Source organism: Pollicipes pollicipes, unplaced genomic scaffold (assembly GCF_011947565.3).
Source record: "Pollicipes pollicipes isolate AB1234 unplaced genomic scaffold, Ppol_2.1 Scaffold_3087;HRSCAF=3621_pilon_pilon_pilon, whole genome shotgun sequence".
Classification (NCBI taxonomy): Eukaryota; Metazoa; Arthropoda; class Thecostraca; order Pollicipedomorpha; family Pollicipedidae; genus Pollicipes; species Pollicipes pollicipes.
The window spans coordinates 6667816-6810305 of record NW_023596225.1 but is presented as its reverse complement, the minus strand read 5'-3'; the positions used below and the strand labels follow the sequence as shown (position 1 = coordinate 6810305).

The 142490-nt window shown below is 54.3% G+C and overlaps 4 protein-coding genes across 7 annotated transcripts; 3 read left to right on the top strand and 1 right to left on the bottom strand.

Annotated features, from left to right (window-relative positions):
- The first annotated feature begins 53093 nt into the window (after nt 1-53093).
- On the top strand, nt 53094-70221 carry Atg9 (autophagy-related protein 9). 2 transcript variants are annotated; one of them, XM_037212224.1, is made up of 13 exons: nt 53094-53178; nt 58578-58757; nt 60649-60826; nt 61524-61728; nt 62149-62310; nt 64517-64607; nt 65819-66003; nt 66421-66599; nt 66832-66963; nt 67272-67425; nt 67906-68028; nt 68662-68912; nt 69506-70220. In XM_037212224.1, the coding sequence occupies exons 2-13, from the start codon at nt 58643-58645 to the stop codon at nt 69867-69869; spliced, it is 2139 nt and encodes a 712-aa protein (XP_037068119.1). In that variant the 5' UTR covers nt 53094-53178; nt 58578-58642; the 3' UTR covers nt 69870-70220. The 2 variants fall into 2 exon arrangements, with proteins under 2 accessions (XP_037068119.1, XP_037068121.1); XM_037212226.1 differs by lacking the exon at nt 53094-53178 and adding an exon at nt 53200-53334 and having other exon boundaries at nt 69506-70221.
- A 3886-nt stretch (nt 70222-74107) lies between these two features.
- Kua (Plasmanylethanolamine desaturase Kua) lies at nt 74108-85401 on the top strand. The gene is made up of 4 exons (XM_037212227.1): nt 74108-74379; nt 75909-76120; nt 76881-77099; nt 85046-85401. Exons 1-4 carry the CDS (start codon nt 74121-74123, stop codon nt 85304-85306), a joined length of 951 nt encoding a protein of 316 aa, XP_037068122.1. The 5' UTR covers nt 74108-74120; the 3' UTR covers nt 85307-85401.
- A 3590-nt stretch (nt 85402-88991) lies between these two features.
- Nucleotides 88992-100617, bottom strand: LOC119089484 (secernin-2). Of its 3 annotated transcripts, XR_005093149.1 has the most exons (10): nt 100395-100559; nt 97588-97757; nt 97049-97236; nt 96035-96234; nt 95350-95477; nt 94529-94610; nt 94020-94117; nt 93127-93288; nt 92062-92388; nt 88992-89157 (listed from the first exon to the last, which is right to left on the bottom strand). XR_005093149.1 is itself a non-coding variant. In XM_037212206.1 (9 exons), exons 2-9 carry the CDS (start codon nt 97750-97752, stop codon nt 92161-92163), a joined length of 1251 nt encoding a protein of 416 aa, XP_037068101.1. In that variant the 5' UTR covers nt 97753-97757; nt 100566-100617; the 3' UTR covers nt 89638-92160. The 3 variants fall into 3 exon arrangements, 2 of the variants coding, with proteins under 2 accessions (XP_037068101.1, XP_037068100.1); XM_037212206.1 differs by lacking the exons at nt 88992-89157; nt 100395-100559 and adding an exon at nt 100566-100617 and having other exon boundaries at nt 89638-92388; XM_037212205.1 differs by lacking the exon at nt 88992-89157 and having other exon boundaries at nt 89638-92388.
- Nucleotides 100618-101796: 1179 nt separating this feature from the next.
- Nucleotides 101797-117400, top strand: Rich (Guanine nucleotide exchange factor subunit Rich). Its single transcript, XM_037211967.1, is given in 25 exon segments — nt 101797-102018; nt 102804-102911; nt 103179-103331; nt 103592-103769; nt 104462-104595; nt 105437-105528; nt 106162-106268; nt 106816-107081; nt 107395-107556; nt 107904-108097; nt 109132-109295; nt 109939-110168; nt 110631-110856; nt 111274-111377; nt 112450-112581; nt 112931-113170; nt 113559-113673; nt 114126-114235; nt 114513-114671; nt 115073-115482; nt 115814-115940; nt 115942-115973; nt 116424-116600; nt 116931-117086; nt 117382-117400. Coding segments are annotated over 25 exon segments (3939 nt in total). The 5' UTR covers nt 101797-101874.
- The last annotated feature ends 25090 nt before the right edge of the window (nt 117401-142490 follow it).

The following is a 142490-nucleotide window of genomic DNA, read 5'->3' as shown; positions in this document are numbered from 1 at the left end:
TGCTCCCGTTCTCTCTCAGGCCTGTTCCCCCCAGCCTTCAGCCCGCAGCCTAAACAACCCTCTCCCTCTATCTTCCTCTCACGCTGAGAGCGTGACAGTACGGACCGAACAAGGAAGTACACAGTTCTTAGCCCAAAGAAGGCAGGTTTTCTGGCCGTCTCTGTTTTCTTTCCCTCCCGGACACCTCTCTCCCGCCCCTCCTGTCCTCTGTCCTCGTGTGCGGGCCGGCCCGGTCGGTCGGGGGCGCGCGATGCTGACACAGCAGGACCGGCAGAACGTGCCGGCCGGACGGCGGCGCCGCCGCGGCACCGGTCCGGAGACGGGGCGGTGCGGCGCCGGCAGCCGCCGCCACAGAGACAGCTCCGAGACGGACTGCCGGACGAATACTGTGGCGACGGGCGGCACGGAGCAGGTGGAGAGGCCAAGCTCCGAAAGCCGGGTGATAAAACTGGGGTAGAAGAACAGGTAGAAGATGAAGATAACGACTTCCGAAGAAGAAGAACAGAATGAGAGGGGTTTAGTGAGCAATGGAAAAGCATGCAGTCATAAACCTCGGTTGTCATGTCTTTGTTAAAGCAATTTCGTCATGGGTTAAAGCAAAATGGTTTCCTGGAAGATGGGTTAAGGTTGTGGAAAAATGTACTAGGCTGAGAGCTGTGTAGCTATAACTATAGAGAAATATAAGTAAGAAAATGTGTTGAACTCAGAGCAATGTCAACTTTGATACAACACATCACACAAGAAAATGTACGGGCACAGGTGGAAGCACTTGAAAACTTCAAAGGTAAGGCAGCACCACCGTGGTTTGCTTTTTAGCGTATGTGCCAAGAGCGTTGTGCGTTGAGCTATAAACTCCAGCAATTACCATCATCGCTGCAGTGCCACTGTTGGTTGCTTAGCTACAAATAAAGCAAGTCAAATAACTGGTCAAGGGGAGTGATTCAATGATAAGTATTTTGTCAAGCGTGTTGCCTTCCGCTCTCTTCAGCTGTGGAAGATGAGGGATGCGTCAGGCTGATTATGCCAGATCGCCATCAGTCTGATGTGTCTCCACTCAACCCTGTAATAGCATACGTACAGTTTCACTGACCATTTCAAAATTTTCTCTGACACATCTAGATGCATTTAGGTGGGATATCTGATATACGTAAATGCATACATATTGAGGTATCTGAAACGAACGACACATTATTGATTTTTTCATCATGTTATCATGTTATCTTAACTTAATCTTCGTTAAACTCATTGGATGCTGATGAATTAGTTTCTTAAAGACCAGCACACGCCGATGGCAAACCGGCAAAGCCTGGATCGTCAACGATGTCACTCGCCCTGGTGCCGGCACCACTCTCGCGTTCCATTTCTCAGCTCCTCCTCCTCGCTCGGTCCGCGACAGTGCCGGCCACCGTGTCGTTTGTTTCCATCGTTTTTGTGTTACGGCTGCCCCCTCTGGTGCGTCCAGGGGCGCCGAGCCGAGGGTGGGACGCGGCGCCTCTTGCCAACGGTGCGGGCCGGCTGCCAACTGCGGCCGCGGCGCCGCTGGAGGGTCACTCTTGCTCAGGGGCGCCGCCGCCGGCTGACAAGGCACCGCCGGCGACCTGTGGCGCCCTGCTGACGCCGCCGCCAACCGGCCACCTCCAAACGGCCAGGAATCTTGCAACTAAGCGACCTTTTTGGCCGCGGTGGTCCAATCGATGGGCGCCCTGCGATATCTTCGCCAATCGGCTGGGCCCGGCCGGAGGGGTGGGGGAGACGGTGCGCCAGCGACAGCGAGACAACCGACGACGCTGGGGCTGGGTGGAAGCAGGTTAGGGTACCGCTGGAGCTCGGGACTAGCTGGAGACAGACGAAGGTGCGGATGGAGACGGTACTGACCAGAGACGGCCGAAGGTGCAGGTAGAAGGTGCAGACGACGGTACGGATGGAGACGGCACTGGCTGGGGACAGAGGACGGTACGGATGGAGACGACACCGGCTGGAGACAGACGACGGTAGGATGGAGACGGCACTGGCTGGAGACAGACGACGGCACGGATGGAGACGGCACTGGCTGGAGACAGACGACGGTACGGATGGAGACGGTACTGACCAGAGACGGCCGAAGATGCAGATGTAGATGGCACTGGCTGGAGACAAACGACGGTACGGATGGAGACGACACTGGCTGGAGACAGACGACGGTACGGATGGAGACGACACTGGCTGGAGACAGACGACGGTACGGATGGAGACGGCACTGGCTGGAGACAGACGACGGTACGGATGGAGACGGTACTGACCAGAGACGGCCGAAGATGCAGATGTAGATGGCACTGGCTGGAGACAAACGACGGTACGGATGGAGACGACACTGGCTGGAGACAGACGACGGTACGGATGGAGACGACACTGGCTGGAGACAGACGACGGTACGGATGGAGACGGCACTGGCTGGAGACAGACGACGGTACGGATGGAGACGGTACTGACCAGAGACGGCCGAAGATGCAGATGTAGATGGCACTGGGCTGGAGACAAACGACGGTACGGATGGAGACGACACTGGCTGGAGACAGACGACGGTACGGATGGAGACGACACTGGCTGGAGACAGACGACGGTACGGATGGAGACGAGACTGGCTGGAGACAGACGACGGTACGGATGGAGACGACACTGGCTGGAGACAGACGACGGTACGGATGGAGACGGTACTGGCTGGAGACAGATGACGGTACGGATGGAGACGCCACTGACCAGACACGGCCGAAGGTAAGGATGGAGACGGCTCTGACCAGAGACGGCCGAAGGTACGGATGGAGACGACACTGGCTAGAGAGAGAAAACAGTACCGCTGAAGGTTTCACTGGCTTGCTGGAACTGGTTGGATGTGGGCACTGTGTCTACAGCAGTGCCATGGGTTTCACTTTCTCTTATTCACTTGTTTTGTGAAGCATATAACAAAACATCTGTGTGTCATGATTTCTACCTGCTCTCGTGCCTATGCATAATTTGCATGATAAACCGCATGTGATCGGATGTCAATTTTTCACACAGTGCACGCGCGTACGGGACGATGTACAGTAACGGTGTGTTGCGGCAGTGGCCAGGTGACCTGCTGGGTGGGCGAAAGGCACATGCGACACGGAAGTTTTAGTCCTGGCCAGATCTGGTTTCTGATGATGTACTTTAAAAGGTCTAGGTCTTCAGTGCTTTAGCAATATGTGTTACTTAATCTGACATGATCTTGATTTGTACGACTATTGAGCTATCATCGACAAGTGCGAGACCACTTGGTCGATTGCCTACCGTTCGTGTAAGATGTTAACCCTAAGATTTGACCTGCTTTAGTTTCACCTTTGAATGACCTTTGCAAAGTACATGGTGTGTATGAAGTTCATTAGCGGTCACTTTCACCTTCGGGGTCACTGCACAAAAGTCTTGTGTGCACAGTGCAATGTGTGGCATGTGTGGCGATGGTATGCCGACCATGTGTTGTGGTTATCAGATGTTCACCGAGCAGACCGATGTCGACTAGATCGGAGTTCACGAGAGGTGGCACGGTGGGAAGTTAAAAGTATTTGCAAGGTTGCTTATCACGCTCTTCCGAAAATGAGGGGCATTGGGTAGACAAGCTCCTTTTTCCCTCAATGCTGGCGGATGCTGAGCCCAGCCGTTCAGCGCTAGCTATGCCAGATTTTGCAGCGCTTAATTCCGACAGACGACATTACGAAGAGGGGGAAATAACGCAAGACTGGTGGAATAACGCAATAACGCAAGACTGGTGGAAATAACGCAAGACAAGAATAAAGGCATGTGGATAATACAGAATAAGTGCGTGCTGCCAAATACAGAATAGGTGCATCTTGTTGCATCTTGCCGAAATAGATGTGGTCGGTTAATTCAACTAATCGAGTGTAAAATGTTCGTAGCGATTACGACAGTGCTCCGAGATTTGAAAATGTGTTGTCATGAGCTCTCATATTTTAGATGGTCAGTGTTTCTGTCCTATCGGATATGCTATGCATAAATATGAATTTGAATCGACGTGAAAATACGAATACAAGGGGGATGTTCTAAAACCAAACCTTGCCTTGTATTAGGCGTGCATGATTTGTCATACCTTCATACGTAAATATGTCAATGCGTTCCAGTAGTTCGCACTTGTCACCGTGCCATCAACGTTTTAGGTGTACGTGCTGAATGCTGATGAGTTTTGTACAGCAATCTGCGGTCAGTGTGCGTTTGAATTTGATGGAAACGTCCCCGTGAATCACTGATGGCATGCCTGTTCGGTTAAGTAAATTTCCTGGAACTCGTAGCGTTACATTCCACATCTGTATTAAGAAATGTGAGCACTTAGTCTTGCACAGCTCTGGACCAGCCGATCGCGGACGTACTCAAGTTAACTGGACCAGCTGATCGCGAACGTGCTCAAGTTAACTGGACCAGCCGATCGTGGACGTACTCAAGTTAACTGGACCAGCCGATCGAGGACATACTCCAGTTAACTGGACCAGCTGATCGCGAACGTACTCAAATTAAATGGACCAGGCGATCGCGGACGTACTCAAATTAATTTTCGCCTCCTTGGAGGCATGGACGGATGTGCACGTGCCGTGCACACTGTACAATCTCTGACCACACACCAGCAGAGTGTTACGTGCGTGGATCTAAAGTCGCCGTTACTGTTTCGTTTAAAGAAATAACTTGGTTTGCTTTTAGTACATATTTCAATTTAAGGATCCTAAAGCGCATGAATTTGGTGGACTCAGGTTAGGAAATTGTGGTGACTACTCCTGTGTTCAGTACAGGTGTTTTTCACATTTGCATGCGGCTTTAAACTGAAATGGCCTTCTTTAAAATCATCCGTTGCAGTTCACAGCCCAGCCTTTTTAAGATTTACATTCCTCTAGTTTCTGAGCTACATGTACGCGAAAATGTGCAGACATTTCGGAGAGACTATTTCAGGGCTACCCAGGCATTCATGACGCCATAATAGCGCCATTCAAATCCTGCCATCCTGTAAGCTTTGAGGCGATCAAGGCCAAGAGAAATAAAATTGTCGAGCCGTTCATATTTGGGTTTCGCGTGCACGATTTTCAGATATAACGGCCGGCGATTGGCTCTAAATCAATGTTGTATAAGGTGTCATGACCGGCGATGGGCTCTAAATCAATGTTGTTTAAGGTGCCATGACGTGATCAATTAATGGCGTGTTGAGGCGCATATTTACTCAACAGACATTCTGTTCCCTAGAGAAGTCATTTCCACTCAAAAGCATAACAATAGTTGTAAGTGAGCCTATTTCATCATATCTGATGCTTGCTTTAAATCTTCAAATGCACAACATTCCCTTTGAAGAACAGATCAGCCACCTTCCCACTGAGATACACTTTTAGCCACTTCTGCTCGCTCTGGCGATGGGAGACGTTTCGTTGGCTTTCTGGACTTACCTTTATTGCTTTAATGCTCCTTGATCTTTCAAGAGTAGCCCATACCTTCTCAGTACCTTGATAAATGGAAAGTGGATCTCGTACCAGACACACACCACAACTGAAAAGGGTTTGCTGCATGTATGTGACCGACTAACGACCATGCGCGCACTTCTGCATTAAAGGCGGCTGAAAGCTTAACAACATGTGTGAAACTAGTTTCTTGGAATTTTTGTGAAGTTTTGGTCATGTTCGAAACATATAATGGGCTGGACTGTTTTTTTGAGGGGACGTACGTTTTATATATGCAGCCAAGCTTATCTTTCGAATACATTTTTTTGCATACGCTATGAGTTTAAAGTTCTGTGTAGGGTTGAGGACCTTCAATTTACCAGGAGGTGCTGTTTGAATGAGGTTGTACGGATAAAGAACGCTCATGTGGACCGTACTCAATATTTCAAGCGGTGCTCATTCTCAAGAGTGAAAAGAGTTCAGAAAATCTCAGAAAAATATTACATTGGAAAAATGAAACACGCGAACCCAGAAAATGCTCCCAATCTCTGCACACACTGACTAAAATATGTCAAAAAAGATAAAATCATCCAAGCTTCTGACCCCGTACACAGTGGAACATTCGAGACTGAAAAAACACACAGGCGGCTAGGCCGGAAGTTTACAAATTCCGGGACAGACTGTTACATAAGAACAATTTTTCCCGCGATCATCAGCTACCACGAACATTGACTGAACCTCACGTTGCACGTTTCTGAAGTTCAGGCAATGTTCGTGCTAGCTGATGATTGCGCTAAGTAATGTTCTTAGAATTGGATAAAACTCGCCCTTTCTCGCCCTGTGTCGGACTCTTAGACTTCCTGCTTGCCTGCCTGTGCGTGGTTCTTTTTCGCAGCCTTCAACGTTAAACTGTATGCGGGGTATGAGGAGCTTGGATTATTTTTATCTCTTCTGACATTTTCATGGCATTGGCACATGGCATGACATTTTTATCTCTTCTGGATTCACGTGCTTTATTTTTTAACGTTCAATATTTTGCCGAATCTCTCTAACCCAGTTCACTCTTAGGGATGAGCACCGCCTGAAACACTGAGTGCCGTCAATATAATCGTTATTAAGCACTACAACGTTGTTTAACTAGTATATCTCCTGGCATAATGAACGCCATTTACTCTACATAAGAACTTCAAACTCATAATGCAGAACAACCGGAAGCTGAATGCCTTTTTATTTCGTTCATGGCCCCTTATTTCATGAAATGCACGTGGAAACCACTCCAAAATCCTGTAAATCGTAAACCGTCGAATTGTCCCGAAAATGCGGGCAAGCTTAGTCCGCGGTTGCAGATGCATTGTTTTATAAAAAGCATGATGATCGCGCATAGTCAATAATCATGATTATCTTACGGAATAACAGAATAAAGCCCGCACAGCATGTGAGGTCACTTGAGGCGATCGTGGCGTACCCTCGCTGACGCCGCTCTGTCGCCAGGAGGGCAGCCGGCCGTCGCCCCAGGTGCGCACCGGCCCAGCACTGAACGGAGCCACTGACGGGGACCGTGTGCAGGAGTGAGGTGTCGAGCTGGCGACCAATGGGCGGCTAGCTCACCGTGCACGTCCCGCGCCCGGAATAATGGCCGCGCGCCACGGCGAGCAGGGGGGGGGGGGCGGGGGGGACGCCACAGGTCGACCGACCCACACCGCCTCTGGAGCTGTAACTGTACACGGCGCGCGCCGGCCGGGGTGACGCAGATAAAGCGGCGCAATCTTTCTTGCTTTAATTGCATAATCTGCGGCGAGATAGAGTGGCAGCGCGCGGCGCCCGGCGGCCGTGTTTTTCGTGCGCGGCGAAGCTCGTGCGTCATTTGGCCGCCCCTCCGGCCGGCGGAGGAGAATGCAGGTGGTAGCGTGACTGTCCCAGCTCGCCGTGGACGGCGGGCGGCCGCCTGGCTCGTGACCTCAGGGCAGCGACCTCATGGAACCTCGGGGCGAAGGGCAGACGTGATTGTGCGGACGTAACTTAGGGTCAGGGGACGGTAGGTTACACCTAAGGACAGGGGAGGGTGGGACGAAGCGATAAGGGCGGCAGGTATCACATAGGGACAGGGAAGCGTGAGGCTTCAGGAATACGGCGCGTCTTTGCGCGTCACCCCGTTGCGCATGTGACCTCATAGCAGGGGGAAGCGTGCGACATTTCGGGACAGAGGTCGGGAGTGAGCTCAGGTCCGAGGGCAGAGCTTCTCCAGAGTGTGCTCGTGGTCCAGGTCAGGGAGCAGAGCTGCCTCAGTGTGCTCGTGGTCCCAGGTCAGGGAGCAGAGCTGCCCAGAGTGTGCTCGTGGTCCCAGGTCAGGGAGCAGAGCTGCCCCAGAGTGTGCTCGTGGTCCCAGGACACACGTCGGGCGTGACTCCAACAGGCCGGCGCCTGCCTACGGCCGCTGCCCTGACAGGTGGGGGAGGCGGGGAGCCACGTGAGCGGCATCACCACTGGCGCCGCCACGTCGACATTGCACGTGCCGACGTCGACCGGACGCACGCGGCGCCAGCTGGGTGGTGCCACTCAACTGGGTCGGCACGGGGCGTCAGCGGTCTACCTCAACGCCTGCTGGCCCTGCACTGTATGTGCCTGACTGTGGCGCGAACCTCGTCGGGCGTTGTCAGTCACTGTCAGCAGGTGCTAATACGCACGTTTGGTGAGGAGAGCGCACGAGTGCTATTTTCGCTTTAGTCGCTGCACCAGTGGGGGGTTTGATCTGTTAGTTTGCGGGAGGTCGCTATGCCCTGGCGCAGTGCTTCGCTTCACTGTGATGATGCAGGACCTAAACACGTCATCAGCGTCACAACATTAAATGCGTAGTTAAATGAGGAGCTGAATGGCTAAAAGAGAGTGATCAGTGTTCGTGTGGGGTTTGGAGCTGAAAAAAACATTTGTAAGGTCATTTGGTGCATTTTACAACCCTACCCTTCTTAAAACCTAAAAACCCTCTAGCTTCTGAGCAACGCGCCCGCGAAGATGTGCAGATAATTTTGTGCAGTCTATTCCAAGGCCATGTAGGTATCCATGACGCCATATAAACGTCATTCAAATCCTGACACTCCATTGGTCGTGAGGCGTTCAATGCTAAAAAGAATCTAATTTGCTTTTGTGTCAGTTTGGTAGTCATCTTCTAATCAATCATTCGTAACCATCGCTTGCAGAAAACTTACGGCGAGATGATTAAATACTCCCGTAGACCGCACAGCATAATGTGCGACAAGCATGCCCACCGAAGTGCAAAAACGCAGACATCAAAACACCGCCATTGCGGTCTCCAGCGCTCTGCCTCAGGATTTAACGGTCGCTTCTGCTGGTGCCGCCATAACCGAGGCCATTTCGATATCCTACCCCACCCGGCCCAAACCTCAAATCGTCCCGAGTCGACACATCCAAATACGCCGTAAAAGTGAGACATTAATAAATGGGGATGGCGCCCGCGTAATCCCTGCCAACTGGCTTCATATGAAATTTGTCAGTGGGGCGGTGGGGCGACGGCCCGGCCGTAGGGTGCATTTTCTCAGTCATTAATTTTGTCATATCGTGTTATAAGCGAGGTCTGCGTCGTCCTGCATTGTGATGAAGTGCGCACGTAACAGGTTGGCGCAGGGAAAGGGTGCTGCGCCGAGGCGCGACGGCCAATTTCATCCAGCAGATGCCTTCATGGTGATCCTGAGGGCCGTCCACCGAGTCGTTGGGGGCAGCGCGGACCAAATCTCCGCCAGCAGTATGTCATTTGAAGCACGCTAACTCAGGAACCATTCTGCAACTCCTGAAGGGTCATCTCGTGTATGCGGCTCTTTCCCGTGTTCCACAGATCCTTCGATATTATCAAGCGCATAACTGAAACGGGCGCCTCGCAGAACAGGCATTACTTTTACGTTCATGATGCCTATTCTGAGGTCCATGCGTCGTTCCTGCCGACCAGAACGATCATATCTGCATTTTGAGTATCTGTACGAAGGAGCGTATTGTACTCGCTGAGTTCTTGGGTCCCAGGAGACTTTCCAAAAAGGCTGGGTTGCTTTGTCGACCACGTTAAGTAACTATATGCCAACATCACATCGCATGCCGCCAACGCGTGGAACTAAGTGATGTGTTAGGAAAGCTGTTCTGGATCCTTGTCATCATCAGAGTTAACGAGCCAATTCCAACAAGCACTGTAAATAGCGAAACTAAACAAAACAGAACTAGCTAAAACAGCCTCCATTTGAGGTCATTAACAGTGGGGTGTGTTCCCGTGCCAGCTCCATCTGGCAGACGCCTCACTGGCGCCTAAGCGCGGCGGCCCATTTGCCTGCTATCGTGCAGCAGTGCGATCCTGACCGCTAACCTACGCGGCCGTGCTGCTGGCCGCCGGATCGGGCGCAGAGACGGCAGGGTAGGTGAGGCGCGGCTCCCCAGCACGGAGGGTCGGCGCCTCGCCGCCGGCCCGGGCGGCCGCCTTCGCCCGCTCCGACCGTGATTGCGAATACGGCCGACCGATTTCAAACGGTATCGATTCGCCCGTCTGATGGATCGGCGGCGACTGTGGTACAGTCACGCGACTTAGTGGCGACTGCTCCTCGGCCGGGAGTGCGCGACACCGGCGCCATCCAGACGTCAACAGCGTCCTGCTGCCCATCCCCCTCTCCCGATCGCCTGGCAGACGTCCAAATGGGTAAGAGCTCTCGATGGCTCTGTAAACTTTCCTCGGCCCAATTATCCTAATTTGACAGAGTCCGACATGTGAAGATCGGCAAACTTTTTCATCAAATCATCTGCTGTTGTCTGCTGCTGTGGATATATCTTTCACCGCTCGATTTCCTGTGGGTCGGGTCTAACGAGACTAATTTGACAGGCTCGCATGCCGCGCTCTGCGGCGCCATGTCGATTTATCGGGCGCTGGCCTTTAGTTGGACACCCGCCTCGGCCCGACTCGGCAACCGGAGCACGTTCGCGAGGGGAGGGTCCGTAACAATGAGCAAATCACGTGGGCGCCAAATAAAATCCGAACCGGGAGTAACGTGGCCTGTTGTAGACTTACGCTAAAAAATACGCTGGCACTGAAGACGCCGAGCTAAGTCTCCACTGCCCGGACTACGAAGTCGGCCTTACTGAAATAGTCTGCAGTGTATGAAAAATTGAAACTTCGCTTTAATAAAGCGGAATGACAATTAGGGCAGTCCTTATTAATTTGCGCGATACGCGTGCATCACCGACTATTTCTCGATTACCTAATCATAAAGACGTTGAATGAAATTGATTAGTCTGAAGCACATCTGCTTACACACCGTGCGATAAAGAGCTTTCTTGGATTCTATGTGCTGTTGAATATAAGCATACCAGTCTTTTCAATCTTTACCTGCTGGACAGACGAGGGCAGTTCTGACAACGCGGCCTTTCTGATCGATATACACATGGTTTCCATCGTTCACTATGTTTAAGCGGACACTTTGCGCTCGCGTTGTCAAGTTATCTCAGCCAGGGCATTTCAGCAGCACCAGAAGCCCGGTCAGGAATCGCTAGCTCCCTGGCTTGGGATCCAAACTGTATTGGATTCACTGTTCTCATCTCAATGAGCTGACCTTCACTGACGCCAACTGCCCCAGACCCTCCCCCAGCTAGCTGATTCGCCGGCCAGGGGAGGGAGGGGGGCGCACCAAACTCCCACCCCCCATCGTGCCGCCACTGTTCGGCCGACGGCCGGCTGAGCGGCGCGCCCCCGTCTGTAACGCGCCGTTCGCGCGCCGTGACGAGCGTCCGCGCGGCCCGCACGTGTCGGGTCCGACGGGGGACGGGCCGCCGTTCCCGACAGCGGCGCGTCGCCGCGTGGCGCCGCCGGCCGGCGTCGGCCCAGTGTGGCCGGAAGCCGACGCACCTGTGGCGCGAAGTCTCCGCCGCGGGGCTCCGACCAGACAACAGATGCGCTGCGTCGCGGAATACATGGCCGCACAAAGGACAACATGGAGCGGATTAGTCACCTGAACGACATGCAGTCTTCGTTAAAGCAAAACGTGTCTTTTTACGCAGGTAGGTCGAGAAAAAAAACAGACTGCTCATAGTTCTTTTTTGTATACCAACGCGCAGAGGATTGGATACAGGTGCTACCTTGAGGCTCGTAATGTCAGTTAATGCATCAGCCTTCTGTCGTGTCTCCGAGCAGCGCCGATCCGACCGGCCTCCGATCTGCCTCTCACGCCCCGCCGGGGTCCACTGCCTCTCGGCACAGCCGGGGTCCACTGTTTCTCATCCCCGCCGGGGTCCACTGCCTCTCGGCCCCGCCAGGGTCCACTGTTTCTCGGCCCCGCCGGGGTCCACTGCCTCTCGGCCCCGCCGGAGTTCATGCCTCTCGGCACAGCCAGGGTCCACTGCCTCTCAGCCCCGCCGGGATCCACTGCCTCTCGGCCCCGCCGGGGTCCACTGCCTCTCGGCCCCGCCGGAGTCCACTGCCCCCTCGGCACAGCCGGGGTCCACTGCCTCTCGGCACAGCCGGAGTCCACTGCCTCTCGGCCCCGCCGGAGTCCACTGCCTCTCGGCCCCGCCGGAGTCCACTTGCCTCTCGGCACAGCCGGGGTCCACTGCCTCTCAGCCCCGCCGGGATCCACTGCCTCTCGGCCCCGCCAGGGTCCACTGTTTCTCGGCCCCGCCGGGGTCCACCGTCCCAGGCTCGGCCCGGCAGGTGACCTGTCACGTGACATGCGTCCAGACGGCGCCGCCAACGGACCACGGGTGTCACGGCTCGGCACAAGCGACGAGCTCGTAACGCTCGGACTCATCCGGCGCAGAGAGCGGGAATTTGTTATTTCCTCCGTTACCTCCCAAGTATGATGGAGTTGTCCATGGAACCGTCGGTAAGAGAATGGTAGAAAGAAAAACAATGGACTAGATTTGCACATGTATGTGTGGCAGGAGTGTTTCTGGGAGAGACCTGAACAACATCAGGAGCATTTTTCACCCATACTTAACGGTTACAAAACATCCAGCTTGAGGACGACGGCCTATAAAAATTAGCACATTTCATTAATACAGACGTTGGCCGCCTAAATTCACGCCCTTCCGACAGATTTACCGCTGTGTTCCAGATTAATTATCCTGAGGAGTCGGTGTGCCATACTCTCGTTTTGGGAATAGACTGTGACTTTCTTTTTATGCCACTCATGTGGTGGCTGGACACCCGTCCCTGGTGACAGCTTCGCACCACCATACGTCAGGTCTGCCGGCAGAGCTGATGCGTCTGCGTGGTGCTCCGGTGATGCTCGCGGTGGTGGTGTGTTCCGGCGGGGCTCCCGGAGGGGGTGCTCCCGGTCTGTGTCCGGTGTTGTCAGCGGCGGTGGTGCTCCCGGCGGCTGTGCGCCCCGGCGGTGCTCCCGGTCAATGTCCGTTGTTACATCAGCGGCGATGGTGCTCCCGGCGGCTGTGCTCCTGGCCTGTGTCCGGTGTTGTCAGCGGCGGTGGTGCTCCCGGCGTCTGTGTGTCCCGGCGGTGCTCCCAGAGGGATCCTCTCGGCGAGACTGCTGCCGGCGGGTGTGCTCCCGGTGGGGTGCTCCCGGCCCGTGTCCGGTGTTACATCAGCGGCGGCCACCAGCAGCGGCGGTCACCGCTGAGCCAGCGCCATCGGCCGGCCTGGGCCGCCACAACACGGCTCGGCTTCGGCCCGCGTCCCCGTGCGTCAGCAGATAGCTGCCGAACCCGAGCCTCGGCGGCGGCCGCATTGCCACCGCTTCCCGTGCGCCCTGAGGTCCGACCCCGGCGGCCCGATCAGGGCCGGCGCTGGCGCGGGCCAGTGAGGTGAACCCCAGCTGGGGACCGCACGTCCAGCTCAGAGCCATCGGAGACATACTCGCCAAGTTTTTTGTGAGGGAGGGGGTCGGCTTTTTGTTTAGCGCGGGAAATGCATCTCAAATGCTTTATGGTGGGGAATGGTAATTACATCGGAAATCGCGACCTGACAGCTCATCCGCAAACGCGAGATAAGCACCCACGCATTCAATGGTAGGTTGTGTAAGAGCAACATGGCTCCTTACAAGTCTTTGAACGCATAAAGTGACCAAATTATTTCAGAAAGTTTGCAACTTCACTAACCAGTATCTGTGTCATACCAACACGCCAGTAAGTTGAAATTTAAAGACTTAAGTCTAAAGAATGCTTCTTATTGTAATTGGTGGTTACATCTGCTGCAAAGAACATTGACGGGTAACATCGTATGTCAGAAAATGTCCAACAGGCCTACAAGGCTAGGTACGTACCACTTTTTTCCACGAAAAGTTGTCTTTGATTCAGGTTGTGATTCAGGGGAAAGAATCGAATCGGTAGCAAAACAAGCCATTAACTTTTGGTTCTGAGTCCAATGTTAGTAAGGTCATTCCAATCAAGCTGCATTGCCAAGATTGTGCCTGGTTCTTGAATCGATTCTGATTCTCAGTGAAATCAAGCTCAACTTGATACCAGAGTGCATGTAAGGTGAACCTTTCCCGTTTTAGGGGGTGTACTATCATTTGTAGTTCATTCAGTTACAAAATTATCCAGAAGTCAAGAGCAGAATTGCAAAATTGAAGCTGTCACTTAGAATTAAGCGCGCTGAACACATATCCAGGCTTTAAGCGCCACGGAAAAGTTGTCGTGCGCCTGCGGCGCTCTCAATTGCATTTTTAGTGCAAATTTGCATGTATCCCCATCGTGAAACCAAGCTTACACTCCTGGTATGCAGCTATTGCAGAACAGCCGAGAACGCAAGCAACGTGGACATGTTTCCAAACAGCATGATGTGCGCCTTACAACAGATCGGCGTGTTATTAAGTAGAGTGCTATCCGTACCCTGGTTCACGTTGGAATCGGACAGAGCTGAATACGGCCAAAGAGACCTTACACCTGCGTAGTCAGAATTACACCTCTTATTGTATGCAATGGCAAAGGAGCCACTGTAACCTTTACACCCTTAATTATTTCCAAAGTCTAGTGGCTGGGTCGCCCTAGAAAAAAAAAAACAGAAGCCCAGTGCAGTGGCATGGCAGCTTCACTGGCATCATTCTAAGTGCTCTGGAAACTACTGGCACATTTTTGCCACATTAATCATGGCTTTCTAAATTTCTCGTGCACCCACAGGAGTAAGAGAATCCCACAAAGCGGGGTGCATATCAATATTAGAAGTCAATGCTATCCATGTATCTCCTTAGTTATGAGGTGCTGCTGGTAAATATTAAGATATAACCACAGTTAACTGTAGAATTAATGTTGAACTCTAATGGCAAGTGGACTTCATGATTCGTGTGGAGAAGTACACGTGGTGATAGCATGGCTCGTGTGCGGCTTTGTGCGAATAAACTATTAGCTATGGCCAGCACCGGTCTCGTTAAAATTATCAAAAAATCATCGCGATGCCCTCATTGAAGCGCACACATAAGATAAAGCTCAATAGTGTTCTTTAAGTTGTCACAGTCGGTGTCTCTACAGCTACAACATACCTGCTCCAACGAGTCCATTCCTGTAACGGAACACACATTTGGCCTGTATCTGCACACCACATGCTGCACGGAGCGCCAGTGATGCCACCTTGCCGCCACACGTAATGGCCTGTATCTGCACACCACATGCCGCACGAAGCGCCAGTGATGCCACCGTGCTGCCACACGTAATGCTGACACTTTGATTTCCCCGGACCCGATCACTGCTGCTAGCGAAGAGAAGCAACGCGCACGGCGGCGGGGCGAGCCCTCAGAGGTCGCCAGGCCGGCGCGGCGGCGCCCGAGGCGAGGTGCCGCCGGCGCCGAGGCGAGGTGCCGCCGGCGCACCAGCGCTCGTCATATCTCAGAGCCGACGAACGCCCGCACCAGTTGTCTCCCATCTCACGTATCAACCGGCTCGCCATAAAATTTTGTTACCTTCAAATTGGTTCAAAGGGAGCATGGGTATCAGCGGCGGACGCGGCGCACGCGCCGGGCAAACACGCCCTATGACGGCGCCTTTTTGTCCACCCCTTTCGGCCGAGAACTCGGGCCGATAAATTGAATCTGGGTGTCGGTGTGAGAGCCCGTTGAAGGAGCAATAACGCTGCACTGTCACTTCTCAATCTGCATAGATGCCGGTGGACATTATGGCTCTTGAGAGGCTACTCGGGGCGATTTCGGCGGGATTTTATGGGTACTTGTTACCGGCGCTGAATGGGGCCGACTGGCAGTCTGCTGACTGCGGCCCGGCGGGAGCCCCTCAAAGACGGCCGCGGCGCGGATCCAGCCCCGGCTGGGAGCCCCTCAAAGACGACCGCGGCGCGGATCCAGCCCCGGCTGGGCGACCTCAAAGACGGCCGCGGCGCGGATCCAGCCCCGGCCGGGAGCCCCTCAAAGACGGGCTCCGGCGAGCGTTTCTTTCCGAACGAACCCATCCGCTGCGCCCGTTCGTTCTCAGGCCGGCGCACGCTCGGCCCGTCACGAGCCCGGGGGCAGGTCCTGGCGCGAAGCGTCGGCGGCCGCACAAAGCGCGCCGGCCGCGACGCCCAGCCGTCGGCGCGGAGCTCATATCGCGCTCAACGGCGACAGGCCGCCGTCGCGCCGATGAAAAAGCCGCCTGGCTAACCTGGCCAGTCCATTCAGGACAGCTGGCGCCACGAGTTGACTGCAGATGTGTCGATTTCATCAAACGGGGCCGACGGGGGAGGCTGGCGTCTCAATTCGAGGCGCCGGCCGGCCGGCGAACGCACCGCCCTGCCGGTCGGCCGCTAGAGGGCGGCTCGGAGCCGCATTATGGAAATGAGGTCATTTAATGACCACTGTTTTCGATGGGGTTAGCCAGTGAGAGAGTTAAAGTTGCCCCGCTGGATTAGCCGGGGGTGCGCGCGCCGAGCACTGTCCGGGGAATACATAATGGGCTGGCAAGGGGAGAGCGGTCGCCCCGCGATACCGACTCTGGTCACTCGAGTCTCGGCGTTCGCAGCTGGGATGGGGAGGACGCCCTTCCTGCTCACCCCTGGTCCCAAGCTGAATGGTGTAGGAGTCCCTCACTGTCACTTCCGAATGCTGGGTTGAATACGACAACATAAAGAATTCAGACTGATCTAAGCTATGTGGTAATCACAGTGTGTTGTTAGCAATGCACTTTTAAAGAAAATATTCCACATGTGAAAATGTGGATGCGAGCAGCATTTACGGTGGAATAAGCTCGCTTATAGCTATTGCTATAATTGTAGATGGAAAAGCCTGCTCTAGACAAATAATATAGTAAATATACTCCTGAATATGTCACTGTTTGACTTCGTCGTGGGATGTCATTGTGGCGTTAAAGGGCTGCCAAGCTAGCCGAGTAAAACTGCCACCCAAGCACTCCCTTGTAGCCAGCCAGTGAGCCAGCGCTATTCTCAAGTTATTCGATTACACAGCTTTATTTCCGTAACAGCTGGCAACCATGTCCAACCTCTTACGGTATGCAGCAAAAAACGTGATTCGTGATTGAAATATGTACAGCCTTCTCAAAATTGATTGGGAGCCCATTGATGCCCATTATATTTAGAAATCGTGCTCACGGACGCCAGATCTCAACCGTTTCAAGAAAGAACTTTTCTTGGTCTTGAACAGCGCGTGCCCAATAGGGTCACGGGCGTTTAAATGGCGTTGCTACGGTGTCATGCATGCCTGAATGGCCTTTGAAATAGTCAGCACGAAATAATCAGCACATCTTGGCGGGCGTTTAATCCAGAAACCAAAGAGTGCTTATGAGTCTTAAGAAGCGTAGGTCTGTGACTGCATCAAATGATATTTAAAATTGTTTTCAGTTCAAAACCCGTACAAATGGGAAACAATTCCTTTGACCTTCAGCTCATTTCTCCGGAGTCAATTTCGGTTTTGAAGGGAAACAACACTTACTACCGGGAACCAATAATGCAGACTGTTGGCTTTGAATTATGATCAAATTTTCACTTAAGTATCTGTTTTAAACAAATGTTTCAACATATACTTAGCAAATGATCACCTTGTTCTTGTCTCCCATGGACCCATTCCTCTGAGTCAACATCTGAGGTCAGATGCTAAATTTTCCGGGGGAGGGGGTAACTGGAGCAATTAAAATGTGCACTAAAATGCAAACACCATAACAGTCGACAGTGCATGATAAAATGAAGCGCAGCCGTCAGTTAAGAACTCCCCAAATACTGGCAATGGCATGCACATAGATTTCTTTGAGCCTTGATACAGCTCCCATCCTTGATTAAAGAAAACCGAAGTGAAACGGAAGCCCAAACCGACAGACACCTATCTCAGCCTTTCAGGCCAGAACGTTTAAAACCTACCGACGACATCGCCAACACCAAACATAGAGCACAGACTGATGCACTCTGCCTTGCCCTGGAACCACCTGAGCGGGGGGGGGGGGGAAGTAACCTTCGCCTCAGCCACCGCTGCCCTGGCTGCGCCACTGGAGCGGTTTCGCCGCCCGCCCACCTACTGTCCGCCTCCACCCCCATTCAGCGGCCCACAACAAATTGACGCCGATTGACGGCGCGGGCCGCGTCCGCGCGCAACAGCCGCTCTGTCAAAGAGCGAAACGAGACGCGCCAGGGGCTGCTGACTGGCCGGCCAGCCATCATCCGTCAGAACGGTCGTCATCGCGCCATTCAGCGGCGCGCCGCCGCGCCCGCCGCCCGCGCCGCCGCGACGCAAATTAATATCAACCTCCACTTGTTAGCCGGGATTGGATTAGCCGGCGGCGGAGCCGGGCCCTGAGCAGACCGGTAGTTGGCTAATCCAATTTCAAGTGTTGGTTTGTGGACAGCGATTGATGGTGGTCGCCGCGGTGAGACGCGACGGCAAATCGACGGCGACAGTCGCGGGGGCGCGACGGACACCGGAACGGGGGCGGCGGGGTCGCGGCGGCGCGGCCACTGTCGAGGCGACGTACCGACCGACGGCGCCCGCGCGCTCGGACATTCCGATGCGCCGCCGGCTTATCGGATTCGTCCGGCGAGGGACGAGGGAGCATGTCTCCACCCAGCACGAGGCAGCATGTCTGCACCCGGGACGGGCTCGGCCGATGTAGTGGGATCTGTTCTATGAGTAAGGGTTTGTTGTAAGTTTGTTGTGAATGTTGGCTTGTTGTAAGATATTGGGTTCACCAGTAATGTTCCACGTTTTTGTTTTGTTTTTGCTTTTGTTAGGTTCCTGGGGGCGAGAATAATATCAAAATTTCCAGTTTCCACGGAGGCGTCTTCAGAGAAGACGAATGGCGAATCTTTCAAATACAGTAAAGTGCAACTGGCATTTTTCTAAGCGGTCTTTGCACCAAAGCGAGCTGCATTATATTCAACAATAACTACACATCGACAAATTATACTTACATAATAACTGTACTAGCGTTGCTTACTAATTGCATTATCATTACATATGAATTAAAGTCACGTAACATCAATTCCGTTAACATCACACATATAAGATAATGCTGCTAACATTATTCCTCATGAAATAATCAGGAGCATGGAGAGATAATAGATGATATTTCAGCTGCATGTCTTTATTAAAACGAATACCAGTGGCGAATATTAGTAACCATATACATTTACCACTGGTGGTTGCTCCGATAAAGGTATGCAGCCGAAATACCAATTCATCTAACGCTCCATTTCCTGGTAATTCAGCGAGGAATAAGATTATAAGTACTGTCTGATCTACATTCGTAATGCCCCTGCAAATGCATTTAACTTATATTGTTATTATATGTTGATTACGTCAACATAACATATTAATAACAACAGCTACAACATATCATAAAGATCTTGGAAGTGACAGCATCAATGATGTCGGAAACACGCGGATCTTGACGTTCACCAGCAGGTACTAACAGATTTGTTTAGAATTTAGCGTTGCTGTAAATAACCTCAAGACAACCAAAATTGTGTTATGACGGCCTGACGCCGACTTACATATGTCATCTAAAAGTCAATTCAGGACAGTCGTCAGGGTATATGAGCCGAACAGGGAGTCAAACTAGCAAAAGCCCATGTGAACAGTGATAGGAAAAAACTCCAGTGCGGAAAGACGTTGACCACATTTTGAAAATACCTTGGCTGTGAAAGCATTTCTTCGCGTGTCGCAGACGACATTTGTTTGGAGAGATCACGGCAGACAGCGCCTGCTCCGTACCGCGGTGACCGTCTGGCCAGCCCAGTTCTGACTGCTGACAGGCTCAGCGCGCTCTGGGAGGCTTTGACTTGTCTCTGGACAACCTCCGACCGCAGTGCAGCGAGAGCACTGCAATCAGAGACAGAGGGCGCTCAGAGACAGAGGGCGATCAGAGACAGAGGGCGATCAGAGACAGAAGGCGATGAGAGACAGAGGGCGATCAGAAGCAAAGGACGTTCAGAGACAGAGGGTGATCGGAGACAGAGGGTGATGAGAGACAGAGGCGATCAGAGACAGAGGCGATCAGAGACAGAGGCGATCAGAGACAGAGGGCGGTCAGAGACAGCGTGGCGTGATGGGAATGACGAGGCCTTTAATGCGTGCATTGCTTGGTGCGCAGGTGTCGCGACGATGTAACTCCTCATTCTCTGAAAGAATGAGTAGTCCAGGTAAACGGCTCTATTCTAGTACAAACGTTTATAGCACATCATAGGTTTGAAGTTGTCATGTGTAGACCGTTGACCGTTGCTAGCTATGTAAGAATTTATCCAACCCGCAGCTTTTTATTGTTCGCAGCTATGCAAGCAGCGAGAGCGGTGGTCAGCTGCTTAGGCCTCCGGACGCCGCGATTTCGCGCTCGCTCATATAGCTCAGAGTTCCGTGCTGACCTGGGAGAGCAGCGAGACTGCTGCACTGCTACAGCCACCGCTCCTCCGCCGTGGCCCCCGAAGCTGACCGCGCAGGAGACCGGTGGCGTGGCGGGCCGCATATCGCGGCCGCTCGGACGGCGCTGAGGGGCGGAGCAGGTGGAGCCCATCCTCCCGGTGGAGGACTGCAGTCATGTGCCCGGTTAAAAAGGCGTGTAACCGTGCAGGACGCTACGCGGAAGGGGTGAGAGAGGAAGGAGGCTGGATGGAAGGAGGATGACAGATGGCCGGATCGCAAGTCGTGACCAGCTTACCGGCATGACAGTGCATGTTATCTATTCGGTCATAGGACGCAACCAAAAAACAAAACAAAACAACAACAAAAAACAGAGGTGCGCTCGTGCATCACGCTACACTTGTGCCACGCCACTTGTCTGGATGTCTCTAAACGCCACGTGCTCGCGTGAATGACAAGTCCCACAACAGTGATATAACTCAGCATTCAGAGACAGAGGGTGATCAGAGACGGAGGGTGACCAGAGACAGAGGGTGAGCAGAGACGCAGGGTGATCAGAGACAGAGGGTGACCAGAGACGGAGGGTGATCAGAGACGGAGGGTGATCAGAGACGGAGGGTGATCAGAGACGGAGGGCGATCCGAGACAGAGGGTGATCAGAGACAGAGGGTGATCAGAGACAGAGGGTGACCAGAGACGGAGGGTGATCAGAGACGGAGGGTGTCGAGAGACAAAGGGTGACCAGAGACAGAGGGTGATCAGAGACGGAGGGTGACCAGAGACAGAGGGTGATCAGAGACGGAGGGTGATCAGAAACAGAGGACGATTAGAGACGGAGGGTGATCAGAAACAGGGGGCGCAGCAGCCGGCAAGGCAAAGCCAATGTTGTGTAGTGTTGATGTGGTGTAGCTGTTTATTTTTGTCTTCTGAAGTTTCGCTACACGGGTAATGGACAAGGAAGCCAATGATGTTTATAAAACTTCGGCAAGGCAGTTTTACTGAATCATAGCGCATTGGAGACAGCAAAATAGTAGAACAGCGGCAAGTGCGGATCACAACGTCAATAAACACGCCGTAAGGACCGATAGCCAAAGCGGCAAATGTCAGATGAGCCTCTTCCTACAACGTTTTGTACTTGAACTCCTCAATGCCGTTCGTTCCTCCCGCTAGAATCGCCCCGGCACAGAGACATCGGCCTTTGCACTATGTCGGACAGTAGGTGTCGGTCGTACGGTCGGCCTGGTGGTTCGTGCAGTGGCAAACCCGCAGCGCGCTGGTCTCCTCCCACTGCCGGTGGCAAACGTGGTGGTTTCCATACAAATTACAAAGTGGCTTCTTCTCCCACAGGTGACGTGCTCCTTCGTCAGCTGTGAAAAGTTGACAGCACGTGCCCGTGACATGATCTTGAACGACACGCCAGTAAATTTCATGTACCACTTGGACGAAGGGCGAGATTGTGCCACGGTTGTGACCGTTTGGGAAGCATGTCAGCGTTCCACCAGCCGGCGAGGCATAGTATGTGCTTCCATCGCGGAGCCACCCAAGCAAGTCATTCAGCGGAAGAGTAAAGATACCTGCTTTTGCGATGTGCATTGGTAAGCTAGACATGAGATACAAGTGCGCTTATATATTACTCGCCCCTCGATGGTCGTCATGCCTATGGGAACAACCCAATGTCAGATAGACAGGCATCAGCTTTTCGTGTCAAAAGAGTTCAGATTAGTGTCTCAGCCAAGTTTGGCTTCGAGTATTTAGTTTATTTGACCCTTGCCAAAACAAAAACTTGCCCTGTAATTGCTTCCTCAATTGTTTGGCAGTTTAGTCCCTGTGGAAACCATTGACGTGGAATTGGTACATTCTTTGTGCGTATGTGGTTTGTTTATTCTGTTCGCCGTTCGTCTGTCGGGGGACTCTGGGGATTGTCTTGGGCCTTGGCCCCTCCCGCAGCACAAACGTGAAATCCCGACCCGCCTTGCAAGGTCACGTCAAGGTTAGCATCAAGCTGGATGTCTTTCGTTGGGCGGCTTTGCGGTCTCAAAAAGAGAGCAAGTTGGAAAGGTAGGAATGATAAAAATCTAACAAAGCACTGCATGTGTCATATCACAAGTGGGAACTGACGTAATAGTGGCGGAGGGGGAGGGCGCACCGCTAGTAATGCATAAGATGTGTTGCGATGCCTGTTGTCATGAAAAGTGATTCGTACCGGAGGGAGTACCGATTTTTGATGGGGGGGGGGGGGAAGAGATCGTAAAAAACATTACAACACTTGAAAAGATGGATGAGAAATGCGCTCCATGACTGGCGTTCTTGTAAATGATCATTGCTATGCAAATTTATCTTGTGTACCATGCGCTGCACCACCACGAACGCATGGGGACGCGGGATCCAGGGATGGGAGGGGGCGTTTGATGAGACCCACAATTTTCCGAAAATCTTGCATTAATCCGGTGGGCATCGACTGAAATGGAAAAATCCAAACGAATATCATACCGTTTCCCTTCCAGCGTTGAAGGACGTCCGTTATTCTATCCCGACAGATGTTATATTGCAGTTTCGTAGCCTCCCCTCAGCGAAGTGTATATCATCATCGAGACCAATTGGCCATATAACGTACAAATGCGTAAATGTATGTGTGTACAGTGGAAACGTCTTGTATGTTGATATTTCATATGTATTTACCCCGCAGCCACAATAAGGCATGGACGTCCAACTTCAAAAGTTTTCAGTTTGCTTATGGAAAACATCATAACAGTAAATCTGGCTAATTATTACGTAGACGATAAAAGGATACAAAACGAAACACTGCTTGAGCATCGCAGAGTTCACGAACTCCTTCCATGTCTGCACCAACACCATTCACGGAACAGCCCTACGTGCAGTTAACCGTTCTCTTGCGTCGTGCGTTTAGACTGGTAAAAGCGACTGTGGCATACTGGATTCATATGGTCTACACGGAGACGACGCACGAGACACACTGCTATTACGCTGACCCTCCTCTGTGCCACCACTGAGAGCAAGTCTCTAGCCACCGGAACCGCGATGAAACTGCACTCACCCGTGGCTGAACTGGCGGGCATGAGAAGGGTCATGAGAAGATGGTCAAGTTTGACAACTTCAGGTGTAGTTGCCCACTGGCCGTGCCTCATTTTGTGGTGAACAGACTGGGGGAATATTTGCCCCCTCGGCAAATGGCAAGGGGCAGTTGCCCCCTTGCACGTCTGATGGCGCTTTCCCTGGGCGCCTCCGTAGAGCTGACATACGCAGCTTCTACGCGCCAGGGAAGAAAAATGCTACGAGCTTGAAAAAAGAGGAAGAAATTTTGAAAAGCAGAGGCGCTTTGGAGACCAGCTTGGAACTTCACCTTGTTTGACCTTTTCTGACCAGAAGGTCGTGACCTAGGAACCTGAAACTTTGGCCTAAGTGAGCTCACATACAGGTCAACACACCCTGTAAATTTAGTGCCTTTAGCTTTCTTAGTTCCCGAGATCTCAGGGGAGCAAATTGACCCCTCCCCCCACCCGAGCGAAGGGTATCTAGCTGGCCACCCGGGCGCGTGTCAAGGAAAATGACTTCTGTAACCCGTGCCTGTCTAGCTAAGGCCCCATCTTCGATTGAAATTGGGACTTGATCACACCGAAGCTGTTGAAAAGACGACTTTTTCAAAAATATAAAAATGGTGCGTTTCACTATAGCTATGACAAAACAATGCATCAACATTCTCTTTCCAATTGTCACTCCAAGATGCTAATGGGTGAAGAAACTATTATGTAATCAAGCTACCATGCAAGGCATTTAGATACAAAATGTTTCAAGGTGTGCAATCAACAGAAGAGATAGGCAAAATTGCAGGGCCGCATCTATTTGCGTTCTAAAGCTACTTCAAAAACACGGCGGTGTGGAAGTGGTGATGATACATGAAAAGCATTGACGAGAGCGCACGAAAACAGCAGCCGTACCTGAGGGAACAGCAGCCGTGCCTGGGGAAATAGGAGCCGTACCTAGGGAAATGACAGCCGTACCTGGGGGAATAGCAGCCGTACCTGGGGAAATAGCAGCCGTACCTGGGGAAATAGCGGCCGTATCCGGTGAAATAGCAGCCGTACCTATGCAATTAAGGTATTGCATCGTAGTACGCATAATTACAATTCCATATCAGTTTTTACCTTTCCGTTCAAAAATGTCTTACGTTCATTAGTTGCAGACACGTGATGTTCCCATCACCTCCTAATCCAGCTTGAAACTTAAAGCGCGGAAGGTATTAAAGGTGCTCGGCCAGTACAGGAAAACCCGAGCGGTCGTTTGGACTCTTTCTAGTACCGTACTTGTATTTGTAGCAATGCAATTCTACCGATGTGAAAGTTGGAAACACGGCAAAAGTTGGAAACAGGGGCACCTCAGTGAAAATCTGTACGAAGTAGATATTCTCTTCTGAAAGAAGTTCAGTAGGATGGGGGGACTGCTCCCTCCTATCCAACGATAGAGGGGATGCGTTTCCTCCCTCCCCCCCCCCCCCCCCCTTCCCACCTAGTGGTGCCGCCCCGACCAGGAGACCCACATTATAGAACTAAGTTACGAGTCGTTTTGTCTCGGCTGCTAGGAAAGCTTTAGCCTACAAAGATCACTGAAATTTCACCACGGCGATAAGTTCACCAACATCGGCATGGTACTCCAAACTAATGGAGGCACCTCCAAAATCTTTCTGGAATCATTTCATCGTAGCGATAACAAAACCAAACGTCTGCGAATACAGCCCAAGTGGCCACGTGGCCGTCTCCTCCAGCACCTTTTTGAGCAGCCTTTCTCAGAAACGAGCACCGCCCTGGCGTTCGTCAGGCCCGCAGGTGCCGTCTGGGACGCGGCGTTTACATGTCGGCCGCCGCAGCCTGCCGACAGGCGGCCACCGCCACCGTGTGGGGGTCACCGGCGCTGACACGAACAGGCGGTCCGAGCGCCGGTGGGCGCCCGGTTCGGCCGGCCGCCCATGACAGGCCAGGCCGGCGCGCGTAAACAGCCCACGCGGCCGCGCGCCAGATCAAAGGTGCCGAGCAGACGTGGAACAGACGGTTGCGGTTTTGACGGTCGTCACACCATGGTGGCGGGGATCCAGGCCACTCGCGCCTGTGTTTCGCACGTTATGGATGTCTGTCAGCACGTCTGTCTTTCCATGGAGGAGGTGATGATTGTATTATTTCATGAATGAGAGACTCAGCGCCGTCATGAGATTTTCCGTTCCAAAGCGGCATGTCCACAGGCATCGGGAGGACCCTCACGTGGGCAGTGGGCTATAGTCATCGTGGACACGCTCTGTCATGTTTTATGTTGCGCGTGTCATTTTGAACAATTATAATTCTAAAATACTAACAAATGTGACGTCCACTGCGCTGTGGGAGAAGGAGGCGATCGCAGCTGTTAAAGCTGTCAATTGCCATACGTAGGTGGTGCCATGAGCTAGGATGGTGAAACCTGATACCATCAGCAGCCGGTATCAACAGCTTTCAACAGTGCGTTGGAAAACTCCCTTCATGAGAATTAAATTGGTGGAGATTCACCTTTTCGCTGAGGGTCGTAAAGCCATGCGGACTTGACCGCTTCGAAAATCATATGCTATGTTGCTTGGGACTCATGCTGATTATATGAATGAGGTGAAATGTGCCGGCTTCTCAGTGTAATGTGTTCATATATATATATATATATATATATATATATATATATATATATACATATATATACAGTCATGCATCCTTTGGAGTGCACTGCTATCATCTAAAATACTGCATGTCCACTATAAAGAGGCTTTGTTGTACACTCATGCAACATTCGCGCACAAAACTCTTTTGTTTGGAAAATGACTGGCCATGACACCTGTGAGCTCCGGCCATTTGACGACATCGATCAACTCGCAGAAATCTGCTGCTTTTGCAATTGTGCCATCTGGTCAAAATAAACAGGATTACATGCCTGTGTAGTTTCCCTGTCCAATATATCTCGGTCTAGACCGCAGTGCTTTGAATTCTAGCTCAGTTCCAACAGAATGATGATGGTCCCTACGGTCCGTTACTAGCGCGTCCGTGGAAAGGACGAGTTTTGAGATCCTGTGAGCAGCTCTAGCCGGTGCATTCGCCAATGCCGTGCAGATAGCAGAGCACTTAAGGTTCTTATCTGCTCTGGTTAGGGAGGTCTGACACAGCCCTGGAGACTGCCCCACGACGAGCGGATCTATGGCTGGAGCACGAGAGCGCATGACCGTCTGCATACATGTGCTCACACCTTCGTCTGGGCGATCAGTTGTTTTGTTCCGTCAGAATTTGCTAGCATCGTGACGTGCGGCACCGAGTGGTTGCCAGCCTCGTGACGTGCGGCACCGAGTCGTTGTCAGCCTCGTGACGTGCGGCACCGAGTGGTTGCCAGCCTCGTGACGTGCGGCACCGAGTGGTTGCCAGCCTCGTGGCGTGCGGCACCGAGGCGTTGAAATCTGGATCCGGATTCGACCCGCGTTCATAGGATTTTTCACAATTCGAAAATAGCGGCATCGCGGTGTTGCAGAAAAAAGGCTGCTTAAGCAGGGTGCGTGTAAATGCATAGCACTTAATGGAGCACAACTTAAAACAATAGGGTCTCATGCTTTAAGTCGGGTTGAAACCGTTTTCACCTGGCTTGTGAGTTTGAGACCTTTAATGTGTCAAGCCACTGACCTATTGTGTCCTTTTCAGAACACTCCGCCACATAAGGCCATATGTGGAAATTGGTGTCAAACCATTCACTAGATCTGTCATATCACTCACTAAATCCGTCCTACCACCTAATAAATTTGCTGAGAAACGTTCATTGTGGTGGGGAGAAATGCGTTCAAGATCAAGTTCATGTAATCTATCACGTCACGTCTCGTTGAGTATTGGAAACCGTCCAAAGTATTGCTAGATAACTTTTTCCATTGTAACAATATCGAAGTCATGCATGCAGTGCAAGTGCAGGGTCATCTAATATCAAAGTTTTGGGGATCGTTAAGTTGGCCCAAGCGACCTCAAGTGACCTCGTGACAATTTAGAAGTAAGTACGGCATGCGTTGGGTCCTATTGGCCTTAGGCAGCGAATGTGCATGAAGATGAGTAGAAAATGCAATAATAGTGGTTTTGCCTCTTTCGGCCAGGCTTGGAAGGTCTACCGGTGACAAAATGATAAAAACAGACGACCGAAAAAATTGTAGATCCCGTCGGTTCTGATCTACTATGCGCTGCTGCATATTTGCTCTCTCACTTTGACAGTGAAATCGATTAAAATTAGCTCCGTATCAGCTGCACCTTGCCGTTAAACGTGTCAGATACCAAGGGCCTGCGAGAGTAAACCCTGACAGGGCATGGATGTGCAGGCTATCTTCAAAACGGCATTCGCGGGGCCATAAGAAAAGGCAAACGGCTACGCGGCAAGATTTGGTCCAACTGACAGTGCATTCATAGCGCATGTTTTGAAGACAAATGGTGTCAGGCTGTAACAGGGCACTGAGCTATAGCGTTACCATTAAGGCTTGCAGAGCCCCTTTTACGACGCATGCCAGTTATTTGCTGTTCAATAGTGATAAGTCGTACCTGTCAGCAGGAATCGGTGCTAGGCGGTCGATGCAGTCTGTGCAAGGAAGCCCACGAGCACAGGTGACTTTAGATAGCTTAATGATAGCTTGACCTTTGAAGTTCAAACGCGGCACACGACCTATGATGGCATTGTTGAACCTTAGATCAGCAGACGACATCCGAAAGTGTGCCGTGTAATAAATGCCCGAGGGCATTCAAATTTGGATCAAGGCGGCTTGCTGGTATCAACGTAAGTCTACCTGAGCTAAAAAAATATCTGGCAAGCTCGTCTTAGGTGTCGAGGCATGCAAGCCAAAACCACCATTGACGAACCAACGCCAGCTGTCGATGAATGTTACGGTTTTTATGGCAAATAGTGACAATAAGTTGCATGCCAAACGCTCAAAGATGTGCCCAGTTTCACCAGACATGATGTGGTAGAAAACCTTATCTTGTTCTCAGCGGCGGTCACTGTCGAAACCCACGAGTCATGCAGTAACAGTACGACGTAGGCAAATGCGTGGTTTATCGAAAAGGACTACGCACCTGTGTCCGACGCGCTGAACAAAGCTCGCGGGAACAGACAGTGAGGGTAACTGGTTGACCTCATTTGAACAGACAGTGAGGGTGACTGGTTGACTCCGGTGTGTCAAACTCTGCAGTGTTGAATTTCGCAAACACCAGCCTGCTCGATCAGTTTTGTCGCGCATCTCTATCTCAATTAGGTGTCAAATCACGAAGGGGCGCATGCGCCCCTTCGTGATTGACTCGCGTGAACAGACCATGTTGGTTACCGTTTGACCTCGCATGAACAGACCGACAGGGTGGCTGGTTGGTCTCGCATGAACAGACCATGAGGGTGACTGGTTGACCTCGCGTGAACAGACCGTGAGGGCGGCTGCTCGACTCCGGTGTGTCAAACTCTGCAGTGTTGGATTTTGCGAACACCAGCCTGCTCAATCAGTTTTGTCGTGCAGCTCTATCTCAATTAGGTGTCAAAACATCAAGGGGCGCATGCGCCCTCGCCAACGACGTGAGTGAAAATGACTCCCCGAAATTTGCGGTAAACTCACTCCATATTGCTACATGGTTCACAAGCTGAAAATCCTCGTGCGAGCAAATGTTGACGGAACTCGTCTTGCCTTTTGTCCTTTTCAAGGCTCTGGGAGAATAACAGCCATACTCTCGGGGCAAACCCGTCCAAATCCACCAGACCAACTTTGGTCAGCATCGCGTGCGGTGGCGGGTTGACTCGCCGGCATGCTCGCGTCGCCTCCGAACCCCCGCACGCGCCCGAGCGTGGCCGGCCAGCCCGCCAATGCCCGCCGCCGGCTGGACGTGGTCAGTGTTGCCGGCGGCGCGCCCTAACTGCCTCGGCCGGCACGACAGTAACGACCCGCCCGGCTCGAATACCGATGCCGCGGACGGCGCGCGCTCTAATGCCGCACCTCGGCGCGGCGACGGGGCCGACCCGACGGGGCGCCGCGGGTAACGCTCGCGGGACAGTCAGTTGCTGCCGGCGGCGCGCTCGCGGCAGCGACGCTAATCGGCGCCGATGACGTCTGACGGCCGGCCCGCCGCCAGCGCGAACTTCCGAACCGCGCGGCGAGCTGCAGATGGGCGTGTTGGGCCGGTACTTACGGCACGGGCCAAGTGCATGGAAAAAAGATGAGAGAATGATAAGCCTCCGCGTGAAAGGTATGTACTCTGAAGATGGCAGCTACAAATGGCAATCCACCCTCCAGAACGATTACGGTATTGGTGGTTTAATACGCGCCCGGGTAGTCTGTTAAATGCAACACGTCCAAGTGGGGCTCAAGAAGGGGTCAATTTTCACCGCTGAGATCTCAAATACCAAGGAAGTCTAGGCATGCCCAATTCACAGGGCGGATAAGGTTCGATATGAACTCCTTTGTGTTAAATTTTGAGATCACTGGGTCATGACCTTGGCGTTAAATAATGCCAAACCAGGTCAAACTCTAAATCGCTGTCCAAAGTACTCTCAAGGCTGCCACCCACAACCAGCTTTAACCCAGATCTCGTCTCTGGGCACAAGGTCGCTGGTGTTAACTTAAGTTCAGTGATCTTACTTGACATTTAAAACGTCAAGATGACCAAAAACCATCGACTGCTTTGAAAATTGAGTTTAACATCAGCGACAATAACTACGCCAGGTCGTATGCTCCCGAAACCAAAGGGTTAATCGGGGTCATCTTAGGTCAGTTAACTCCTCTGATCTTTATGAAGTCAAAATAAGATGTATGTTGACGTCCCAGTAGTCAAGAAATACGAAATGAGCGTCAAAACTACCACGTGAAGCCAATTTTCTAGCAATAAAGTGGATTAGTTTTGACCTTGGTCTAGCCATAACACCTGATCGAATATCAGAAGAACTAGCCCCATCCTAATTCAGCTGTCTTATTTCCTCAGAAACCGTCTGAAAGGTACATGACTTCATCTAACACTCCGTTGTCGCATCAGATCAAGCGATTCCCTAGGAATTGCCTTTGCTGACAGCCATGACCTGACTTTGACGTGTTTTTAGTCAGCGGCATGCAAGGTTAATCTACTTTTACATCAAAAGATCGGCTTTTCAAAAGTGTGGTTATACCACACCACTCAGAAGCTATTCTGGAAAAACCTTCGGGGGCCACATTGGCCCTCTACCCGAGCGCGTGTTAAGGCTCAACCGGCGCATGGGAAGCTGAGTGTGCGATGCCCTTAGCGCAATACAAAAATGGATTAAAAAGTCACACGTCGGATGACTAGAGCAACTGTACGGACGGTGCTTACCATAAAAGCAAAAACCTTTAGCTGTCTGTGATACCCACGAGCAGCACATACGGTTATCAGATCACTTCCCCATATGCACGTAACTTTCGACAAACAAAATAATGTTGCTTCTTGGTTTCACATCCTCGACAAGCCACGTCTGGCGACACTTTAGAATGAGACTGTTCTCAACGTAAACGACTCATCCAAGATTGTGAGCAAAATTACTGACGTGTTATAGTCACGTCAGCTCAGCTCACTCAGGCTGTCACAAATTCAGCGAGGAGGAGGTGGTGCTTGGCGGCTGTTACACTCCCATAATCATACCGTTGGCTGGCAGTATTGCATCCTATCAAACACTTATCAAGGTATGATGACACATATAAGGCGCCCGTTTACATGCCGGGTGTGAAGAGACTGAGGTGTTTCCGTATTCGACTTATGTGTTCATTCATAAGGTGCTAGTTTTGGGAAACGGGACTAACATGTCTGACATCATTCTGTCAAATTTGTTTGGAAACTCGGGGTAATTCCGGGCATGTTTTGTCTGGCATGAGAACGAGACATATTCTACCATGGTTTTGTGGCAGTGTTTTTTTTTCTCGCCATTTCAGTGATTATCCACAACGAGCAACTTGTCACTCTGCAATTTAGGTAATTTGTTATTTTTATTGTTGTGTCTAAGAGCTGGTGGGTTTGATTGCTTCGTGCTTTTTTGCTGAAGCACTCCGGTGGGTTGGCCACTTACTTAGGTCTTATATTTTCTAAGGCTTGGTAGATGCAGCCCTCGTTTCCTAAAGTTCCCTTAAAATGTTGTGTCAATCTGGCATCTGAGGACATTTCTGTCGCGGCTACGACTTTGAATGCACAGGCAGCTCCCGCTAACTTAGCTGCGCGAAGAGGCAACGTCGTCAGCGACGGCAGCACTGCCACCAGTGAAGTGACGCTGACTGGTGTCCCAGTAATGTGGCGTCAGGGATTCCTCAGACATAACGCCGTACAACGCTGCTCCACGTACCCACGACATCGAATATGTCGCATTTAGTTTTGGTTCCCGCTTACTTCGCTGCACGGAGCCGGCGCCATTAGCGTCGGTGCCCATAGCACCACCTCCAGCCACTTACCCACTAACCATCGATTCGCATCGCATGGCGCTGGTGCGCAGCGTATTCTGATTACTTTTTATAAGTTGTCCGTGCCTCCGTCGGTTGGCAGTCCTCTTCGCATGGGGGCACTATACTCGTCGGTTAGCAGTCCTCTATGCATGGGAGGCACTATACTCGTCGGTTAGCAGTCCTCTATACATGGGAGGCACTATACTCGTCGGTTAGCAGTCCTCTATACATGGGAGGCACTATACTCGTCGGTTAGCAGTCCTCTATACATGGGAGGCACTATACTCGTCGGTTAGCAGTCCTCTATGCATGGGAGGCACTATACTCGTCGGTAAGCAGTCCTCTATGCATGGGAGGCACTATACTCGTCGGTTAGCAGTCCTCTATGCATGGGAGGCACTATACTCGTCGGTTAGCAGTCCTCTATGCATGGGAGGCACTATACTCGTCGGTTAGCAGTCCTCTATGCATGGGAGGCACTATACTCGTCGGTTAGCAGTCCTCTATGCATGGGAGGCACTATATTCATTGGCTGGCAGTCCCGTCCGTATGGGGGCAGTATCCTCCGTATGGGGACACTATTCGTTGTCGCTCGAGCTGCGCGGTGTGTTTTCGACGGCTTGGTCCCAGTACACCCTGTTTCCCCTACACATACCTACGAAAGGGGTCTTTTTGCTAAGTGTCAAAACATGTCCCCCTTCTCGCACGCGCGTTGATCGACGCCGGTATCGCATTGACTTAACTGTATGTCCCAGATTGTCACGGAGGCTGAACCCGTCGCGCGCATAGTTCATGGCAATCCGTACAGCAATTTGCGCGGCTCGTCTGGCTAAAGAAATGCGGACGGACAGACAGACGTACCTTCACAAACTAGCGAATTAAATTTGGAGGAACCGATGCAAACCCCCTTCCGAGAATCAAGTATGGAATGCAGAACGTTTGATTTGCGAGCAATACAACGTGCCGCGATGCACCATAATTGGACATGATGCTCGAACATGAACGCGTTCCACACTTGAACATGGCACTCGAACCTCAACGTTCTCGATACAAGAATGTACATATGCATATATATATACATGTGTGTGTTTCGCTGAAAATGACAGCATATCTGACATTGATTTTCTGTTTAGATAAACATTCCATCCTTCCATAAATCGTTTCTTATCATCGGAAAAAGAACTGTTAAGAAGGGTGCCTTTATCAGTCTGTAACGTTTCTTTGGTCCAGCCAACATCATCAGACAACACAGGCACAACCACCCATAACAACAAAATGCAAGACATTCGTGGTCGCGTCGGTTCAAGATTACATATCTGCATTTGTCTTGCTCCAAAAGGTTGATCGGTTTTATGAAAAGTTGCTATCATGCGCACTACTATTGAGCAACTCGTATAATGACAAACACTGGTGCAGTCCTTATCCGGCTTTGTAGCCTCCCCTCCTCCCTCGCCTTTCCCCCATTTCACGGCCTATTTCTGGGTGCCAAGGGCTGTCCATCCCACAGCCACAGTGTGCCCCGCATCTCGAGCTGCAGATTGATTGTTGGATCTTTGTTGCAGATGTATACAGCGTCCAGCACTTTCAGTTTCACGTGTTGTGTGCACCTAACTAGTTTGATGGTACTTTCCACTAATTCGTGTCGAGAAAGTGTGCTTCCATGAGCTCAAGTCACATGCCGCTTAAGTTCACCGTCCTGGAGGTGCATCGTCACCCGTCTTGATAGTAAGGTCGTAGTAAGGCTGATGCACGAGTTTGGTCGACGCGCGCAGTCGCCGATAAGGCCTTTAAACACGCAGACAACATTGCTCATTTTCAGTAGTAAATAACTTCTGGGCATGTTGTTCTTCATGATAAGGTTCGATGTTCTGGGACTTTTGTAATACATTATGAGATTGACCTTGCCGTCGGGTTACAATGAAAACTGTTTCTTGATATATTGTTTCAAGTGTTTTGGGAAGGGCACCTAGTTATAGGCCTAAACGGGGAGGGGGGGGGGGGTGACAACACAGGGCAAGAGCTTCATTAGTGTTCGTCACTCTACGAGGTGCCCGCTAGGACTGTGCATGGCAGCAGCTTCTTATAACACCAAATAACCTTCTTGAGCAGGGGAAATCCAGATAGGTAATCTCGAACCGACGCGACCACAAATGGTTAGCAATGTGTTGTCATGGACCGTTGTGCCTACGTTGTCTCATGATGTTCGCAGGACCTATGATACGCCACAAAATCATGAAGGCGCCCTAATTAATACGCTTTCCGATGAAAGGAAACCATTAATTCGGAGAATTGAATCCTGCTCTAGAAAAAAGTCAAGGTCAGATATGCTGTCATTTGAATGAAATGTAAATCAAGGAAAACTTGCTCTTTAACTTCGCTCATACACACACACACACACACACACACACACACACACACACACACACACACACACACACACACACACACACACACGCACGCACGCACACACACACACACACATACACATACGTAATTAGCAATGGTTAACCCTTCTAAACATTCTGCATTTGTAGGTGATCACTTTTATTGCCATTTCTAGCCGTGAAATTATTTCTATATCACGTTTATTCTGCGATAAATACTCAACACACTGATATGATTCTAGCCTTTTCACACCAGCTTTGTTAGTAAAGAGCTCCATTTATAACCAAAGCCGAAATGCACGAACATTAGGGTAAAGCGGAACGAAACCAATGCAGAGTCGTCAGATATATAAAACACCTGAAGACCCATCTTAAGAAACATTTTTGCTTCATCATGTGCTTATTCGTCATTTTATATTTGCAATGCTTCACGGTTTTGTCCCAAGGGACGGAATTCAAAAACAGGTACGGGCTTGCAAAAAATGGCATGGGTAAGGGTTAGCACGAACTACCTGATCTTTTCTGCCAGCACTACATGCGTGCAATGTGCAATGGGGCCTTATGGACCCCTTGCATAGTCTTAAGTGCTGTATTGCGAATACCGCTGAGGGGGGGGGGGAAGTTTTGTGCAGCACGCAGAGCTCGATGTTAGACGCTTACAGCACAATTTACCTATTCAAAACAGACTGTGCATCATGTCGGTAACTCTACCACGTCCTAAATCTCGTAGATTCCTATCCAAATCTTCACTACCACTCGCCAACGCGACCGACATCTCGCGACTCGCTGTTTTGCCACCATCAAAGCCACTCGTTAATCTGGGACTTCTGCGTCATTTTCCGGATTTTTAGCTGCACATTTTCCGTCCGGCTGCTCCAGTCTCTCGCAGCGGAAAAACTCCCTCGGATTACTTCAAAATCCGTTGATGGCCAAATTGAATCAGGCCCAACGATGATTTCTTGTATCCTTTAATTACTGCGCGGCCGGATAACACTTAATCGCATGCCGCATGCTTAATTTGTCGTCCGCTGTCGGCGCTCTCTCGATCTGACTGAGAAATTCTGCCTCCGGGCGGCGGAGCGATATTGACAGCGCGGAGACGGCCGAGGGTCGGCATTACTAGGCTGGGACGTTCATATGACCGGATTAGGCTTCCCGAGAACACGAGCCGCTCAATGTGACACAGATTTAACGCGTGTATTACAGCGCCACATCCCATTGAAAGTGGCAATTCGTTTCATCCGATGCACGACGGTGCCTCAATGGGATACAAAGGGGAAAGAGTGGGTACGAAGCCACGAAGAAATGAAGCCTGAGCGTGCCGCGGCGTGCGCCGATAACGGCAGCTTGGCACCCAGCATCGCTCCGGCCCGTCACACCGCGCCCTAACTGCCTGCAACATTTCGTCGCCGGCTTCTAATTGTCCGCGATGGAGACTCAAGAGGGCCGCGAACAAAAACGGCAAAACGGGGCAGCGTGCGGCGCGCGGCGGGCGCCATTCAGCCGGCGCGGCCGCGCACAAAGCCACCAGTCCCCTTCATTAGCCCCTCGAGGCGGCCGCGCCGGCGGCGCCCCGACGGCCGATCATCATCGCATTATACGCGCGATCTCGGGGCCGGGCGACGGCGCTTTGTGGCGAGCCCGGCCGCCGCGATAGCGCAGCACGACGTGACCTATCCGCGCACGACCATCAGGCGACCGGGACAATGCCACCGGCCGCTCATCCTGCCGCGAGGCTGGCGGCGGCCAGACGGGGACCGGCCCCGGCAGCCGGCGGGGACCGGCCCTGCAGCCGATGGGGACAGGCGCCCGCAGCCGGCGGGGACCGGCGCCGGCAGCCGATGGGGACCGGCACCGGCAGCCGATGGGATCTGCCCAGGCAGCCGACGGGACCCGCCTGGCAGCCGACGGGGACCGGTCCCGACAGCCGGCGAGGACCGGCGCCGGCAGCCGATCGGGGACCGGCCCTGCAGCCGATGGGATCTGCCCAGGCAGTCGACGGGACCCGCCTGGCAGCCGACGGGGACCGGTCCCGACAGCCGGCTGGGACCGGCCCTGCAGTCGATGGGGACCGGCACCGGCAGCCGACGGGGACCGGTCCCGACAGCCGACGGGGACCGGTCCCGACAGCCGGCGAGGACCGGCGCCGGCAGCCGATGGGACCTGCCCGGCAGCCGATGGGATCTGCCCAGGCAGCCGACGGGACCCGCCTGGCAGCCGACGGGGACCGGTCCCGACAGCCGGCTGGGACCGGCCCTGCAGTCGATGGGGACCGGCCCCGGCAGCCGGCGGGGACCGGCCCTGCAGCCGATGGGGACAGGCGCCCGCAGCCGGCGGGGACCTGCCCCGGCAGCCGACCGGCCGGCGGGGGACCGGCCCAGGCAGCCGGTGGGACCTACCCCGGCAGCCGATGGGACCTGCCTGCACTGGGCGTAGGTACCAGGTCACAAGGTACCGGGATCCATCCTCGAGGTCCACGCAGTCGGCGTGGGTACCAAGTCGCCAGCAAACGGGATTCATCCTTAAGGTCCACGCGCTGGGCGTGGGCACCAAGTCACAGTCACGCTACCCGCTTGGTGAAATATTGGCTACTGTCGTTGTCAGTGGAAGAGCTGACGTCTGGCATAGCTGGCGTAGGTACCGATTTATTTCAAGGGCGGTGGGGAGCAGACATCTTGGTCTTGACAACATATCTCAGCAGGCGCAAATAAAGTTGAAGGGACTGTAGGTCTGCAAACGCCCATAATATGGCTGGCACTGCCTACATGTGTTTTTTTTATTTACAAAAGCTGAGATCGGTCGTGAGGTAGAACGTGCATACATCTCTCCTAAGTAAAAAAAAAAACTCACATCACTTGTAGCAAAGCCTCTCCTGCACTTCCATGCGTGCTTTCAGTATCTCCAGCCTGAAAATCATATATCAAGATACAAATAACGATGCCGATCAACTGCGTGCTGTGATAGCGGTACATGAAGTGCAACTAACACCCCTCGGCGGCCCAATCCACGTTGCTAGTATTTAGCTTATATAAGGGATGTCACCCATAACGCTGACGCCTACCACAGTTTCCCTGTATTCAGGGGTGTGATTTTGCGTCCTTGGAGGGGTCCTGATACCTCAGTGCTGACTTGAACCCCTCAATGCTAATTTGTCTCCCCCCTCCCCTTTAACGCAAGTGAACAATAGGGGGCCAAGGACAATATCAATGCCATAAACTGAGCCAATGAAATGCAGCAAGAATCACTTTCACTTTCAATAACTGTCAGATCATGATTATCATCAATCGTGATAATGACTACCACGTCAGCTTCAAAGGGGAAGTCATTCCCAAACATCGAAGGCATTTTGGAACCGACCACATGTTTTTTTTAGTTTTAACTTTAATGTAAGGAACATAAAACAAAATAGCTGAAATTCGGGGAGAAATCAGGATTTGGGGATAGCTTGGTTCAAGTTTGTTGGCTCCCCCCCCCCCCCGGAACGATTTTAGAAGGCGACAGCCCTGCCTGTATTGATTGGTTTATCTAAATGGCTTAATTTCAAGTAAGGGCCTACCTCCCTGCATGTGCTAGGAAAGGCGGATTCAAGGCGTCATTTTAGGGGGCAGCTAAAAATGTGCTTTTTTATGAAAAATTATTGGGCTGACTTTTACGACAACTGCGGTTTAAAAAGCTGCTTAGAATTTCTTCAATGTAAAAATGTGTTCTATCTTGCCCACATGAAGACAAAAATATTTGGCGGCCATGGCTCTGCTGCCCGACTCTCCGCATCTGCCCTTGCATGCTATAATCCACGACAGCAAACCGGACGGGACACGCGGCTCGCCTTCGAGTTTTTAGCGAAGCTGAAGATATATCGCCCCACCCACCTCATTTAACGTCCACCCATCTACGCTCCAGTCAACTTCGTCAACAGGCTCCCTCAGCAGGGGTGAGTGGCCGGTGGGCCGCGCCTCGGTGACTGGCCCTCGGTCCGCCGCCTCCCCCTCCGGTGACCCCGGCGCTGGCGTCCGGCGTGGCGCCCGGGGGCATTCAGTGCTAGTGGCAGGACCGGACGCCGACGCCGCCAGCCGGCTGTGAACGCGGCACCGGCTTCAAACGCTTCCGGCCGGCGCCCGTCCGTCCAGCGCCCTGACCGATGTGAGACCAAGGGAGGGCGACGTGCGGCCGACATCGGGGCCGACGCGCCGCCGGCGGCGATGTCGGCCGGCGGTGTCGGCTGACAGCGACCACGGCTGGGCGAGAGACAGCGCAGCGGCGGAGGAGGCGGCCCAGCGCCGAGACGCCTCCGGTTGGCTCGCAGCGTTAGGCGCGCACCGATCGGCGGGGCCAGCGAGCCACCAGTGCTCCGGACGCCAGGCTGCCGCGTTAAAAAACTACGAACATCGTGCCGCCCTAGCACGGCGAAAATGCTTGCTGAGTGTGTGTCCAGCGCCTGTCCGTGATTGAATGTATAGCTACGTATTGAAGCTCTGCATGCATTTGTTCTAACTTTAGATGCCGTCAGTTAAACGGAGTGATACACATTCACATGGGGGTTTGAACTGAAATGGCCATATTAAAGACCTTTCGGTGATGTTCACAATTCTGCCCTTCTTAAGACCAAAGCCCCTCTAGCTTCTGAGCTATACGCCCGCGAAAAAGGGCAATGTATATCGGGGAGAGTATTCCAGTCATCTTGCCATTCATGACGTCATAATAACGTCATGCCAATCCTGCCATTCCTACGCCGTGCCGCGATCAAGGCGATCAAGGCGTTGTCGAGGCGTTCACATCTAGCGTTCGTGAGAGCGTTTTCCAGTAACAGCCGTCAATTGACTCTCAATCAATGTTGTGCAAGGTGCGGTGCCGTGATCAAACCATGACGCGTTGAGGAGCATACTGACTAAGCAGAGAACTGTGCTGCCTAGAGCATTCCTGTCCACTTAAAAAGGATACCGACAGTTATGATCTTGTTTCATCATATCTGATGTTTGGTTCGATATATTTAAATGTGAAGCATTCCCTTTAAGCTCAGTGGCGGCGAAGCATTCACGGGTGCAGGCGCCAACTACAGGTGCAGGCGCATTGCTACCGCCCTGATCCGCTCAGATACCTGCGTACATCAAAACTGAATGTATCGCTGTCACACACAGCAAGACTGGTAATGGATTCATGGTAGTTGGAGTAATAGGACGATCATCCGGTGAGCCACACGACGCGGTGAGCGTCACGTCCAGCGCAACCACACATTCCTCAAGTGCTGGACTCATGTTCGCTTGGATATCACTCAGCCGCGCAGTGCAGTTCTAGGTTTTCCGCCATCACGAGAGTACACGTTGGCTGAATTTTAGGACTGTCCCTAAAAGCGCTGAACAGCTCCGCCAGCCTTTTCACCACCGAAAGGCAGAGCATGTAGTCTCGAACTGATCCCTATTGCCTGTGCCTGCCATACTAGGAGGTTGCTGTACACCGCAACAGAGCATCCCCAAGGTGGCGGGATGTTGTACCACAGGGCACGTGCTATTCTCCACGGGACGCGCGTCATCGGATGCAGGTTATCGTAGGATATTTCACTTACGAGAACAGATATTCCCCGCGCGTAGCGCACTGGCGTCATAACCTAACCAGAAACTGCGAATGTTCGTCATTATGGCCTCGGGTCACAGATAACATGTGCGATGTGTCAGGTGATTCCAAACATACCAACAGATGCACCTGGGTGCTAATTTTCCATGAACATCTGGATGATACATTCAGAATTTATCGCTCTCATATGGCATGATCACATTCAGGCGGTGAGAACACACTCTGCGTTACTGCTCCAGCAGGGTCAGCTTTTTTGGGCCGTGAGCTTTTGAAGGAGAACTCTAGAGACTTCTGCCATGTCGGCCCTGTTGTCCATGGCCACACGAACGTCTCTGCACAGTTGGTTGAAGATCCGTTTCTTTTTCTTGACACTGGCGTCGTGGTATTTGGCAACCTGGAACAATGACCAGACGTGGCAGCTGTGACCTGCTGCGTCGTGCAAGGGGTCTCTTTTCCGTTGGGCACAAAATGGCGCCGCGTTTTAAAAAGTCGGCGCGCTACAGTAACGAACGGCGCATTCGGCACAGCCAGCCAAACGGCGGCACGCAAAAAACTCGCTTGTCAAATGGCAGAAACTCAAACATGAGGACCATCTACAACCTTTTTGCCCTTCTGAAGAAAACGCAAAAAATGACGGATAAAAAGTTGACAGGACAGGTACGTGTTATGGACCAGGGGGCCAGGGTCCATCCTGGGTCCAGTGCCACATAGGGCACAAACGACCGACCTAACGCCTCTGGACATCATCAGGGCCTCCCAGCGTTTGTTATCGTCTGCTCCTGTTCAGGACTTTTCACAAACCGTAGACCAGTCGAATACAGGGCAGTTTTCGAGAGCGACTCTCTCAGCACGCCTTTTATGATATGGAGCTTTACAACTGTGTTCTGGTCCTTGACCACATGCACTAGCCACTAATTGACGTGATCCAACGGATCATTGGTTTTTATTTCCGATGTTTGGTGTTCTCACAAGCGTTCACACCGTTGCATGCCATCCAAGGGTGGATGGAGGCTCCAATATAGAGCTGAGATGTGTCGAGATGTGTCGGACATGGCAGTCGAAGGGCATGATGATGGGAAGCCAGGCTCTGCCCGTCGGCGTATGCTTGCTGCACGCCCAACAACAGATGCGGCAGCTCAGCGCGGGGCACACGGCACGCGACCCTGCGCCACTGGCGCGCCAGACCTCCGCTGTACCGACTTACCGACTGCGCCACTGGCGCGCCAGACCTCCGCTGTACCGACCGAGTCACTGGCGCGCCAGACCTCCGCTGTACCGACCGAGCCACTGGCGCGCCAGACCTCCGCTGTACCGACCGAACCACTGGCGCGCCAGACCTCCGCTGTACCGACTTACCGACTGCGTCACTGGCGCGCCAGACCTCCGCTGTACCGACCGAACCACTGGCGCGCCAGACCTCCGCTGTACCGACCGAGCCACTGGCGCGCCAGACCTCCGCTGTACCGACCGAGCCACTGGCGCGCCAGACCTCCGCTGTACCGACCGAACCACCGGCGCACCAGACCTCCGCTGTACCGACTGCGCCACTGGCGCACCAGACCTCCGCTGCACCAACTGCGCCACTCCGTTGTGCCGACCGCGCTACCGGCGCGCCAGACCCAAGCTGTACCGACTGCGCCAGACCTCCGCCGTATCGACTGCGCTTCTGGAGCGCCAGATCTCCGCTGTACCGAATGCACCCGACTTCCGCTGTACTGACTGCACCACTCTGCTGTACTGACTGCGCTACCAGGCGCACCAGACCTCAGCTGTACCGACTACCGGGAGTGCAGCAGCAGGGCTCGACTCACGCCATTGGCGCCACTGTCGGACTGCTCCGAGTCGCGCCGCCGGCGGCTGTGTCCAGGAAAACGCGCGCCCGCCATACTATCGCTCGGCCTGTCGCTCGCGCGGTCTCTTTCGTCCCGTTCGGAACGTGCTAACAGGGCGTTTAATGCCACCACCACTGAAATGACGCGCGACACCCTGAGACCAATACTTCTCATTTCGTTATGCATTATATCAGCACAACGAACAATACACTCTGCGTCACCGAACTGTTGTCTGTGGCGCGTCCAGCAATTTCGCACGTGACTTTTTTTGCACTGGCCTTTCACTTCCTCCTCGCCAGTACTCAGGTTACATGAGCGGGAGCGGACTGTCAGAGAATAACACACCCTACAGCGACTTAACAATGATCCTGGCTACGCCATGGTCAACAGGCAGTTTTCCGAGCAGTGAGCATACTTGAATGCAGTTCTGGCATACTGTTGCAGTCGAGTTGCATATGATACTACTCAGGTTTATGCAAAGCTTGCAATGCTGCTGCATCCACATACGTATTTGCTGGCCGCGGCATTTAACACGACGCACAATGAATTTGTTAATTTAAAATCAAATACAAACCTTCACTGGGTAGGGTCTCAAATCATGGATCTTGAAACACCACATAAAACGACACACAAATGCATGAAGAAAGCTATCGAAAAGTGTGCAGGAGCACAGGTGACCATCGCGAAATGAACCATTTGTGTCATGCCAATGATGAACTGACGCACTCAAAACATTGTGGAGGTTGCATCACATTCCCATCTAGCAGCCAACGCATGAGACATCAGATGAACGAGGCGCATTCATTCGCATTAACCCAGGTCCTATTAAAGTCAAAACCATCGGAATAACCACCGCCATTCCGCCCCAACGCCCGGCGGGTCACGCCCACGCCCCTTGCGCCGTGCGTACCTTGCCCGGGTCGAGCTGCAGTACCCTCTCGCACGTCGACACCAGCGCCGCCTGGTCGCGAATCTGAAACCAGCCGCGCTCGGCCACCAGCACAGATGGCGCCACTGTCGGACTCTCGAAAGTGGCCTCCAGCAGGAGCGGCAGCACCGCCGAGCTGATGACGCCGTCGCGCCGCAGGTCAAGGATCTCGCGCACAGCCGAAGGCGTCAACGGACTGCAACAGCAGTCACGCGCCGTTCTGCTTGGGCATACCTACACACATCGGGGCGCGCACACGGAGCTCCAGTGAGAAGCCCGGCTCCGGAATACGCATCCCGCGGCCTCGGACGACACTCTGGTCAGACACGGATACTGTTGACTCGCTTTTTATCGCTTTGGTAGCCGAGGGCTTCACCCAGCAACATCGGCTTACAAAGCGCACGGCCTGCGTCATCCCCACAGGCGGTTTCCGGCCGGTCCGGCCTCAGGTTCAGCAGCGTGCTCCCAAAGGCGTTTTCCGGCCGGTCCGGCCTCAGGTTCAGCAGAGTGCTCCCAAAGGCGGTTTCCGGCCGGTCCAGCCTCAGGTACAGCAGAGTGTCGCGCTGGTGCCGCCAGGTGTGTCCCCTGCTGGGCGGCGGCCACTCACCAGCCGCCGAAGCCGACCTGACGCTCATTCAGCAGTGCCTTCACCTCCATCCGGAGCAGCACGGCCAGCGCCTCGGCGTACTCGCCGCCGCCGCCGCCGCCGCCGCCGCCGCTGACCACTGCCGCCTCAAAGAACTTCAGCGAGCCCTCCTCCGTCTGGCAAGGCGAGCGAGACGGCTCAAAATCCTCCGTCAGACCACCAGACTGGCGTTATGCGCCCGTTAATACGGACCTCTGCAAGGGGGGGGGGGGGTTCGGGCGCGGCCGAACGGACACCGCGCCCTGGTCCTGGCACATCGGGGACGTTGAAAAGCTGCTGACATGTCCGGTTTTTTCTCATAGGCAAAGCTTTGGAGCCAGATGCTTTCATACCATGCATGGTAGGTTTGAACAGCAGGTACATGGACAGACTCGGATGGGCAGACTCTAGCATCATCACCCAGCCCAAGTCACCACTGCACTGAGGCCGAACAGTTACAAGCACCACGAAACGATGGTGACCAGGGGTGCGATCACAGGCCAGGAGCCGCACATACGAAGCGGGACGCACGCACGAACCTACACGGTCCCGTGTCAGGTTTGGTGTGGAGGTCGCCCGTGTCTGGTTTGGTGTGGATGTCGCCCGTGTCAGGTTTGGTGTGGAGGTCGCCCGTGTCTGGTTTGATGTGGAGGTCGCTCGTGTCTGGTTTGGTGTGGAGATCGTCCGTGTCTTGTTTGGTGTGGATGTCGCCCGTGCCAGGTTTGGTGTGGAGGTCGTCGGTGTCAGGTTTGGTGTGGAGGTCGTCCGTGTCAGGTTTGGTGCAGAGGTCGTCGGTGTCAGGTTTGGTGTGGAGGTCGCTCGTATCTGGTTTGGTATGGAGGTCGCTCGTGTCTGGTTTGGTGTGGAGGTCGCCCGTGTCTTGTTTGGTGTGGATGTCGCCCGTGTCAGGTTTGGTGTGGAGGTCCTCCGTGTCAAGTTTGGTGTGGATGTCGCCCGTGTCTTGTTTGGTGTGGAGGTCCCCCGTGTCAGGTTTGGTGTGGAGGTCGCCCGTTTCAGGTTTGGTGTGGAGGTCCCCCGTGTCAGGTTTGGTGTGAAGGTCGCCCGTGTCAGGTTTGGTGTGGAGGTCGTCAGTCAGGTTTGGTGTGGCGGTCGCCCGTGCCAGGTTTGGTGTGGGGGTTGCCCGGGTCAGGTTTGGTGTGGAGGTCGCCCGTGTCGGGTTTGGTGTGGAGATCGTCGGTATCTGGTTTGGTGTGAAGGTCGCCCATGTCAGGTTTGGTGTGGGGGTTGCCCGGGTCAGGTTTGGTGTGGAGGTCGCCCGTGTCAGGTTTGGTGTGGAGGTCGACGGTGTCAGGTTTGGTGTGGGGGTTGCCCGGGTCAGGTTTGGTGTGGAGGTCCCCCGTGTCTGGTTTGGTGTGGAGGTCGACGGTGTCTGGTTTGGTGTGGGGGTCGCCCGTGCCAGGTTTGGTGTGGAGGTCGCCCGTGCCAGGTTTGGTGTGGGGGTTGCCCGTGTCAGGTTTGGTGTGGGGGTTGCCCGTGTCAGGTTTGGTGTGGAGGTCGCCCGTGTCAGGTTTGGTGTGGGGGTCGCCCGTGTCAGGTTTGGTGTGGGGGTCGCCCGTGTCATGTTTGGTGTGGAGGTCGCCCGTGTCTGGTTTGGTGTGGAGGTCGCCCGTGTCTTGTTTGGTGTGGAAGTCGCCCGTGTCATGTTTGGTGTGAAGGTCGCCCGTGTCTGGTTTGGTGTGGAGGTCGCCCGTGTCAGGTTAGGTGTGGGGGTCGCCCGTGTCAGGTTTGGTGTGGAGGTTGCCCGGGTCAGATTTGGTGTTGGTGCAGAAGCCCCGTGCGTCGATGTGCAGCCGGTGGTCTGGGGCCCTGTACGGCCAGACCCGCCTCACCACCAGAGCCTGGGCGCTGGCCGGGGATAGGCCATATTGCGCCGCCAGCCGCCGCCGCGTGGCGTCTGGCAGCTCCGGCAGCTGCGCGCGCAGCCGATCCACGTCTGGCAGGCCGGGCCGCGGCTCGGCTGCGCATGACAGACGCAGCGGCGGCAGGTTCGGCTCCGGTAAGAATCGGTAGTCCTACAAGACACGTGGACGAGGCTTAACAGCAAGAAATATTCCGGCCGCTGGAGAACTCTACCATGTCGTCTCGGACGACCTGGGAATTGTTCTAAAAAAGCAGTTGCCTATCCCACGAAACGTAGAGCACAGAAATGTTGTGGCTGTTCAGCTTATTCACTTCAGATCACGATACCACAACATTGATCAATAACACCTTCCCCAGTTCGCCAATATCCCAGATCTGCTTTAGGTCAAAACATGAAGCAGTACAGTACCCTGAGTCTTACAATTATGCTGTAACTGTGACACCACTATAGTCGCTGTGCTTCGACTGAAGCAATATTGTGTCACGCATGAGTTATCCGTGTGGTAACTACGAATGCTGGCTGGAACATACAACAGTCGACACACACTGAACCCCGAGCCCAACTACCAAAAAAACAGCACCAACACCGTACACGAATGAGGATCATAAATGCTCCCGAAAACGGACTGAGGTGCTCAAAACGCCATAAACGGACATTATGGAACTTAAAATACGGATAAGCGCCGAACTACTAGTGAAAAACCATCGTAGTCCAGAGCCAATGGCACTCATGGCATGTGCATGTCTGCATTATAGACCACTGATGCATCAGACATACACTAGACACACCAGACGCTGAATACTGCGTGCCTAAACACAGTCCGTTATCAGCTCCACACCAGCCACCGAGGAAAGGACAGCACCCCCAATTCACAGCACACAAGATGAGCTCCAGGAACTGACAATGTATTGCCAGCAACCCTGTCCCACCAGCCCGCTCCTTCCTCCAAGCCGTCTGGACATGTCAGCTCTCAACAGAGCCACTGCCTCGACGGCCCCTGCTTACCTGGACCACCTCCTTGTCACGCATAGCCACCGTAACGCCCCGTACGGGGTCGTAGCTGCGCGTCTCATTCAGCACGCGCTGGCCGGCCTCACGTAGCGTCACCTGTCGGCACACCTGGGCCGCCGGCCAGACCCATCACGGGTAAAAGCAGCACGGGGCTGAGCGTGGATGATCAGCTGGCTGGACGCCGTGGTCGCCACACTTTGCATTACCTTGGACTGGTCGCCCGCCCACTGCTGTATGCGAGCGTTGTCATCTCTTGCACGCACTACACAACAGATTTGCCTCCCAGCGTTTGCCACTGTGTGCGCGACCTACGGCACTGCGTGGATCCGGCACTACAGCTTGTAGCACTACAGAAGATACGGGGACAAAAGACATGCTTATCAGTTAGCCCACCTGTCACTTCAGGGTCGCTTCAAATGAAATTGCTTCAACCCCTTCATGTCACCCTGCCAGCTACATACCAATCGACAGCAATGCGAGAGAAAAACATATCGCACACGACCGCCAAGCTAACGAAGTGACAAACGTGAGCCTTAATACACAGACTGATCACCAAGACAATTCCACCAAGCTCCAAACAGGCGGCCATCGAGCCGCCCACCAGCGGCATCACCGCCCGACGAAAGCCGCCCCCGCTCAGGGTCCGCCCCTCCCTGTGCTGGCGGCGGTGGGACCGACCGACCAGAGCTCAGCTCACCTCGAACTGGACGGCGCGCGCCACGCCGCGCACGCTGTTGATGTTTTTGACCTCGCTGCGCACCCCCAGCTCGGCGTCGCCAACCGGCCGCACCGACACGTTGGCGTCCACCCGCAGTGCGCCCTCTGCCGGCGAGCCACACTCGGTCGGCTGTCGCGCCGCTCCGCACGGTCGCGCGCACGGCAGCGCGACCACAGCCAGTGACGCCACACTCGGCCTATGCTCGTGAGGAGGCCGGGCGGCGGGCGCCGCCAGTCCCACACGCTGGGCCGGTGGTTCACTGGCCGCGTCACGAGGGAGAGAAACGCCGGCTGTCACAGGTGTAGCGGTCCAGGACGCCAACGGAACATCGCGGCGCAATCAATGCGGTTGGAGGATGGCAGGTACCGGGCTCATGAGCAGAGAGGCCACTCGACGTGGGTTCAAACCTCAGCAGAGGCGCTCGTGATTTCTCGACGAGGATGGAAACCTTTCCCACTGGTCGGCATGTCACGGTATCGGATGGCAGGATTGCGATCCTTCAGAACCATATGGCTAGAAACTTGGCATCATTACCGCATGGTTGGAGCACACATGTGGCGTGGTCAGTTTCATGTAAATAGCCCCGATCAGCAAGGAAAACGCTGATGGTCCTGTTGCAACTCGAGTACATATATCAAGCGTGGCAGGATCTTTCTTGTCACCTATATATGAGGAAAAGCAATTCGTGGTCCATTTTCCAGCCAGAGCTGTTCATGTGATTGTTTGGCCGGCGGCAGCACCGGGGAGCGGCCGGCGGCGCCTCACCCTCCATCTTGCAGCTGCACGTGTTTATCCTGCGCAGGATCAGGATCAGCTCCTTGACTACGGCGGCCGCCTCCTCGGCGCCGCGCAGGTCCGGCTCGAACACCAGCTCCATCAGCGGCACGCCCGCCCGGTTCAGGTCAATCAGCGACCTACAGCGGTCGGGCCTGATCAGCACCCAGCGGCAGCGGTTGACGGTACCAGAAGCCCGCGGCGGGGCACCCCGGTTAACACCCAGCCGGAATGGTCCGGTCAGTCAGCCCCCAGCACTATGTCAAATAGAAGGCCAAACTGCCCAAGTCAATCTTCGTTTGATCATATGGGTAACAAACGACTCCAGCTGCTTGCGCGACGTCACGCCCGCCCTAAATAGGATCCTAAGCATACGATATGTGTCCCCAGCCTAAGTAGTACATGCGATTCCAAGGCCCTGCCAGATCGGCACGTTCCACCCTGACCCGTCAGCGGGGTCGTCAGAGACCCTCCGCCAACAGCGGGACGCGGCCCAGACCCCTGCCGCGGTGCCGCACAGTCCACCTGCCCAGCTACAGACGGCTGACCTGCTGGCCTCCGGGTCGTGCAGGCTCTTGCCGCTGTCCTGCTCCAGCTGGAGCCGTGCCAGCCGCACGGTGGACCGGCCGTCGGCCCGCGCCACCTCCAGACGGCCGCCAGTCGCCAGCGGCGCACGCTGCTGCGTGATCTGGTAACCAGCCTGGACATGGTGATCTGGTCACCGGTCTGGCCACACAGTGATCTGGTAACCGGCCTGGACACATCTTGATATGGTAACCGGCCAGACCACACGGTGATCTGGTAACCGGCCTAGCTACATGGTGATCTGGTAACCGGCCAGGCCACACGGACGCGCGTCTGGTCAATCCAACAACTGACGCTGCCGAAAACAAGGCGACAACAGCGTGGAAGCGTTCGCAACCGTCCGGCCCTTTGCACAGTACGCGGGGCGTGGCCTCAATCCCGCGTACTTACTGGCATGTCAGCGTAGAAGTAGTGCTTGCGGTCAAACGTGGACACAGTGTTGACATGCATGTTGAGCGCCAGCGCGGTGAGGATGCCCGCCTCCACGCAGCGTTCGTTCAGTACCTGACGACACGTGACTGTCGTCAGCCCGGCACGCGACGCCCGCACGCGTTCTGCCGGTGCACCGCGGCTGGAACAGGTCACGGTCCACGAGGCTGATGCGCCACAACTCCGTGATACGCTTTCGTGACGCATCACAGCTGTAAATACAGTGACTCACATCATGTCCATGGCACCTGCCGGGTGCTTCTGATGCCAGCGATAATCCGCGGTGAAATGCTCCCACATCACCATAGTACACTCCATGCCTATGGCAGACGGTGCACCCAAGACCCCAAACTCTGACTGCTTGCTTAAAATTAACACACATGGACCACATGAAATGCGGCAGTGACACAGGATCTATGATTGTATAAACTCCTGCGAGTTTGAGTTCAAAGCCCAGGCATGCATGCTTCCTGATATGCCACAAGAGAAGGGTGCACTGCCACTGACCGGCAGTGTCCCAGGGAAGGCAGCATCCACAAGCTGCACTTGAGAGTTGACTGGCGCTGCAAACTCGGTGCCGGCGCTGGAGAACAGCTTGGAGCACGTCTGGATCTGGGCATGCACCTCCAGTCCGACCACAGCCTCCCAGTTGGCAGCCGTGCTGTCAACCATTGAGCTTGGCAGGTCAGACAAATAGGACCCTCACAGAGGCCAGCAGGGTTGCTGAAACTGTTAAAAGCAGGCAAGTGCCTGCAGCTGATGTGGAGGTGAGCTTGATGGCTAAAGCATTTTACAGGCAGATAATGTGACTGAAACAGTCAGAAGTGGATTAAATGAGCCATAAAGTGAGATAGCCAGGCACACCAACAGAGAATCCAGTAAGGCAGTTTGGATAGCAGGCTGCCCATGAAAATAGCTGCAGTGGAAGTGATATGCAAAATGATATGCTAAGGTTCATGACAAATATTGTTCAAGAAATCACAGGAAAGAAAATCATTTTGATACATCTTACCTTAAACATCGTGACATCAAGCGATGCAGGTGCATGCTCATGTTGCCAACAAAATGATATTGTACTTTTCCTGGCTGCAACAAGCACATCATAATGAAGAACAATTGAATGCAACACCTTTGCAATAAAAGTTCACAAATGTCAGCCATTAATGATGCATATTAGCAACACATTGGTTGATGATGGAGAAAAGCAAATGAAATGTTGGTCTTGCAACGGCAGCATCAAACATGGTCAAGTGGACATCAACCATACTGACACTTGCACTCAAGTCAACTTGGCTACATCATTGCTGGTAGCCTATGCTTACCTACCAGCACAGGGTCAGTATATTCTCAACCTGTTCACATTATACAAAAACTGCACTGCCAATCAAATTGTTTGCATTATAAAATCACTGTTTGGTCAGGTCAGAACATGGCCAAGCAATGTTGTTGATGGAATACCATCTGAACATGCAGCATCAGTTTACCAAGTGCAGCACACAACTGTTATGCCCCTATCCTGCAAGCAAATGCATGGCAAACATGGCAAAATTTGGACACTGTGGTGCCAGGGATATCATTGCCAACAATTATGAGCAATAGTTTGGTGCACTGACATCAAATAAGCACGTGGAGTAGTGGACAGATTTGGTTACACCCAGACTGGTCAAGTGGAATGTACCTGGTCAACCCAGCATCCCTCAGCCTTGGGAAATTGGATGGAAAGATAAGAGGTTAGGTTCTATGGCAAAAGGGCAACAGTTTCACAGCCAACAACATAAAGCGATTGCGGAGACCGCCGGCAGCAAGGATGTTGGAGCATGAAGCTATATTTATATCCTCCACGCCGAACTATATTAGATACATATTTCACTACTTGGTACGCATCTGTTAATCCCCACGAGTGCCTCTATTTCAGAACATTATTTACTTCATCTTACTTGTAACTTGCGAACAAACATCATTTCACCCGATTCCTTCCCTTTCACGTGAAGAATCTTTCACCCAACATGATATACCGATTAACGATGTACACGGCATCGCGCAATATTATGACCCACGGGCGCCATTTTCGTCCTACCGCAACGGGCTCACGTATTTATTTTGGCAGAGAGAAATTGCACACCTTTAAAAAATTGCGTAAAAGCTACCATATCAGAATTTCTTACCTGCAAGCGAAATGCCAAACTCACGCGTCAGAACGCTCGCACATGTCAGCAAACGCCGAGTACGCACGGCCTGCACGGTGTCACGCCGCGACACGCACATGCGACGGACGGGCCGCTCGCTGCTCCAGTGACAGTGCCGAATAAACCTTTGTGTTAAGATACGCGCTCAAGTGTTAGTGCCCATGCGCACAACAGTCCTGATCTGACACTAATTTGAGCTTGAATCATCAATTATGATAGTAAGGTAAGGATAGACATACGAATGTCTCTGAAAGTGTGGAGTGAGACAGGGACGTGCCCAAGTGCTGGTTCGCCTTAGTGCCTTCCCTCGCCCTGATAGGGGGATGCCCCGATAAGGCGATGCCCCCCCCCCCCCCCTAAGGTTTCGCGAGGATACTTTTCCGGGATGCCGCGCAATCGCGCCCAAATTTTCGTGTGCCTTTCAGGCATCTATTGCGCGTGTTTTGACAGTAAAACGTTCTGGTTTTTGTGGATTCGGACCGGGGTCGGTTTTTGAGGAACACTGCACGGTGATCTACGGACGGACGGCCGGGGACGGCAGGTGGGGGGGGGGGGGGGGGGGGAGCGAGTTTCAACCGGCGACGTCGCGAGACGCGCGTGGCGGTACGGTATTGTAATATTTACGAAGCAATACATCATAAACATGCAACCAAATACGCAAAACTATACACCATTGTTCTCATAATTGAACAGGGAACACGCCCGTGTAGGTTTCGTATTGTCATGAGGCATGGCCTCGTATGTATGATGTTGTGAAGCTGAAAAGGTGTTATTTCAAACATTCGGGGTTTCACTCCACGCAGACAGCTTGCGGGCGTTGGTTAGGTGCATATGCACTATATTCATTCACCTTAAAATGACTACAAACTCGGACGGCATGGTACGCAAATGTCGTTTAAGCGAATCGAAAACGTGCAAGATGTGCAAGAGGCGAGTTGCATGATGTAATTACGTTTTTAGGACTTCAGAGTGAAGGAGGCGTCTTTGTGCGCTTGGCTCTGTCCATTCTTAGCTGTATTGTGCTGTGGCGTGCTGTCCTCCGCTCTGTTGTCTTCGTCTTGATCTGTCCGTCATCTCTGGAACCCGTCGTGTGTACCTAGAACCTACATTATACGACAAACTCCGTCTTAACTCATTCAGCACTCATCCCTTAAGGGTTGAGTGCTGAGTGAGTGTGAGAGTGAGGGTGAGGGCTGAGGGCTAAGCTTAGCCCTCAGCCCTCCCCTCAGCCCTGTCTTCCTGTCGTTTCCTGCCCTGTGCTACCATCTTCCCCTTGCCCTGTGACATTATCTCCTGCCCTGTCCCATCTTGCTTGTCTTGTTTCCTGTCCTGCGCTCTTATACGCCATACATTTCCGCCCTGCCACAACTGCTGATCTGTTCTGGCCTGTTTTATACTGTTTGATTGCCTCCTGACCCCTCCCCGGTCCTGTTTTCTGCCCTGCCATACCATGCCCGGTAGAACCGGACCCCCTGTGGAGACTAGGGGGTCTGACGCAGTTTGCCAGTTTCGTTAGTGAACTGCACTGCCCCTGCCTTCCTCAAATCTTCCGCCTCTGGCCGTGTTAGAGCCCCAATCCCAGCCCATGCCCCAGCCTCAGTGCCAGTCGCAGTCCCGGTCCCAGTTGCAGTTCCCCAGCATACGTGACATACGCCACCTCCCTTGGATGTGACGCATGCCGCTGGAGCTGAAGGTTTTGTTCAAAATGAACTTGTCTTGTTTATGCTATGAAGCCCTGACTCGGCCCGATCCCCTTCCGTTTTACTTACATGTCCCCAGGACTCCAGGACCAGGACAGGGCAAGACCAGGACAGGACCAGGACAAGTCTCCAGTACCACCCATGTCACTTCTGTGCTCGACACATTTATGTATTTCCCTTCTTAGAGACGGTTCGCAGTAAATATTCTCGAGGATGTGTTGAAATGCGTTGACCCATACTTTACGGCGCAGAACCAGCGCAAGACACGCGCTGAAGAATGACGCGGAAGGTAAACTGATGCTAAAATGGCGAAATCATGCTCATTCTTCGATACTGTTGGCCAACCAAATACAGGGATACTACAAGAGCTATGGTTAATTGGTTATAGCTTAAACATAGAAGTCACTTGAATCTTTACGAACAAAATAAAAAATTGAGCAGCCAATCAGCTGATCACCATATAACATGATATTGTCAATAAGACCCATTTTTGATTCCTTTCGCCTAAACCCAACCAAATTTTTCTGCTCTATATGGCTGAGTAGAAAGAAAGCTAGACGCCATAACCACCCATTTTAATTATATAAACGGCAAAAATATCAGCATAGTTGATGCATCATGATTGCTCTATATTCTGACTGTTTTGATGTATTTTTCGGAATGTACTCATGACACATTTGTGATTTTATTCATCATAAGAAAGGAAAATAAGTTATCAAATCAGGGCGTTATGTGTCATACCAGCATTATGGTCGACTGAGGTACGCGAATTTTGCTGTAGTAAGTACGGTTACATTTGGTAACTAAATGTTACAGATTGTCATCCTGGGTTTGTTTTGGCCTTGAGCTCATTGGCTTGGCCTTGGGCCATACACACACAGGGCGCCGCAAATTGTGAACAAAGGTGGGTGCGTGGATTGCGGGTTTTCCCCGTTTGTGTCTCGCTGGAAAGCGAGGATGGCTTCATTTTAAACCTATGAGACTGAGATAGGGTCTAGTGCATGCATCAAACCACATCAGTTAGCCTCTGCAGACGTAACCACAGCAGTGAAATAAAAAGGTGCCGTAAATCGTTATGCAACGAAGCATGCGCTGGCCCATTGTGGCCAAACACCTGCATGAATCGTGTACCATAGTAAGATATCAGTTGTATTGTCCTGGTGCTTTGTTGCTCAGGCAAGGTGGATCTTAATGTATGTTGTTGCATTAACACAATGTTTCAGGCCTTGCATGGAAAGCAACACCTTTTAAAAATGTGTCCTCCCTTGGCTTTAACTGTGGTGAGAGCCCAGTCGGCAGGAAGTCTATGCACTGCACTGTATGCCTTTGCAACATCTGTGCTTGAAACATTGGATTTGCTCTCACCAAACTCAGGCCATCCCAAATTATGCTTATGTATCACTTTATTTTGTGTTAAAAATATTTCCTGGCCATTTGTGCATAAAACTACCCTTGAACATCATAGCTTAAGTCATTGGCTCTCTCTTCACTGAAATTGTTGGTGACCTTGCAACAAACTGGATGACATTGCTGCTATGCCTGGCATGTTTAGTGTGAGATATGTTGTTGCAGTCTAGGCAACAACCCCTGTTAAGTGCATTACACCACAATCATGTACATGCAGTATAAAGAAAAGGCACTCAATAAACATGGCATGCTTTTTGTTGCAAAAGCAAAGCTTTTTAAAATCTGCTGGACTATAAGGAGGATTTTCTTACCAAGTTTGGCCATGCCTGTATTACTAGCTGGATTCTTAAGTCCATAAAGAATATGATTAACTATGATATTTATCTGACACTTAATATCACTTAAGTATATCCTGGTAAGAACCAAGATTGAAATCCATGTTTCATTCAATTGTAAGTATAACATCAGAGGCATGATTAGGTTTAAACAGCCTGATAAAAAACATCCTAGGACACCAATCATTTGTGGACTAGTACCTGTTCCCTAAATCAGCAAGTGTAAAATAATATACATTTTTATCATTGTTTTTGTATAGAAGCCATCTGTTGTTATCCATGCTTCCCACTGGCCCATCTGCAAAATAAAGAGTCCACTGCACCCAAAGCCTGTAAAATGCTTTCATGTCATGATATGAATGTGCTAAACCCTAAGTGAGTTGTTTTACATGCAGTATATGTGTTCTGAGCTCAGAGGCATCTTCACCTGCTTAAAATTTTATCATTGTTATGTAAAAGGGCTTTTTTGTAATAGGTCATTGCTAGCCTGATTTTTTATTACAACATTGCAATTTATTGAAAACTGTGCTGTCAACACTCTGAAACCAGTGGTAGTCATGCACCAGGCTCAGGACATTGAGATTTACAGCTAACAGCACTCTGAAATTTATGGCTCAATTTTGCCACCCTGCTGTGAGACACTAGATTGTGTCATGTATTGCATTTTTGCAGTCTGGAGGGCATTTAGTTATGGTGTGGCAGGCTGGCCTGTTAGGCGGCCTCAGGCTGTCACCTGAACCACAGCTGCTCAAGCCCAGTGCTCAGCAGGCAAATCGGTCTGTGCACAGGCAAGGCCAGTACTGGAAGCACTGTTGGCATGACTATGTGGGTAGGAGGCTCTTTGCTGAACAGATGCTGGGGTGGGGGTCAAATTGCCTCCCCCCTGAAGGTTTTTCCAGAATGGTTTTTGAATGGCTCAGTGAAGCAGCAGCAAATTTTGTATAGCTGTAGACATTTGAATAGTGGATCATTTAGCATACAAAATTTAGGTGTACCTTGTAAGGTCACTGACCTATGGCAGATCAAAGTCAGGCCAGGGTTTCAGCAAAGGCAATGTCTAGGGAATCCTTCAATCTGATCTAATAATGGAGTGTTGGATGAAGCCATGCATCTCTGAGATGCTTGCTTAGGCAACACAACAGTTGAATGAGCAAATTGTATCAACCTAAGGTCAGGTATAAAAGTCACCAAGGTCAAGTGCAACCTGCTTTGTTACTCTAAGGCTTGCTGTATGGGATAGTTTTCAGTGCTCATTTCAAATTTATTGATAGCATAAACCACATATTACATCTTCCATGGACTTCTTGGAGGTCAGAATAGGTCATTGACCTAAAATGACCCAGGTCAACACTTTGTTTTAGGAACATACTACCTAGTGCAATCTTTGTTGCTTAGTCAAATGCAAAGCTCAAAGCAATCTTGCATAATTTTGGTCACCTTGACCCTAAAAAGGTCAATCAAGATCACTGACCTTGAATGATTATGTGACATTTTGCTTTGAATATCCAGGGTCTGGGAGCACTTTGAAGACCAACCTGGAACTTGACCTCATTTGGCCATTTTTGACCCAAAGGCCATGACCTAGGAACCTGAAACTGTGACCTAGGTGAGTTCACATACAGGTCAACACACCCTGCAAATTTGTTGTCTCTAGCTTTCTTAGTTCCCAAGATCTCAGGGGGAGTCAAATTGTCCCCCCCCCCCCCCCACCTGAGCAAAGGGTATCTAGCCCGGCCGCCTGGGTGCGTGCTAAATGCAGGTTCCAGTCCACAAAGTTTAATTTGTCACCAGCAGCAGTGCTGCACTCATTTTGGTCAGCCTGGCATAAGCAAGTTTAATGAGATTGAAAGAGCAACAGATCATCGAGTTGGTATGTGCTGCAATCTACTAAAACCTGCAGAGATGTTTTCAGCATCACATCCAGTATTGAATGACACCACTAGTACAGACCCAGCACAAGGCCCCCATCCCTATCTTACTGACCATGCCTTGGGGTGCTGTTGGGTGACAAAGGCAGTTTGCTAGCCGAGTGAGAGCATGAGGCACAACGCAGCTACTAAACAAATTGCTCATTCCAGTCAGCTGACTGTGTATCTGAAGGGTTGGTTTGACCTGCGCATAAGGGCGTGAGGCTATACAGGTCATGTGAGATTCCAGGTCAGAGTGGCCAGTGGATCAGTTGGCGTCACCCCAGGTGTGTCACCCCAGGTGAAGTAGGTTGCGTGATACGCTTGGTCGTAATACGACTGTGCTGATGAGAAGGGAGGAACAACACTCAGAATCCTATTCAAGGAAGATGGTTGTGCTGTTTCATTGACGTGTCTGGGAAAAGTAAGCATAGCAAAGAGTGTGGTTGTATTCTGTGATAATTTTGTCATGCTCTTTGCCCAGCCAAATATGCTTTTATGATTAATTTAAAAAAGAAAAGTTTTATGCTTGAATGACTAACTGCTGGCAGTTTTCTCTTGAAGGAAAAAGTTTCGTTCTCGCTTTTCGCTTTTGGTCAGACAGGACGGGAGAGGGATTTTTCTTATGGGAATTGCCTCCGAGTTCCAGATTGAGCCAGGGCCGGTTGTCAGAGCCGGCTTTATTTTGGTTATGCGGGCAGCATACCCGACAGGCGTGGGAACGAAGTTAGCTTCCCATTCGCTGTGTGCTTCGCGAAGTGGCAATTTTCCTCCAGTGGTTTCTGGTTTGGCATCAGGTTTGGGTAATTTTAATCTGTCGGCTGCTACATCTGCTTCGGCTTTATGCTATTTTCAAGAGCTGGTTTTGGGCATCAACTTCAAACAGTTTTTGAGCTATAGCCGACTTCGACTTCATGTGATCTTGAATTGCAAGCCTTGGCTTTATCATGTTTTAAAAAATATCTGTTGCGACTGTACTTTGTGAAAAGTAGACCTATTGTCGTTCCACCTCAGCATACTACATGACCTCCGTGGTTGCAATACTCGTGGCCACCTGATTACATTTTCCCACCTCGGACAGTTTTAGCTGACTCCAAAACGGTGTGGTTTGGCAAAGGAACGCTGCGCACCAGGTCGGCTTCAGCATCGGCCCTCGTGCTTTTTAAAGTGATCGGCTCGGTTTTGGCTTGACGCTTGCTAAGTCTGAAGCCGTTGACTTCGGTTTCGGGTTCGTTTGTGCAAATTTCAGAGTTGTCCCTCCTGATTAGGTTTCGTGTTTCGAAAATATGAAGCCAGTGACTTCAGCTTTGGCTTCACTGTTATATACGAAGCCACGCACTCCTGCTTCATGTCATTGTCTTGGCTTCGGGATCAGCTTGGAAACCAAAAGCCTGGCTCTTTCGCCATCCCCGATACCGGTCAGGGAGTGAGGCCCATACTTGGGAAGCACGTGAGCGGGTCCTCCGATATCGGTCTGGGGGTGAGACTCATACCCAGGAAGCACGTGAGCGGATCCTCCGATACCGGTCTGGGAGTGAGACTTATACCCAGGAAGCACGTGAGCGGATCCTCCGATACGGGTCTGGGAGTGAGACTCATACCTAGGAAGCACGTGAGCGCCCCCCCCCCCCCCCCCCTCCTCCCGATATCGGCCTGGGAGTGGGACTCGTATTCAGGAGGCACGTGAGCGGGTCCCCTAAATGTAGATGTCATTTTTTATTGTTTAGGAGATGGGGGAATTCCGGAAGACTGGGATTCTCGGCTGATAACTCTAGTGATCTCAGAATCCATTCTTGGGTTTTACGCGGGTGTCTGATGCTCGGTGCCCCTAGATTTCGAGTCTGGCTTTTCCAGCAGGACCAAGCGGCTAAGTAGATATCAGAACAACGCAGCGAAGCACTTAAGAGGGAAAGTGACTGAACAAAACGTGGTGCGATTGTTCTTGCGATTGTTTTGTTTGGCAAAGCGCTGCAAATACTAAGACCGCCATGTAATTCAACCTCATCCCATCGCACTGCGCGTGACGAATATATATTCCAACGAATCACGCTCAAGAGCGTGGCCGCCGCGGCCAGGGCGGGCCGACAGTTGGAAAAATGCGGTGGCCAAACCCATTTTTACTACATCTGACTTCGGCGCATCGCCTCGGGGCTAATGTTAAACTTGCATATTTAGTGGACTTCCAATAAAGGACCATGGACTTCCTGCCCCCCCCCCCCCCCCCCCCCCCCCCTGTTGTGACGTTTATGACCGTGACACGGCATGGATCCGGTCAGTAAAGGGCACCTCTCGCCGCTCTGTGTTGTAGCCGATTAGCTGGTTAGCTGGCGCTTGAAACGAAATTGAATATATCCCGAAATGAATGCTTTCTGTCCCAGAAACTAGATCGTGTTTGCTTGTTAGATCCTTATAGTAGTATGATGACGATTATCCCCATGTGCGACGTGATCGTTATGTCTGTTCTTAACTCCAGATGCAGGTCGAGACTTCCCTTACCTCATTGGAATTTACCTGCTTGCTGAATGGAAAACCGACCACCGGAACCGCGAGATGATGCAGAAAGGGGCATGATATTAAATCATGACGGTGGGACGCGAGCTACTACTTTGCGCGTCTGTGCGTCCCGACTGACTTGTTTTCCCCTCCTTTCACAGAGTTGTCATGCGCGGAATAAATTCAGAGTGACTGTTCACGGATCGGCGTGAGCCAAGAGGCCACCATGCCTCTGGAGACCAACTACCGGCCGCTGGAGAGCGAGGCCTACCAGGGCCCGCCCAGCAGCACCTTCCCCAAGCGGCCGGCACACGTCATCCACGTGCCCGACCAGAACCAAGGTCAGTCTCATCCCCGACCGGAACCAAGGTCGGTCTCATCCCCGACCAGAATGAAGTCAGTCTCGCCTCCCTGACCACAGCCAAGATCAGTCTCACGTGCCAAACCAGAACCAAGGCCAGTCTCACGTGCCCGACCAGAACCAAGGTCAGTCTCATCCCCGACCAGAACCAAGGCCAGTCTCATCCCCGACTAGAACCAAGGTCAGTCTCGCCTCCCTGACCACAGCCAAGATCAGTCTCACGTGCCAAACCAGAACCAAGGTCAGTCTCACGTCTCCGACCAGAACCAAGGTCAGTCTCACGTCTCCTACTAGAACCAAGGCCAGCATCACGTCCTGATCAGAACCAATGTCATTCATATGAGTCTGACTGGAACCGAGATCACTGTCACGTGCCCAACCAGAACCAAGGTCAGTCTTCCATACCCGACCAAAGGCAAAGTCACTGTTCTGTGCCCGAATAGATGCCGCTCTCACTTCTTGGTCACGCTATCCAAGTCATTATCCGATGCCAACGGTCTTGCGCGTCCCCTGCGTGGACCAGAGCTGGATCTGAGCCACACACCGGACCGGCGCCGCAGTCCGCCCCGCGAGTCGGACCGGCACTCGCGTGGGCGTGACCGCCACGCGGCGGAGGCCGGCGGGTCAGCTCTGGCTGGGTGCCGGCCGGCCGGCGGCGGCTCCGGGAGAAAGCTAGCCTGCGATGCTGATCAGCGACGGCCGTGCCGGCCCCGATGCGATGCGGCCACTTCCGTATGCAAATGCGAGCATCGTTTTGCAGGGTGCCGTTTGATAGTGCCATTGCTGTACGGAAGGCCGTTTCAGCCGTGAGGTTTGCTGGATAGGATTTTAAAACCGTGCGATGGCAAGACATGCCGTATTTTTTAGACGCCAAGTTTTTCTTTCACTTACTATCATTATGTAAAGAACCTAAATTGGCAAAATAGTAAACCTAAACCTGACTGACCCTGCGGTAGATTTTGGGAAGCCCATTGGGGGGAATTCACACATTTTTGTACACAGAAAATCAGGTTGAAGTAAAACGGTGAAGACATTTATAACAATGAAAGTGATAATCTAATGCATTTCGTTAGGAACACATTTAGCACTCAGCAGTGATATGTTTTGGAATTAAGCATGCTTATGCAGATGGCTTCAACGTATGCGAAGTATGAATTTGGCACATGATGTGTCGAGTTGTACTATTTCGTTAAATCTTAAGCTTGTAGAAGAAAGGCCCATAATTTCTTTGAAACATTTCTTCAGAACGGTTCGTCGGTAAATTTTGTGGTGTGCCAAGGAAACAAACAGCCCCTTTGCACAAGCCGGTCTCTTCTGTGCCTAATAGCAAGAGTAAAGTAGAAAACCGTGTGCTCCGCTATCCTGATCAAATTTAGCGTTGTTGAAAGACCTTTTTGCCGTTTGATGCGTGCTCAATGAAAAATCTGGCTTCGAATCAGTGTTCACTTCTGTATTATTTGTGATTGTTGTGCCGCCGCGTGCTGTTCATATGATCTGAAGGCTAGTGAGAGACGAGCTGCTGCCTCGCCGCTGCCCGTGACGCCTGGCCATGCCCGGGTCGCGCCGCTCCGGCGCCAGCTCGCGCCGCTCCAGCGACAGCTCGCGCCGCTTCGGCGACAGCTCGCGCCGCTCCGGCGACAGCTCGCGCTCGTTCGCGAGCTCGCGCTCGGTGGTGACGGCCAGCGAGGGCTGCAGCGCGCCGCCGGCCCGGCTGCGGCGCGAGGTCACCTTCACCAGCGTGGTCAGCTCGGGCGGCGACTCGGAGACGCCGCTCTCCAGCTCGCCGGCCGGCTCTCGGGCCGGCTCTGTGGCCCGGTCGGCGGCCGGCGCGCTTCGCCCCCGGCGCCGATTTGCCTCGCTCTTGCCGACAGCGCGCTGGAACCACATCGACGACCTGGACACGTTCTTCACGCGCGTCTACCAGTACCACCAGCAGCACGGCTTCCTCTGTATGATGACGCGTCAGTGCCTGGAGCTGTTCCAGTTCTTCTTCGTCGTGACGTTCTCGCTGTTTCTCGTCACGTGCGTCGACTACGACCTGCTGTTCAAGTGAGTTGCCAACCAGACGGGCGGCGCCGGCTACTGGCGGATGTCATCGGTCTGAGTACGTAGTAGTGGACTTGCTTATTCCCAAACGGCCATCGCATTCTGTTCAAACGCTGATAGTATACGCAATTCGATAAGGTCATACACGAAGAGATGTCGATAAGATCCAAGAGGATGGTCTGATTTGCTCTCTGATGTGACAGAAGCTGCCCGATGTTAGCTGCATGACGCTGTTGACTTGGACAAGGTGCTTTTTTTCCCGAATAATGAAATTTGACAGAGCTTACGATAAATTGCGAACGGTAAAGCACCACATGCAGTTGAATTTTGCCTGAGACGAGGTTATCAACTAAATGGCGTCACATTATTTACGTGATGGTTTCTTGGTACGTCTGGAGTCGAACCATCATTTATTGATCTTTATAATACGTGACCTGGGCAGCTCTAATACCACATCAGACGCGCATCTGCTTTCTTCTTCTTCGATTAAATGACGATTCCTCGGCCCATTATAAGTAGGTGCCAGTAGTTGTCCACCTGTCTACTTCACGTCCGCCGCCGTTCTCGGCCATTGCCGCGCTCGTGTCTCCCTTTTCGTGAGCCACGTTCCACCCCTCTCAACCCGTCCTTATCCCCTGTCCCCGTTGCCCCCGTCCCCCTTGTCTGTGCCGTGCTGACCGCGGCGCCGCCGGCCGGGCAGTCGGAGCGGTAACCGGGCCAAGACGACGCTGCTAGACGTGCTGCTGCCGGCCGGCCAGTGCATGGCACGGCCGCCCGCTCTCGTGGTCGTCTGCCTGCTGGTGGCGGCGCTCTTCTGGCTCCTGCGGCTCATCAAGGTCTGCTACAACTTCCTCCAGTTCTGGGAGATCAAGGTCTTCTTCAACGTGGCTCTCGGCATCAGCGATGTGAGTGACGGAGAAGGAGGGCGGGAGGCTGGATGACGGCGGCGTTGAAGGGAAGGGGCGCGTGACTGGTCTGTCGACACTGTAACTGTCTCCCAGCATGTTTTGCCGCGTTGTTATACTGGCATTTTGCTGTAAAAGGACGATGCCGTGCGCTGTTTTGACATGGTGACATTTCGTTTGACGTGGCGACATTTTATCCTAACAGTTCCTGGGACGTCATGGCATATCGTGCTTTGGGCGTTCCTGGTGGTTCATCTGTCCGGCTGATGGTAATTTCCCTGAACCAATCACAAATCAGCGCTGATCCGTGACGCCCGCCCGCGCGGGTCATCTGGCGATGTTCTGTGTCGCTCTCTAAACGCCCCTCCCCGCCGCGTGGGGTCGAGCGTCGGCGACCGACGCCCCTGGCCGCCTCCGCAGGCTGAGCTGGACAACCGCACCTGGTACGAGGTACAGCAGCGGCTGCGGGACGTCCAGCAGGAGCAGCAGATGTGCATCCACAAGTCAGACCTCACCGAGCTCGACATCTACAACCGCATTCTGCGCTTCAAGAACTACATGGTGGCTATGGTGAACAAGCAGGTGAGCAGCCTGGTCGGGCGCTGGGCCGCTGTGGTTGTGCCCACTTGGGCGCTGCATGAACTACACAGCAGTCAATGCGCCCTAAAACCTCAAATCATTATCATCATCATCAGCCTGGTCGGCTGCGGCCGTCGGTGTCGCCTGGCCTCCGCAGCGGTGTCGAGAGGAGTTGGCCCGGGGGGGGGGGGGGGTCGGCGCCGCCTGACCGCGGCGGTGTTGAGAGAAGATGACCCGAGGGGGGGGGGGGACAGGCGCCGCCTGACCGCGGCGGTGTTGAGAGAAGATGACCCGAGGGGGGGGGGGGACAGGCGCCGCCTGACCGCGGCGGTGTTGAGAGAAGATGACCCGAGGGGGGGGGGACAGGCGCCGCCTGACCTCGGCGGTGTTGAGAGAAGATGACCCGAGGGGGGACAGGCGCCGCTTGACCTCCGCGGCGGTGTTGAGAGAAGATGACCCGAGGGGGGACAGGCGCCGCTTGACCTCCGCGGCGGTGTTGAGAGAAGATGACCCGAGGGGGGACAGGCGCCGCTTGACCTCCGCGGCGGTGTTGAGAGAAGATGACCCGAAGGGGGACAGGCGCCGCTTGACCTCCTCGGCGGTGTTGAGAGAAGATGACCCGGGGGGGGGGGGGGGACAGGCGCCGCTTGACTTCCGCGGCGGTGTTGAGAGAAGATGACCCGAGGGGGGACAGGCGCCGCTTGACCTCCGCGGCGGTATTGAGAGAAGATGACCCGGGGGGGGGGACAGGCGCCGCTTGACCCCCGCGGCGGTGTTGAGAGGTGACCGGGGGAAGGGGGAGGGGGGGGGGGGAAATCGGTGCCGCCTGACCTCCGCGGAGGTGCCAAGAGGAGGTGGCCCGGGGGTACTGGTGGAGCTGGCGCCGGGGGCTCGGCGGGATGGCGGGGTGTGCAGCTGCCGGGGCTGGCGGTGCATAGTTGCGGCATGGCACGTTACGTAGATATCGAGATAGGGGCGCGGAAACTAGGGGGGGGGGGGGTCAGATGGCTGAGCCCTTCCCCAACTTCGTTGAGCGCCTCCTTGATAGTTTAACATTGGCTATAACGGCACTGACCTGAAAGAAGGAAGTAAAAATGGCCATGTGCCCGTACCTTGGAAGAATGTTCGTTGCCCCGTTTACGGTGCGTCGCGTCCTCTGATTACGAGGGGTCCTGGGCGTGTAGTTTAAATGTAGCGGAGTGGTGGGTCTCGGTCTACGGCGCCGTTGTGTATTACGCCGTTTTGTTGCTGCGCGCGATTTTCTGAAGGTGACGTCATTAGAAATCACCCTCCCGCACGACGGTGACTTTTTCTACTGTCACGTGCGTAGTTACAGCTGCCAGGTGAGCTGTGAGTCTCGGGGAGCCGCTGTAACGTCAATGGTCGCTATCCGGGTATCGCCCCGTTCAAAGTCCAGGGCAGCCGTGTTTGTAATGATAAGACGGTGTGTGTGTGGGACTGTGGCGTTGTGTACCGAGATAAAGGGGTAGGGGGGGGGGGGGGAGAGGTGGGAGGGAAAAGTGACGTTGCATCAGCAGTGCTGCGTTTTAAAAAGAGGCAGTGCATATCTTTACAGGAAGAATCTTTTCTTTATCTGCATGTGAAGAACGTCAGAAACGTTCACATTTGCGTATTCAGCTCAAATGTAATGTTCTAGCTCCTAAACGCTCTACACCAAACGTGACGTTTTTACCTGGACGTAACACTATTGTCTGAAAAGCTGGCACGTGTAAAATATACGTGTGCACGCCTCTCCCATATCACCCACGCTGAATTGAAGGGTTGAAGCGAGCAGCTGGCGAACGTTTGGGAAAACGACAACTATCACATCATCCAGGAGGGTGCCGAGTTTTCACATGTTTAGCTGGGCATTGTTTTCTTGAACCGAATTCCTGTAGAGTGTTCATAATGGGATTACGGGCGGTCGCATAGGTGTTGTTTGGCTATGCCAATTTAGCCACGGCGCATTATTGGCACCGTAAGACGCATGCACGCGGGCGTTTGGGTGCTGATGGCGCCTGACGCAGCAGCTAAGGCAGATGTGGCTGTGCCCAGCTGCTGCTGCGGATGTGGCCGTGCCCAGCAGCCGAAGCGGATGTGGCTGTGTCCAGGAGCTGAGGCGGATGTGCCTGTGCCAAGCAGCTGTTGCGTTCCGTTCACGACTGTCCCCGACTGCAGTCACGTGATTGTCCGGCACTCTGGTCCCCAGATGCTGCCATTGCGGTTCAACGTGCCCTGCCTGGGTGAAGTGGTGTACCTCAGCAAGGGGCTCAAGTACAACCTGGAGCTGTTGCTATTCTGTGAGTAGGCGTGCGGTACGTCCCCCTGTTGGCGGGGGGAGGGGGGGGGGGGGCTGTGGAGTGTGCCTCCAGAGGTCTCCGTTACGGACAGTGCGGCGAGGGTCCGGCGTCTTTCAGTCCATTTCTAGTTATTAGAGGGTTAATCGTGCTACCGTGCTTTTGGTGAACGATAAAATAATGGATATGCATGCGATTGGAAGGCTTCCGTCGGGCAATACGAGATCGTGCTTGAAAAAACTGACCAGAAAAGGGCAGAGCAGGCAGAACTTTGTCCCGTAACGCTTCTCACTTAACACAAAATAACCAAAAAGCGGTTGAACGCGTCGGTTACGTGGCAGGGGGTCATTTTTTTTCTCCGGTTATGACCAATTTACCCTTCTCCTTATGTCCCATGTGGTTTGCTGAACACGATCTGCGCGACTGCCCTGCATTTTCGTAAGTGGTGTATTCTCGTTTGTTAGTTTTGACCGCCGCTACTTGACCTTTTATCTCATAATAATGTGTGGTTTTGTGCGTCTTGGAGAGAGAGAAAGAGAGAGAGAGAGAGAGAGAGAGAGAGAGAGAGAGAGAGAGAGAGGAGAGAGAGAGAGAGAGAGAGAGAGAGAGAGAGAGAGAGAGAGAGAGAGAGAGAGAGAGAGAGAGAGAGAGATAGAGCGAGAGAGAGAGAGAAGAGAGAGAGAGAGAGAGAGAGGAGAAGAGAGAAGAGGATAGAGCTAGAGAAGAGAGAGGAGAGAGAGAGAGAGAGGAGAGAGAGAGAGAGGAGAAGAGGGAGATCCCTCGCTCGCCTAGAGAGGAGGAGAGAGAGAGAGAGAGAGGAGAGAGAGAGAGAGAGAGAGGAGAGAGCGAGAGAGAGAGGAGAGAGAGAAGCAAGATCAGTAAGTGGCGAGAGGGAGAGGGCGCGAGAGCGGAGGATAGGAGAGATAGAGGGGAGGCGAGATCTGGGAGAGGGAGAGAGGGAGAGGGAGAGGGGAGGAGAGAGGGAGGCGAGAGAGAGAGAGAGAGAGAGAGAGAGAGAGAGAGAGAGAGTTTTATGGAACACTATTGAATCATACGTTCATGGGCGGCGTATACAAAAAGGAAGCCGCCAAATTATGTGATCGACAAGGCCTGCAAAGTTCCTACCCATCGCCCACCAGCATCACCACGTGACTATAGCCGATCGCCGAGCGTGTCCGCCCCCGGGGGTGTGACCCCATGTAACCCGGCCGCAGGGGGCCCGGGGTCGCCGTTTGAGAACAACTGGCACCTGAAGGCCGATTACAAGCGCGTGGAGAAACGGCGCGCGCTGGCCGATGAGCTGTCACGGCGCGTACTCTGGGTGGGTGTCATCAACCTGCTGCTCTGCCCGGTCATCATGCTCTGGCAGGTTCTCTACTGCTTCTACAACTACGCCGAGGTGAGCTGGCAGTCGCCGCTCGGCTCGGCCGCTGCATTGCCCCAGTACGTGTTGCGGAGCGACGTGGGTCCGTGGGCCTGGCCGTTGGGGGGGGGGGGGGGGGGGGCATTATCGTAAGTCTTGTGCAGATCGGCTGATGTGCACGGAAGTACCCGATGCCTGGTCGAGTAATTTTCGAACCAGCCGTTTTGTTGGTTTTGCGTATTGTCCGTATGCATTGCAGTTTTCCGTATGTTCAAGACATATCGGACGTATGATATTAAGTGAAATGTTAACCATCATAATGTGCCGTTGCTTTTTATTTAGTTAAGGCGAGGATGTCCTTTATTTTACATAAATCCGTATTTATTGGGGGTTGGTTTAGTTAATCACGATCACTCTCAGAGCTCTTTTTGACCTTCGTCTCTGGTTGTGCAGCTAATCAAGCGCGAGCCTGGATCTCTGGGGATGCGGCGCTGGTCGTTGTACGGCCGCTTCTTCTTACGCCACTTCAACGAACTGGACCACGAACTCAACGCCCGGCTCAACATGGGCTACAAGGCGTCTAACAAGTATCTCAACTCGTTCACCACGCCGTTCACCGAGATCATCGCCCAGTGAGTGGATGGCGCGCCGGCGGCCGGCTCCAGCCGCGGTCAGCGCCGGCACCGGCGGCGGTCGGCCCCGCTTAGCCGCCGCGGTGCGTCACGCACCTGCGCTCTCAGTGGCGAAATCGCTCCCGCGTGCTGCGCGTCGGCCGCGCCGCGCCGCGCGCGGGGCACGCGTCGTAACCGTGTGCCGGCCGTGGCGGCGGCCGCTCTGACGTTGTGCCGGCCGTGCCGCCTCCAGGAACGTGATGTTCGTCTCGGGCGCGCTGCTGGCCGTCCTGCTCGGCCTCACCATCTACGACGAGGACGTGCTGACGGTGGAGCACGTGCTGACGCTGATGACGGTGCTCGGAGGCCTGGTGGCTGTCTGCAGGTAAGTCAGCCGTGCGGGGCCCGTCCGAGATCTGGGGCACCTGGGCGCGTCTGCACTGCAGTGCCCGGCGCTCCGGCCAGTGGCGCGCAGCTGACAGGAGAAGGAAGCAGTGGTGTGGTATGTGCGGGCTTTGGCTGACTGGGATTTGCGCTTCGTTTTACCTACCGTGAAGCTGTGTCGACAGGCATGCTTAGGTCGGCGGATGCGACGCGGTTCGCATAGCCCGCTGAAGCCGCATCCTCGACCCGTCTTGTTGTTGCCGTTGTGTTCGGCGGTAACGTTCGGCGTAACCTCCCTATCACCGCTAGGGTGTTCATCGCCGACGAGAACCTGGTGTTCGCGCCCGAGCAGCTGATGGCGGCCGTCCTGGCGCACGTGCACTATGTGCCGGATCACTGGCGCGGCGCGGCGCACACCGCCCAGGTCATGCACGAGTTCAGCCAGCTGTTCCAGCTGAAGGCCGTGAGTCGGAGGGGGGGGGGGGGGGGGGGGCGCCGCGGCTCGAGGACGACGCTAATCGTCTTACGTTCTCATTTCCTGCTGCGGCCGGGCTCGACGCCATGTGTTGTGAAAGTATGCATCGATCGTCGACCCTCAGGGCGAACTTGGCATGATTGATTGGAACGGATCTAGAACGTAGGCATTTCTCTTGTTTTGCTCCGTATCTGTGTATGCATCTTTAGTTATGCATAGGGAAGATACGTCGAGATTCGGAGGACACCATTTACAATTCGCCCGAGGCGTTCACCGCGTTGTGAGTTGTGTGTGTTAACAACGCGAGCACGGGCGGTGGAGAGGGGCCTGGCCGCGGACAGCTGTGACCGGAGCCGTGTCTCTGGGCTCGCACCGGGCTGGGTTCTGTTCCCGCCTGTCGCCTGCCTCCCGGGGCGACGCTCCCTACCGCGATGACGGGCCGCTGAACTTGCCGCCCGCCGCCGACAGTACTTCCTGCTGGAGGAGCTGCTGTCGCCCATGGTTACACCCATCATCCTCTGTTTCGGACTACGGCCGCGCTCGCTCGACGTCGTCGACTTCTTCCGCAACTTCACCGTTGATGTGGTGGGGGTAAGCGGAAGTTCCCTATAAAGTTTGACGCGTCGTCTTGATGTTTGATGCGCATTGGCGTGTTCAGTGCCTTAAATGATCCCCGTGCCCCGGCGGCGGTCCGGTCGTTGTTTACCCCTCGGACCGCCATGAGTGAGCGCATCGCGAGGTCGGCGGTGACCAGCGTTTTGGAGCTGCCCGCTGCTCGGCTGTCTTTTTCGGCTAGGACGTTTCATATCGTGCGGCCTCGTCCTGGAACTACCCGCCAGTCAGCCCCCATGACCACCGCAGCTGTGCTGCGCTCATATCTTAACTAAGATGAAGAAGAGTTTTGTTAGACTTTTTGGGTCTTTCCCAAGCTCTTGACGTGTTCTCATCATTGCCGCGTCTTCGTTTTTATCGTGCCCACTGACTCGAATGAAACATTGGATCTTTCGTTACCGCCGTCTTCTGTAGCCGGATCTCCCAGGCAGCCGGGCTGGTGCGGCTGTGTCGTACCTTGCTCTGCCGGGCTCAACCAGCCTGACGTGACTGGGCGAACCGACGACGGCAGCTGACCGTTTGGCCGTGTCCGGCAGGTGGGGGACGTCTGCCCGTTCGCTCAGATCTCGGCGAACCCACGACGGCAGCTGACCCTCTGCCCGTGTCCGGCAGGTGGGGGACGTCTGCTCGTTCGCTCAGATGGACGTGCGCCGCCATGGCCACCCTGCGTGGCGGCCGGCCGTGGAGAGTGGCTCCGTCTGGGAGCCGGAGCCGGAGCCGGAGCCAGAGCCGGAGCCGGGGACAGCCGGTGAGGCGGCGCGCGCCGACCATGGCAAGACCGAGCTGTCGCTGGTGCACTTCGCCATCACCAACCCCGGTTGGCGGCCGCCGCTCGGCTCCGACGCCTACATCTCGACGCTGAGGTGAGCCGGCGGCGACGGCGGACGCGGCCGACCTGCCGAACAGCCCCGCCGGCCTGTCGATGCATAGGCTGTTTCTCGGATCCTTCGTGAATGACGGCTTTGGCTGGAGTCCGTATCCTTCTACGTGTCACGGACTGATAGAACGCATCAACGAGAATGACGACAAAAACGGTGACACTAGCGTCCCGGTGGGAGCCGTGATGATCGCTGCTGACGTTACCTGACAGCGCTGGGAGGCGCAGTGGGCTGTCAGGTGCGCTTGTCGCAGCAGGGTGGGGCTGCGACAACACGGCGGTATTGTAAACAGCGGCGGGTTATGGTGACAGCCGCCGGATGACACGTGCCAGGGGTCAGTCAGTGAGGAACGCGCGGCACGGTGTTATGACCGTATTAAAGGTTTGGTGTTGATTTTGGGCCGGTGTGTATTGACAATGTACAGCGCCAGCTTGTTTTTGACGTATTCGGCCCACCTGAGGGCTGGACGCCAGCTGGACCCAGCTCCCCTTCCGACCGCTGTCAGTTGGTGAGTTCCGAGACTTCCACCGTCGCTGAGCCGTCGCCATGACGTCACAGCCCCCCTCCCCTCTCGGCAGGGCTCAGGGCGCGCGTGAGGCGGCCAACATGGCGCCGGGTATGCCGGCCGTGCTGGAGGAGAACGCGCTCTTCTCGTCGCTGCAGGCGCTGGGCAGCGTGGGCCAGCAGTTTACGCCGCTGCTGGCCGGGCTGGGCGACAGTTCGCTGGGCGCTGGTGTCGGCGGCGGCGGCTCGCTGCTGGCCAGGTACGCGTTGCGGCCAGTGGCGAAGGCACGTGGCGTGTGGGCTGTGCTGTCGGGCTTCCATCTAGTGTCGGCCAAGCAAAGCCCCGTGCTGACTGGCACGAACAGCAGGAACATCTTGCACGACAGAATAGTGCCCGTCATCGAACGTCACCGAACCAACGTCATCGAACCAAGTTAAAATGTCATTGAACCAAGTTAAAAGCTTGCTTGCTTGCTTCGTTTCCCAGCGTCTTCAGTCTGACACTAGCGAGAAGCGAGCCTGCTGCCTACATGAAACAATGCATAAAGTCACTGGCAATCCACGAGACCACCTACTGTGCCACTTGTCGTTAAAACTAACAGCGCATCGATGTAGAATTTTGCTGCTAGCTTTTACTGAATTTTCTAAGACGAAATGTTAGAACAAGCAGTGATCTCCTCTACGCCTCTGCACCACTGTGTTTGTGGCGGTTGTCATTTGCACACATTAACCAGTACTAAGGCATTATCACTTCAGTTCAAGTGGATGTTTCCAGACGTTGACCTTTATACCAGCTAGCCTTGTGCTCAGTGTAGAAGCTGTATACCGTGCCGCAGCAGCCGCCGTTGCCGGGTACTTGACGGCACGCGCGTGCCGGCAGCGTGCACGAGGGCCTGGCGCAGCGGCCGGCCCTGCAGGCGTCCCTGCTGCGGCCGCCGGCGCTGGCCGGCCTGGGGCGCAGCCAGGTGCCCGAGTTCGGCGCCGCCGAGATGGCCGTCAGCGCTATCTACTTGCACGAGATCCACCAGCGCACGGTGAGCGGACGGCACTGAGCTGGGGCGCGGCGCTGGCTGGCCGGCTTGTGCGCTCCTCCCAGCGGCGACGGCTTCTGCGTCGTATCTAGCGTCGGATCTGAGACGTGCCCGCGAGCAGCGGGGTGTTGTACTGTTGCGGGCCCCCTGTCTGTGTAACGGTGGGGTTTGTCATGCCGTTTCCGTGGGTGCCACGCGTGCGTTTTGAACGCCTTTTTCTATGCTGGGTCATGCTATATGTCGTTTGTTACGCCAGCTGTACCTTTTCAATCATCGCATGCTAAAACAAAGCCGGTGTCACGCGGATCGCAAAAGCGCGCCGAAGTCCAGCGCACGGTACGGTGCTCACCGCCCGCCGTCGGCTGGCCAGCTGTTGCAGCAACAGCAGCGCGGCGGCTACGGCGGCGCCACGCCGCGGCGGGACGGCGTGGAGGAGCTGGGCGTCTCGGTGCGGTACGCGCCGGCCGCCGCCGACCGCGAGGATCGGCCGCTGCTCGACGTGTCGCGGACCGCCTCCTAGCGGCGCCCCGCGTCAACTGCGCCAGCTGAGGCACGGCCGCCGCTGCCCGGAGCACCGGCGTCCGGTGTCTCGGGATCGCCAAGTGCAGGGGCGCCGCCAGGTTGGTCTTCGCACGGCGCCGAGGAGGGTGGCTGGGCCACCTGCTGCCGAAGTGTGCATAGTAGTGACCGGGAGCTTCTGCGCAACGCCGCGTGTCGCGCTGGTGAGGCTGCCGCGCGGGCTGAGCGCCGGCGCCCACCTTTTTAGGAGTCTGCGCGCGTTCTGTGTACGGACTGCCGGCGCCGCGCGGGCCTGGCGGTGTCGACGGGCAGTCGCCGTGCTTTCAGAGCCATGCGGGCGAGTCCAGCTTCGTGTGCATACCAGTGTGTGCTTGTGTGTGTGCGCGCGTGTGTGTGTGTGTGTTTGTGTGTGTCGCGACAGCCGAGCTTGGACGTGCGCGCCGTTGGAGGCTCAGGCGGCCGATCTCTGCGCTAGGGGCCGGGCCTGGCCGGGCGCGCTGCGGTCGGCAGCGGTGCGGGTGGAGAGGCGCGAGTGGCGTGCGCGTGAGAGGGCAGCTGTCCGCAGCCGGGGGTCGTATCTGTGATCTAGCCGGGGATGTGGGCAGCGCGTCCAGTGCACCCGACTCGGGCATTCGCTCGACAAATGGTACTGCTGCTGTCTGGTCCAGCATTCTGTGTCTTAGCTAAGCTGTCTTGCGGTGGGGAGACTAGTCAGATTTAATACCTCACCGACGCGGAGCGGCTGTTACTATTAGTTTTGACTGCAGCAAACTAGTGGTGTTTAATCAAGTGTTCTCGGCGCGTTGCACCGTGCAGTGAAGTGCGCCCTGCGCTCGAGTGTCGCACGCCTTTGGATATACCCGATGATGACGAGCCCCCAGGCGTGGTCTGTCGCCATTGAAATCATTGGTTTTGATAATCACTGTGTTCATATGCCTGCAATGGTTCTGAATAAATTTTATACTGCACAGGTTTTGTTCGTTGGATGTTCTCCAGCAACGGAGTTGCTCGTCTGTACTGTTCCCATTTTCCAACCAACTTCTGTGTACGGCGCTACAAAGACCAGTACGGGGATGTCCGTTTAACGATTTATTGCTGATGGAAAACATGTTATCTTCTCGTCATCATTTTGGGAATAATATATGTATATATATATATATATATATATATATATATATATATATATATATATATATATATGGGTTACATTCAGAATGATGCTTGTACACGGTGGTACTAACAGGTCGGTCACCTTATTGTCGACGTTTTTGCCGGGGATCCAAGCGAGCACAAGTCAGCGAATGTGACATTTTGGCGCTTGGCTTGCAAGACCCAGATTAGGAGGGTCATATACTGACAAAGCAGTTACTTGCAGGCGATCAGTTATGCGGCAACCCATGCATTCCCTTTCCACATTGCGAAGCATACGACTTACGCGAATGCTGAACCTTGCAGAATATCGCACACTTGGATCCACCCAGCTTGTGATCTTGGGGCTGGGATATACAAGCGCGCGTTACGTAGGTTGCGCGAACTTTGCCAGCACGTGGGTCGGATGTGCTCCTGGATGTGCAGCCATAATTTTTGTAACTGGTGGTTGCAAATCTCTTGGGCCGCCATGGGCTCAAAGAGACGCAATTCAGTGGCGCCCATTGGATTTTTCTGACTGCGGGAGAGTGGTAGTAGTACACAAGGCGATGAACACTACGTCAAAATGTGGCGTTACTTACCGGTGCTGCTTCCAGTGCAAAGTGTCTGCTTGGCCCTGTGTGGGAAGAAGAAAACTGGCCAGACTATTGGAGAGATCCCAGCCAGCACATCCGTATGGTCATATAGGTTTAAAATGGTTCACATGGGCCCAGGTGGGCCATGGGCTCAGTATGGACAACAATGTAGGTTACAAATGGCACCCATATGGGCCGTCCACCATAACTCAAGTGCTCATGTACCCCTATTATGACGTAAATGAGGCAGCATTTTACATCGAGGTCACAGCCAGACACCGCTAATTCAGTTCAAATCACAGCATTTGATTTCCATGCAGGTGGCTACAGGAGGGGCCCACATGGGCTGACTCATTTTAGAACAACGTGATGGCCCATGTGATGACCTCCTAGCCCGTGTGGTGAGGTGGAGAAGAAAGCTCCGTTTCTCAGAGTGTGGTATTCTGTTAGCAGAGGGAACTGATCGGACAGATGGACTGATGGTATATTGGACTGTATGGGATGGATGGATACACGGTACTTTTTTCTGATGGTACAGGGGAGTGATGGTATATCCGATGGCGGAAAATGGGACACGGGGAGGTAACGGAGGTGCAGATGGGACTCAGCACTGGACACCGAGCTGATGCCCCGCCTCTCCTCAGACGGCATGGAGCCACAATTTACGGTTTCATGTCAAAAAACCGAAGAGGCGGTCCAACTTTACATTGTCAACGGCTACGCATACAAATGATGTCGGGGTGGTGAGAGAATTATCGATGCGAATGTGTGAATGCAGGGGAAAATAAACAGTTGGGTCACCGCTACTGGTGGCATGGTGTTCATCCAACTCAAGCTATTCGTCGAAGAGGTGTTAAGTTGAAACACTTATGTCTGGCACTGGATTTCGTCCCGGTGAGTTCAACTGATCCCCAGGCAAAGCTGCCGAAGTACTTAATTCTCGTGATGAGGACATTTTTGCTTCTATGGATCACATGAAATGAAATTGTAAAATTGTGATAATGAGGAAACGTGGGCAGATTACACCAAATCACGGTGTATTCGACTTCAATGCCGATTCTAGCCGCTATCTTCTAGATAAATAGAGCAGCTTACCTACATGGCCGACGCTGTCTTTAAACCAGCAAGATGTTCAATAAAATCATCACGCACATATTCTGAGTATAATAAAGTCAATTATGCTCTAAATACCATGAGTCACTTGACAATAATCTCCAAAAGTTATGAAATAGCATGAACGTAGCGAAGCAACTACTTGATTGTTTTGGGACGCATCAAATTTGCGTAAGCTTTTCATGAGGCTAAAAAATTGTTCCTATTTCTCTACGGCAGTACATAAGTGCATTCCATTTCACGCAGGCTTGAACGAGCTGTTTCGTGGTCCGTCGGCGGTGGAGGTCGAGGAGGGGGAGCGCATGGCAGGCGCTGGGCGTCGGTCAGGCTGTGAGTGGTGCTGGGGAGTGGTGGTGTGTGGAAACGCTGTCGTGCAGAGTGGCACAATGGATGAAACTGAAGGGTTCCCCAGCGAAAAATCTCAAAACGAGATTCTCAGAAATTCCATGCCAGAAGGAGACCCAAACTCCAACACTGATATCACCAAAGAAGAGGAAAACAAGCCCAGATGGGGTCCGAATCACAAGGGTGCAAAGGAACTTGCAAACCTCTACACATCAGGTGAGATTTTTTAATGGGAATCGTTTTATCTTAGGTGGGAATTTTGCTAATGCCTGTTGGGTTATAAAACGCTGCTTAGTGTTCTGAAGTAAGCATTGCCAATACTCCTGTTAAAAATGCCTATATATGTATGGTTGATATACCAAAATAGTCATGGTACGTTAACATACATATACATATATATATATATAATAGAAAATGAATATAATAATATGTGCAGAAGGGAAGGGTCCAAAAGGAATCAAAGAATTTGGAAGACAGCTAATCATGGAGGCACCATACTCGTGACTGTACATTCACGAAACATGAACACTGAAACTCATGCTTTGGACATTTTGGCATGGTGTGGTAATGGTATGTCTGTGGTAATGGCATAGTATGTCCAGTGCTTGTCCAAACAGTTGCTGAGTGCATCATTTTTAGGAGGTGTAACTACATGAATGGGAAAGTTGTTTAAGTTTTTGACCATATATACAAAATGACTTGTTATGATATAAAATTAAGTAGGAACCATACTGGAAATGTGTTAAGTTGGGATGTGCTTTAAAAGTGCTGTAAAATATTGGATTTACTGCTTTGGATGCTTGAAAATAAATATTTTGCTTAAATGTAGGGTAAAAGTAAAGTAAACTTAACAATGTTTTAAGCCATTCAATTTTACTCCATGTTTATATGCTCAAGTAATGTTAATGAGCCACAGCTGTTAACTGGGCAGTTTCCGGATTAGTGTCATATAGTTAGCCTATTTGAATAGGAACATAACAGCTGAAGAAAAGGAGCAGATAATGAACTTTTCTATTTAAAGAAAGTCCAGGAGAATCAGCAACTTGATGATTGGGTGTTCATGCATTATATGACTCTATGCTCTGGGTGCTCATGCACACAATATTTTCTGGAGCTCTTTGTGACCTGTTCACAAGTTAGGTGTGCTGGGAGGGTAGATCATAAGCTGCATACAGGTTACCATTTGGTACCATTATTTCAGTATTTCAACATCTCAGTTATTTGACCTGTTTGATTTTTATACATTTAGTTAAAAGTACATGCTGTGAAGACTTGACTGAGCAGCCAGCACCATCTTTGCAGCACTGCTGTTATGGCGGAATTGATTGGCACCATAGAATATAGTGCATCAAACATGGAAGGCTGCAGTTTCATATGCTCTTCATCAGCCTAAATGCAATGTTCCTTAGTTGGTGCTGGTTTTGTTTCATTTTATGAAACTTTCTAGCAGAGAGCTCGAGCCAGTATTAAAACATTCATCAGGCATGTGCTTGTATCTTCAACTCTGTGCTTTCACTAAAAGACTCCCAGGGTACAGGGTCAAACTTGGTCAAGGGTTCCTGTTGAATCCAGTTTGCCTTTTGGTATGCAGGTGCATGTCTGAATGCTTTCTTGGAGTATGAAAGTGAAATAAAAGTACCCATGGACACAAATCTGCTTGAATAGACAAACAATCAGCTGATCTGCACTTTGTCTGCTAGCTAGCATGCACCAGTCTGGTATTAACACAGAGGATCCTGTTTCAGGGAAGAGGCTGCAAGAGGTGGTCTGTGTTTGGCTTGGCCTGGGTCTCATGGCCACAAACCTGCTGCTGATGATGCGGTACCTGCGCCTGGAGGCAGCACCATCTATGGTGCTGTGTGCTCTCCTGGGAATGGTGACAGCTGATTTTGCCTCGGGGCTGGTGCACTGGGGTGCGGACACCTGGGGCTCAATTGACATGCCCATCCTAGGAAAGGTGAGAACTGTCAAGATCATTCATCCTGATGGGACTGAAGTGACTGATTTGTGATTATAAGTCACTGATTTGTGTTCTGTTAAAAATCATTGTTACACAGTGAGAAATTAACCATGTGGGGTTAGGCCTGTTGTGTTGAAAATGAGTTGTGCAATAAAGTAAATGAGAGAGAATGCTGCCACCCTACCTCATCTCAGTGGCCTCATCTGTCCCTCCCTGACCGAAGCACTGCATTCCACATCTGGCTGGTGTGAGCGTGTATGGCAGCTACCGCAGGCCCCGACGGCCCCCGCCTCGTCGGCCGGCCGTCTTTCCGCCCTCCCAGGTTGTGACCTCGCCTGCTTTGTCCGCTAGCTGTGACCATTTCCATGGGCCCATGCCTGCCCGCCGTGTTCTCCGGCCTTGACCTTGCTGGCCGTGACCCCGTGTCCGCCAGTCGTTACCCCGTACCGTCGGGTGGTGACCCCGTTTCCTTGGTACGTGACCTCGTACCCTCCGGCTGTTACCCCTTCTCGGGCCGTGCCCCCGTATCCTCCGATCGTGACCCTATGACCCCGTATCGCCCGGGCGTGACCCCGTGTCTCATTCGTGACCCCCGTGCCCTTCGACCGTGACCCCGTGTCCGCCAGCCGTGACCCCGTGACCTCGGGCCGTGACTCAGCATCCTCCGGTCGTGAACCCGTGTCCTCCGACCGTGACCTCGCGTCTTCGGGCCGTGACTCCGTGCCCGCCAGCCGTGACCCGATGTCCGCCACGGCAGAACTTTCTGCGGCCGTTCCGGGAGCACCACATCGACCCGACGTCGATCACGCGGCACGACTTCGTGCAGACCAACGGCGACAACATCGCGCTCACGCTGCTGCCGCTGTTCTGCATGTCGTACGACTTCGCCACGCTGCCGGAGCCGCAGATCTACGCCAACTACGCCTGGTACTCGTACCTCTACCTGCTGGCCGTCTTCGTGGCACTCACCAATCAGGTACGACACCAAGAGATGCTCGTGGTAGCTGAGCCAGGTAGAGTGAGAGAACAAGAGAGCGAGAGAGCAAGAGAACGAGAGTGCGAGAGAGCGAGAGAGTGCGAGAGAGCGAGAGTGCGAGAAAGCGAGAGTGCGAGAGAGCAAGGATGCGATAAAGCAAAAGAGCAAGAGAGCAAGAGAGAAAGAGATAGAGAGGGAGGGTGAGGGTGAGGGTGAGGGTGAGGGTGAGGGTGAAGGGTGAATGTGAGGGTGAGGGTGAGGGTGAGGGTGAGGGAGAGGGAGAGGGGGGGGCGAGGGCGAGGGCGAGGGCGAGGGCGAGGGCGAGGGCGAGGGCGAGGGCGAGGGCGAGGGGGAGGGAGGGAGAGGGGGGGGGGACCCGCAGGGATGCAGCTTGCGTGGCTGATGTTGCCTGTCTCTGATGACATGTACATGTAATTCACCATTGGTGTGGCTCCTCGTTAGGCAGGCGAAAACGCTGAGTCGAATTGTGCTTTAGAGTAATGCAAGATGTGTGTTCACAAAAGTTTTGCATGGTCCTGGGCCGCTAGGCTGTAAGCTTATACCTAAAGGTTTCCAGGGCAGAAATATTACAGTACATGGTTGTGACGTGTTCTTGGCACAGTTCGTAACAAAACTTCTGGTTGAACAGCCGTGGTGGTGTAAAGTCGTTACACAACACGCGTCATCAATTCCTGTGACCCTTACAAAGCTCATTAGAGGTGAAGGCCAGAACAGGTCAAATGCTGAAGATGACTATGGGGATTGGGCTGAGCGAGAATACAATCGCATGTATCGGATGTTGATGCATTTTTCTAGCTGAATTAACATTTCTCCTATGATTAAGAGTATTTACGCTGCATCGATTTTGAAAATTGTCGTCCTTAGTATAGGCGCGGGTTGTAGCTACGTTTGGTGTAACTGGAAACGGTGTGGACCTGCGACCAGTGGTTACCAATACGTCACCCTCTTGAGGGCGCAACGTACGGGCGTGGCCGCCCTGCTGATGGTTTTCACGGCTTATATAACACCCGGCTGGAGCGCGGCCTCGCTGGTGACAAGGGCGGGGCTCTGAGTCATTATGGGTTGGAAACATGAGACTCCCCCGTTGAGCGTAGAAACCTTCGTGACTCGGGATATCAAATTGTTTGGTAGGATCCAGTAATAGCTCCAGGAACACCTGCACACCACCGGCGTGATGTCGCGCACGTACTTGGCCTTCGCAGAGACGCTCGTGCACTTAGGCACGCGCCTGATTCGGCCATTGCCGGACTCACTCTGCTATGCGTCAGTGGCCGCGTCTGTACCAGGCTCACTCTGCTACGCGTCAGTGGCCACGTCTGTACCAGGCTCACTCTGCTACGCGTCCGTGGCCGCGTCTGTACCGAGCTCACTCTGCTACGCGTCCGTGGCCGCGTCTGTACCGGGCTCACTCTGCTATTCGTCCGTGGCCGCGTCGGTGCCGGGCTCACTCTGCTATGCGTCCGTGGCCGCGTCGGTGCCGGGCTCACTCTGCTACGCGTCAGTGGCCACGTCTGTACCAGGCTCACTCTGCTATGCGTCCGTGGCCGCGTCGGTGCCGGGCTCACTCTGCTATGCGTCCGTGGCCGCGTCTGTACCGGGCTCACTCTGCTACGCGTCAGTGGCCGCGTCTGTACCGGGCTCACTCTGCCATGCGTCAGTGGCCGCGTCTGTACCAGGCTCACTCTGCTACGCGTCAGTGGCCACGTCTGTACCGGGCTCACTCTGCTACGCGTCAGTGGCCGCGGCTGTCTGTACCAGGCTCACTCTGCCATGCGTCAGTGGCCGCGTCGGTGCCGGACTCACTCTGCTATGCGTCAGTGGCCGCGTCTGTACCGGGCTCACTCTGCTACGCGTCCGTGGCCGCGTCTGTACCGGGCTCACTCTGCTATGCGTCAGTGGCCGCGTCGGTGCCGGGCTCACTCTGCTACGCGTCAGTGGCCGCGTCTGTACCAGGCTCACTCTGCCATGCGTCAGTGGCCGCGTCTGTACCGGGCTCACTCTGCTATGCGTCAGTGGCCGCGTCGGTGCCGGACTCACTCTGCTATGCGTCAGTGGCCGCGTCTGTACCGGGCTCACTCTGCCATGCGTCAGTGGCCGCGTCTGTACCAGGCTCACTCTGCTACGCGTCAGTGGCCGCGTCTGTACCGGGCTCACTCTGCTATGCGTCAGTGGCCGCGTCTGTACCAGGCTCACTCTGCTATGCGTCAGTGGCCGCGTTGGCCGCGTCTGTACCGGGCTCACTCTGCTACGCGTCAGTGGCCGCGTCGGTGCCGGGCTCACTCTGCTACGCGTCAGTGGCCGCGTCTGTACCGGGCTCACTCTGCTATGCGTCAGTGGCCGCGTCTGTACCAGGCTCACTCTGCTACGCGTCAGTGGCCGCGTCTGTACCGGGCTCACTCTGCTATGCGTCATTGGCCGCGTCGGTGCCGGACTCACTCTGCTTCGCGTCAGTGGCCGCATCTGTGCCGGGCTCACTCTGCTACGCGTCCGTGGCCGCGTCGGTGCCGGGCTCACTCTGCTACGCGTCAGTGGCCGCGTCTGTACCGGGCTCACTCTGCTATGCGTCAGTGGCCGCGTCTGTACCGGGCTCACTCTGCTATGCGTCAGTGGCCGCGTCTGTACCGGGCTCACTCTGCTACGCGTCAGTGGCCGCGTCTGTACCCGGCCTCACTCTTGCTACGAGTCAGTGGCCGCGTCTGTTACCGGATCACTCTGCTATGCGTTCAGTGGCCGCGTTCTGTACAGGCTCACTCTTGCTATTCGTCAGGTGGCCGCGTCTGTACCAGGCTCACTCTGCCTACGCGTCCGTGGCCGCGTCTGTACCCAGGCTCACTCTGCTTACGCGTCAGTGGCCGCCGTCTGTACCGGGCTCACTCTGCTATGCGTCAGTGGCCGCGTCTGTACCAGGCTCACTCTGCTACGCGTCAGTGGCCGCGTCTGTACCGGGCTCACTCTGCTATGCGTCAGTGGCCGCGTCTGTACCAGGCTCACTCTGGTACGCGTCAGTGGCCGCGTCTGTACCAGGCTCACTCTGCTACGCGTCAGTGGCCGCGTCTGTACCGGGCTCACTCTGGTACGCGTCAGTGGCCGCGTCTGTACCGGGCTCACTCCGCTACGCGTCAGTGGCCGCGTCGGTGCCGGGCTCACTCTGCTACGCGTCAGTGGCCGCGTCTGTACCGGGCTCACTCTGCTATGCGTCAGTGGCCGCGTCTGTACCAGGCTCACTCTGCTACGCGTCAGTGGCCGCGTCTGTACCGGGTTCACTCTGCTATGCGTCATTGGCCGCGTCGGTGCCGGACTCACTCTGCTTCGCGTCAGTGGCCGCATCTGTGCCGGGCTCACTCTGCTACGCGTCCGTGGCCGCGTCGGTGCCGGGCTCACTCTGCTACGCGTCAGTGGCCGCGTCTGTACCGGGCTCACTCTGCTATGCGTCAGTGGCCGCGTCTGTACCGGGCTCACTCTGCTATGCGTCAGTGGCCGCGTCGGTGCCGGACTCACTCTGCTTTGCGTCAGTGGCCGCGTCGGTGCATGTTTGAGCCAGTCGGTGTCGGTACTTTGTCATGCATTATGCGCCGGTCCCACTATCGTACCGTGTCGTGGGTGTCATTAGCGGCACACGTGCCCCCCCCCCCCCCCCCAGCGCCCCAGCCCAGCCCCAGCACGTGCCCCCCCAGCGCCGATTGCCCGGTTGTAGCCGCCGCGGTGGGTGTGCATGGCCGATCAGCGTCGCGGCTGGTGGTCATGGCGCCGGTCAGCGGTATACGCGTCGACCGGCCCGGCTCCGCACGTTGCGTCCTCGTGGTCTGCGTGGAGGCGCCGGGGGGCCGCAGGTGTCGCTGGCGCGGGCCGGGGCGTGTCGTCAGTGTGGTCACCGCCATCGCGCCTCGGCCGCCGCTTGCGGGCTGCAGCTGGTTCTGGGGCTCGCCACGGCCCCGCTCCGCTGGATAGCTTGGGTTAGCCTGGCGCCGCGGGCGGCGCGGCTGCAGACGTCGCCGGCCGGCGGCGGTGTTGGCCGCGCCGCACAGCTCCTCCGCCTGTGCGTCTATGTTTGGCATACCGCTTGTGTGTCCGTGTGTTCGACCCGTTACGTCCGATCTTGGAGACTGGTCCACACAAACCTGAACCTGCGGTGCATGGACCGTCAGGCCGCCATGGCGTTATGAGCTGAACACCTGTCCAACTTGCTCATGAAGTCAAAAGTGATGACAGAAAACAGCAAATACCTATCGAAACGACAGCCAACGTATCCGCCCGCTGACATGAGACTAGGGTGTTCCTGAGCCATTTGTTTTCTCGGAGCTTTTGGCGAGTGGACATAGCAACTCACATTATTCAGGGGCAACATCGTAAACCAGCACCGGGGTATACCTGTACCGTGGCCAGCCCGGAGCTGGTGACGGCCTGGCCGCCGCCGGCGCCGGGCCGGTCGCCATGTATTATTCAGCCGGTGCCGTGACGTCAGTCGGCTCACTCGGCGCCGTCCTGACGTCGGTCGGCCGGCATCGTCTCCAGCGCCGCCGTACCGAGCCCGCGGCAATGAGCAGCCCACGCGACAGGCTGCATCGGCGGACGCTGGAGCCCCGCCGGAGGCGCCGAACGAGCCTCGGCGGGCCAGACGCCACGGCGGCACAGGTGTCGGCATTGTTTGCGTGGCGACAGGACGCGTGCCGGCGGGCTGCGTGACTGCCGCGGCCGCGCGCGAGGTGCGCAGAGATCGACAGGTGGATCGCCCGCGCTGATAGCCCACGGCTGAGTGGCGTGCCCGGTCCCCGCGCCGGAGGCGGCCGCGGTGCCCCCGCTTAGCTGGGGCGTCGTCTCCAGCTCACGGCTGAGTGGCGTGCCCGGTCCGCGCGCCGGCCGGTCGGGCCAGAGGTCACGGCCGGGGTCACAGGCGGCCGGCGGTGTCCTCCTGGAGGAGCTGCTGACGGCTGGCGATGACTGGGCACAATGGAGCGGAGCTGTTTGCGCAAGTGGCTCATCTACTGACGCGTCATCAGGTGTTGATACGGTCGCCACCCACGTGCACACGTGAGATCACTGCGCACGATTTGGAATCGAGTCGACGCGTTCGCGGTACGTGGGGGCTGTCTGGGCTGTCTGCCAGTTTGCCCTTCATGGTGCGGTACGTGGGGGCTGTCTGGGCTGTCTGCCAGTTTGCCCTTCATGGTGCGGTACGTGAGGGCTGTCTGGGCTGTCTGCCAGTTTGCCCTTCATGGTGCGGTTTCAGACCAAAGGCGGAAACAAATCATATAGCATACGATATGCCGTCAGCACGGGCACTAAATGGCCTGTGCAGTTGGTGCTCCTAAAGTGTAATAGCTAATAAACTTGTGTTCTTCAGTGGCGTCGTTCAAAGGATTATACTCGCCGTTTTAGTGAATATTACGTGAAACGCATCAAAATTGATCATTGTGCCGCTGGCCTGTCGAGAGAACGCGTCTTCTGCGCCGAATGGATCAATGCCGACGATTCCGTGAACAAAAGAAAATTATCAGTACCTTATCACTGAAAATCTATTTGATTTCTACAACGATATGCAATGCACCAGTACTCTATTTCTGAAACGCGCCCGCCCGAATTCCACATCTGACGCAGAGCGCCCGTCCAAAGTTAGCTGCTCTGAGACGGTCGCCCTCGGCCCGTCCGAAGTTAGCCGCTCTGAGACGGTCGCCCTCGGTCCGTTCGACGTTAGCCGCTCTGAGACGGTCGCCCTCGGTCTGTCCGAAGTTAGCCGCTCTGAGACGGTCGCCCTCGGTCCGTTCGACGTTAGCCGCTCTGAGACGGTCGCCCTCGGTCCGTCCGAAGTTAGCCGCTCTGAGACGGTCGCCCTCGGTCCGTTCGACGTTAGCCGCTATGAGACGGTCGCCCTCGGTCCGTTCGAAGTTAGCCGCTATGAGACGGTCGCCCTCGGTCCGTCCAAAGTTAGCCGCTCTGAGACGGTCGCGTTCGGGTGGGGTCTCGTCTGACAGGTGACGAGTCTGTTGGTGGGGGGGGGGGATGGTGGGGAGGGGGTGAAGGGAGCCACCCCCGGCGCTGCGTCTGTGGCATGCGGGGCACAGTGCCAGCCGGGCTGAGCGGGGCCCTCCGCCGGTGGGACGGGGCCGGCCCTGGCACCGGTACTCGTTCATCGGCGCGACGCGAGGGTAACTGTGGCGATGGTGACTGTGCAGCCGCGTCGGTGACAGCCGCCGCCGCACCGACGCGACGCAACGCTGGACCTCAGCTGGCTGATAAGACACGACACGTGACGTCGCCAGGCTGCTGAGCGGGCTGGGAGCTATCGCGCACGCCATCAGCCCAGTCAGAGACAAACACCAGGTCCGCCACCCCGGGCGGGGTCTGCCAGGTTTCGGTTTCAGCTGCCGCCCATGAGCGGCCGCTAAGTTGGGGGCCTCATCACTCTCCGTCGGAGCGGCTGTCAGTTTGCGAGCCGTGCCACGCCCAGGTCAGCGGGTGGCTGCCCGTGCTCCCTGCAGGCCCGTCGGCGCCAGGTCGATAGCCGTGTTCCCTGACAGGGCGGCGCTCGTGCGTCTCGGTGGCCGAGTTCCGTCGCTGGCTTTGGCGGGGCTCCAGGTGTGTGTTTTGCGGGCCAGTCTGCCTGCGCAAGGGTCTGCGGCGGTGCCAGCTGCGGCAGGGTGTGGCTTCTGTCGCGCTGGCTGTGGCCAGGGTGGAATGTGCCTCCCGGGCATACCGATGTTTTTAGTTTGCGGGATATTTCAAGTAGTGCGCTCTTCGTGTTAGGTCGTGAAAAATCGTGTTTCCTCGTTCATTCTAATTTTTCTTAAAGGGAGTGTGCCACCCAAATTTGGGGTTTTGAACTGAACTAGCCATCTTAAAGACATTTCGGTGCTGTTTGCAATCCTGCCCTTCTTAAGACCTAAGCTCTTCTAGTTTCTGAACCACACGCCCTGGAAAATGGGGAAAGATATATCGGGAAAAGTATTTGAAAGATGTCCAGGCACCCATGACGCCATAACAACGTCATGCAAGTACTGCCATCTCATTGGTCGTGTGGTAATCAAGGAGAAGATAAGTGTATTTGTTGTGTTCACCTCTGGCATTCGTTAGCGCGATTTCGAGATATAACGGTGGTCAGTTGGCTCAATCAATGTTGTGCAGGGTGCGATAACGTAGTCAAACCGTGACGCATTGAGGAGCATGTTTACTAAATAGAGAATTGTGCTGTCTAAAGCAGCCTTTTCCACTTCAAAAGCGTACCAATAGTTACAAGTGAGCTTGTTTTATGACATCTGGTGCCTCATCAATGTCTCCAAATGTGAAACATTCCATTTAAAAGTTAGGACCGACACTATGCTAGGGGATCGCAGATGTCTAGTTTGTGTCCGTACTTGACTGGACTGTCATTTAACAGCAACGTGCAAACAGTACCGAACAATATGTCGTGTAATCGAACATGTGTTGGCACGTAATGAATAAGCTCTGCCGTGATCGGTGCAACTGTCCCGTAAAGTGTCTAGATCAAATTGTTTGCACCGTGCTTGCCATGCAAGGCAGCCGCGGGTCTCGCCTCCTGTCGTCCAGTGTTGACAACGGTGCCGGCCAACGGATGTTGCCCTAAGGGCGTGCCAGGAACGCGGCCGACCTGGCCGGGGTCGATGGCCCGTCCCCAGTCACTGGGCCCCGTCCACGTCACGTGACGAGCCGAGACCGGCGTCGGGGCGCCACCCGCCCGGCCCGCCGTCGTCGCGGCCGGGCCCTAACAGCATTCCGAGACGCAGCGGCGTCCCTTATCGGGCCGGTGGAGACGTTGCCGCCCGCGAAAATCCTGCCAATTGTCTTGACACGTGACTGACGTCAACAGCCCGTGGCCCCGGCTCAAGTGCAGTTTGTAGCCCTCAGAGAAAAGCGAAACCGCCCTGTCGCTGCCGACCTCGCCCGTAACGCTGCGCGCCCGCTGCCGCCAGATCCACAAGTGGTCGCACACCTACTTCGGCTTGCCGTGGTACGTGACGCTGCTGCAGGACTGCCGCGTGATCCTGCCGCGCCGCCACCACCGCATCCACCACGTGGCGCCGCACGAGACGTACTACTGCATCACCACGGGCTGGCTGGACTGGCCGCTGGAGCGGCTCGGCTTCTGGGCGCGACTGGAGGCGGTCATCCAGCGGCTGACGGGCGCCGTGCCGCGCGACGACGACATGCGCTGGGCGCAACGGCGCACCTGAGGCGTTGCTCCGTGATGGCGCGCTCCGGTGTCCGACCAGCGTGCGTAGCACAGCGCGCCGGCCGCTCGCGCCGTCCGCGGGCGGCGGCCGCTGACCCCGGGGGCGCGGCATCATGCGTGGTCGTGCGCGACGGCGTCTCCGACTGTGGCCGGGTCAGCGCGCTCGGAGGCCTCGACGGCCGCCGGCCGAGCGGCCGGCTGGGCCGCAGCTGCCAGCGCCGTCCCGTGTCCTGACCTCAGGTCGGGGCGACCCTGCTCGCCGGCAGCCGCGGGCCGGGCCAGCGCCGCTCACGTCTGCGCCAGGCCCGACGGGCGCGCCGGTGTGCCCTCGTCGAACCCCGCCGGTGGTAATGGCCGAATAGTCGGGTTGTGTTGTTTCAGGGAGGTCGTAAAGCGGCAGCCTCTGAAGCCACGGTCTGCCTTGATCATCGCGAAATTGCTTCTATTGAGGGCGTCATACATCACACGTGATTGGCCGCGGCGTGGCGACGTTGGGCTGGGCAGACAGACAGACTCGCTGGTCGTCCTGGAATGTCACGGACCCGCCCTCGTGTCGGCGACGGTGTGGCGCCGCGGTTAGATCGATAGGCGATGCTCCGTCGATTCCGCCATGTCACGTACGCGACCGCGGCGGCGTCCGTATCACGGCGTGCATCAGCGCCGATATTGCGTGTCGGGCGCGCCCGTGCCGACAGTGCGCGGTCGCGGACACCTCCAGCGCCGGCGCCGACCTCACGTGACCGCCAGACGCGGCGGAGGCGGGCGGGGCGGGGCGGCACGTGATGGCGGGCCGTCGCCGGGTGGATCGGGTCCGCGGCGGCCCGGTATCGACTGGCTGGGCTGCGGCTCCGCGCGGGCGAGACTCCCCTGATAACCCGCCGAAATGCCGGCTCGATAGCGGCCGATCAATACGCGCATTGCGGCCCCAGGGCCCTCCCGGTCTGCGGGCGCGGGGCGGGGCGGGGTGCGCCGACAGTGGCGCCGCCGGCAGCCCGGTCTGTTCGGGCGTGCTGGCGCGGGCCGATGCGTGACGTCGGACGCCGGCGGCGATGGCGTTGGGGCCCGTCTGGATTACTCTCCACCGAACCGCCGCGTCTGGTCTGATCTCCCGGTCGCACGGCATCGTCAGCCGACGCCGCCAGCTGTTGTCACGGCAGCTGACTGCGCTGTTGCAAGTCAACCGCAACGCAGCACGGCGCTCTTACCAGTTCGCAGGTTCGCACCTGGAGTTTTACCACGTTCGATGATGGTAGTTCGTAGATGACTGGTTTGCAAGCCACCAACACATGATTGCAGTGCCGGTTCCACCAGCACATGGGCAGTCAGCGGTCAGTCGTCATGGGCAACGCTTCCCGTTGTAACGTTGTGGGCAGGCCATGATATCATTACCCCCACGTCCGTAGTCCATAATAACTCGCTGTGCTGCTGATGCGAATGTGGATTAATTGAATATGCTGCTCAGCATGTTGTCAGTTGTGACGCGGTTAACATCCTGCTTTGCGTGGGTTAAGGCGCACACTTTCCTGTTGCCAAGTATGCGAATCATGTATTTTGCTGGTCTAAACCACAACTGAATATGCACGGTCACCGAAGGCAGCAATATTCGCGAAATACTATTTTTTATTGTCTGCCTTCTGCTTTATCATTGAGGTGGCTCATCACATATCGATGAATCGTGCAACATTGGGGGGAGGGGGAGGGGTGCAGCGTGGTGGCCTCTGTCGGCATGCTGGTGTCCCCGTGGCTCGGCGGTGCCTTCTTGCGTTGCTTGTTCTTCCGCCGACGGCGCAGCTATCACCCGCCTGTCCTCCGCCTCGTGCCACGCCCTGGGCTGTGGTGCGCCACCTCACCCGCCCCGCCCCGGGCTGGCGCGGCCTTGTCGGAAAGCGGCGCGCTCTCCCCGACAGACCGGCGCGGGGTCACAGCCAGCCTGTGCTCCGGAGCGGGGGGAGCGGAATCTGACACGCGGGGCGGCCGAACGCCGCCCGCGCGCACCTCCCTTCCACAGCACAGCCGGGTGGCTCGAGGTGACGTGATTGTCTCAAACCTTTGGTCAACACGCTCTGCTGTTCCCTGAGATCCGAGTAGCGTACACGCTCCGTACGGCTTAGGTAGTCGCTGCGGGTGCGGTTGTGTAATTCGTTGTGGGGGAAACGCATGGGATCAGACACGAAGAGATGTTTAGGATGTCGCCGCCGTAAAGGGCTCCACACGTCTAACGACAATCCCGGGAGGATTTCGCATACGAACCCAGTCGAAACGAAACGGCTCCCTGGCTAGTCACCTACCCCACGGCTCTCTTCCACGACTTGGTTTGTACCGGAATCGGTACTGGCGCTTCCCAGACGCATTGGGGACAAATCATATCTTTCGCGGTGCTGTGTTGTGTTGTTAATCTGCACTTCCAACGGCTTTCAATCAAACTGATCAGCAAGCTGCCGCCATCGGAGCCGGCTCGGACCACGGTCCCTCGCCGCCAGTGAAGACGCCCTTCCCCGCACAGTGTAGTGATTACTCCCCGCGCGCGGCGGCAGACGCGTGGTGTCAGGTAGCTGGTGTTACCCTGCGCAGCCGGCCGGCCGTCCACCGGACGCCCTCACCGAGGCCGCTCCCCTGGTGTCACGTGTGTGGAGCGTGGTGTGCGTGGCGGCGGTGCGGTGGGCGCCGTCGGCAGCCGCGCCCCGCCCGCTGTCGCAGGATACTGCGAGCAGTCACCCTCCTGGAAGCCGCCCGCGACCCTCGCGGCGCGTTGGCCAGAGGAAGGCGAGTTGGCCTCGCGCCCGTGTGAACCGCCGGAGGATGTAGGTTACCTCACGTTGTGCCCCTCCCCCCCCCCCCCCTCCTGTCGCCTTGGATGTGCACTTCGTCCCCTGATGCTAGTCGCCGAGGTGGTCAATGCTTGCGTCACTTAGGTTGATTTTAATCAAGAGTCCATCCGATGCGAGTATTTTTGTAATCAGTACGTGCCGCTTTTTACGGTTAGTTGTTTTTGACTGCGATGAAATGCATGTTTGGACGAACAGGCTGAAGCTTCGAGCCGGCGGATTTCACAATGTTTAATAAATTGTTATAAAGAGAGGTTGTGTGGGCTCGTGAACATGCCTGTTCACGAACCGAGGGAAATTACGCGTGCAGCCACGGTTGCCCAGAAGCGACCAAAAGAATATCAAGAGGCGTTACCCGGCGAAAGGCGAATACCCGTTCACAAAAAGGCGAATACCCGTTCACACAATTCCTGGAGTCAAAACGAATGACGGGAGCACTTGACCAAAGAGCACGCCCAAGAGCACATCAGCCACAGACCTTTTGCCGACACCCCCCTCTGGCGGTGGTGATTGAGACGTGCCAGTAGTCTAAGGGCCGCCTCGCTTGCAATAGCCCATATATGTGTCATTCATACCGCTGGCAGCACACCAAAGCGGCTCTAGCCTCAAGCGCCAGTCGTCCTGCGCTGCCCAACTGTGGCCAACGCCGTTAGTGTGGTTAGCGCCAGCGCGGAGGTCAATGCCGCCCGGGCAGTCGCTGACCCGTTCATGCATGCCCTTGCGAGGCAGCCGACCTGGCGCAGCGACCGCTGGGAGACAGCCGCCGCCGCCGAACGACCGCCGCAGATGACCTTTGTTCTGACTTCGGAGATCAAACTTGCGGGAGGGTATATTCCATCGGCTCGTTTGAAGGCCCTGCGTTAGCAGGGTTCCTCGTACAGTTCCGAATATGTACCCGGAAAATTGCATGCTGGAACTGTATCGGGATGTACACAAAATTTAGACAGCACCACTTACGGGACAGATGGAGGTCCAGCGAGAGATCCTTGGCGCAACAGTTCCAAAAGTACGTCATTTTCCATAAAGTCTGGGAAACAGGACAGTCTTTAGCGCTGAGCCACTTCATTGTATTTCTTTCACACAAAGTAGAACATTGTGACAAAAAGTCCCGCGATCTGAACGCTGCATATCTCCCGCATTGCTCCCAGCATGCGCCCTTCGGAAGTCATGCGTATGGCGTGCCCTCACCGCGGTGCAGCCTGATCTCTCCTGAAATCGATCCCGGTGCCATCTGGCGACAGCTGCCTAGTGTTTTCCCCTCACTCAGAAACATGCGCGCCAAGGCTTTTTAAAGGTTTAAAATTGACGTTCGCTGTTTTCTTCGTTAACAGTTAACCGTTATTTGCTGGTAACCGAGGGTTTACGGGTGCTCGAAATCCAGTGCCGTATGTATCGGCATTCAGTTACGCGTCGAATATGCGACATGCGGTTACGCATCCTGGACGCAAGTGCTCAGCTGAACCACGTATGCGCCGTTATTGATCGCGCCACAGGGCGTACACACAGCAGCAGGCTCGCTATTTATTGAGACATAGCGCAGAAATATTGACACCGAAGCTCAGGGAAAACCAAGGCGTGGGTAGCAAACGCACACACACACTCCGTGCGTCCGGGGGACCCGTGGTCCGCCCATCCCCCAAAGGTCAAGGCCGCGCCAGACACGCCAAGAATGCGACAACGCCGACCATTTAAAGCGCCAGACGGACTAGACGGAACATCAATATCACGGACGCCGACAGCAAAAGCTCATCACCAATCCCCAGTGATGATCGCGCACGCTTGCCCAGTGGGTGGAGACGGGGAACAGACGACGAGGGGAGCCGGGGGTGCGCCGTACACAAGCTGTTCTCCATGGCGTCTCAACGTCAACAAACCTCACCAATCAACCGCACGATGAGACTCGGTACGAGATACAAACAAAACCTCACGACACATTACGTAGTCTTCCAGGGGGTACAAGCGCGAATCAAACCGGTAAGATTCGGGGGTCTCACGAGATTCGATGTAAGACACCACCCTTTACATAATTCACGATCCGACCAACTTTGCTCACTTCCAATTAACGTGACGCGACAGAATAACAAAAAACGCCACCTAAAGAAACTGGCGGCAAATGCCACGACTAGGCCCACAAGCCTCCCGTTGTGAATAAATGCCGTAAAGACCTGAACCGTAGCACCTAACCGGACGCTACTGCGACACGAACACTCAAGGACCACATATGTGCGGACCACCTGACACCGGGATCGACCTTCCTCCAACTACGTGCTATACAACTCGGCAGCCGACGGTAAAACAAACACATTTTGAAGGGACCTGCATTGAACGTGCATATCCCAACTCCGTGCAACGAGCGATTCCGCTTGGCTGTTTTTCTTAGTCAAACATCCAACCCGTCGAAAAAACGATCGGAATGTTAAAGAAACCGCCGGGGAAATGCTCCTTATGGTAAGACCAACCAACCCAGCTTGATACATGCTTTATCCGGACAGAGGCAGTAATCAACGGACAGAGGCAGAAGTCAGAAGACTCATCTTGATATATACCTTATCGGGACAGAGGCAGAAGTCAGAAGACCCTATCTTGATATATACTTTATCGGGACAGAGGCAGAAGTCAGAAGACCATCATCTTCAAAAGGAGCCTCGCCAGTGTCCGGCGGTGACCTACGGAACACAGCTGGATGCGCCACCCGGACACTTACGACTGGTGTCTCAGGCGGCACAGTCTTAGACGAAGCTGAATGCCAGCCAAGTTCCGCTCGCACGACCAACGCGAAGTATTTTAGATCCGGGCAAGCATCTCAAAGTGGATTTCGCCAGGCGACCCGACAATGCACGTGAGGCGAACTGAAAGACATCGAAGACTTCGAGGCTTTCCAACGCAATGAAGACGGGACGGCTGACAAAACGTGACCGTGAAGTGAATTCCTTCTACGCTGCTGCCGAACACTACTCCAGATTCATAAATTGCCGTTGGCTTGCCAGATATTTGCGTTCCTCCTCAAGAGCCCTGTGCAGGCCGCCAGTGCAAAACGGTGTCCAGCACCTTAACGTAACTCTCAGAACCTCAAGTAGATTTCTTCAAGCACTTCAAAACTCTGCGTGATTCACTTTGCCTTGCGAGGCACCAAGCGACGCAAGACGACAGCCTGCTGCCCGGCGTATAATGTCTTGCGCAAGTCCTCCGCCCCCTCAATTTTCAACCAAACCTCCACAAAACAGGCCACCAAAAAACGCCAAAAGCCGTACGAACGTGAACGTTTTGGAGTAACTGTGGTTTTTCTCCTCCCCGAGAGCATTCAGCGAACAGAGCGAGCTGGAGTCCTCCGTCTAAGACCCTCCGGCACTCTGCAGGGTTCAATGGCGAGAAGTCTGACACTGATGACCTGCAGGTCCGGACCGACCGAAGCCTGCAGTCCCAGCAGGTCCGACGCACCCGCAGCCGCGCACTCGGACCTGGCAAGTGGTCACACAGCCGTCGCCCGGGATCAAACAACAAAGAAAGACTGAGCAGCTAGGCGACTAAAGCATCGCCGGCTTCTGCTATAGCTACGGCGACGGCGAGCAAGGGCGCGCGCGCGAGACGGCAAAGGCGAGCGAGGGCGACGAGTGATGTCCGAACCAGGTGCAGAAAGGCAGACCCCTCGGATTTCTAGTGCTGCGGTGTGACCCGGTGGTGGGGCACAACCGCCTCCGCCGACCGGCGCCGGTCCCACTTCGCGGCGTCCGTCGTCAGCCCGCCATTAAGTACCAGCACGACCCTCCACCCCATGATAAGCAGGGCCCCATCCACTCCACCACGCAGGAGAACGGGGCTCCCACCAGCGTGCGCGAATGCGCGAAAACAACCGATCCCTCCACCTCTGTGCACGTATTCACCATGTGCGCATGCAGTGCACGTGTCCCGTGCGTGTGTCCGCCCCGCTCACCCGTGCCTGTGCGCGTGCTCCTGGTGATCTTCCGTCTCCATCTCCGCCTCCGTCCCGCCCCTCCCCGTCCCGCGGTCGCCGCGCCCAGCCGCGCCGGCTCTACTTGTAGAACTGCAGCTCGCTCTCGACGCAGTCCTTGAAGAGCTCCTGCAGCTCGCCGGCCTGCTCGGCCGTGAACTGCTCCAGGAAGCGGTCCAGCTCAGGCACGCAGCGCTGCTCCAGGCCGCGCACCTGCTCGTGCCGCTCGGGCCGCGTGCGTAGCGCCTCGCCGTGCAGACGGTACAGGCGGTGGGCGCGCTCCACCGGCCGCTGGAACCGCGGCTGGGCCTGCCAGCAGTGCGCCGGTCAGAGGCACGCGGCGGGGCACAGCGAGACTGGGCTGACGAATGAACACCGCAGGTCAGATTACGACCAGACACCGCAGATCAGACTGAGGCTGGACACTGCAGGTCAGACTGAGACTGGACACTGCAGGTCAGACGGAGACCCGACACTGCAGATCAGACTGAGACTGGACGCCACAGGTCAGCCTGAGACTGGACACTGCAGGTCAGACTGAGACCCGACACTGCAGGTCGGACTGAGCCTGGACATAGTACGAGCAACTGTCCTCCTAGATCAGTAGGAGGGCAGCATTAGGAGCAATGTGCTAACCGCTTTTTTGGTTACGTTCCTGGGAGCCACAGCACCTCATCCCTATTTAAGTGATATCTTTCTTTTTACCAGAAGTTGGCTCTCCTAGCCTTTTTCTGTGAGATGCTTTCTTTGACATGATCCCCAAGGGAGGCCTGTGCGCAAGGGTGTCATCGCGTATTTGGTCGATATTTTATGCTATACCGCCGCAGCGTCATGAACAGAATACAAATGTGTCACAACGGCGGTATGCCCGTTGCTTCCGCGTTTGGCCCGGCTGAAAAGAATAACCTTTCGAAAAGAAGCAAAAATAATTGAATTCTTTGCACACCTCATCCCTTTAATCTTATCACCAAAGCCGTCGCCTTCCCCTCCCACCACAGCACTCTCCCCGGTCGGCCGGTCGGCGTGCGCCCCCCCCCCCCCCCTCACCTTAGCCGGGTCGTCCTCGATTGCCGGACTCTGGATGTGCGGCGAGATGCGCGCGCCCGGCACGAACACGAATGGCTTGAAGACGGAGCGCTGCGGGTCCGGCGTGCCCGTGAACCAGTGGCAGGCGGGCCGGGCTGAGGCCATCGGCGGCAGCACCGACACCTGGCGACGCCGGGCACGCGCGGTCGTCAGCGGCACGGCGGAGGGGCCCCGGACAGCGAGGCACGCACGGGGACAACACAGACACCTGGCGACGCCGGACGCGCGGAGCCAACGCGGCACGAGACGAGCGGCGGCACGGGTCAGAAGCCGCGCGCCTAGGAAACCAGAGGTACGGAGTTCGATTCCCCGTGGTGCCCGCTCTTTCTGCCAAGTTAAGAGGTAGGCGACGCCATATAGCCTAAGCTGCCGACGGCGTAGTAAAGTCACACTGAAGACGACAAGGGGTAATAGTAGACGTCTGGCGACACGGGATACAGTGTCAGGGTTAATCGTGGGGACTGATACGCGAACGCGACGGGGCCCGACAGGCAATCCAACAGCGAAGGAAGACTGGTGGGGAAGGCGCGCCGTCCAGGGGCTCTGGGCCATTAACATCGGATGTGAATGCTTGACACAGTACAGTGCACGGGCACACCTCCGAGGTCCAGGCCATGCATAAGGGTAGTAGAAACCAGAAATACGTGTTAACTTTGCATGCGGTCTGATGTGCTACTGACCCGCGGAACGACCATCAGCAAGGTTCTGCACCTTATACATACGCATCTGGACTGAGGCGATGTTGCAACACTGACTGCACTTAACGTCCCTACTGGTAGCTGCTTCATCAGCCTGAGCACAGCACGTGGAACTGGCTGGCGGCCGTGTGGAACGGGTTGTCACACCGCGCGTACCTGGCTGGCGGCCGTGTGGAACGGATCATCGTAGGCGCGGCAGATGCCAGACGGCGCGTCACGCAGCACCGCCAGCATGTTCTCCACGTCAAACTCGCCTGTGCCGACAGCACGTGCGATGTCACATGTCCGATGGTGTCACACTTACAGAGGCGCCACCGGTGGCGTGAGGGCATGCAAAGGATGCAACTGTGCCACTGCCCGCCGGACCAGTGAACGAATACATTTACGGTCACTGCAGTGTTTGTTAGTTACGTGGAAGTTATCACAGGCACTTAAGCACAGAAGTTATGACATGTGGTTGCTAATGATAAGCATAGCACGTGACTAGCAGGCCATTTGAGTCTTGTCTGTAGTTTTACACACAAAATACATACAACAACAGCATATCTTCTATAGCGCACATAACCGCCAGGTCCATCACACATTCGTCACCAGCAGGATGAGTTCCACGCCACTGCAGCTGGAGCCGAGCCGTCAGGGCCCGCGCCGGCCTCCGCGAGCCGTACCTGCTGCGGCGTACCGCTCCATGAGCTTGCGGCCCTCGGTGAGCCGGGAGCAGCCGTCCGCGTCACCGTCACGACCAAACACCTGAGACAGCCCGGCGGCGGGTCAGCACCGGCCGTCAGCGCGGCGTCACCGGCGCCACTGAACCACACGCGCGACGGATGGCAGCGCCCGCTGCCCGGACGGCACACGTGCTGGTGCGCCATGCTGATGCTCAGTCAAATGAGCAGCATTCACCTGGACCTGCCGGATTTCGCACTGGATTTATGGCTTTTCTTTTTTGGATATGCCTACTGCAAATCGACGGAGTTCATTCTCCGACGTTATTTGTTTTCAGTCCGGGCACAGCAACCGACCAGAAGAGTATCTATATCCAACAGATATACTGACCAGTGGGCCCCACCGGGTGGTACGCGGTAACACAGAAAGAGCAGCGCCACTCAATGCAGTAGCGAATTTATGATACACTGTTGCCGTGGGCGATCCATCCTTTTTACAGACTAGGTTTGCAACATGCTACACCATTGGAAAACCTGCTTTGTTTTATCGAAACCGAGACGAAACATCACTCTGCATTCGAGAAAATGCATCCAAATATCTAGAGATACCCAAAGAACAATGACGAGGAAAATTCGCCCGCCCACGGCTTTACAGACTACCGCGCTACAATGATGTCACGCGCCGCCCCCTGAAATTTTTGAACGCGTGCGAGGGGGGGGGGGGGCTTAATGCTTCGCCGCCGTCCCAGAAGCTCCGGGATACATTCGTAGGAGCTAATGAGGTTGACAGGCCTGCCGGAGGTCACCGGAGACGGTCTGCTGACCTGTTTGAAGTTGAGCTGGCCGCTGCCGTCCCAGAGACCGCGCGAGATGGCCTCCGAGTGCAGCTCCGGGTGCTGCAGGTCCATCTCCACCCCGATCGTCAGGCAGTTGCTGATGTTAGCCACGCCACCTGCGGGGCGTTGCAGGGCGACGTCAGCCTCGGTGGCTCTCGACGGCCAGGGACCGGCACTGGCTCCGGCCGCTGGGCGGCGGGCAGGGCGACGTCAGCCCCGGTGGCTCTCGACGGCCAGGGACCGACACCGGCTCCGGCCGCTGGGCGGCGGGCAGGGCGACGTCAGCCCCGGTGGCTCTCGACGGCCAGGGACCGATCAGGGACCGGCACTGGCCCCGCCCGCTGAGCTACCGCGGAAAAATCCAGCGTAACTACTGGCAACACGAAACGCGGCTGGTTACCGCTGATGTGATCCTCTGCGGTGGCCATGACGACAAGCATGTTCGGCCGGCTTAGCTATGCAAGACTAGAACAGACGACCCAAACGTCACGTGAGCACGACTTGATGTGAACACCACGACAGCATTCGCGAATGGAATTGGCGGGACATGCGAGAATCAAGTGCCACTCTGGCACGCCACTCGCTGTCTTCCCGATTCGGTCGTCACATCTGAAGCTCCCAACACCCGACACTTAGGGCGGCGACACGAGCGGCGTCGCCCCCGCCGACTCACATGTGATTCTTTTGGCGGCCCACAGGTGACCTGCGGTCTCCAGCACCCAGGCCTCGGCACGGTCGGCCAGCAGGAACGAGTTGTGGTAGAGCAGGGAGGCGTCCGTGTCCGAGCACGGGCCGCCTTGGCCATGCGAGGCTAGCAGGCCGGTGATGACGTCGACCGCCTCCCGCGCCGTCGCCGCCCGCTCCAGCGCCAGCCTGCCGGCGCCGAATGCTGGCTCGTCATCCGAGGACAACGCTGCAGCCCGGATCTCCCACTATGTCGGCTGATCTTACGGCGGCCTCGACCAGACTGTAACCCCTTCCCCCCTAAACCAGACAAGGCTGTGACCCCCTAAACCAGACAAGGCTGTGCCCCCCCCTAAACCAGACAAGGCTGTGCCCCCCCCCCCCTAAACCAGACAAGGCTGTGACCCCCTAGATAAGACAAGGCTGTGACCCCCTAGACCAAACAAGGCTGTGAACCCCTAGACCAGACAAGGCTGTGAACCCCTAGACCAGACTGGGCTGCAACCCACAAGACCACACCATGCTGTGATCCATGAGAACACACCATGCTGTGACCCTGGAGACCAGACCATGCTGTGACCCATGAAAGCAGACCAAGCTGTGAACCCTAGACTAGACCAGGCTGGGCCCCATAGACCAGACCAGACAGTGACCCCCTAGACTGGGCCGGGCTGTAACCCATGAGACCAGACTGTGACCCACAAGACAACACCACGCTGTGACTCACAAGACCAGGTCATACTGTGACCCGTGAGACCAGACCATAATATGACCCATGAAACCAGACCATGCAGTGACCCATGAGACCAACCATGCTGTGACCTATGAGACCCGACCACGCTGTGACCCACAAGACCAACCATACTGTGATCCACCAGGCCAGGTTGGCTACCATCCACCAGACCAGATCTGACATGGCCCATCAAACCGCATCATGATCGACCAGGCCATACTGCGACCCACCTGACCAGGTCATGACTGACCAGACCATGCTGTGACCCACCTGACCAGGTCCATACCAAGCAGCCGCTCCGTGCGGTCGTCGTCGGACTCGAGCCGGGTCCAGACGGCCTCGTTGCCGGCGCACAGGCCGTGCTCGTTGGCCCCCATCTCTGCACCCCACATCCAAGCGGGCCGGCTCAGGATTACCGCGTGTGTGCTCTCCGCCTGATCCACCGAGATGTACGTGCACTGCGTACCGCAGCTGGGTGTCAGAGCCAACAGCAAACGGCAGAACGACAGACAGCCACCCGCAAACGGCAGACAAACACCGGTTGTGCGGGCCCTTTTGGACTATGTGGTGCATGGGGCGGCGGGACAGGAGGTCAACATTGGTAGTAAGAAAATACGCATACAAATCAGTTGAATTTCAAATACAAAACTGTCAACACATTGTGGAGCCCATGTTCCCATCATGAAAATGCACAAAACTGTGATCTCAAAAGCAGCCTAACCTAAAACCACCTTTTAAACAGCAGCCTAAGGCTGCTATTACATTAACAAGGAATGATGACTATTGTGAATGCCATTGTACGAACATACTTGAACTTTGCTGCCTGGCTCATGGGAGGCAGCAGGGAAGTGAACAACTTCTTGAACTTCACCCTGAGGTCGGTCAGAGTTCTTCCCAAACACCACAAAGCCTCGTTTGGTTGCTGGTGGCAGTGCCACGAATGTGTCACAAGATGTCAGCTGAGAGGTTGACATGGTCTCTGAAAGCAAAGAAATCACATATTGTTTCACATAAGCAACTACAAATCAAAACACATGTGCAATGCAGATGATGCTGTGATAATGCTATGCAACATTACTTGGCTACCATTCAAACACCAGTAAATCACATTTAAAAGGAGAGCAGCATTGGTGCTTTTTAAAATCAAATACTGCCACAATCAATTCACATACCTGGGTGACTGTCATTAATGAGTGGCACAGGTGCTGTTTTAGAGGGATCACAATAAGTCTGCCACAAAGTGGCAATATATCTTGCACTTCACCACCTGAGACATGGATTACAATCTGTCTCAGCCACTGAAATCTTCAAAAGCTCAGATATACAAACTGATCAAAGACCATTATTATGCTAATAAATACTGTAACTGACCTTATTTTCCACTAATAAAAGCAAATTCTCAGTCATTGCACCACAAAAACAAAACAGTAGACATAATTTCATGATCAGGATATGTATAATTGTTCATTGGTGAATTATGATAACAAGCAAGAATTAAAAGAGGTTTGAGTAACACTACCCAAATGAAACCTGATGTGCCAAAGTTGTATATAACAGAAGGAATGCACACAAAAATCAAGGCCATAACCATTAGTTCAACATTACAAGTGTCAACAGACCATCAATTGTACAATTTTGATGAAAGTAAAATCATAAGCTACAGTGAAATTTAAAGAAGCACTCACAGTTAAAACAGTCTTAAAGGGAGTGTTCCACATTTATGTGGGGCTTTGAACTGAACAAGCCAGCTTAGACATTTTGGTGCTGTTCATAATCCTACCCTTCTTAAGATGTAAGCTCCACTAGTTTCTGAGCAAAATGACCACCAAAGTGGGGTAAGGTATATCAGGGAGAGCATATTAAAGCTGCCTTAGCACTCATTACAATACATCATAATATCATTTAAATCCTGCCATTCAAACCCAAGTCATTGAAAAAGCCAAGTGGCAATTAAGGCCCAAGAAACATATTAGTATTGAGGCATTCATATCTGGCATTTGTGAGCACAATTTGTAGATGTAACAGCCTCAAATGGCTCTCAATCAATGTTGTGCAAGATGCAATGACATAAGCAAACCATTACACATTGATGAGCATATTCACTAACCAGAAAACTGTGCTGTCTCGAGCAGCCTTTTCCACTAAAAAAGTATGGAAATAGTTATAAATGATCTTGCTTATCATATCTGATCCTTGCATCAATATCTTTAAATGCAAAACACTCATGTTCATGAAAAAATATTTATGTGCATGAAACTGCAACTAGTGACTATCAAAACAATAGATGAAGTGAAAGTTACAATGAGCTAGCTCATAAAAATGCAAAACAAGCCACACAAGTACTGTGTGGATGTAGACCATTTTCAGTTCTGCCAGACTACTTTTGCCATATACTTCAAATAATTACATTGCTTTTTGAACTATTATAATGATCTAACTTGGTAATATGTGATCTGTACACTGATCATATCCTGACAAAGAGATACTGACATATCAAGTCTGGCATTTTGCATTTGCTTTTCCAATGTTCATCATTTGGGTGCTAACTGCTGATAAGTTCACAGGCAATATGTAATTTTACTGTAAGTTCTGAAAATTTACTGAATTATGAAAAAGGTAGAATGATGGCAAGCAGGTTAATCTGTTCATATCACAATTGATTTGTTAAAAGACAAGGCCTTGAATGCACATTCACCTTATGCTAATCAATGATTTCTTAGACACATGATAGTTATGGGCAGTGGTATCATGCAATGCAATGGAAGAACAAGACTGAGAACAGTGCAATGGAGACCCAGCATGTGTAGAAAATTAGAAGTGCATCAAAATATCCTGCATGATATATCAGAGCTTTATAATTATTAGCTTACAATTGTCCAGTCTATTAACCTACAAACTGTGATAACATTTGGTCTATTTCCTGTCATTTTCACTGAAAGATTGATGAAAACAGGTATTCCATCATAACACAAAACATTTCACCACAACATTCAGCATCATGCTGCCAGTCTGCAAAAAATCCATCCACAGCAGCAGATGCCCCTGCATCATGCACCAGTCTGTCCTGAATTCTGAGCTCTGAACTGGCCAGCCTGCAAAAAAAATTATCACCTCAAACATGTTACAAAACATGTATTACACAAAATGGTCAAACAAAGCAAAATATGCAATGCCAAAACACAATTAATCTGAGCACCCAGCATTTCACACCATCACCATTAATTTCAGCACATATGAAACCAGTTTAAAGGACATGTGCTACTGCAAATGTGATTTCAGGCAATCACAGTCCAGAAAACAATTTTGACAAAAACAAAAAGGAAATTCCAGTACAAGTTGGCCTGACCTCATTTCCGCCAACTCAAACACAGAGAGTTTGGTGCAACAATGTCTGAAAGTGCTGCGGAGCGTAATTCTTTTTAGACTGACCAGTGGATATAAGCGAGGCCGGCAATGAAGAGACACATCACTTTGAGAGAAAAACCCGGACAAGCGCATCTGAATTCTTCATATTAATAGTTCAGGAAGCAGTGACTATACAACTGACGCTCGCGCGGCATCACGTTTGCAATGACCGCACCATCGGCCAGTACGCGACCGACACAATCTAGCTCACCAGCAGGAGTCACCAGCCAACGCAATTTGATTTCGTACCACCGAAAGACTAAACCCTTTCTCCACGTGCCAATTCGCTTAATTTTCCCGGGATATCAAGCGTGAGTTGTCTAGTTCATGGAGAAGAGTGCTAGCGGGCGCAGCGAACCGCCGTAGCTCCCTGGGCGTGTACCTTCCGCCTGCGCCTTTGCTCTGACCGCTCTGAGGGCTTGGGAACGTAGCAATACGAGTCCCCAGAGTGGCGCAGAAATGATGAAACTGACGCGTATTTCCACGTGTTCAGACGACACGTATCAGCTGAGTAGTCTTTTGTGCTGGCTCTGTGATTGGGTAGATTCTTCATCATTCTGCAAATGACTATTTCATTGGCCTGAGCTTGAGACTTTTTCTCCTGACCAGCTGCTCTAAACACAGAGTTTGCTTGACGTTTTTGTCACAGCGCTATTGGGCTTCACATTGCTCATTTTCTTCCTAAAAAATATGTAAAAGCACCAAAATACCACATGTGCAGGGATGTAATCGAGTGGTTTCATATCAAATTTCCAGTGAGATATTTTAATTGAAATACAAAAGCACCAAACATTAAATTAAATGAGATTAAGGTACACATGAGGGAAGGAGCCTTTCAGCATATCCTTATCTGTACTTGACGCAACTCATTTTCATCATTTTTGGCTTGGGCCGCTGGAGCAGAATAAGTGCTCCCACTCTTGCCTTGTCTTCATGTTGTACCAGGGGCATATGCACAGTCACCCCCGTGGCACGTGTCCCTTCGTGATCAAATTCATGGCATGCGTTTCCATGTAGAAAATGACCGCATGACTTTAAGCGTCAATAATTCAAAGTAAGACACGGAGAAGTAGGAGCGCAGGCTATACCGTGTTGATTAACGATTGCAAAGACATTGCACACGCCTGAAGCACCCCATGCTGGCTTCCAGTGCAAAAGAAGTTGTACCCCCTCTCCACACCCCCGCATAGGTGAATTTTGCGTACGTCCCTTTACGAAACCACCACCATATCTGTGTCACCTTATATGATATGATGTTAAGTGATGTGCAACGTGTGTCCTGGTGCACAGCAAGTGTCTGCTCCTAGTGTGTACGTGAGAGTCGGCAGTGCTTTTTCCGGGTTTAAAATCTGGTATCATTTGTGTTTTTTATATCCCGATGAAACTAATTTTAGTAACGTAAAGACAAAATCTACTCGGTATTCACTTCCTTGCATATTTACAGTGCACAGACATCTTGACCAATCAGAGATTGAAAAAACAGCACACAATGTTTCTAAGACTATCTTTGATTGGTTGATGCTTTGCCTTAAGCAGTGTGCATGGAGAACGAACGGTGTTTGAACATCAGTGGATAACGGTATAATAGGTGCATAACCGACCTAAACCCACTGCCAACGAAGCGACTCTGTTTGGCGATCGCGCTGCACGGGAAATGGGGAGGGCTTGTTGGTGCCCGTGGCCCTCCCGATATGTATTTCCCAATTGGATGGCCAAAGATATTGAATTCTCGGATTGATGATGGTCAAGAGAAGCTCAGGAAGATATTGTGTAACAGAGACCGGATACTGTTTGCTGTATTGTCAGATTCACAGATAACGATATGGTTTTCTAAAGTAAGTCACCTGAGTAGGCTTTAGCCCCTTGTTCCTGGCAGACTGATGGCCAGTTGTTGTTCGACAGAAATGGTTGGAGCTGTTACGGAGAAATCCTGGCACCACATTGTCACCCAGATGTGCTTTGTCAATTAGTTTAATCCAATGTGCTAAATAACAGATTTTTTGTGTTTTTTTATTTCCAACTAGCATGGATACAATTGTTTTTGGTAATCATGCAATATGTTAAAGGTACTAACCCATCCCTTGCTGTCATTGTTTTCACAATTAATTTGGATTTTTCTTGCTAGAAAGGTGGAAAGTACAGGATTGGGAGAGGGCATAATCAAGTTTGAATCCGGACTAAGCATTGTGTGTGCCATGGCTTGTTTTAAAATATTGCCTAGCAAAACTGGTTCATTTTTTCTCTTCTGGAATTTTATCTTCGACATCATGAGCATCACCACAACTGCCTCCCATCATTGATAATTGTTTTGAGTGGTGAGTGCCTAATGCTGCTTACTTAAATTGGGGCAAAATGCTAAATTGTGCAGCTTTAGGTGTGCTCAGGTGTGCTCAGTGTTGTGCTCAGAATTCATGAGGGTTTGATTCTGGTTAAAAGTAAATTTAACAAGAATTCCAAAATATTTGAATGTAAAGGAAGCAAACCATGTGCTTAATTAGTGCACAGATAAAAGAGGGCATGCAATGCTTTGCAGTACCCACAATTAGTACCAAATGATTAGCCAAATTTATGTTATCATTCATTACTTAGATGCATCAGTATGCTGTGATTTTTGTTTCAGCCTGCTCTGCCCATCACATGTCACAAAAGGTCACAGGAGTCACTGGAGAAACATGGAACAAATATTGATCTGCAATGGAGACCAGACTCCACCATGTTGGTTATTACGGTGAGACATTGCTTTTCATGTGAGCTATTGCTTTGTGCTGATCACAATATGCTAGTCACTTTGCCATAATAGTTGTGCAATTATGTTGGTGATATTATTTACACTGTGTGCACTCCTGGCTGTGGCCATCATAGGATATGTCTTGTCTAACTCAAATTGTTATGATCATTCTGGCAATGCACAAGCCTGGTTGCATTTGGTATAACTTTGCCAGTGATAGGCAAGGGATGACCCATACAGCAAGTAACATGTATGGCTGTATTTCAGACATCAAAAAACTTTCTGTTGTTTTTCCACCTGGCTGTGGACAGTGCCAAGTCTGGCCTGTACAGCCAGACAGACTCTCCTCAGGCAGCACTCCGTCGGGACAGTCCGGAGCTGTTCATCAAGGAGCAGATTCCCCCACTTGTCTTCTCCAAGGTAACCTGTCTGTGGATCATTGGGTACTCCTTATTTGTGAATGCTGAAACCTTCAGATGCTCAGTATTTCATATCCCTGATCAGCTTCATGGGTTTTGCACAGTAATGCATATATGTGGAATGGCAGTGTGCGCCTGTGTTGGGTGGCAGGAGGCACCTGTGTTAGGTGGTGGGAGGTACCTGTGTTGGGTGTCAGGAGATATTTGTATTGGGTGGGGGATGCTGCTGTTTGGCACTGATGGCTGCTGGCTCGGCCACAGGCCTTCCAGACGGGTCTGGATGCGCCGCTCACCTGCGTCACCAGCATCCGGGATGAGCTAATGGTGGCCACGGCCTCGGGCCACGTGCTACGCTACCGCTGGGATGGCACCATCAACTACGACTACTGCTTGGACCTGCGGCGCACGCCCTTCTCCGTCAACCAGCAGGTCTCTATCGGTAGGTGACGCCATCCGAACGCGACGCCACCGAGCCTCGGCATCCAGCCCTGTCGGCCAGCTATGCACAGTACTGTTGGTACCACCAGACTGCTGACTCATGGCCTGGTCTGATGTGCAGAAAGCATGTGGCTCACCCCAGTCCTCAGGTACGTGACTGTGTCTGTCACACCATACTCCTATCGCCCAGAATGAGTCTGAGTGTCAGGCCATGTCCGCTACATCACGGAGATGTCACAGAATCCTGATGTCTGTCTGCATCTGCCCATCACGATAGCGTCATGGGGAGCTGGTGTCTGTCCACCACATAACAGCACCATCATGGAGCACTGATGTGTGCCAGTTTGGCTCATTGTGATCATGGCGCATTCACGGAGCCCCAGGTGTCTTACTCTGTCTCTTGTATCATCATGGTACTGCCACTGGGCCTCGGCGTCGACAGATCCCACTTGATCACGCTGCTGCCTCGAAGTTGAGCATAGATCCTGTGATGATGCCTCCGGCCGCACCCATTTCAATGCAGTGCCTTTACCCAGCCCGGGACCTTTTTCTGTCCGCCGTGTCGTGTCGCAGTGCTCTCCTTTCTCGGAGGCGCGGCTGTCCGATTGGACCCTCCACACCACCGTGCGTGCCCCCGCCGCCTGACCGGTGCGACGCCCCCTGACGGAGCGTCGCCGCGTCGGCCGCCGGCAGCGATACCGATCCAGGAGGAGGGCGTGCACGTGGTGGACATGGAGTACTCGCCACTGGTGGGCGGGTTTGCCACAGTGCTCAGTGACGGCCGCGCCGCCTTCCTCACCGCCTCCTCGCTCAAGTTCGACCCCAATGTGAGTGGTGGCCTTCCGGTCGGGCGCCGACGGGCTGAGAGGTTATGTGCGTTGTCCGTGATTTTACATATTTTCGCTCTCAAAGTGTCTTCCACGGAGCTTAGGTGCCCTCAGCTGTGTGCCATGCATTGGGATGGATATCTTGAGTTATGGAAGAGCATGCTAGAAGCTTTTACGCCGGAATTTTAAACCTCCCTCATAAATGATCATTTAGATCTGGAGCGTTGTATAAATGAGGCATGTAACGAGATCCCCAGACACTTGACCGTCTTTGTCGCTCTATTTCGACCTACTCCGGACCTACGTCTGAGCTGCCGGCGTTACGGTGTAGGGTGATGACTATGTCCCGGACCCGTGCCACACCGTCTGGCTATGGGCCACTTCGAGGCTGTAATCCACAAGACTCGCCGTCGCGGTTACTCCAGTTTAAAGACCACGCGTACATTTCCGCGTCATGTTCGCCTCGGCCCTTGCCACTTCCGTCCCGCGACGGACGTGTCAGTCTCGTGACGGGCGTCCACCCGCCGGAAGTATTTATCTTGCGTGACGACGCCACATGTGCGACGTTGTCGCTATTGTCTTCCTGCCCGGAGTGAAGCGAGCTATCTGCGTTGTCGCCGCGGTGCACATCCCTGTGACGCCAGCGGGCGCCGCCGTTGCCTTGCTGACGGTTAAAGGCCCTTTTCGCAACATCTGCGGCCATGCAAAGCTATGCTTTTTTCCTATAACGGATCCGTGCATCAGGATGTTATTATCCATGCGCCTGACGTTGACTCCCGCGCCGCTCCCCACCCGTCTGGCTGCTGCGGGTCTGACCGGGTGGTGTGGCCGTGCTCTGCAGTCGGTGCAAGGCATCTGGGCGGCCTCGGTGTCGGACGCCACCTGCGCCACAGTCAGCCACAAATACCGGCTCATCGTGTTCGGACGTTCAACGTGAGTGGTGGCGCTAGGTTGCTGGCGTTATAGTTGGCACCTACTGGTGTGATTAACGTATACCGCGGCAACACAAAGGTGTTCCGTGGATTAGAGCCACTAGGTCGCCTGTGTATCCAGGCTTCTATCCGCTTGGAGGTGCGTGCGACACGCGAGCATTCTGATGAGGTTTAAGTAGTCAACGACAGCTGGATGACAAAGTGGCCATTTGGCTGTCGTTGCTGGCGCCTCTGTGGGGTTGTTATTGTGCTCTTGCTGTCATTCGGGTGGTCTGGCCGCCATGGAAATACGCCGCAGGCTGATTAGCACCAGATCGCCTCCCGCGGACGGCGTGGCCTGAACCACCAATAAGCAACTCCTGTGAAATGTTTGATAGGGGTGGGGGCAAGATTGCTTAATTGGGATCGTGCTCGGCTTCCGCGCGGGGGGTCCGGGTTCAACCCCAGCTCGTTGCATCGGAACGCTATGACTACTGGCGTGGTTGTCGTAAGGGGCTGACAGCGACATGCGCCGCGCATCCATCAATAAGAATACACCTGTGCGCTACCTGACGCCTGGCCGCGGTGACCCTCTCACCTGACCCGCGCCGATCGCGTGGCCCGCGTGACCCGACCGATGCCTGCTCTACGGCAGCGGCGAGTCGGTGGTGTGCTGTGTGGACGAGTCCACGGGCGGCCTGCAGGTGCTCCACCGACTCATCCTCTCCAGCAAGGACTTCGCCGGCTCGCCAGGACCCGTCGGTATGCTCCCGTGTGACCGGAGCCCGGCGCCGGCCGGCTGTCCGCAGCCCGGGGTGTGTGTGGCGCCGGTGGCCCGACGCTGACGCGACCTCGCCGGTGCCGGGGCGGGTCCGGTGGCCGGTTTTCCGTTTTCGGCTGGTCATGCATGGTATTTCTCACACTGGTGCTAGATACCATGGCTAGATATGCACGGTTTAGTACATATGTCCAGAATGTATATGTACTCGTAACAAATTTATCGATCAAATTGGATTTTAATAATTGCATCAATGTTATATACCAGACTTTCCTCATGTGTTGGGCCCTCCTAAACAGTCAACTTGTCTTACTTTGGCGTATTGCGTGACTGTCACCAGCTGCCCAGCCCTGAGGCATCCTGTGAGGGCAGCTCAGAATCCGTGCCGAACCCGTGACGGTTCCTGTGACCCTGGCGCCGCCGCCGCCGCCGCCGCCAGGTCGTCGGTGCTGGACGCCGGACGGCTGCGCGCTGGCCGTCACCTGGTCGTGATCGGTCCCCTGACTCCGGTGCCGCCGCCGCCGCCGCCAGGTCGTCTGTGCTGGACGCCGGACAGCTGCGCGCTTGCCGTCACCTGGTCGTCGGGCGGTCTGTCGCTCTGGTCCGTGTTCGGCACGCTGCTGGCCTGCACGCTTGCCTGGGAGGGCGACGTGGTGGCCGCCGTCAACATGGAATGGGGCGCCGAGGGCTATCAGCTCTGGCTGCTCAACGCCGGCCGGCGCGACGACGACGGCTTCGCCAACCGGCTCATGCAGCTGTCGTTCGTCAAGTCGGCCCTCTCCGTCAACCCGTGTATGGTGTGTGCTGGCGGGGGCCGCTCAGGCCTGAGATCGGTGGCGGGTTGGCAGCTTCTGGCAGCGTTACTGGCGCCCTAGCCGCGAAGTCGAATGCCCAAACGTTTTCTCCTGGTTCACATTTTAAGGTGCCTTGAACTGGCCGCACGCGATCTTGGCAGAAAGTTGTGCTGTCTCTCATGTGGTGGATGTGATTTTGCATTTGCGCGTGGGTTTCGATACCCACCGCCAGGTCAGGCTGTGGGCGTGTTCGCCGCCTTGGGGCCACCGCTGCGATCGCTACGTGTCTGATTTGGTGCGGCTCGGTCGTCGCCAGAGTAACCAGGAGCACGTGTGCCTGCAAGGCGAGGACCGCGTGCTCATCAGCTGCGACGGTCCCGTGTCGCTGGGTGCCGCTGGTCAGACCAGGGCCGGCAGCAAACAGTGGATCACCGTGCCTGTGCCGCACCTCTACGTGGGCAGCAACTGGCCCATACGCGTACGTACAGGCTCCTCGCTCGTGACCACGTGACCCTGACCACAAGGTCTGGGCGCGCTCTTGTGGTGATTATTGTCGAGCGTCGTGGTTAGGTATGGATGTTCGCGCGGATGCCTGATGTGCTAGTGTAGAGAAGAAGATGTATTGCGGCATTCAAAATGCTACAATTAATGCTGTGCTGGCTTAAAGGACACAGATGAGCTGTTCAGCTCTGCAGCACGCGTATGAAAGCACGTGTCCCCTCGGCTCGACGTGCAATCTCAGCCGGCGTTTGAGCGCCAGCGCCCGTGGCGGGTGTCCGGCCGTCGGCGGGGTGGCGTCGCCTGAAGCCCCTCTCCCGTCGCCAGTACACGGCGCTCGACGACGGCGTGCAGCACGTGGCCGTGGCCGGGCGGACAGGCGTGGCCCACTACTCGCTCGCCTCGCGCCGGTGGAAGCTGTTCGGAAATGAGAACCAGGAGAAGGACTTCGTGGTGACGGGCGGCTTGATGTGGTGGCGCCAGCTGCTGCTCATGGGCTGCTACAACATCGCCCAGAAGCGGTGAGCCCCCAGCCGGGAGCGCGGCGCTCCGCTCCGGGTGGGGCCCTGCCGGCGGCGCAGTGAAACGTCGCTTTTCGCGTGAAAATGTGACATTTTTTGTGCGTGAAGCAGCGTGGCTTGGCAGCATGGTGAGGGCTGGAGTAGCTGAGTGTTGCATGATTCGGCTGTGCGATTTATGTAATGTTTTAGCGAGCCTTGCCGATGCGTATTTGCGATGGTGCATTGTACGGTGTGCTCGCGATGTGTGTCGTGCTGGTCATGTGATAACCAACGCGCCGGTGGCTTGTGGACACTGGCCGGCGCAGTGTGTTCGACCTCCACCCACGGCGTCTCATTTCACCGGCAAGGAGTGGAACACTCCTTCAGGTGGTCGCCTCACGGCTTTGCATGTCATGTCAAGATTACTAGAAGTATTTGCTGTACAGGCCTGGTCCAGATCGTCCCGAGTTTTTACTGTCAGGCTGGTGAGCTCATCGTCGACACAAACGTTGCTCAACCGGACTTCGCTCTAACGCCAATCGAGAAATCACTTCACGCGACGCCATTCGTGGAAGGATTAAATGTTGTTTGCCAGATCCACAACACGCGACTGGATCCTCAAAGCCGGTCGCAGTGAGCCGCGCGCGCCGCGTGCGGTGAGCGCCTTCATACTACGGCTCCGTACCTGTACCACATTGTCGGCCGGGTGCGGACGGGCCTTGTGTGGGGAGCCACGCTCCCGGCTCTGCGCTGGCCCAGGCACGCGGTCGCCACTGCCCGTCATATCCTCCAAACCTGAAGTCGAAACCGAAGCCTCGAGAGCTCGGGCATGCCTTCTGCAAAGATGACGTGTCTGAATGCGCGCTTCCACGATTAATCCTTCTCCTCACGATCTTGTTTTGTTTCAGCAAAGATGTTTTCTATTGGGGCACTGTGAAAGACGCAGTGCATCGGGGCATTCCACCGATAGGCCAGTGATCCATTCGCCTGTGCGTGCTTGGTCATCTTGGCTACGGTCGGCGCTCGCGCGCCCGTCTGATGCGGCGCCTTCGCAGGGACGAGATCCGGCTCTACCCGCGCGAGTCGCGTCTGGACAACGCCTTCGTCCAGGTGACGCCCGTGGACGCGCAGGTGCTGTTGCTCAACCTGTACCAGGACACGCTGATCGCCTACTCGGCCGACAGCCACATCTCGCTCTACCACATCCAGGAGAGCTCCGGTAGGTGCTAGCTTATCTCGCTCTACCACATCCAGGAGAGCTTTGGTAGGTGCTGACACATCTCGCTCTACCAAATCCAGGAGAGCCTCGGTAGGTGCTGACACATCTCGCTCTACCACATCCAGGAGAGCCCCGGTAGGTGCTAGGTTATCTCGCTCCACCGCATCCAGGAGAGCCTCGATAGGTGGGACCCTTCTTTAGGACACTTCTCGCTCTACCACGTCCAGGTAGGTGCATAGCAGACCCTCACGATGTGTGTGTGTGGGGGGGGGGGGGATAAAGTGAGCGCCAACTCATTTTTCAATTATTCTCAGCCCGCGAGATGACCGCAAGAAAGCATCAGTGAAACCTCACGGCAGTAACTTAGTTTTGAGATTCGCTACCAGCTGTCGTCCGCTTTCTCATAAACAGTTCTCATTCCAGCCGGTATTTCCATGCGCGTTGTTTGCACAAGTGTGATGCGTCGCGAAATAATCAAAGTCGACTAGCGATATTGATCTTGGTTGTGGTTGAAACGGACGAGGGCACCCCGGCGCTTGTGTCGGCACCTCACCTGGCGTCCGCGCCGTGCCGACCCTCCCCCCGGGCAGATGGCGTCCGCCGGGGTGCCCCGCTTCTGACCGGCGCGCTGGCCGACCGGCAGCCGACCCGACCGTGGCCGAGGTGCGCCGCATCCAGGACATCGACATCTCGGCGCTGACGGCGCACCCGGCCTGCGTCGTCTCCGTGTCGATGTCGACGCTGCGCATGGAGCCGAGCCGCCACCGCTCGCCGATCGCCCAGTCAATCCTGGTCAACATCTGCGGCCGACTGCTGATGCTCCAGCGCGACCCGGAGGAGGCCGGTCGGCCCGTCGAGGCCGCCGCCAAAATGGTGAGGGCGCGGCGAAGGCGGCGCGTGGCGCGTATGGGATGTACGGTGGGTGCACGCACTTGGGCTGTACAGGCGGGCAGACTGATGGGATTGAGGGTATGCGGACGCGGATTATACGGTTTGTCGGACCATGTCCTCTGGACAGACACGACCAATTCTAAGCACGGCCACCTGACGTTGGTGGTATTTGGGGAGGTTGCCTAGCCGAGGTATTTGGGGAGGTTGCCTAGCTCGCTGGAGCGTGAGATGCGCTGGAGGTGCGCTGGACCCCGCAGGTTCTATCCTTGGTACCTGTGCCCTAACGCTGACCTGACGCTGACATGACGCGGATCTGACGCTGACCTGACGCTGATCTGATGCTGACATGACGCTGACATGATGCTGGCTGACGTTGACACGACGCGGATCTGACGCTGACATGACGCGGATCTGCCGCTGACCTGCCGCTGACCTGTCCGGCAGTTCGGCTCGTCGGTGCTGACGCCGACGGTGCTGGCCTCCATGGTGGAGTCTGTGTGGTGCCCGGGCACCATGTCGCACCGCATGAAGCTGGCCGACGTGCTCTGGATCAACAGCGGCCAGCACGGCATGCGCGTGTGGCTGCCGCTCTTCCCACAGCACGGCAAGGCACACAATTTCATGTCCAAGCGGATTATGCTGCCGTTCCAGTGCAGCATCTACCCGCTCGGTGAGCAGCCGGAGTGTGACTCGCCACGCGCGGCGATGTTGGGCCGTCACGCTCGCCCGCCGAACTCTGCTGTGGCTAGACTGGTTCGAGGCCCGTCCCGCGCTGTTTCAGGTTTAACGTGCGGCGAATTGCGTGGTTGTTTTTGTGCGACCACCTGCCAAAATGGTCTCATCGTGGACGCGTCGCTAAGCGTCAAACACCGTGCGGTTTTTGTGCGAGCACCTGCCAAAATGGTCTCATCATGGACGCGTCGCTAAGCGTCAAACACCGTGCGGTCGTCCCGTTGCCTGCCTTTGTATCGAGCGGGCTGTTTTGGCGTCCTGGTGTCGCGCGCGGCCGTCTGTGTTGACGGGGTGGCCGGCGGCCGTCGCTGTGGTGACCGCACCCGACTCACGCCGTCTCCTGTCCGGCCTGCAGCCGTCAAGTACGACGACGCCGTGATCCTGGGCGCCGAGAACGACACGGTCGAGTTCCCCGGCTCCGGCTGCGGTCGGCTGCCGTACTGCGCCGTGGAGCGGACGGTGAGCCGAGCTGACGCCAAGGGCGGCGCCGCGGCAGCGAGGCCGCCGCTCGTCCCGGAGACGCGCCGCGGCCGCCGCTCGTGCCGGAGACGTGCCGCGGCCGCCGCTCGTGCCGGAGACGCGCCACGGCCGCCGCTCGTGCCGGAGACGCGCCACGGCCGCCGCTCGTGCCGGAGACGCGCCGCGGCCGCCGCTCGTGCCGGAGACGTGCCGCGGCCGCCGCTCGTGCCGGAGACGCGCCACAGCCGCCGCTCGTGCCGGAGACGCGCCACGGCCGCCGCTCGTGCCGGAGACGCGCCACGGCCGCCGCCTGTCCCGGAGACGCGCCGCGGCCGCCGCTCGTGCCGGAGACGCGCCACGGCCGCCGCTCGTGCCGGAGACGTGCCGCGGCCGCCGCTCGTGCCAGAGACGTGCCGCGGCCGCCGCTCGTGCCGGAGACGTGCCGCGGCCGCCGCTCGTGCCGGAGACGCGCCGCGGCCGCCGCTCGTGCCGGAGACGCGCCGCGGCCGCCGCTCGTGCCGGAGACGTGCCGCGGCCGCCGCTCGTGCCGGAGACGCGCCACGGCCGCCGCCCGTCCCGGAGACACGCCGCGGCCGCCGCTCGTGCCGGAGACGTGCCGCGGCCGCCGCTCGTGCCGGAGACGCGCCGCGGCCGCCGCTCGTGCCGGAGACGCGCCGCGGCCGCCGCTCGTGCCGGAGACGCGCTACGGCCGCCGCTCGTGCCGGAGACGCGCCACGGCCGCCGCTCGTGCCGGAGACGCGCCACGGCCGCCGCCCGTGCCGGAGACACGCCACGGCCGCCTCGGCAGCGGGCCCGCGCGGCTCTTGGGACCGCTGGTCTTCAGTTGTACACACTGGCTTGGCGAGCGCCCTGTCTCAGCACGTTAGCGCCACCCACTTGAGCTAAGTGTGGTCCGTGCTTGGACGTGACTGAGTCAGTGACCGGGCGCCAAATGACGTCAGTCCGGTCGGTGTCGGTGTTCTGCCGTCCCCGGCTGTCGTACCCGGCTGCTCCGCACTCCTCCCAACCCAGGCCCGCCGTCTGTCCTCACCGCCCGCCTCTCGGCCGCCAGAGCCAGGTGTACCTGCAGCACATTCTGCGCCAGCTGCTGCGGCGCAACCTGGGCTACCACGCCTGGGAGATCGCGCACCGCTACACACACCTGCCCTACTTCTCGCACGCGCTCGAGCTGCTGCTGCACGAGGTAATCGGGCACGGCGCGACGCGGCCGCGCTCACCATCGCAGTGGTCACGCAGCGGCGTGTCAGCAGGACTAAGCTAACGTCAGAGCAGTGCAAAACGCTTGCAGTAAAAGCCTGAAGAGGCCTTGGTGTTGTACATGCAGTAGTGATATGCACGGTATACGTTCGAGTGCGTTGAGCTCAGATCCGTGAGTTCGCATTTCGCCAAGTGCCATGCGGTGTCGTCATGGCTATTCAGGGGATGATTGCTCGTTACCTACGTTACCGCGTCGCCGACGGAGCGACGTGGCGTTGTGGGTGCGACGTGCGAGATGGTTCGAATCGAGCTCACCATCGGCTTCGCCTGGCCAGGTGGTGGAGGAGGAGGCCACCTCCAAGGAGCCGATCCCGGACGCGCTGCTGCCGCGTGTCATCGAGTTCATCCGCGAGTTCCCCGTCTACCTGGACACGGTGGTGCGGTGCGCGCGCAAGACCGAAATGGCGCTGTGGTCCTACCTGTTCGCGTCGGCCGGCCAGCCGGTGCAACTGTTCCAGCAGTGTCTGCGGCTGCAGCAGCTGGATACGGCCGCGTCCTACCTCATCATCCTGCAGGTGAGGCGGCGGCGGGCGACGGACGGAGCGTGGGCGCTGGCGCTGGGCACCCGCCAGGGGCGGGCGAGGCTGATCTGACGGCGCTCAGTGGAGCATCGCTCTGTCGGGAGTTGAGGCTTTGATAAGCATTGTGTTGGAAATTAGTATGCCTTGAACTGTAGGACGATATGTCTGGATTTATCTTTATCGTGCCTTTGTTTTTTTTTATTTTGTCGTTTGATGTTTTATCTTGCCTTGCATTATGGCTTGCTAGATAGTTCGGCGCGTTATTGATTTTGCTCACAATACGACACAAATGCTGTGCTAGAGAGTTGTTCGTCACTGGTGCGCCATGGGTGCATGGTGTCCATCAGCTGTCAGGCGCCGTCTGAGACGTGCCCCTCCCCAGAACCTGGAGACGGCCGAGACGAGCCGCCACTACGTCACCCTGCTGCTGGACGCCAGCCTGGACAGCTGTCGCTGGCGGCTGGCGAAGGACCTCACACGCTTCCTCAGAGCCATCGGTACGGACCGGGCCGGCCGTCGCTCAGCGGACGAGGACTGCGGCTGTCGGGGCTCCGGCGCGTGCCACGCCCCGCGGCCCGACGGTCGTGGTCTACCCCGGCGGCGCTGCAGCGTCGTCCGTCACGTCGTGCAGTCGTCACCCGCTGCAGCGTCCTGTTTGTGGGCTCGGCTCACACGCTACAGGAGTTCAACGGCCATGTGCATAAGCTGCATGTCTTATATGCATTACTGAGTGTCCTGTGCACTGTTTACTGACTGACTTTGAGCTCGGAAACACTGGCGGATCAGATGCCCCCTCCCCTCCCCCCCCCCCCCCCCCCCCCGATTGCGGCTGCTACGTACGTGAGTCTTTGTGGGGTCTGATGCGGTATACCTTGCCATTTGGTGGCCAACGGGGCACGCGAGGCGCTGTGCCGACCTGAGCCGCTCCCCCGGCTGTCCGCGTTGTCAGACCCGTCCGATCTGGAGTCGCCGCGGGAGCTGAGGCAGCAGCTGTCGCACGTCACGCCGCCCGTGTCGCCCAACGAGGAGGACCTTTCGCTGGTGTACGGCACACTGCAGGTACGGCGGCCAGCAGCCGCACCAGGGGGCCGCTGGTCGGGACTGTGGGGCGGCCCCGAGGCGACTGAGCGAGTCAGCGGCGCTGGGCCGGTTTGTGCCGGTCCCTGCCACCCCTGAGCACCGGCCCCTGAGCGCCGGCCCCGGTCGCCGTGCCGGTCCCTGCCACCCCTGAGCGCCGGCCCCGGTCGCCGTGCCGGTCCCTGCCACCCCTGAGCGCCGGCCCCGGTTGCCGTGCCGGTCCCTGCCACCCCTGAGCGCCGGCTCTGGTCGCCGCCAGGTGCGCGGCCGCAGCCTCAGCACCTCGGCCAACCCGCGTGTGGAGCACAAGGAGGTGACGCGCACCAACAGCGACCAGCGGGCCGTGCGGCGCAAGTCAGCCGGCCAGGAGCGCACCGACGCCGCTGAGCTCGGCCAGCAGCGGCTCTTCATCGACCAGGTGAGCCGCAGCGCCCGAAGACCCGCTGGGACGGGGGGGTGCGGGGGGATCGGCGTGCCTGATGTCGTTCCGGAGGGCCTTGTGCACCGTTTTGCCACGCAGGGATCGTTTTCTGCAAACGACTTGCCAGTAATTGATATGCTGACATGTGTGTGAAGGATATAGCAGTATCGTCCACGGAAGACCCACACGTAAAGAGCAACAAAGATTTATTTCGAAGAAAAAATGAGTTTCTGTATGGGCACCGTATGACCAACGTAGTCGGTGCGCCCCAGCGCCCAAGTCGTCATCAAAAGAGTTTCTGTGCGTACAAATAGACACACCAGTCATTCACAGCACTGCCGGCGTGTTTTCACCCAGCCGGCCCCACCCGCAACCAACCTGGCGCCGCGCACCGACAGGTGCTGGAGCGTCACGCCCGCAAGCTGTTGACCAAGTGGCGGCTGCGCGACCTGGGCAGCTTCGCCGCCCACATGGAGTTCCACTTGGTGGAGTGGCTGCGCCGCGAGCGCTGGCGCGCCGCGCTCGTCGACGACCTGGTGGCAGCGCTGCGCCGGCTGCACCTGGATTTCCAGTGGCCATATCCTGTACCGCCGCAGCCGCTGGGCTTCTTCCTGGCCGCCGGCGAACGCAAGGACTCGGCCGACTCGGCCGTCCAGCTGGACGAAGCGGCTGCACGCGCTGCACGTGCACACTGGCGACAGCGGCTACCTGAGCGAGGCGGCGCGCGCCGGGCCGGCGCCGCCGCCGCCCGCCGAGACACCCTCGCCGGTCACCCAGGACGCCCGTCTGCTGCCACACGTCACGCGAGGTCAGGTTCACGCCCGGCCGGCCCGCTCCGCAGCGACGCCCGGGCGGTCAGGAAAGCTGATTTTTTACGGCGGGCGCTCAGGGGTTCCCCGTGACAGTGAAGGTCAAGGTCGCCTTATGCTACATGCCATCTATGATCGCTGAAACCGTGCGTCGCCGACATCCGGGTTCGAAGTGTCTCAGGACATGTAATGTCATTGTTACACTCATCACGCCAGTTTCGCGGAGTGTTGGTGACGGGCGTGAGGATCTCAGCTGACGCCGTTACCGGTGTTACGTGTCTGGCTGCACCTGGCGCGCCCGCCGTGACCCCGAGACCTCCGGTCCGCCAGGCGGCGCCGACAGCGCCAGCATCATGAGCGAGGAGGGATCCTCCACTTGGGCGGAGGAGGACGTGACGCCGCTGGAGACGCCCACCAACGGCTGCGGCGGCCAACTGCTGCAGCTGGACGTGGCAGCGCGAGGCACGCAGCAGGCGGAGGTGCAGCTCAGGTCAGCAGGGACACAACAGACTGAGGTGCAGCTCAGGTCAGCAGAGATACACAGCAGGTGGAGATGCCGCTCAGGTCAGCAGGGACACCATAGACTGAGGTGCAGCTCAGGTCAGCAGGGACACAACATAGTGAGGTGCAGCTCAGGTCAGCAGGGACACAACAGAATGAGGTGCAGCTCAGGTCAGCAGGGACGCAACAGAGTGAGGTGCAGCTCAGGTCAGCAGGGACACACAGCAGGATGAGGTGCAGCTCAGGTCAGCAGGGACATGCAGCAAGATGAGGTGCAGATCAGGTCAGCAGGGACACGCAGCGGGCTAAGGTGCAGCTCAGGTCAGCCACGGCAGGATGAGGTGTAGCTCAGGTCAGCGGTGGTCCGTTGATGGGTCCAGTTGGTCGAGCACGGTACGCAGGTGTCGCCAGCTCGCTCACAGCGCCGTCTGCTTCCCAGGTACCTGCTGCAGATCATGCTAGAGGCCGAGTGTGTGGAGTGGGCGCTGCTCATCTCGATCGTGTTGCGGGACGCCATGGCCGTGGTGCGCACCGTCCACCTGACGGGCGCCTCGGACGGCCTGGGCCGGCTGCAGGCCGGGCTGCGCGCCCTCCACGCCTGGACCACCACCGAGTGGTGCGTACGCAGCAGCGGGCCGGCCGAGCGTGACGCTCGCCCGATGTGAACCGCGGCTCGCGGCGCGCGGCGCGCTGGTGTCGACACGCGCCGACGCTGATGCTGTGAACCGGGGCTCCAGAGGTAGCCGTTAAGTGTGTCGCACATGCTGTGTGGGGATGTATCCCGCTCGACACGCGTTCAGCGGCTGTATCATCCAGAGTGCGTCCGGATGCCGCGCAGTGCGCTTTGCTGGTGTGGCCGCGATGCGGTCTGCGAAGGTAGCTGACCGTTCCACCCACCGTTCCTCTGTTTTCTATGCGCTGCTAACGGCCGCCGGTTGTGCCGCAGCGTCGGGTACCAGCCGTTCCTGCAGGTGGTCGGCCGCCAGCTGCTGGCCGAGAGCCCGTCGCTGACGGAGCGGCTGGCACCGCTGCCGTCGACCCGCTCGCGCACCGTCAGCGGCGCCGGCTCGGGCTCGACGCTCACCGAGGAGCCGGAGCCGGAGCAGGAGCCGGCCGCCGCCGAGCCGGAGCCCGAGACGACCACGGCCGCCGGCGCCACCGCCGCCGCCGGAACCGACCGCCGCCCCGAGCCCGACCCGGAGCCGGGCGGCTGCATGCTCATGTAGCCGGCGTGTGGGCGGCGCCAGGCCGCCCCGTGCAGGCCGACCCCGCCTGCGCCTGCGGCGGGAGCGACCGGGCGCTTTTGCGCCGGCGGAGGGAGCGGTCGCCACCTGGCGGGCGTTGGCCGTGCGACGCGAGCCGACCCGGCCTGCCACAGCCGTCCGTGGCCTGCAAAGACATCGTGCCAACCTGTGATACCGCGCCGGCGAGTTCCCGCCGCTGTCGGGTATTTTGAGCGAGCCGTTTTGGCCGGCGCGCGTCCGTCACGGACCGGCTCCAGTGTACAATGTGCATCATTCCTGCCATGCCGCGGCGTGACGTCACGGAACGAGAGGCGTCAGCTGGCGGCAGCCCGTCGCCCGTCGTGCCGCCCGGTCATATCTTCTCTACCGATATTTATGAGCGGAGTGTCGGGAGAGCAGGCCCGGCGGTTCTGTGGGGACTGGGCCCGGGTCCTCGGGGCCTAGCTTCGGCCGATCTGTTGGCCCAACGGGCGGAGAGGATGACACCTAACCGCACCGAGCAATACAACTGAGAATCATGAGTCTCCCCGCGTCGCGACTGGGTTTGGGCCGTTCAAACGCGCTGGGGACCGCTGCCGGACACGCGCGCCGAACGGATTCCAAACGCGTATGATGGACTAATAAAAGTATGCCACGTGCGTGCCGTTACGCTTTATGGAACGGGGCGGACGAGGTGCGCAGTATTCACAATGGCAGAGGCAGCTTCGGCGGGAAGCCAATCCGTTTCTTCTGAGCAGGAGACTTGCGGGGGCTGCACTGAAGTTGACGCCTGAGAGACGTGCGCATCAAGAGCCTGGAACAACTGCTTAATTTATCAAGAAACAACAGTACCAAGGAAGCGAAGTGAATATTATGTTCGGCTATCTGCGCGTCACCTCTGGGTTTGCGAATGCTTGCTGCCACGTTTTAAAAATAGCAGAATAACACACGAAAGCCTCTGTAGGGCGATTAAAGAGTACCGTTACAGACGAGTGAAAAAAGCTTCTGATTTATCGGATATGATCAATGACAGCAACGGACACTTTTGCGAGTCAATTGATAGGAAAATTACGGAAGTGGAAACAAATTACAACAGACAGGACCATATCACAACAGAGCATACCAGCCAGACGAAATACAAAGCTCAGTATTGGTCTGTACTCGCTGACGCTTGCAGCGTGGGCTTGTGTAGCGCACGTGCCGAAACGTCAACGTTTCGTTCCATAAGCAAGCTGGGCCAAAAGATGCTGCGAAACGCAGTAGTTTTAATCAGGGTAGTTTTTAGCAGGTGGCGTGTATGTACTACAAACTGTACTATACCAGTGCTGACGTCACAGATCAGTGGTGACAGCATGGACATGATATGTGGGTTCATGGGCGGATCCAGGTTTTGTCATGGGGGGGGGGGGAGGGGGGAGGCACGCAACATTGTGGGGCCCCCTGGACTTTCGGGGCCGCTCCAAAAATGTCCTTACATTTCGGTCATTTATGCTGACATTTTGGTCCTTACACATGAGGTGTTTCGAAACGACAGGCGAAATAAACTTGAGCTGGCTGCCATCAACCATCAAAGCCAAGCCCGGACTTGATTCCGAGCTTTTGTATTTATAAGTTCTCTGTTCTGGCGCCTCGCTTCCGGCTCACTGGTACACTCAGCACGTTCCAATTCGCTGCTGTATTTGACACGCGTCACAGGCACTCCACACAGTCCGCCTCGCTTCCGGCTCACTGGTACACTCAGCACGTTCCAACTCACTGCTGTATTTGACAAGCGTCACAGGCACTCCACACAATCCGCCTCGCTTCCGGCGTGTCCGTCGTCGCGCCGGCGGCTCTCCGAGTCTTCTCCTTATTACTTCACCTCTCCTAGCCCCGCCGTCGCCTCCCTCGGGCGGGGTGCCTGGTGCAGGAGGAGGGGAACGCGAGCGCCTCGAAGCGGCGCTTCGCCAGGCTAAGCGAATATTCATTAGCAGCACGTAGGTGTTCTCTGACACCTTACACTACACCCTTCTTAAGAGAAGAATGCCCTCCTCGTTGAATCATTCGGTCACGACACAATGAACAATCCATGGCATCATGAACACATCTCACGAACCTAACTCAACGTGCACAGCAAGACAGGCCCTTAAACGATATCTGTCACGTCATTGCAACTGACTTAAATAACATGTTAACACAAACAATACAAATACACCATGAATTTTATGCTATCGAAATCATGCGCTAAATCGATCAGGAGGCTGTCTCACTCGGGCGCTCCGCTGTTCGCGGTGACTGTTCGAAGACGGTTGCCCTACAGACACAGGGATCTGGGACCTGACGCATTCGAATGGGGACTCGGACTTTGTGGTGATTCATTGGTTCGCATCAGGTTACGGAAGGACAGTGGCGAGGCGGGCTGCGGGATGCGTGACCCGCGCGCCGGGGTAGTGCGCGGGATCGGTATCGCTGCTGTCGCCGGCTCGTCAGGCGGTTCAACCGCGGCCTGGGCTGGTGTGGGATTCGCAGTTTCGCCTCTGCCGGCTGATTCGCAGCCGCCGTTTGGGTTGGAGCGAAATTGGCGGCCTCAGGCTCCTCAGGTGGACACCCAGCCACGTCAGTCCCCTGCGTCACTAGCAGACAAAAATGGTGCTGCTGGTTCAGCCCGTACAGCTGTCTGCTGTCCGTCTATCGACATCGGTACGCCGGTGCTAGCGTGACTGCCTGAGTCGGCACCTGACGCTGCGACTGTGCTGTTTGGCTGTGCGGCGCCGCGGCCGGCGCAGTCCGGTGTGTTGGTGTTGCCCCGCAGTGTTGTCGTTGCGCGGCTTCAACCGATTGTGATAAGCCACCAGTTTCCTGCACCTGCCGTCACACAGCTGAGTGCGGTAGTTTAGCTCACCTGCTTGTGCAGGCACCACCAGGGCCGGACGGCCTTGTGACGCTCGCCTCGGGCGGGCACCTTCCGGAGCAGGTACACCTCCGGAGCAGGTACACCTCCGGAGCAGGTACACCTCCGGAGCAGGTACACCTCCGGAGCAGGTACACCTCCGGAGCAGGTACACCTCCGGAGCAGGTACGCCTCCGGAGCAGGTACACCTCCGGAGCAGGTACACCTCCGGAGCAGGTACACCTCCGGAGCAGGTACACCTCCGGAGCAGGTACACCTCCGGAGCAGGCACACCTCCGGAGCAGGTACACCTCCGGAGCAGGTACACCTCCGGAGCAGGTACACCTCCGGAGCAGGTACACCGCGTCACCCGCCTGGCAGGGGAACGGCTTGAACTTGCCACCGTGCAGACCTCGGTTTGCGGCGATGGTCGCCTCTGTACGTTATACGCTTTCTGCAGTCCCAGGCGGAGGTGATCCACACAGGCCGAGAGCGTCTCATGTTCTGTTTCAGCGGTCGCTGCAGACCCGATACTGACCGTGGCCGGCAGTCGCGGTTCTCTCCCCATCATTATGAGGTACGGGCTGCAGCCTGTGCTGTCATGCACTGCACCGCGATAGCCGAGGAGGAGCAGTGGAAGATGTTCTTTCCATTCGCGATGGCTACCATCGAGGCACCGCGAGAGCATGTCGAGTATGACCCGATTAAACCTCCCGCACACCCTGTTTCCGGCCGGCCAACCCGGTGGCACCTGTATTTTGCTGATCATCAGCAGACGGCACATTTCTTTGATCACCTTACCACATAAGTTTGCTCCTTGATCGGAATTAAACCATTGTGGCACGCCTCAGCGTGAGATAAATTCTTTGACCAGAACAGGAGCCACCTCGTCAGCCTCCTGAGTTTTCAAGGGATACACCTCTACCCACTTCGTAAAATGGTCTATCACCACGAGCAGATGCGTGTACCCGTCATCAGCCTTTGGCACGTGCGTGCGTCAGCATGTCGATTGCCACTTTTTCGAGGGGCGCTTCGGCACTCAGGTTGCCCAGGGCAGCGCGCGGTTTAGGCGTCGGCATGTTGCGAGTGTCACACTTTTCGCACGTTTGACAGAACTTTGAGGCGACAGCATCCAGTCACGAGGACCAGAACCGGTTATGAATGGTTTTTGTGAGTTTCTGGGCGTTGAGTCCGCCTGTCGGACCCGCATACATTGATTCCAGAACTCCGTTCACCAGCTGGTTGTGCAGGATAGTTTGGAATTGTTCAGTATTTTTTAGCCCTGTCCTCACAGTGCGACAAAGTAGACCTTCTGATAGCTTGGGACGATCATACTGCCTCCACAAAGCTTTCTCGCGGGGATTTGCTGGAGGGCCCGAGGGGTTTTCCTTGTCTATGACCCACTGCATGGCGGTAGACATTGCCGAGTCTTTTATTTGCCCCTCTCGCAGGAAGGCAGTTGGCCAGGATGTCGCATTTGGCGAGTCGTCCCTGTGGGCAGTGTCTGCCATGTTGCTGGGAGAGGGGTTCTGTGCGGCTGGCCCAGACGCTGCCCGGATTGTCGTTGCCGCGGCGCCGGGCGCCCGACTGTCCCGCTCTCTGACTGGGTCCGGGGCGGCGACGGCGGGCTCCGCGACACCGAGAGACTCGCCATGGAGAAGGGGCAGGGCATTCCCGCTCCCTGTGGCGGCGGCGGCGGGGACGGCGTCAATCGCATTCACGGCAGCTTCGCGGTCACGAGAAAACGAAATTTCCTGGACGGACTGAGCTGCCTGGGAGACGTCCTCTCGGGTCGGCAGTGGCATACGGGACATGCCGTCGGCATCGCCATGGGCCAGACCGGGGCGGTGACCACAGTAAACTGGAAATTACCCAGTGTTTCCAGCCACCGGGCGAGCACCCCCTGGGGATCGCTGAAGTTGAACAACCATTGAAGGCTGCTGTGGTCGGTTTGCAACACAAACTTCCGTCCCAGCAGGAAGTGAAGAAATTGCGTCACAGACGTGACCACCGCGAGAAGCTCTCGTTTTGTCACCGACAAATTTTTCTGGCTTTTTGGGAAGGTAGCGCTTGCGTAGGTTATCGCCCTCTCTTGCACATGTTGCACCTGTAGAAAGCAGGCTCCTATCCCATGGTCGGATGCGTCCATGTCCAGGATGAATGGTTTTGCTTCGCCTTCAAAGCGAGTCAGAGCCCCCACTGGTGCCGAGGTCAGCACGTCCTGCAGCTTGACGAATGCTGCTTCGGCCTCAGGCGACCCGTCAAATGGCACATGTTTTTGTGTCAGCTGCGTCAGTGGTGCAGCAACCCTGGCGAAGTTGGCCATGTAGCGGCGAAAGTAACCAGCCAATCCCAGGGAGCTTAGCAGCTGATCTGGGATCTGGATCTGGATCTGGATCTGGATCTGGATCTGGGCTCTGGGCTCTGGCCAGTCCACCACTCTCTGTACCTTTTCTGGATCGGAACTGATTCCGTCTTTTGAAACTCGAGGACCCAGGTACGTCACCACTGGTCGGGACAGCTGGCATTTTGCCGGGTTTAGAGAGAGGCCTGCGCTGCTAAGGCGCTTGAGCACTCTCTACAGGCGCTGCAGGGCCTGACTGATCGAGTGGCCGTGGCCATCGATGTCGTCATAGTATGCCAGACATTTCTTCCGCGCCAGTCCGTCCAGCACGATGTTGAGTCGCCGGGCAAACGAACTCGGTGCCCCGGCGAGACCGTAACCGCAGCACCGCCAGGCATACAGGCCCCAGGGCAAGGAGATGACCGTCGCCCCTGTCCTCCGGCGCGGCCTCCATATGGTTATACCCAGACTTCAGATCTAGGATGCCGAACATGGAAGTGCCAGCCAGGGACTCTAGAACATCATCAACTCTAGCGACCGGACCTGCGATAGGCCGAGATCTGGGTGATGCTGTTTACTCTGCGCATGTCAGCACAGATACGCAGTCCGGCCCCACCGCGTTTGCGGACCTGTACCAATGGACTAGCCTAGGCACCATCACTCTGTTCCAGGATGCCCTTTTCCACCAGATCATCTATTTGAGCCTTGACCTCGTCGCTGAGGTGGGGCGGGATGCGTCTCGGCGCCTGCCTGATAGGCGGATGGTCGTCCGTTGGAATGGTATGCTGCACCAGCGTAGTGAGCCCCACTCGCCCTTCAAACAGGTGGTGAGAACTTGTCAACAATGTTTCTGCCCGTGCCCTTTCCGACTCCGTCAGCTCCGCTGGGATTTCAATCGGCGGGATTTCGGGACATTGTTGCGCTGAGACCGCGTCGCATATTTCTGCGCGATCATGTTCTCTGTGCACATATCGGAAGTCGGAGTCGAGCGATCCAGTTTGGTGTTTTCTGTACACCGTCACACATTGTTGCGACATATTTATCAAAAGTACCGGGAGGGCCTGACCAGGTTGAACCTGCGCTACTGCAAGTATCGTCAGCAGGTCCGTATCTTCGTCACCTTCCACGAAAGCTGGACCCTCATCATCAGCATGACCATCAATAACGCATTCCGGCCCCGGCGGCACCGACCAGTCCTGCCGTAGTACTACGCGGCAGACCGACAGACCCTCCCGGCCGGCTGCACCTCCCACTCTGTTTTTGTCTCGGCCGGTTGGCTCTGGCTACCCACCCATGGCCCGCAGTGCCTTACCCACGGAGGGCGGCGGCCCGGCCCGGGTTGTTTTCGCGGAGTCCGGGGTCTGAGTCAGCTGATGGGCTGGCGGCGACTGGGCCGGCGGCTGAAACACGAGGCGGCGAGACGCGACATCAGTCAGGCAGCGGTATCGTTGGAAAAGTCCCAACCCAAAATGCACTCGGCGTCCCCGATGTGGTTGCTGAACACTGCTAACTGACCATAGAACTCGGGCAGTGCAAGGGCTACGGAGGCGGATCCTAGAAGTCTGACTGGCGTTTTTGATACTTATTCGGCTGTAATGGTTGTAGCGTGTGCGACAGCATTGGGTAATTTGCTAAAAATGGTGTCTGATATGAGAGAGATAGAAGAGCCGGTAGTCGACCAGGCAGTAACATAACACACCGTTTATCTCGCCAGCGGCCGACAGACCTGCACTGAGGGAGACACCCGGAGTGGCAATCACTGCCGTCGTGCTGGAGTCCCTCCTGCCGCGTTTCCCGGGTTCGTCGTTTGACGGCAGGCCTGTTGATGGTAGTCCGGTCTATTGCAGGGTTGACAGACTGCATGTCGGTGCCGGCAGTCGGCTTGTAGGTGGCCGGTAGTACCACACGCGTAGCAACGTCGATTGACGACGTGGGGAGAGTACAGGCGACCGTTGCCTCGGGGTCGGCGCGACTCGGTTTGCTGCATCCCCAGCTGAGAGTTGCGAGTTAGAATCTGGTGTAGGATGCTGTCAGAGGCGGCCCCTTGTCCATTGTTGTTGACTTCAGCGCGAACGTCTGCGAGGGCGGAGCTTCAGCAGTCAGCAGGTGTCGCACCTTTATTACTGCCGCGTCGTAATCGGCGGTTCCCGTTGCAACGAGTGCGTGGCAAAATCGAGGTGGAAGGGCCTGGAGCAGATAGCTGAACAGCAGGCCTTTGCTGGGACCCTGCTGTCCCGGGAACGCCTTTGCAAGTTGTGAGATAGGCTGACCAGGAATAAATCGAAGCTGGTGGCCGCCGGGTCAAATCTCATTTGTGACAGTTGGATATGCTGAGCGTCCAGGGAAACTGGTGGCAGCCGGGTCAAATCTCATTTGTGACAGTTGGATATGCTGAGCGTCCAGGGTGAGAGGCACAAAAAAGTTGCCGAGAGCCGTCCCGACGAATTCCAGAGTTTCTCGCTGTTCCTTTGTCGGTGAGGTGAATGCAAGCTTGGCAGCGCCGCCCAAACACAGGGGGAGAAATGATAAGACCTGTGCGTCTGTCCATGCCGGGGTTTGTGACGTCACGAAAGACTTGGAGGTCAGCGGTGAACGCAGACACCGTTTGGCCCACACCACTGAATCGGGGAACTGGGATTTGGATACTAAAGGATGCCATGTTGAATCCAAACAAAGCAATACAGGGTTGTTTGTGTCCGACGTCAGACAAGTACGTACTAGCCTTTCTAAAACCAAGCCGAAACACTAGCAAAACAATTGCAAGATTAAAAAAAACTAAACGTAAGAACACAACAGTTGCACGATTAATTCATAAACGACTATTGTGAGACGTAGCACTCACGACTGTTTGGGACCGTTCCGTGCGCAGTAGAGGGGTGTGGATCTTGGGAGCCGCCGTCGGACCCTGCGCAGAGTTTTCTGTTCCCTTGTTAGCTCTGCGGCGACTGGTCCGCTGATTGTCCCTCGCCCGGTAAAAAGAACGAGTCGGCGTCGGGAAGGTGGAGGGCAGATCCTGGACGGAGGCTGCGGTATCGGTTCATTGAGACGACGGAGAGGGGTCCGTTTGTGGTGGGAGTGGTCACAATACAGGACCGTTCTGCGCGCAGTGGAGTTGACCGGTGGCGATGGCTACGGTGGGGCGAGCACTGGCGGGGCCGCCTGGTCAGCCGCGGGTGAGGCACACCTGCTGACAGGGCCACGATGGAGGGTGACGAACAGCACCATCGAGCTCGGATGGACTGGACCAGGTTGATGACAATTTGGCGGCAGAAGTCATCACAAGCCTGGCGGTGAGCGCTGAGCTTCGTCGTGGTAGAACGTAGCTTGGGTGAGTAAGATGGCCAGATCGACGATTGGCGCGCGTTCGAATTGATATAATGGATGGGCTACACCGCTGCCACCAGTGTAAGTTCTGCTGTCCCGCCGGCGCGTCCGTCCTCGCGCCAGCGGCTCTCCGAGTCCCCTCCTTTGCTACTCCCCCTCTGCTGGCCACCGCGGCGGCCTTCCTCGCACGGGGCGCCTGGGGCAGGATGAAGGGAACGCGAGCGCATCAAAGCGGCGCTCGCCAAACTAAGCAAACATTCACTAGCAGCACGAAGGAATTCTCTAACACCTTACATATTTACGGCTAGCCGGCTGAGCGATGTAATCAGCTGATGGCTGATGTTAATGCATAATTTTTCCTTTATTATAACGGAGCACAGCATATCCTAGCATTCAAAACATGTTAAGAACGTGATGCACTATTATAACAAGTGTCACACACTCGATGGTCGGTGGAAATGACACATTCGACGTCGGCAGCATGTAAAATTACGTTTGGCAATGACGCGTGAAAACTCATCGCCGTGTACTCGACTGCTGCTCCAAGGCAAAGGCATCAAGTCCAATACGGACGGAACCTGAGCGATCATGGGTGCCGCAGGAGTCCAACAAAGTGGCTCCCGTCAACAAGCATAGGATCCTCAGAGCAAGCAAAAAGGACCCAAGACCAACGTGGTGGACCCGGAAACGATCGGTAGTGCCTCGGCAGACTGACATATAAAGCCCCGGCCATAGCACAGGACCTTCCGAGCAAAGGGGAATTATCCAAGACCATAAATCACCACCCCTGTGCGTTCACGGGTGCACGGGCGGGTTAACAACACGGGCCTCGATAGGAGTGAAAAATCATCCGCCAATGCATCGATTAAAGTAGAGCCCTCGACTAAACTAAAGTAGCGGGACCCTGAACATCGGGTGTTCCCGGCCTTACCTTATAAAAGCGCTAGCAGCATCATAAGGCCCTCCAGGCAAGTGGAAAGAACCCGCTATTTATATGAAGGGCTCCTGAGCAACTGAGTGTACTCTGGCATTTGGGGCCCCGGAAAAAGCGTATAAAGCCTTTCGGGTGAATGGGGGGGGGGGGGGGGGAATCCGTTGAAGAAAACCTGATTGATCACCAGTGCTCATACATGGAGGCAGATCGCGTCCCAACAGCACATTGGGCTCTGCGAGAAAACTCCATAGAGATCAAGGGCAACGTGGAAAGCTCCTTAGCGATCATATTGACCTGGCAGACAGACATGAAGGGACAGGCGACCAACAGCATTATGCCTCTAGACAGTGTAATGAGTCCCAAAATTTCCCCCAAGCTACACTTTCTCAATCAGCGAAGAATGGACTTCCTTCGCTTATGAACCCTTTGCCTTTACTTTTCCACTGAGAATGCCCCGGCAGGTAAAGATATGGGATCCCGGCTATAGCTGACAGAGCTTTTCTGGCGAGTGGAAAGAATCCGTGGAGGGGCCCGTGATTGACAAGAGTGCCCCGGCGCGCTAACAGGAAGGGCCCTAACTATAGCGCAGGGCCCTGCGAGCAAATGCAAATAAATGAAGGGCAACGTGGAATGCTCCTTAACGACCAAAATGATTCTGCAAGCGGGCATATAGGTCCCCCGGAAATAGCATGGGGCCCCTAGACAGTGTAATGGGGCTTAAAATTTTCAGCTCAAAGCTTTTCCAATCATTGAATAATTTTTTGGACTTCTCGTAGGCCCTTCACTTTCGCTCACAACTGTTGGCTTGAAGATCCAGAGGTATCCAGCTTTCTTGCGTTTTGTGCTAAAGAACAACTGCACCTGTTCGGCCGGCTATGGACTTCCTCGGAGCCAAAGGACCGCTTCGGGGCCCAAGGAGAGCCAAGGCCCCGTGCCCCCGCCCCCCCCCCTCTTGTTCCGCCCCCGTATGGGTCTGACAGCGGTTGCTAGGAAAAGCATGTACGAAAAAATATGCTGCCAGTAGCCCTGCTAATACAGGAATATAAAAGGTTGTCAGATTGGAACCAAATTGTGCCAATAATGGCGATCTTGGTTTTTGCCTTGAGCAAAATGATGTTTTTTAATAATATTAATAATATTTCTCCACATTTTTAGTATTCTTTATACGCCGAGGACCTGGCTGTGTGGCATACGCATGGTAATGTCGATTACGCACTGCGTTGTATACGATTAGCTATAAATTATATTTACGCGTGTTGGGCACGGTGGAGACTGCAGATTCCCCCGCAAAGTCTGTTGTAATTATCTTCTCTAGGTGGAACAAGGTTAAGTCCCCCACCCCCCTGAATCTTAGTGATGACAAAATCCCTCTATTTCACAGTTTTAAATATCTCGGAATAACATTAGATGGTCGTCTTACTCTCAATGCTCATTTTGCTGACCTTAAGCAACGATGCGCCAGACGATTGAACATAATGGAAGCATAGCAAGGCGGGAGTGGGGCGCCGGCAGACGCACTCTTCCACGCCTCTATACCTCCCTGATACGCCCGATCTTGAACTATAGTGACTTTCTTTTTTATTATATTTCCTCCAAAAAAGTCGAAATTCTGGAGATTATCCAGAACGCAGCCCTTCGCGCAGTGGTGGACTTAGCACTTACCCGGTCCCAAATCTGCTCGCGGACACGAATATCCCCTCCCTATCACACCGACGAATATTGCAACTTCTCAGATTTTACGCACGCGCCACAGCGCACGTTGGTAACCCCACATACACCCTCGCACACCTCTGCCCCAACCGCACACTTCCCAACTCGGAGCTCCAGCATCCAATCATCAGCACTCGTGTTATTTGAGCGCAACGAGCGCTTAATCTCCCGGACATCCCCTGCAGCCCAACTCCCAGTCCCCGACTCTTTTGGGGTGGCTGTATACCTAACGTAACTTCCTGTTTAAACACAAAAAACGAAACGTATCAGAAACCAAAGTGCATGCACTCTTCGCTGAGTTCAAAGGAGAATATGGCCAGCACACCTTTATATATACTGACGGCTCCCGACGGGATGGTCGCACAGGAGCTGCCTTCGTACATCATAATTACCACAAATCAAACCGCCCGTCAAATTACAATACTGTGTATACGGCTGAACTAACAGCGATGCTGGCAGCCCTGCTCCACATCAAGCAAGGTAATCTACAAAGGGCAGTCACATGCACCGACTCTCATTCGTCGTTACAAGCTCTCATCACTCTTCATAATTCATCCCACCCAACTCTAAACGTCACACGACGAACGCTCTGCTCCCTTCCTCAACAAACTCATATATTTCTCTGGATACCTGGGCACGCAAATATTTGTGGAAACAGCACTACTGAAAGGGAAGCAAAACGAAGTCTGATGCTTTTGGAACGTGATCATCTTCATTGTCCCTTTTCTGATATTCTTGCAGTCATCAATTTACATTTCCGTCTCTTTCTCCAATACGAGTGGCATCAACGCGCTCATCACCACCTGCACCCAATCAAACCCATACTTCAGCACTGGCCGACAATTACTCAAGATAATCGCCTCAAGGAAGTGCTGCTTGCCAGAATGCGTATCGGTCACACCAAAATCACTCACTACCACCTTTTCGAGCACACGCCTCCGCTGTGTCATCGCTACGACATCCCATTCACAATAAATCACTTCCTTCTCATGCGGCTGGTACACCAACGATCAACGCAACCGCTCATTAATTACACCAACGCTAATCGGCTTCCATTCAAACCCCTTTCTCTCCTCGGCGATTCTTATCCTGATTTGCTCGTTCTCCTCTTTGAATTTTAACACAGTACAGAATTTTAATTTTAACACAGCAAGATAACTTCAGGTAAATAAGTAGCTTTTTCCCTGCACAATTTGACAAAAATCGCAGGTTTTTCACTATTGCCTAGGAGCCTTGTTTTTATTTTTTGGTTAGGGCTTTCCAGGACTTAACAACATCACACACCACTACAAGGTCGTGCCGCGCAGCGGAGCCCGGGACTGATCTCCTCATTCCATCCATCCATCGCACAGGTTGCGGACAAGTCAGCTGAGCCAAGACCACCGCTGACACGGACACCGCACGCAGGACTCGCGGCACCCGAGGGGTAAGGCGGAATGGCCGGTGAGGAGGCTCACTTGTCGCTCAAAAGTATTGAATGCGTGTTGTGTAGTGATGAAATAAATAATCTATCGCTGCGGTCTGCTGTACTTGCTTTGAGATTGCTGGACAAAAATGAACCAGGTTAACGTAACGTCTCTTTAAAATACCCTCTTCCCTGCTCTGCGCCGGACAGCATAAGTCGGTTTAACGTAAGCGCTGCCTTGCCTTATGCCGGAAGTAAATTCCTCCTCCCCCCGGTGGTGGCTTGAGGTCCGTCGAGGGAAAAAGAGGCCTTGCATTGGCCCACCTAAAAAAGTGTAACCAATTATCAAAATATGTGCTACTATTGTGTTCGTGCTCTTTACTGTACAACTGGGCTATGCAACTGACTGTGGTAACCTCGACATCTTGAGTGTTTTTCCAAAGCGCCTCAGATCCGTGCTTTTCACAGATTTTTCAGCCAAGATTCACCTTACATGCTTAACAGATAAAATACTAAATACCGAGGCTTATTACTAGTCGTAAGAATCGTGGCTGGCCACAGCACCTTGCGACAAATGTGATTATAGGTTGCTGATGATACGTTGCTACGCGCGGCGTCTCAAAGCGTCGTGCCGAATGTGACGGGGGATTATCGCAGCACCTAATGTTCGTAACCTCTAATGTATCACAACACCTAATGTTCGAAACACCTAATGTATCACAAGGCCTAATGTTCATAACCTCTAATATATCATAACCCCTAATGTATCATAACCCCTAATGTTCGTAACTCCTAATGTATCACAAGGCCTAATGTTCATAACCTCTAATATATCATAACCCCTAATGTGTCACTACACCTAATGTATCATTAGGCCTAATGTATCAAATCACCTAATGTTTCACAACTCCTAATGTATTGCAACTCCTAATATATCACAACACCTAACGTATCGGAACGCCTAGTGTATCATAACCACTAATGTTTCATAGCGCCTAACGTATCGTTACGCCTAGCGTTCATAACCTCTAATGTATCGCAACTCCTAATGTATCATAACGCCTAATGTGTCAAAACACCTAGTGTATCATAACCCCTAACGTATCGTAACCCCTAATATCAGCTGACGACGTTGGCGAGGGCGGGCGATTTTCAACCCTTTTGACCGCATCTGAACTTCCACTGAAGTCTACCAGATTATGCGGGCGTTTGTGGCGCATACAGTACTGGAAGGCGAGGCAAGGTGGGCGGTGTGCGAAAACTCATTCCTGATTCTTATCATGCTCATTTTTGTGCTTTCCAGGCTGATGGGCTCTGAGAAGTGTAATGGAGAAATAAAATATAAGAATGGATTGATGGAAAATCCGTTCTCAGCGCCCATTGTTTGATGCGCATAAGGAAAGTAGATGGTGACATGGAAGTGAGGTAGCTGGAAGGCAGGGAGCTGGTTCATCAGTATTTGAACCTGAGTCACGCTTGTCACAGTTCTTGCACGGCTGAATGATCAGTATTTGAACCTCAGCCATGCTTGTCACAGTTCTTGCATGGCTGAAATCTGTTCTCAGCACTCCTTGTTTGAAGTTCATAAAGAGAAGTAGAGGGTGACACGAAAGTGAGACAGCTTGAAGACGGAAATGGTTAATCATTGTTTGAATCTGAGTTGAAGACAGGGAAATGGTTAATCACCATTTGAACCTGAATCACACTTGTCACAGTTCTTGCATGGCTGAATGATCATGGCTGATGAATGATCTGAATCTCAGTCATGCTTGTCACAGTTCTTCCATGGCTGAATGGTGGGTGCTGGTGCATACATTCCGTGCTTTTGGCATACGCCCAGTTTCAGCAACCCATTGCATTGAGTTTTTTTTGACAATCCCCCTCCCAGCCTCATGTTAACTTGAAATGGGAAGTCATTCCTCCCATGGAAACAATTATAAGTCATCAAAAAACCCTTCTTTAAATTCTAACATCAAAGAAGCAAAGTCATGTGGTCAAAACGTGTGGAAAAATCGGGTCTTGGGGGCATATCAGTTCGGCACTGCCATGTGAACTTCTAGCCAATTTTCAAAAGTGATACCCCTAGCATATAACATGGCTAAAACTTACCAAGTTGGACGAAAAGCGTGGAATGATAAGTGGGTCACTATCAGAAGCCCTAATGTTTGTAACCACTAATGTATAATAGTGCCTTATGTATCAAAACCGATAATGCTTCATAACATCTGGTAGCATGGTGGGTACTGGTGCAGACAGTCTGTTTTTCAGCAGACAGCCCGGTTTTAATAACCCATTACATGGGATTGGGCTCATTTTACTACCTGGGGTAATGTTTCAGTAGTTATTGAGGTAGGATTTGAGGAATGCTGGTGTCAATCATATTATGTGTTGATTGTATAGATCAACAACACGTAACGTGTCCCTGAGAACATGTCCCTGAGAAGCGCATATATATATATATATATATATATATATATATATATATATATATATATATATATATCTATCTATCTATCTATCTATCTATCTATCTATCAGCGAGATCGAGTACTAGAGCTAGAGATCAGACGAGCAGAGTATCTAGCGAGAGCGACGAGTCCTACTATCGAGCGACGAGAGATATCTATCTATATAGAGATAGATACAGACAGATAGATATCCAATAGATAAGATATAGGTATAGCTATCTATCATAATATATATAGATACGATCTATATATAGATATATATATATATCTATCTATCTATCTATCATCTATACTATCTATCATCTATATATATATAAATATATATATAGATATATAGAAGATATATTATATTATCTAGACATCTCTCTCTCTCTCTCGCTCTCTCTCTCTCTTCCTCTCTCTCTACTCTATCTCTCTCTATCTCTCTCTCTCTCTCTCTCTCTTCTGTGTGCGTGTGCGTATGCGCGTGCGTGTGCGTGTGCGTATGCGTGTGTGTGTATGTGTGTGTGGGAAGGACACAACCTGTATCTTTTGTAGCCTTTGCATGATTCACTTTTTGCATGGTGAGCTCTTAGGCATACCTATATCGTTCCAATGAGCTAAGGCATACAAACTTAATCTCAAGAAAAATTGCCGTGCGATCTTTTTCTAAGCGTACTTTTGAGCTCAGCAGTTACTGACACAGGCACTAGATGACACCCGAGGAGTGTTATCTCTGCTTGCGGACAAAGGCACGTAAAGAAAAGGCTGTGCGACAGTTATTGACAAGTTACAAGTTTGCACGCGTAAAGTTCGTCAAGATAGGCTTCGTACGGTATCAGTTCCGTATTGTGAAAAGAACCTTACGGAAAAGCCTTGCTCGGCAAAACAGAAGTCTGAAAAAGTTCAGCACGACACTGTTTGCATCGTAAACGTTCGTATGGATAAGTCCGTTAGTTTGCTTGCCAAGGGTAAAGTTGTCTAAAAAACTACTTGCGCTAAGGTTTTTTTTTGCTGATGTTTGATGTGGACACACGAACATTCGTCCGCAAGTCTTTTCATCGACAAAGTCAGTTTCACATGAATGCGCACACGAAGATTGAAATTCAGATGTCTGATGTGTGCATGATCATGTTCAGGTCAGACAGTCACCAAGGATGCAGTGCGTCCGACAGCAATACTGACGCCGTCGCCTGACAATGGGAGAAGTCCATTTTAACTTTTTAAGGTTTGCTACAGCTCAAAACCGCAGCAAAGCATAGATAGCGCGTTAAAGCACATGAATGCTTACTTCGTGTTTCGAAAGCTAGAATCGGTTCAAAGCTGAAAGTCGTGCAACGGTGAATGAAGATTAAAAGAGCACCACGTCATGTTTTGTGCGAAACAGTCCAGGAATTCACAGTTCTTCGCCGTCGCCAAGCTCATCCTTATACCTAAACGACGTTTGGACAAACGTTTTTTTCGGCTTTTAGGACTTCTCATAAGGATTTTCTGAGGCCGACGAATATTTTCCAAACCATAATGCTTGAACAGAAAACCGGATATATAAAGGGAGCGTGTCTAGTCAAGTAAGAATTTTTGACTGAGCACGTTGAATGGGAGCTAATTTTGATTTACAACTTTTGGTGCCGTTGGTTTCTACAAATTCGTCCCACTGACGAGACATAGCCGCAGTCCCAATTTTTTTTTCTCTCGTTTGTAAAAAAGAACGAAATTATCGGGTATTCCCCAAGCAATATTCATTACTTAACACTTTACTTATATTCATTACTTGACATCATTGAGCAGGTATCGTTGGTTCTAGCCAATGACTTTTCGAGAATGTCGCTTGTCAGCGCTGACAGCAGCTTGCGAACCCGGCGATGGCGGCGGCCATTATGTTGATTTTTTTTCATTCAGCTGAGGACTGCGAGTGTACGGGCTTAGACGCAAGGTATAGCTGGTTAGTTAATACGCACCAATTCATGTCGGCCTACTATGTATTAAGATGAGGAACAAGTATTCTGTCGCGTCAATCAGCTGCACTAGGGTCTGGGGAAATGTGACTATTCTACGTCACCTAACAACCAAAATGATGTCTACGTTACCTAGCAACCAAAATAATGGCCATGTATATAGCATACAGTTAATTGCCATATGTGTCAGTGCATTCGTCCTTTCGTTCCCGCTGATTGGTTTATATTTTAGGATTGTGTTTGTTTACGTACAACCATCGATTGGATGGATATAAATAAATAAATGAAAACTGCTGCGAGACCCAAGTGCACACTTAGCAACCAAAATTAACCATTGATCATTGTCAAACTTCCCTTAGGCGTGTAAGGAGAAAACCGAAAACATTAGACACTCTCCGTTTAACAATAGCCAGACTTCATTCCATGACTGAGAGACGAATCTATCCTTCACAGGCAGTATTCAGGCGACTTCGAAGAGATGGCGTGAATAATTTGATATTCGGCGGTGCATTTTTTTTCTGACACGTCCTCATGCGAGTGCCTTGCATGCAAACAACCGATGCCGCGTCACTGATGCTTGGCAATTTTTACGTGCGTGTTTTTGTCAAGCAAGTGTGTGTTGCCAGCATTAACGTGCTCAAGATTGTTTGAGATAAATTTTATATTTCCCTTTACGCATGCAAACCCTTTGCCTAGGAGCTTTTGCCTCCCCGTCAACGTTTTGCCATAACAAATACTTCTCAGGCGTTCCTTAAGCCATACCAACATTTGCTTATGAGGTCTTTGGTACTAGCCTTTTCGCACGCTATTTTACCAAACGCACTTTGCATCACGCGTATCACGCACATTTGTTGAGTGAGATTCCACAAGCCCTTTTTCCAAGCGCATGTTTGTCATAAAATCCTTGTCTTCGCGGTGATCGACAACAGGTTTTCAACGCTAGTGTCGCCTGCAACAGCAGCATACGACTGGCGGTCAGTGCCTGCTAGTTCGTACTGTTGCGGCTTGATTCGAAACTACTGCAATTAGGGTGTGATTTCAACCTGGAGCTGAGCGGCACTGCTCTTTGTATAAATGCTGTTGAGCATGGGGACTCCCTCATGCACAAGGGATGTTTCTTGCACGAACCAAGGAAGTGGCAGACGGCGCCGCTCGCTGACGCCACACCGGCGACGCCGGCAGTCAACCTGTCCAGACCCGCCTTCCCATCGATGGCATCCCGCCGTGCCTGACGCCGCCGGAACTTGCCCTCGCTTCTGCCAACGCTGACCCACCCCGTGCCCCTTCTTGGTCGCAGGAGCGAGGGAAGTTGTCAAGAATGGGGGAGGGGGTCAGAGGCATTTGAGTCGTTTCTTTCCATGTACCGCCGCAAGCCTAGTGCTGAATTATCTCAGTTGTTGGGAAGTGGACTCTATCCCCCGAGGTCCCCCCCCCCCCCAATAACGCGATCGTTCCCTCGCCTATGCTTGGTCATATCGTCCCCGCCCCGGCGTCCCGGTTGTTATGCTGGCGGCTGGCGGCCGGGGGTTGTTTGACCCGTCCCGTTGCGGAGGGGTGGCTACACCCCCCCCCCCCCCCCCGCCCCCACCCCGCCCAGACAAATTGGCGCATGGGGAGGACGGCTCCTGGAAGTGTTTTTGTCAGCGTGCTGGGCGCATTGTGCAAGTGGGCGCAAGTGTGCATTGTGCAATATCATTTCCGTTTCGTGCATTGTGCTGTCGTGTGGCAGGACTTTCTTTTATTGATTTGTTGTTTTTGATACGACCGGTCCACTCGCAGGGCAGCGCCATGTTGCTTGGAGGGCGAAAATCCCTCCAATATTGTGCATCCTTGGCCACTTAGTGACGTGGAAACCCCTCCGATAGTAAAGTGAACCTCAATTGAAAAAGTCGGTTCCAGTCATTGTGTACAGCGTCATATAAGGCTTATTTATGTATGGGTAAGAAGTCTCCCTCCCCTTATTGAAAAGGCTTTAGACGATGTCCTGGGCCTGCATGACTTTTTTCTTGTGCAACAATACATTTGCGATATCTCTGGACTGTTTCTTCTGATGTACTTGCTTGCAATATGCGAACGATGCGTTGTTGGTGTTTTCAGCTTGCGGCCCTTTTTGCGTATTTTCTCCGGCAGGATGAAGCTCGCTGTTGCGGATATTGATGGCAGCGGGATGGACATCAACTTCAGCCCTCGTTAGCTGGGGAGGTGCCCTGCTGTTGAACTGATGAGGTGCTGCTGAGAACGCAGCTACTCTGCTCTGGATGGCTATTTGAGGAGTGCTGCTGGCCGCCCGGAAGCATTATGTCTGCCAGCAAGCTGGCACAGCAATCAGACGCTTCTGTCAGTCATCTGGTGCTGCTCCAGAATCATCATTTTTAGGAAAGTAGGCATTGTATCACATGAGCTCGTAATGTTCAGTTCGTGCTTCACGAACAATTCTGCTAAAATCTACGGCGATGATTTCCTTGCCACGATTATTGGTAACTCAGTACGATGGACATGGCAAAGACACAATCTACTTTATTTCTCTGAGCACTTTCGCAGGCAACAGGAGCAAACAAGTTTTCGAATTCTATCATAAAAAGTTCGTTGTGTGAGAATGTTCCAATATGCGGTACCACCCTAGCACTCGCCGAGAGATGGCAGCACGATGATGTTCGGTAGACTTTAGTAGACTGCACATCGCCCAGCTGTGCGGGTCAGAATCGTGTGCGACAAACCCACTGCAGTCAGCTGATTTAGGAGTTACGAACATTAGGGGTTATGATACACTAGGTCTTACGATACATTAGGTGTTATGATATATTAGGAGTTGTGTTACATTAGAGGTTATGATCGTTAGGAATTACGATACGTTGGGTCTTACGACACATTAGGTGTTATGATACATTAGGTGTTATGATACATTAGAGGTTATGATACATTAGGTGTTATGATACATTAGGGAATATGATATATTAGGAGTTGTGTCACATTAGAGGCTACGAGCATTAGGGATTACAATACGTTAGGCCTTATGACACATTGGGAGTTACGATGCATTAGGAGTTGCGATACATTAGGTGTTGTGATACATTAGGAGTTACGATACATTAGGGGTTATGACACATTAGGTGCTACGTACATTAGGCGTTATGAAGCATTAGCGGTTTTGATACATTAGGCGTTGTGATACATTAGTGGTTACAAACATTAGGAGGTTCGATGCCGACCCAATGTGACAGATGGGCTTGAATGCTCGCGGCGCGCGGTAAGGAAGTTGGCACAGCGCAAGTTTCTGGGCTGCTGTTGGTTGTGATTATGTCGTAAGAAGCTGCCTGCCTTGAAGAACGTTGCCAAGTAGGGCGTTTTGTGGCTTTTCTAAGGTTTTACCATGAACGGTGTCGCTGATAATAGCGTTAAAAAGGCAGTACGTATGCACCCTCAAAATCGGAGGGCAGTTACGCACCAGGCTTATACACCCTCCAACACGGAGAAAGACCACTCACGGGGCCTATACAGTGATACACCCCCCAAAATCGGCAGATTGAACGAACAACTTACTGAAATAATGAAAAGGTAGGGTTATGAGTCAAAGAAAACAGGTAATATTGGCTATAGACATCAGACGATCATCACCCTATCTCCATCTAGTCAACGCCAATTTTCTGTATTCCTGAATTGTAGTCATTTTATCGCGGCGGGGCAGTGGCCGGGTTGTTAGCGCATCTGACCCTCACGCCGCTAGCCCGGGTTCTTTGGCCGGGTTGTTAGCGCATCTGACTCTCACGCGGTTAGCCCGGGTTCTTTGGCCGGGTCGTCAGCGCATCTGACTCTCACGCGGTTAGCCCGGGTTCTTTGGCCGGGTCGTCAGCGCATCTGACTCTCACGCGGTTAGCCCGGGTTCTTTGGCCGGGTCGTCAGCGCATCTGACACTCACGCGGTTAGCCCGGGTTCTTTGGCCGGGTCGTCAGCGCATCTGACACTCACGCGGTTAGCCCGGGTTCTAATCCCGGTGTCGTTACGGTTCTTGAACAATGGTGTGGCCGGTACGGATGCCCTCATCTCGTGACATTTGAATGGTGGCATAAATAATGGGCATATCGCAAGTCTCTAAATAGAACATATAAGTAGTGATCATTTCACAACTGTCTGAAAGGAAAAACACCCTGGTATTTAGTACTAGACGGTAGCGCAGCTTTCTATGTCCTTAAAGAAACCCCTCCCCCCCTTATTTGGGCTTCTCGAAGAGAGAAAACCAAATTCGAAAAACTTGCTTGTTACCGTAGGTTTTTGGGATCCTTTTGTTATTTTCCACTTTTTTTCCCTCCCCCGAACTCATTTTTCCCTTGATGCCGGACTGTCGTGAGGAGAAAGTGACTGGTCCTAAGCCTGAAGTGTCATTTAGGTGACCACGAAGAAACCTCAAATGGGAGCACTGTAAATCCGATATGGGACCCGAAGGGCTGGCTAAATAAAGGTCATCGAGGAAGGTCATCAAAGGCGGGTCGGACCCTCAAACACTAGCCAGAGGGCCCGTTGCAACGATTGGACCCCGGCCTGGGCCTGGGAGCCCACTTCCCAAACAGGGACAAGGTCAGGACCAGCGGTTTACATTGGTCGGTGCACCCCGAACCAATGGGGGGGGGGGGGGCTGTGTCGACCAGGGGCACACTGCGCCTAACCGGAGGTCCGGTGTTGACAAGGACCCCGAGTTGGTCAGGGAGTGTAAGCGGGTGCCCGAAGAGGGACTGATGTACCCTTCAAGACTGACGATAAACGGCCCGATGGGAAGGCTGAATGGTCTTAAGGCTCGAAAGGCTACAGATCATCCTGGCCCGTATGGCTGGGATCCCAAATGTCAGACAGTACGCCTCTTTCGCCGATTGTGAACCCCTGGGACAATACGGGCACTCATTTCGATCAGAGACCACAGCACCGAATAGTCGACTCCGTATTGTTCTAAGCCCTGGGGCTCCATTTCTCTAGCAGGAACGAGTCCGTGGCCCGCGGCTCGCATTGGTCGGAGTCCCTACAACAACGAGTGGTCCTTTGACGGCCAGGCCCGCGGAGTGTTCAATGGGAGCTTCTGTGTCGGAATGAGTCCCGAGTCGGCCAGGGTTGACCCGGGGCCCTTGCGGGGCCCTTCATCCCGTTTTAGCCAAGGACCCGTTGGCCAAACATGGGTCTCTGTGCCATTTATTGGACTACCTGCGCTCATCAGATATGTTGTTACACCAATGAGGGCTCTTGCGCCTATCCCGGGTCGAAGGCCAGAAGCCGCCAGAGGGCCTTCTGCGCCAGGGAGGGCGCCAATGTAGGATGTGCATCTGTGAGAGCCTTTGGACGAGCCGATCAGGTGACCCCGCCTCCATGTCGCCACAATGTCAGCTGGTAGCCATCCCGGACTGGGACGGAATGATGTTTAAGCAATTGCCCGGAAGGGTAGTGTGCACTTAACTTTTCACTAACTGATTGTGACTTACGGTTGAACATTTCAAAATGAAAAAAGACTGCCTATGTTTATGTAAGATGCTGTTCTCATTTGGATTTGCGGTCAACGTTCAGGGGATCCTCAACGTCTCTGCTCAGTGCGGACCCCCCCCCCCCCCCCCGGCTCTTGACACAAGAAACCACGCTTCTGTCCGGTATGGAAAGCCCAAGTTAGAATTTATTCTGCCTAGCAGTGAAGGGAGTTAGCATTATCATGCCACGCCGCTAAACCATGAGCCCACCCACTTAACAGCGGCTATCGTCGGGACTCGAACCCGGGCCTAACCCCGTGCGAGACCTGCACGCTAACCATCTGTCCACTGGAGATGCGGGCCCGGCGGCCGAAAATTCGTGAACAGAAAAAAACTGACTGAGAGTGGGTTGCTGGGTTTCATGATCGTCTCATGTGAATAACGTACTGAGCCGACGTTTCGCACGGGATTCTGCATGCTTGCACTTGCTTTCCTCCAAGGCTAGCAATTCGCGTATGCTTGACGCGTGCAATCATCTGAAAGACTTTTGAGGGGTGTATAAGCCCGGTGAGTAGTCATCGTCCGTTTTGGAGGGTGTTTACGCACAGCCCGTTAAAAAACCCTGTCCATCTAGGAGGCCTCTTGTTTGTGGATACTCGAACTGCAGCTTCAGAGGTCAACGGGGGACGCCGGAGCGGCACATCTCATACAAAGATTCATCCGGGTCTTCCTGCTGCTGATAGGAACAACGGCTTTGAGGTAAGATGCCGAGGATCGCTGGTGTAGGCTTCTCACACTGTCCGCCGCGCCTTAGACTTGCGTCCCGACCGTTGGACAGGCGAAGAGTAAAACATTTTTAATTGCCATTATATTGTGAATGTAGCTAAATGAAGATACTAGGTGTTCAAAAACGTTGCTTGCAAGTGCTGATTCCAACATGGAATGGATTTTGCACTAATCAGTTCGGATCACGTTAGCAAGTACGAGGCCTGCACCGATATAACCAGTCGATGCGACAGTAGTGAAGGTCGCCAACGCTTCCAGTCGATCGCACGATAACGTCACAAAACCAAAAGTGATTTTGTGTTCAGGTGCTTCATGAAAAACCATGTTGTCGGGATGGTGTTTACTGTACAGCCCCCCCCCCCCCCCCCCAATTCATTTCGCGAAACTGCGCCCCTGTTATACGCATGCAGCCTAACTAGGAACCCACCACAAGCTCAACCATACTGAATTTCAACCTGCCGAGATGCGTAGGTCACCCACGCCACCGCGATTACAGACACACACACACACACACACACACACACACACACACACACACACACACACACACACACACACACACACACACACACACACACACACACACACACACACGCACACACACACAAACAGCGGTTGGCGGGGAGATCAGAATTGGAGGAGTCAATCTGAAAGGTGTGGGACGGTAACTCACCTGAAAGTAAATTTTGAATGAGAAAGCGTAGTACGCGTGCATTTTACTCACATTGGAGGGAAGGAAATCTCATTTGGGACCATTTTGTGCTGAGCTTTGCGCTTACCTGATTTCCACAAATTGTCACACTTACGCTTTATGATATCATGAGAAGAGGAGGCTATCCACTGCGGTCTTAAATTTACCGGGATCCAGACCACAGGTAGACTAATGGTGTTAACGCTCGTCAGCACAAGGTAGATCAGGGGACGAAGTATTTTAGTAACCATGAGCTCCTTGAGAAGTTAGTAATTTTTTAAAAGCCAGAAAATGGTGTTATTGTACTAAAAATGTTTCAGAGAAAAGACACATGACACGCTGTTATTTAAGAAAAACATAGTTATTTTGCAATGTAGTGCGTCATTAGTGCAGGCAAATCGTTTTTTTGTGATAAACATCCACTTTCTGGCCGTAATACAGATGGTGGTGTTATGGTGTTCAGGTTGTGCGAGTGATCACATTTGGTTAGAAAACGCAAAAATTGGGCACATTTTGGTATCGTATTTGTTTACAAGTGAAAATTGAGTGTGATTCACACATGTTTGGCCGTGGGGCAGCAGCATGCCAGTAAACAACGATAAATATTAAGTTTGCCTGTACGTTTCATTGTGGGCTGTGCCGATGGCGAGAACTGCCTGCCGGTGTGTGTGCGTGTGACATCTGGTTCCTATGGTGGGCCAGTCGGCTTTTTTTTACTTGGGTACCTGTATTGCCGACGGTGGGGAGAGAGCTACGCTGGCTGCAGGGTTCCTGTACTGCCATGATGGAGAAATGCTGTTAGGTATCAGCCGACGTCATGACGTCACTGAAAATGGGTTTGCATCGATCTGGGTTCTTTTGGGCCGACTGAAGGCTACAAGGCATTTGCTAGCGATATGATGTCACTGGTATTCGACTGGATATGTGACGTCACTGGTTGTGAGGCTTTAGGGCTCTTTTGGGTGCAATGAATGCCGTAAAGCATCACCTGACGATATGTCGTCGCTGGTATTCAATGAAACATCAGGCGCAACGGGCCTTATTCCATCTTTACCTTTCGTACCTGTCTGCTGCAAGCATTTGCGTGCCGAATAAAAGCTTGACCGAATCACCTGAATGTGTGACGTCACCAATCACCACTTGATACAAGTGCACTTAGGCCCCACGGCCGCGGTGTATCATGTTCCGTGAAATATCACTGGGTATCGTGACGTCAGTGATATTCGACTAAATATTGGTCGCAACAGGTCAAGGTTCATTTTTAGCTTCGTACCTGTCTACTGCAAGCACTGGCGTGATGAATAAAAGCTACCAAATCACGTGAGTGTGTGACGTCACTGGTCATGCATTTTTATGGATCTTTGGGGGCCAACTGAG

Bases quoted from the DNA above. Each gene is read 5' to 3' on its own strand.
- Atg9 (XM_037212226.1), top strand. From the start codon at position 58,643: ATGCCTCTGGAGACCAACTACCGGCCGCTGGAGAGCGAGGCCTACCAG. The intron at 60,827-61,523 runs GTGAGTTGCCAA...CCGGCCGGGCAG, and splicing joins GACTACGACCTGCTGTTCAA to TCGGAGCGGTAACCGGGCCA. The intron at 66,964-67,271 runs GTAAGTCAGCCG...TATCACCGCTAG, and splicing joins GGCCTGGTGGCTGTCTGCAG to GGTGTTCATCGCCGACGAGA.
- Kua (XM_037212227.1), top strand. From the start codon at position 74,121: ATGGCAGGCGCTGGGCGTCGGTCAGGCTGTGAGTGGTGCTGGGGAGTG. The intron at 74,380-75,908 runs GTGAGATTTTTT...ATCCTGTTTCAG, and splicing joins TGCAAACCTCTACACATCAG to GGAAGAGGCTGCAAGAGGTG. The intron at 76,121-76,880 runs GTGAGAACTGTC...CCGCCACGGCAG, and splicing joins ACATGCCCATCCTAGGAAAG to AACTTTCTGCGGCCGTTCCG.
- LOC119089484 (XM_037212206.1), bottom strand. From the start codon at position 97,752: ATGTCAACCTCTCAGCTGACATCTTGTGACACATTCGTGGCACTGCCA. The intron at 96,235-97,048 runs GTGGGTCACAGC...CGGCGCCGGCAG, and splicing joins CTTGGTATGGACCTGGTCAG to GCTGGCGCTGGAGCGGGCGG. The intron at 94,611-95,349 runs GTCAGCAGACCG...GGGCTGTCTCAG, and splicing joins GCCAGCTCAACTTCAAACAG to GTGTTTGGTCGTGACGGTGA.